At 43.6% G+C, this 101,278-nt stretch overlaps 3 protein-coding genes across 5 annotated transcripts; all 3 read left to right on the top strand.

Annotated features, from left to right (window-relative positions):
• Positions 1-16,761: 16,761 nt before the first annotated feature.
• On the top strand, positions 16,762-22,981 carry B2M (beta-2-microglobulin). The gene is made up of 4 exons (XM_084777893.1): positions 16,762-16,902; positions 19,810-20,088; positions 20,522-20,550; positions 21,616-22,981. Exons 1-3 carry the CDS (start codon positions 16,836-16,838, stop codon positions 20,533-20,535), a joined length of 360 nt encoding a protein of 119 aa, XP_084634019.1. The 5' UTR covers positions 16,762-16,835; the 3' UTR covers positions 20,536-20,550; positions 21,616-22,981.
• Positions 22,982-32,546: 9,565 nt separating this feature from the next.
• On the top strand, positions 32,547-52,489 carry TRIM69 (tripartite motif containing 69). Of its 3 annotated transcripts, none has more exons than XM_084777291.1 (7): positions 32,547-32,743; positions 40,872-41,348; positions 43,485-43,577; positions 46,658-46,891; positions 47,755-47,777; positions 47,856-47,980; positions 51,929-52,489. In XM_084777291.1, exons 1-7 carry the CDS (start codon positions 32,738-32,740, stop codon positions 52,465-52,467), a joined length of 1,497 nt encoding a protein of 498 aa, XP_084633417.1. In that variant the 5' UTR covers positions 32,547-32,737; the 3' UTR covers positions 52,468-52,489. The 3 variants fall into 3 exon arrangements, with proteins under 3 accessions (XP_084633417.1, XP_084633416.1, XP_084633418.1); XM_084777290.1 differs by having other exon boundaries at positions 32,548-32,743; positions 43,482-43,577; XM_084777292.1 differs by lacking the exon at positions 32,547-32,743 and adding an exon at positions 38,696-38,826 and having other exon boundaries at positions 43,482-43,577.
• Positions 52,490-58,996: 6,507 nt separating this feature from the next.
• TERB2 (telomere repeat binding bouquet formation protein 2) lies at positions 58,997-75,961 on the top strand. Its single transcript, XM_084776544.1, has 7 exons — positions 58,997-59,078; positions 59,195-59,276; positions 60,414-60,553; positions 64,028-64,092; positions 66,786-66,859; positions 70,227-70,315; positions 74,481-75,961. The coding sequence occupies exons 1-7, from the start codon at positions 59,015-59,017 to the stop codon at positions 74,624-74,626; spliced, it is 660 nt and encodes a 219-aa protein (XP_084632670.1). The 5' UTR covers positions 58,997-59,014; the 3' UTR covers positions 74,627-75,961.
• The last annotated feature ends 25,317 nt before the right edge of the window (positions 75,962-101,278 follow it).

Raw genomic sequence — 101,278 nt, 5'->3', positions numbered from 1 at the left:
GAACTTCTAGGTAGGATTAAAGGTCATATGTTTAAGGCTAGGATCTCCTTAGCATAGGGTGGGATATTTCCAAGAATCCCCAGGTGCTTGCTGAACAAGTTTCTTTTTTTAATATATTTTATTAATTTATTCATATTATATCTCAATTGTTATCCCATCCCTTATATCCTCCCATTCTTCCCTCCCTCCCATTTTCCCCTTACTACCGTCACCTATGACTGTGACTGAGGGGGACCTCCTCCCCCTGTATATGCTCATAGGGTATCAAGTCTCTTCTTGGTAGCCTGCTATCCTTCCTCTGAGTGCCACCAGGCTTCCCCATCCAGGGGACGTGGTCAAATATGGGGCCCCAGAGTTCGTGTGAAAGTCAGACCCCACTCTCCATTCAACTGTGGAGAATGTCCTGTCCATTGGCTAGATCTGGGGAGGGGTTCGAAGTTTACTGCATGTATTGTCCTTGGCTGGTGCCATAGTTTGAGCAGGACCCCGGGCCCAGATCTGCCCATCATAATGGCTGAACAGGTTTCTTATCAGGAAAGGATGGGCCTGTAGTCTTCTCTGAGGGGTATGTGACCCTCCTTAAAGGATCTGGGAGGGGGGTTCCAAATCAGGAGAAGAGAGAACCCCACTGACAAAGGGAGTCCATCATAATAGACAGAGCGCAGTTGGCCAGCTGGACAGGCCAGACTTGGACCACTCCAGCAGTGCCCCACAGTCAGCCTTGTTTATTACCCATGAGCTCTCCAGTACATGCACATCACTCACAACATCAAGCAGTTATGACTTGGTGTGAACATCTCTGAAACATTTTTGTGTGTGAAGTAAGTGAAGGCAGAATGCAAGTGGTGGTGGTGACGGCGGCGCAGGCGCACACCTTTAATCCCAGAATGTGGGAAGCAATGGCAGGTGGATCGCTGTGAGTTCAAGGCCAGTCTGGTCTATAAAGTGAGTCTGGGACAGTCAAGGCTACACAGAGAAACCCTGTCTCGAAAAACCAAACCAACAACCAAACAAACAAAAAAACAGAATGCAAGCGGGATCCAAGGTTAGAAGACCTTTAGTCTATGTTGGACAAGCACGTGTCAGAACCGTTTCTCCATAACTCCTAGACTTCACTGCTTCTGGGGGGGCTGGCATAAGAGATTCCACTTGTGTTACTGACTTTGAGATAAGATGTCTATGTGTAGCCAGGCTGACCTCAAATTTGCCAGCTTCTTGCTTAGGCTTCCCATGAGCTGGGATTATGAGCAGGAACCAACGTGTAGGAACTGAGCTTACTCTGATTCTGAAAACTCCCTCTGTGGTCTCTGAAAAATGTTCTCTGAAGACATCGTTGATAATCTGGTGGTTGGACCTGGATTGTTCCTTGTTACTGGTCAGGTGTGACTCCACACTTTAGTGGTGGGAGGTGAGTGAGAGATATCAAGGAGTTGGTGCAATCCAACAAATACCCACAGGAAACAATTCTTTTCTTTTTCTTTCTTTTTTTCTTTTTTTTTTTTTGTTTTTTGTTTTTGTTGTTGTTGTTGTTGTTTTTCGAGACAAGGTTTCTCTGTGTAGCGTTGGCTGTCCAGGAGTAACTTTGTAGACCAGGCTGGCCTCAAACTCACAGTGATCCCCCTGCCTCTGCCTCCCGAGTGCTGGGATTAATGGAAACAATTCTTTATGGCCAATGTTAAGTTATTAAGATATATAAAAGAAGTGGCTCTTACTTAGGCCCAGCCCACCTGGAGTCTGTTGTTAAATTTAATTTTGCCTTTCCTCTGGGTGATGGATGTCCTAGTGCCTTCAAGAGGAAGAGTTAGGCTTTGGAGTTCTGCAGAACGTCAGTACACAACCCAGTCAAAGAAGGAGAACATGACACAGAACTGTAGTTAACAAGGACCAAAGCTGTGAGCCACAAAAGACTCAGAAAAGCCATGCTTAGGAGGTTGTACAAAGTTTAGCCAGTGGATTTTTAGCACAAACATCCTTAAATAAACTCTGACTTGTGTTAATATTTGGTTTCTTAAATGGTTAAAATGCTGACAAACAACAGGAAACAAAGCAGGCATGTATGTATTATGTAATGTATTATGTATGTAATGTCACATCACACTGGCTCCTCCCCAAGACTCTTATCTTGAGTTTGTCAGTCCATGTAATCATGACTTAAGCTTTACTGTGCCCATAGGATTGAATTATTTATCACCAGGGAAATTTTCACATATTGCTTAAATATGCCTAAAATAAACTACTCAAGGCCAGACTCCTGAAGCTTAAAGTGATACCAGGTACTTAATTGCACTATCTACTTTCTTGCCTCTCTTGTTACTCTGCTGGTCATGGTGGTCTCAGAGTCATCCCCCTCACCATGCATGCCTACACACACACATACACACAGACAGACAGACAGACAGACAGACAGACAGACAGAGACAGAGAACTGAATTGAATCCAAGGACATTTATGACACAGTATAACAAGTTAAGATTATATGCATGTGAATTGTTAAGCTAAAATTTTTTTTTTTAATCTATTATTGCAAGCTTTAGGCAAACTTTTTTTTGTTCTATTGTTTTTGTTTTTGGTTTTTCAAGACAGGGTTTTTCTGTGTAGCCTTGGCTATCCTGGACTCACTTTGTAGACCAGGCTGGCCTCGAATTCACATGGATCCACCTGCCTCTGCCTCCTGAGTGCTGAGATTCAAGGCATGCGCCACCACACCCGGCTAACTTTATTGTTTTTTAGAAAGACTCTTTTACATATTTTTGTTTGTTTGTTTGTTTCACAAAAGCCTGAGAGGTATAAAATGTTACATTTCATCAAGAGTCATCGAAGATAACAGAATTTCCCATAACCTTAGACAGTGAACTGTCATGTAAAGCAAGAAGACAGAGGAAAACAGCCAAAGAATCCAGCTGAGGAGATGGCTCAATGGGTAAAGGACTTGTGCAAGTGTGAGGCCCAGAACCCTAGGCCCCACGTAAAAACCTGGCAGTCATGGCAGCTGCTGGTAACCCCGCTAAAGACACGTTTGCTCTCCGTGTCTCAACACACGCAGTTAACGGATTGGGAGGCAGAGGTGGAGGTGGTGGTGGGGTCCCTGGGTCAGGCTTGCTAGGGTTTACCACACTTGAGTGGTTCCCTGTAGCTGGAGCTGATTAGTTCCAGGGTCAACAAGAGACCCTCCTGGGTAAATGACGTGGAGAAAGATCAACAGAGAAGTCTCGGCTCAGCCTCAGGATGCTATAGGGGTGCGCGCACCTGTGTGTGTACCTACCTGTATGCACACATTCGACCACACAGACATACATATGTGAGGGGGGGAGAGGGAGAGGAAAACATGTTTTTATGCATTAACCCCATATTTCCCAAGTGTGGGGTATGAAAGGAGTCTGCCCCCTGAGGAGCCGGGATGAGAGAAGGAGCTATTTTTATTTTAATAGATGCAGAAGCATAATAGTCAGTTAGCTGGCCAGCACATGCCTCAAGGGACTGACCCCAGGGACAGAGGCTGCAGAGCTCTGAAACAAACCATTTTACATCAGAGGCCACACAGGCCGTAACCTAGATGTGAGAACAGAATGGAAAGGATTTTTACTTTGTATTTTTGGTTTTTTGTTTTTTTGAGACAGAGTTTCTCTGTGTAGACCAGGCTGGCCTCGAACTCACAGAGACCCACCTCCCTCTGCCTCCCAAGTGCTGGGACTAAAGGCGTGTGCCACCATGCCCGGCTTCGGAAAGGGTTTTTAAACCAGAGGCCAGATGAGTCTTATCCCAGAAACCAAACAAGAAAATGCAATGACTCAATTGGTCAGGAGAGAAAGTCCTCAAAGGAAATCACCTGGTACCTTTGCAGCCTGGGACTCCAGAGACCTCTAATGCAGTCAGTGATCAGGACTCTTTGCTAACTCAATGACTTATTGGGGAGCCCCAGAGCCCTGATAACCAGAGGTCAAAGGGCAGAGGCAGGACCTGAGTACAGCAGGCTTTGTTCAGAATCAGCAGTCTGAGAAGGCAGTAGGTTAACACTTATCTCCATGCAGCAGAGTCCGTGGAGGTGTGGGGCACAGAGGCAGTCAGTGGATTGTTCTAGAGCTTGGCCTTTCCCCAGGTCATGTGGCTGGCAACATTTATGAGACTTGGGATGTCTGTGCCTGTCTTGCTGTCATCCCCGGAGCTCTTCCCTCGTTTCTGTGGATGTTTGGGCTTTAGAACTTGTCGAACTGCTAAGTTTAGTTCCTTTCCACCCTATCTGGACTTTCGAGGGTGGTTAACTCAGAACAAACTGTGTGTGTTGAGATGCAGAGAACAAGTGTGTTTTTAAAATATAAAATATGGGGCTGAAGAGATGGCTCAGAGGTTAAGAGCACTGTCTGCTCTTCCAAAGGCCCTGAGTTCAATTCCCAGCAGCTACATGGTGGCTCACAGCCATCTACAATGAGATCTGGTGCCCTCCTCTGGCACACATGTGGGCAGAATACTGTATAAATAAATAATAAATAAATAATGTTTAAAATATAGAATATGAAAACTCTCCTATCCACCCCACTCTGTTTCTTATCATTACAGATATTCTTTTTTTGTTTGCTTGTTTGTTCTTTTTTTTTTTTTTTCTGAGACAGGGTTTCTCTGTGTAACTTTGGCTGTCCTAGACTCGCTTTGTAGACCAGGCTGGCCTCGAACTCACTGATCCGCCTGCTTCTGCCTCCTGAGTGCTGGGATTAAAGGCATGCGCCACCCCGCCCGGCTTTGTTCTTTGTTTTTAAGAGACAGGGTTTCTCTGTCTAACAGCCCGGTCCTGTCCTGAAACTTGCTCTAGAGACCAGTCTGGCCTCGAACTCAAGAGATTTGCCTGCCTCTACCTTCCAAGTGCTGGGATAAAAGGTGTGAGCCACCACTATCTGGCTATTACAAATATTCTTTAAATAAACTCTTTTGTGCTGTATCACAGTGTCTTGCTGGGTGTTATGGCACACACCTTTAATCCCAGCACTGAGGAGGCAGAGGCAGGTGGGTCTCTGTGAATTTGAGGTCAACTTGATCTACATAGCAAGTTCTAGACAAGCCAGGGTTACATAGTGAGACCTTGTCTCAAAAAAAAAAAAAGTTACTTGAGCCAAATGTGGCCAGCTCTAACCTAACCCAGCACTTGGAAGGTGAAGGTTAGAAGATCAGTCTGGACTACATGAGAACCCATGTCTCACACACACACACACACACACAAACACACATTTCTAGTAGCCAAAGATTTTGGCTAATAGTACCATAGATAGGGAATTCACAAACAGAAATGCAGAGTATGCATTAGCTGCTCAGCATCTTTAAAGATTGACAGTAAGACCATTTTCAGCGGCAGGAGCCATCTCAGGAAAGGGGCGGAGGGAGATGAGTACAGCTCTTAGTTTAAGTGGGGAGGTATAACTTGCTTCCAAGCCTCTGGAAGCCGTTTCCTGATACATAGGATGGGCTATAATAAGGAAAACCTGGAAATGTTCCTAACAAAGAATTAGGTAGAAAGCATGGTATAAACTGGGTATAGTGTGGAAGCCCACAATCCTGATACTGAGGTGGCCCAAGCAGGAAGACTGAGCATCCATTGCCTTCCATAGTGAGAAGTCATCTTTCAAAACAAAACAAAACAAAAAAAGTATGGTGTATTCCTATAATAAAATAGTATGAAAATGTGAAGACATAGAACATATCAATGCTGTCATAGAAACAGATGCATTATCTGTGACATATGGTTACATAAAAAGAAAAAAACAACCTATTTTCAGAGCTGGAGAGATGGCTCAGTGGTTAAGAGCACTGCCTGCTTTTCTAGAGGTCCTGAGTTCAATTCCCAGCAACCACATGGAGGCTCACAACCATCTATAATGTGATGTGATGGCCTCTCCTGGTCTGCTGGTATATATGCAGATAAAACACTCATATAAATAAATAAATAAGGCCAGGCTGAGGTGGCGCATACCTTTAATCCCAGCACTTGGGAGGCAGAGGCAAGTGGATCTCTGTGAGTTCGAGGCCAGCCTGGTCTACAAAGTGAGTTCCAGGACAGCCAGAGCCGTTACACAGAGAAACCCTGTCTCAAACAAAACAAAACAAAACAAATAAATAAATCTTTTAAAAAATTGCAGAGAAATGTGTGCAGAAGGATTAATTTTTGTTAATGTATCCACACACATATTTATATGAGTAGATAGAGTCCAGGTGTAAATATGCCTGTGTACTAGGCACGGATATCTTGGAAGATAGAGTAACATGTGATGTTAATATTATTTAAACTATCTGAAATTGTATTATGGCTGTGAATTTTATAATTAGAGAAAGGGGTGCAGGGACGTAGCTCAGTGGTAGAGCTGGCACACCTGGGACCCTGAGTCTGTCTTCTGCACCCCCAAAGAAAGAAGAAAAGTCTCAAGGAACAACAGCAATGAAAAACAAAACAAAGAAGAAACTGTTTCACCCAGGCAGTGGTGGCGCACGCCTTTAATCCCAGCAACTCCGGAGCCAGAAGCAGGTGGAACTCTGTGAGTTCGAGGCCAGCCTGGCCTATAAAGTGAGTTCCAGGACAGCCAGGACTATATAGAGAAGCTCTGTCTTTAAAAAAAAAAAAAAAAAAAAAAATGCCTGCCGCTGTATCTCTGCCAGCCTGCATCACCATCCAAAGGGGAAAGTTCACATTCTTCCCTTTGGTTCAAAGGTCCTCAGCTGGCTGCTCCTTACTTGCTCCCAGCAGAGTTAATTACTGTCTTTTATCACGACCCACTTACAGGTCTACAAACTACAGTCCTGGAGCTCCTCTGGGGGGAAATTTCCCCAGTGGGTAGCGGGTGGCAGGACTGTTGCGTAACTGAATGATGGCTGTGGGCACTGATGTTAGATGAACAAGTTGGGACAGATTGTGGAAGTATTAAGTACACGCAAAGAAGAGAAGAGGCAAAGCTGTGGACACCTTTGTCCTGGGCTAGAGGACCCCAGGCCCCTTTTAACACTGTATAAACCTCAAGTAGGACACAAATGGTTTGGCCCATTTGTAGTGTGGTATCTATGACATAACGCATGCAGGCACGTTACCAGGCCTGGTCCTTCTCTGGCTGTGTTGGAGCCACATCACCAGGCCTGACCCCGCACAGATGAGAGTGTCGAGAGGAGGGGAGGACCCAAGGTTCTAACAAAAAAACCTCTAACCGCCCTCAGGCGCAAAGCAGGTGATTCAGGCCTTCCAAAAGAGAATACCCAAAATGCCCTGTGAGGCCAGAGCCTGCTTGGTCAAAAGGCAAACTAGTCTTTGGAAAGACAAACATTTACGCTGCACTGAGCTCTTGGTAACCAGGTCCTAACCTGTGTGCTTCTGGTAAGGAGGGCTGACTTAGCTTTCTGTTGCAGCTGCAATGAATTTCTAAGAACTCATTCACTCCAAACAACTTGTCAGGGCTGGAGAGATGGCTTTGAGGTTAAGAGCACTGGCTGCTCTTCCAAAGGCCCCGAGTTCAATTCCCAGCAACCACATGGTGGCTCACAACAATCTTTAATGAGATCTGGTGTTCTCTTCTGGTGTGCAGGTGTACATACAGGAAGAACACTGTATACATAATAAATAAATCTTTAAAAACAAAGCAAAACAAAACAAAAAAACCTAATTTGTCCTACTTCTGTAGACCGGAAGTCTAGCACAAGTCTCATGAAGCCAAAACCAAGACGTTGGTGGGGCAGCAATGCTCTCTCCGCAGACTCCGGGGGAATCTGTTCTTGACTTTTCTGCCTTCTCCAGGCTGCCTTCCTTTGACTCATGGCTTCTTTGTCCTAACACTGCCTATTCATCTCTCCGATTGTGCTTCTATAAGTTTCCTTACTAACCATAGTCACAAAATAGTTCCCTTATTAAAAACAATTTAGATTTATTTATTTTATGTCTTGAGTGTTTCACCCGCGTGTACGTATGCATGCCAGGTGTGTCTCTGGTGCTGGCTGAGATCAGAAGAGGGCATCAGATCCCCTGGCACTGGAATTAGCGAAGATTGTGAGCCACCATGTGAGTGTTGGGAAAGAAACCTGGGTCCTCTGGAAAAGCAGCCTGTGCTCTTAACCACAGCGTCATAAGGATTCATGCAACTAAAGTAGATTTGCTTAACTCATCCCCAGCAATCTCACCTCCAGGTTCTCAACCTTAATTATATCAGCAACATCCCGTATGTCTTAGATAACAAATTCACAGGTTCCAGAGATGAGGAGAGACATGTTTGCTGGGAATGGGGGAGCATTATTCTGTCTCACAGGGCATAAAGTGCAGAAAAGTCTAAAAATATTGTTCACTAGAACCCAATTCTATATATAAATGATACAGAGGTGAGCCAATGCTCTTTAAGGTGATTGGGCTGTTAAGAATGCTAACAAGAGGCTGGAGAGATAGCTCAGCCATTAAAAGCGAGGTCACAACCAAAAATAAAAGAATGTTAACAAATAGGACATGGTGGGCCATACTCTTAACCCCAGCACTTGGGAGGCAGAGGCAGGTAGATCTCTGTGAGTTCAAGTCCAGCTAGCTACAGAGTGAGTCCAGGTCAGTCAAGGCTACACAGAGAAACCTGTCTTGAAAAACCAATAAATAAATAAACAAACAAACAAATACATAAATTAAAGGCAGGGTGATAGTTTTTGTTATAAAGCACCCTCTGATATATAATTTTCCTACAAAGAGACAAGTTTTTGCCTGGTGTCGTCAGGGCTCTCCAGAGGGACAGAACTTATTGAATGGCTGTATAGACAGGCTATGGTCCAGCTTGTCCATCAGTGGCCGCCTACCAACGGAAAAGGCAAGAATCCAGCAGTAGTTCAGTCCACAAAGTGGGATGTCTCAGCTGGTCTTCAGCTTACACCAGAATTCTGAAGAAGTAGGCCCCAGCATCAGTGAAGAAATAGACTTGCCAGCAAGAGGGAAAGCAAGCAGGCACAGAGGGTAAGCCTCCACCTTCTATGTCCTTTATGAAGGCTACCACCAGAAGGCGGAGCCTAGACTGAAGGTGGATCTTCTCACCGCAGAAGATGCAGATTAAGGCAGGCACTGGAGGCACATGCCTTTAATCCTAGCATTTAGGAGGCAGATCTTTCAGCCTAGTCTACAGAGCTAGTTCCAAGACAGCCAAGGCTACACAGAGAAAACTTCCTTGGGGCGGGGGTGGGGTGGTGATGGTGAGAATCTAGATCAAAAAGTGATTTAAGTAAGAAAAAAATTCCTCACAGATGTACCCATCCACTTGGGTTTTAATTAATTCCAGATGTAGTCAAGTTGACAACCAAGACAGCCATCACACCAGGTTTCATTTTTCGGCTGACAGTCGTCAGTCTTTCCCCTCTCCCTTATACCTGGCTTATACCTTATACCTGGCTGCTTGAGGCAAAAAGCCTTGCACTCAGTTTCTCTGGCAACAGGCTGGACTGTCCTCAAGATAGCCCAGCTGTTTTGGACACTTCAGAACCGGTCTGAGAGCACTTATGGGAACCATTCCAATGACAACAGAGGCTGGTATAACTACTGTTTCCAAAGCTTTGCTCCAGTTGTGGCTAGTTCAGGTAATCCGTGCCAGTAGGAGGAAGCAAGCCGGGGCATATAAACCTTAGTAAGCTTTAGGTGACACTGTAGCTTTTCTCATTCCAGACTGGAGGAAAAGAACCTCTTAGAAAACTCAGTAAGAAGGCAATGATTCCCAGCACTCGGGAGGCAGAGGCAGGCGGATCGCTGTGAGTTCGAGGCCAGCCTGGTCTACAAAGCGAGTCCAGAACAGCCAAGGCTACACAGAGAAACCCTGTCTCAAAAAACCAAAAAAAAAAGAAGGCAATGATTGGTGTAATATGAAACCTGTGATTTGTTTATATGTTGCCTGTGCAGCCTGTGATTGGTGGAACTGAAAGCTGTGCTATATGACTGGTAGAAGTACTGTCCTTCATTTGCAAACCACACCCCTCCTAGATGTATGCCCAGTCAGTTCAGCTCACTTTCTGAGTAAGTCAAGAGACATTTCCTTGTGTTGCTCCCCAGTGTTTTAACGTTATTAGCCTTAATAGAAGACCTCTTCTGCCTGGTGTAGTGGCGCACGCTTTTAATTCCAGCACTTGAGAGGCAGAGGCAGGTGGATCTCTGTGAGTTCGAGGCCAGCCTGGTCTACAAAGCAAGTCCAGGATAGCCAAGGCTAAAACAAAAATAAAAACAAAACAAAAAACAAAAACAAAAAAAGACCTCTTCTTTTCTTACCTTCTTGAAGTCTTTGTGGGGAGAGCAGGTTGAGCTAGTAACATTGTTTTACTTTGGTTTCTATTGGTGTGATAAAAAACTATATCAAAAAAACAACTTGGGGAAGAAAGGGTTTATTTCATCTTTTTTTTTTCTTTCTTTTTTTTAAACTCCCAGGTAACAGTGTATCACTGAGGAAACTCAAATCAGAAACTGGAGCAGAAGCCAGGGAGGAGCGCCTCTTATTTGCTTGCTTCCTGTGGCTAGCTCAGCTTGTTTTCTTACACAACAATCTGCCCTGGGTGGCACCGCCTCACTGGCCCTGAGCTGAGCCCAACCACCTACACCTTGCCTGCAAGCAATGTGATGTAGCGTGTTCTCAATGCAGGCTCCTCCTCACACGTAACTCCAGCTTGCGCCAAGTTGATAAGAAACCAGCACAGAAAGCTATGAAGAGGAGACAGTGGTAGTGTTGGTCCGACTGTAGTGAGGCGATAGCTAAAGAGTTCCAGAGAACAGCAGGCAGAGATGACAAAGGATGGAGGACGCATACTGAAGGTGAAAAACTGAGTTGCTGAAGATGAGGGCCTGGGAGCCCTGGTCACTGGAAGAGAGTTCCAGTCAGCTGGCAAGATGGAGACTCCTCTACCCAAAGGCTTAGGAACCGTAACACTGGCTGCTGGGGGTTGCTGGGGGCTGCTGGAGGCTGCTGCTGCTGTCGCAGCTGCAATCAGGAATTTCATTAGATGCTAAGTGGCCTTTGACAATCAAACCCTAGAGCATGAAGCTTCCAACATGAGCACCCAGCGCTCTCAGCCTCACACTTCTAGAGTCAGAAGGTTTAAGTCTCTAGTTCTCAGAGCCTGGCAACCCTGCCCATTATTAGTCTTTGACATTCGATAGCCAGGGACTACCAATGTTGGAAATGCCACTCCTCGCCTCTGCCAGAGCAGAGGGACTCCAGGCAGCTTACGGATAACATGGAACAGCATGGAAACTACCTGTCTGAAGTAAAAATAAGCAAATTCAATGAACATCTATGAGATTATCCCAATTTTGCAGAACTTCTTCTCCCTATATATGTACTATTCCTGTTTTTGTTTTCTTATTTATAAAGGAAAATGCCTACCTTCAAGACACCGGTGTACCTGGGGAGCCCTCATAAAGAGAGAACAATGTACCTGGTGATACAGAATAATCCTTAAAGACAGAGCCCCTCTGTCTATGGACACTTTGTCCCGCCTTAGCCACGGAATCTACTTGAGTGGACATATGAAAGTTTTCTTGCTAACAACATCTGGATATCTCTTCTTTCCCCCCAAGAACCAGTGCATCTTGTGCACAGGGGAGGAAGACCTGCCTGAAGTCTCCAGCCTTTCAGACTACAGAAGAGGTGGGATATCTCTAAGCGTTGTCATCCCAGGCTGAAAAAGGCTTCAGCTGAGACTAAAGTGAAAGCAGCTTTTCAATGGGCAACCCTCAGCAAGCTGTGCCTCTCCCCAAAATAGGGTACTAAACTGAAGGTCAGAGTAGGTTTTCAAAACATCCTTGCACTTCCCCATCAAGGAAGGACAGAAAGACAGAAGTCAGAAAAAAAAGGTTGGGGTGGGCAGGAAGATCAGATGCATTAAGCAACGATAGCTGTAGCATACCCTGCCCACTGCACCGCAGTCTCCACCCAACTGTGGTCAAATGTCCACATCCTGCCCAAGGGTGTCCTACCCTCCCAGGAAGCCTTCACTCACTCATCCTTAGAAAGGACCAAGGTCTCTTTTCTCCATTGCCTTGTTCTTCATGACTCTGTCATTCTGATGCCCCATTCTCTGTTGCTGTGGGTATCTCTCTGTTCTGGATGACTCTCTCTCTCTCTCTCTCTCTCTCTCTCTCTCTCTCTCTCTCTGTGTGTGTGTGTGTGTGTGTGTGTGTGTGTGTCCCATAGTGCTGTTCAGCTCTGCCTTCAGCTTTTTCCAGGGCTGCCCCTTTCTTCACCAGCATTTCCTCACCAAGAGGACCACCTGCCACTGTTCACAAGAGTCCTAAGTATATGGCTTCTGTAGAGATCAATAAGAGAATATATATACAAATTCCTACCTATGTCTGGCCCCAGCTAAGAACTTTTGTTTGTTATTGTTGACAAAATAAAAATAATAACTTAAAAAAAAAAAGACACCGGTGTAGTCTGGGTGATCAGTTTTACATATTTGTTAGTGTACGTATGAGTCATCTGGATGCCGTGTTTAAAGGGGGAATTTGCTACAGCTCGTCTGAGATGGACCCGGCAGCCTGCATGTCTAAGTGCTTCTAGGTCCTACAGGTGCTGCTGTTGGATCGTGCTTTGAAGGCAGGGGACTGAGGACAAAATCTTGAATTGCTCTCTTGTTTCCGGAGGATGGTCCGCTCAGGTGCACTTGTACTGTGCCTGCCGCTCCACTGTGATGCCTTACTTCTCCTTCTGTTCAAGCACTTCATGCTTTTTGAAATCTAGTGGTGATATAAGTATCCATGATTTCAGAATTCATCTTTCTGCTGGCAGTGGTGGCCCAGCACTTGAGGGGCAGAGGCAGGCAGATATTTGAATTTTGAGACCAGCTTGTTCTACAGAGCAAGTTCTAAGACAGCTAGGTCTACACAGAGAAACCCTGTCTTCAAAAAATAATAAAAGGTAAATGAATAAATAAATAATATAAAAATAATAAAATAATAAATAAATAAAAAGGAATTGTGTGCGTGTGTGTGTGTGTGTGTGTGTGTGTGTCTACAAAGGCCAGAATGGGATGTCAGATCCCTTGGACCTGAAGTTACAGGTGTTTGTGAGTTGTCTAGTGTGGGGGCTGGGATGCAAATCCCATGCAATCTCCAGCCCCAGGATTTACCTTTTGTAGCCACAATAGTTAATATACCATAGATATATTAAAGTATGCAGTGAATAATATCTGTAAAACTCTAAAAAATTAATGGTTTTCACTCCAACAATTCCTTCTGTTTCCTAGAAACTACCCACCTGCTTTCTGTCACTACAAGGCAGTTTATCTTTTTTTCTTTTTATTTATTATTTATATAGTATTCTGCCTATATTTGAGCCTGCAGGTCAGAAGAGGGCACCAGATCTCATTATAAATGGCTGTGAGCCACCATATGGTTAGCTGGGAATTGAACTCAGGACCTTTGGAAGAGCAGCCAGTGCTCTTTTTAAAAAAAGATTTATTTATTATGTATACAGTATGCATCAGATCACATTATAGATGATTGTGAGCCACCATGTGGTTGCTGGGAATTGAACTCAGGATCTCTGAAACAGCAGTCAATGCTCTTAACCACTGAGCCATCTCTCCTGCCTCCTTTTGTAAGTTCTATATAAATAGATATATATGAAATTATTTTATCTGGCTTCTTATGGAGTTGTTATTTGATCCGTGCTCTTGCATCATTAGGTTGATTTCTAGTTTGTTCCTGATAGTATTCCACTGACAGAGCTACATCACAATGTATCTGTCCATTCGCCTGTTGGCAGCTGTTTGGATTATTTCTGGTTGATAACTTTTACAAAGCTGCTGTGAACATTCATGTACAAGTCACTGTATAACACATGCTTTTGTTTTCTCTCTGAGAAACACCCAAGTACAGAGGATAGATCTAATGGTCTATTATGCTTAATTAAAAAAACCCTTTTTTTAGACTTACTTATTTTGCTTTACTTGTATGAACAGTTTGGCTACATGTATGTACATACACCTACATGTATGTACATACACCATGTGCATGCCTGTGGGATCCCCTGAAACCGGGGTTGCAAGTGGTTGTGAGCTACAATATGGTGCTAGAAATTGAACCCTGTCCTCTGTAAGAACAACAAGTACTATTAACTGTTGGTCCATCTCTTTAGCCTCAAACTGTTTTTTTGTTTTTGTATGTTTGTTTGTTTTTCGAGACAGGGTTTCTCTGTGTAACTGCTCTGGCTGTCCTGGAACTCGCTCTGTAGACCAGGCTGGCCTCGAACTCATGGAGATCCACCTGCCTCTGCCTCACAAGTGCTGGGATTAAATGCGTGCCTCCCCCAAACTTTTTGTTGTTGCTGTTTGTTTGTTTTTTGTTTTGATTTTCTTTTTTCAGGACAAGGTTTCTCTGTATAACCATGGCTGTCCTGGACTCACTTTGTAGACCATGCTGGCATCGAACTCACAGAGATCCGCCTGCTTCTGCCTCCTGAGTGCTGGAATTAAAGGCGTGTACCACCATGCCTGGCCCCTAAATTTTTTTTGTTTTAAGTAAATTATCATATTATTTTCCAAAGTATGGTACTTATATTTTTTTACAGTGATACTAGGAGTGCATAAAAATTCTAGTTCTTCTAAAGAATTCTTACCAATATTTACTATTTTGAAGTGTTAACTGCAAAACCCTTTTTAGGAAATCATATAGGAAAAAAAAAAAGGCTACCAGTTTACCAAGTAATTATTCCCTTGGGAGACAATACTATTAAATTGTCATGTTTGTAGATTCCCAAAGTTGATCCCTTTAGACACACAGAGATCTTGTCTTGTCTTTTAAAATTTATTTACTTGTTGTGGTTCAGGCTTGATGGCAGCTAACGCCCGTTCTTGTCGTTTAAACAGTTTTCTTTCCCTTTCATTTTCATTGTCCAAACAAGTCTAAGTGGAAGTCGAAGAAAACACAGAAATCCCCCATCTAGAAAGCTGAAAATACTCCTCTGGCTCTGGCTCTTCTTTTTTGAGACAAGGCCTTGCTCTACTGTCCAGACTGTCCCAAAATTCCTGTCTGAAGCAGATCATTTCTCAGCCTCCCCATACCAGGAACTGATGTGTGAGCCGCCTCTCTCAGCTTCCACACTGTGAATTATTTCTTTCTGCTTTAAAAGTTGGTTTTATAAGTGACTGGAATAGACTCTGTCGCTAACGAACTTAAGTTTAGTATTTTTCTGTGATGTAGTGAATCAGAAACAAAACAAAACAGCTTTGAAGTTTTCTATTTTCCTAAAATATTCTTAATCCCAGCATTAGGGAGGCAGAGGCAGGTGGATCGCTGTGGCCAGCCTGGTCTACAAAGTGAGTCCATCCAGGACAGCTAAGAATACACAGAGAAACCCTGTCTCAAAAACCAAAAAAAACAAAAAAACAAAAACAACACACCAAAACAACAACAAAAACATTCTTCTAGTACAATTCAACACAGCGTTTAGTATAGCTTAACATTAATATTTTGGGTCTTTAATGTGCTAAATGAGTTCTTCTTTTAGCTGCGTGGAGAGAAGTAACTTAACTCAATTATTCATACATAAAAATTCTGATATTTCAGAGTTACAGAAAGGGATATTTTAGCATTAATATAGCATATAGCAGAATAACATTAATAATTATGATCCTTAAACATTACTGGATAAAACTACTACACGCTGTGTAGGTACTGTAGGAGTGCGTGGGTCTCTGTTTATTATCTTATTAAGGTTCATGGAGAATATTCTATTTTCTCTAGTTTAGACTCGAGCTCCACACTGAAGATTGTTAAAGGTTTTAAAAATATGACAAAGAAACCCAGAAGTTATGCTGCTGTCTTCCTCGGGGAAGCCAAGCCCAAAGTCGCTTCAGCTGAAGGCATCGTGATTTCTAAGCTCTCTCTCCATTTCTTACACACCGTGCCCTCTTCCTACTGTCCTTCCCTAAGGCTGCATCGGTTTGGCTGCTTGTGGTGGTCGGGACTCCAGAACCCAGCTGGTCACTGCCTGGCTCTGTAGTGTGCTTCTGGCCAGGAGGTTAACTTCCCTGTTGGCTGATGTAATACACATTCTGAGTGAAACTCAGAGCCTTTGTCTACCGATAAAGCAGGAACCCCAAGAGAATGCCTCTCAGGGTTTTTATCTCTCTATCAGGCAAACGAATTTCTTCGTGGATTCACTTTACTTGTTTGCTCAGTATTCCAACACCACTGCTCTAAGGCAGGACTACTAAGAGAATGGTCTGGAAACACAGCGTTAAGCCATTGTCTCTCCCCAAAACCCACCAATAGAACAAAGAAACTTACCTAAACTTATCAAGGGTACCCGAGGAAGTTCTCCCTCCAAAGCTCTCAAAGGAGAAACCTACAAGAAGCAAGCAAGAGTCTCAGAGCTGTCCTTGCCACAGGAGGGTCCTAGCACAGGGAGTCCCGAAACACCTTTGGTTTCCTAGGCTGGGGTTATAAATCAAGGTTTGAGCTCTGGCAGTTAATGCTTGTAAAGTGTCTTGACTTTACTTTTCAAGAACGAAAACTTCAGGCCCTAATTTTTTTTCTGACTGCGACACTGTTGGCAATTAAACGAATGAAGGCGCTCCCAGTCAGAAATCCCTGGGATGAACGACCGACCAGACAGACACACCAAACTCAGGAGCACGCCCTAGATCACAGAGTATGGAGGGTACGGCCCAGGCCATTTCAAGTATCACGGGGCTTTATAAGAATATGAAACTGAAAATGGGAAAGTCCCTCTCTAACCTTGTTCGGCGTCGCCAGCTAGGAGACTGGTGACGGCCTCCAGATCTGAGTCCGGATTGGCTGAGAGCTCAGGGGCTATATAAGAGCGCGCACCCAGCCCAGCGCTCATTTCTGTCGTCCGGAGCAGGTCAGGATGGCTCGCTTGGCGATCCCGATCTTTCTGGTGCTTGCCACACTGGCCGGATTGTATGCTATCCAGAGTGAGTACCCCCTTCCCCCGTCTCTTGGCGTTTAGATTTTTCCCTAGTTCTCCTTCCCGAAGGGATTGGCCAGGGCTGGATCTCCCGGGGAAGAGGTGAGGGTCTCGCTGCCCCGGTCTTGCTGCTTCCAAGGAGCAGGGTGCTGCGGACGGTTTTCTAAATGGTCAGCGCTGGAAGTGGGGGAGGCTTCTCTTTTGCTCTTTGCCTACCGAAGTCCCTAGGCTCCCAGCGCGCAGCGGAAGGGTGGGCCTGCCCCGAAGGTGCGGTGTGGAGGGTCACGGACGCTTGGAAGCCTAGCCGGGACCCGGGAAAGCCAAACCGCTACCGTCCGGCTTTGCACTTGAAGAGCGCCTCGGATCCAACCCGGCCAAAGTCCAGAGATATGGGCGTGGGTCCTAGGCTCTGCGATGTTTCCAAAGCTTTCTAACAGTTATCGTACTTTGTATCATTAATGTTGCTTTTAGTAATAACCATAAAGGCTGCTGGGTATGATAGCTCACTGCAATGCCGAGGACTTTGCGTGCTTTTCTAAGTTTGAAAATGCGTCTCTCAGATGTGGAACCAGAGGCATCGGGATTTTATGTAACTTATTCAGCAGTCGGGATTGGCATCGAGGCTGATCTATACCATCTATGGTAAAGCAGGCCTTTTGGATGTAACCCCTCATTTGTTTCCTCAAGTGCCCAGGCCTTCCTGGGTCATAGTCTGTAAGCAGGCTGGGCTGCTGGGCCTCTTGGTGCTTCATACAGAGCTTCCTTTTTGGCATGGCGCCTGGTTCTTTCCGAGATACACAAAGCCTCAATCTACTTTCAGTTTTGAAAAAGTGAAAATTTGTCTAAGTGAGGGAGGTTGCAAACTCTGGCGAGAGGATACTTCAGTATGGTTACTAAGACTTGTGAGGAGAAATAACTCCACAAGTCATAGAGGCAGAAAAGTAACAAAGGCCAGGTTCAGAGGAGGTCCAACAGTTGTCTTGATTGTAGAAGAGGATTCCAGGCAGCCTGAAGCAGGGTTCTGAGCCCTGTGGCATATGGTATGTTGTTGTTACTGAAACCGCACATGCAAGGAGCTCTCTGGTTTATCTTCCCTTTAACTTGACAGGAAGAAAAGGTCAAAGCTTCACTGAGACCTTTACCCCAGCTAGCCACCGTTCCCAGACGTCTTCCTTTAGTAGCTGCCCTTTAGAGGCCATGCACCCTGGCTGTACATGTATTTGAAAGTGTATTATAAGGCAGGTGTGGTGACCTTGGGGAGGCTGAGACAGGAGTCCGAGGCCAGTTTGGGAGGCAGTAAGCTTAAGCAAGCAAGCAAACAAGCAAACAAGCAAGCAAACAAATGCAAGGGAAAACAAAACAAAACAAAAGAGCCAGTGAAATGGCTCTGCAGGTAGAGACACTACAAAACCTGAGTTTGGTCTCAGATCCCACTTGGTAGATGGAGAGAACTGACTCTTAAGTCCACACATGAAATGCAGCTCGCTCTCTCTCTCTCTCTCTCTCTCTCTCTCTCTCTCTCTCTCTCTCTTTCAGTAAAACAATTTTTTTTAGAAAGCAGATATACATTAGTGATACCTTGATGTCACATCTGCGTATTCTACACAGTAGTACGTCTTGTCTTATTGGGTGAGAGGCAGAAACAGAATTTATAGGCTGGTGTTACGGCTCAGGAACTAAAACCACTTGCCCCGCCACCTGACCACCCAAGTTCATGGAGCCCACAAGCGAAGGAGGAAACTGTCCACTGTCTTTACAAGCACACCTGCAGGAGTGTGTGTGTGTGTGTGTGTGTGTGTGTGTGTGTGTAAGTGCACACGCACACACAACACTTGAAGGAGTTTGTAGTATTTTCTTTCCATGTCCCTATAGTGTGAAGTAATTATTCCCAACATGTTTAGTTCCAGCACTCACTTGAAAGTGCTGACTAGAAGTGCACATCCTCCTCTCCTGCGCATCGCTCCACTTCCACTCTGGCAGAGTGCACCCTTTCTTGGTCTCGGTTCTCCCTTCTCCTTACAGTATTTTATCCATCCCAACTCAATCATTTGCCGCACGCCTTTAATCCCAGCACTGGGGAGGCAGAGGCAGGTGGATCCCTGTGAGTTCGAGGCCAGTCTGGGCTAGGACAGCCAAGGTTACACAGAGAAACCTCTGTCTCAGAAAACCAAAAAAACAAAAACAAGCAAAACAAAACAAAACAAAAAACCCAAGACCAACTCAATCACTTAAAGCTTTGCCAGCTTCTGGAGATATTTAAATTTTGTTTGTTTTCTAGTTCATGGAGCTAGAGGCCTGTTTTGGAAGGCAAACTCTGGGTTGGAACAGAGAGGCCGGTACCCTGGATTGCCTTGCATAGGAGCCTAGTTAGGGGGTAGATGTTCCTAACAGCTGCCATGGGTAGCTCCACTTGCAGCGCCGAGTCAGACAATGTGTTAGGAAATCTAGGGAGGGGCAATAAGCAAAACGGAAGGGGATGAAAATAAGAAAGAAAGAGGGGCTGACGCAGCATACAAAAACATGCGTACGTTGATGTGGATACTGCAGATGGTGTCAGAATGAGGCATGGAATTTGAAAGTAGGGGGGCCATGGGATTTATTAAGGGAACAGACAGGGGCAGTTCTTGAGAGCCTGGAAGAAAAGCTTCTTAAAATACCCAGCACAGAGTCCAGTGACAGAAATACTGCTACAAGCCAGGCAGGAAGAACAAAAAGCGTGTACAAGATTTTGAGGAAAAGATACTACGTTCTCAAAAATGCGTTTTTGGGGAAGCAGACCTCTTGCCCAGGGTGGAAATGGAGCTGGGAGCAATAGATGAGCAAATGTGACATGAGGCACGGCCCGGACTGAGGTACAGGTGACTCCGAGGATGAGGCCCAGTGGTTATCATTTGTCTTTCCCTGTGGCCCGCAGGTCCCCCTAAAGTGCAAGTTTACACACGCCACCCACCGGAAAATGGAAAGCCAAACTTCCTGAACTGCTTCGTGTCCAAGTTTCATCCCCCTCAAATTGAAGTTGAGCTGTTGAAGAATGGAAAGAAGATAGAGAAGGTAGAGCAGTCGGATCTGGCCTTCAGCAAGGACTGGTCTTTCTATCTCCTGGTCCACACGGAAATCACACCCACACAGTATGACACGTATGCCTGCAGAGTCCAACACGTCACTCTGAAGGAGCCCATGACCGTCACCTGGGGTAAGCTTTCAAGTTCTTCTTTGGTTTCTCAAAACTCCATCTGCGTTGAGTCATAGCTTAGAATGGCTTTTGCTATTGTAAAAATCTGCATATTGAGATTGCTAGAGAATAACCCCAGAGGACTGATGAGTGGTACCCGCTGACTTACCCAGCATGCCCCTGAACCAGCAGTTCACTGCTCTGAGTGCAGGAGCAGCAGCAGCGCCTGCGGTCCATGCCCTCACATACTTACAGTTCTGGACTGCATCGCTGCCTTGGCTAGATGTGGGGGTGAAGGTTGTAGACAGGGCTGGATCTCTGGGTAGTTCTTAACAAATACTCCAGGCTCGCAACAACAACCAACCTTACTGCTAACAACACTTGGATGTCTGTTAGTACTTACTAGGATAAAAGTAAAGATGTTTTCTTTTTCTCCATTTTCTTTTTTCCATAGACCGGGACATGTAATCAAGCCTCGTGGAGGTAGGTTCCTTGACTGTAAGAAATGGGCCCTTGGGAGGGGGGAGGCTGGAGGTAGACCACATGCCTAGCATGCATAAGGCCCCCAGTTCTGTTCCCAGCACTGCAGGAAGAAAATTGTTTGATTCACTATCTTAGGAGCTGGTGTAGACAGCACTAACATGATAACCACCACTGTATGGAAGACATTGATCAGGGTAGCTTGTAGGTAGCCGGAGAAGAGTTCTTTGGGGTGACATTCCTTTATCCTGTGGATCGGCAGGAAGGAGGCATGTAGCCTCAAGTCTGGCTCTGCCACATCACTAAACCTCTAAAGGGAGAACAGCGCCTCTGAGTATGTGACAAGGGGGGGCTGGTGGTCCTCCACACTACCTGCAAGGGTTTGGTCAGTCTTCTGTTTTCACCCCGAGAAGGCCTTGGACAACGAATGTCCTGCTCTCTTTGAGTAGCAGTGGCCTTGCTCTTCACTCAGAAGGGTGGGGTGACAGCATTCCACAGGTGCGTCACCCTTCCAGTCTCTTGTTCTGCACCATTATAGATGTATTAGAAGCAGGCCTAGGACAGCGAGAGGGAGCTGGAGCATCTCTCTGTTACAAGGAGTCTAGTGGTAGAAAATTCAGCTTTTCAGTGAAATCCTGCTGTCCAGGGACCTAGGGGCCAAAAACTCATTCAAATCTAAAAAAGGGGAATTCATGACAGGGGGGGTAAAGGGAGACAGAATGAGAGTGGGTGATCTGCCCAGACAGGCAGTTACCAAATGGTGAAGTCAGAACCCACTTCCTTTAAGAAAGTGGTTGTCTAGCCGGGCATGGTGGCGCACACCTTTAATCCCAGGCAGAGGCAGGCAGATCTCTGTGAGTTCGAGGCCAGCCTGGTCTACAAAGCGAGTCCAGGACAGCCAGGACTACACAGAGAAACCCTGTCTCAAAAAACAAAAACAAGGCAGAAAAAAAGTGGTTGTCCAATAGACCCATTTGGTGGTGAGATCTGTAATACAATAGTATAAACGTTCCACTAACTTTCTCCTTCCCCCCTCCCTCCATCCTATCTCTTCTCTTTTTCTTTTAGGTCTGAAGAATTCATTTGTACCAGCTTAATTCCAAATTCAAATTTTAATATGCTATATAATTTATGCACACAGTAAGAAGTAGCAATGTATACATCATCTTCTTTGTAACTTGCTTTAAATACTGTATGCATGCCCCCCCCAAAATATGGAGACTAACACCCTACATATCTGAAATAATAAAGCACCAATGAGTATTTTAATCAGAAACTTTATGAGAAAACATTTTGATAATTTGAAAGAAAAAATGTTAATAAACATAGTTAAAAACAGTAGTTTATCACATACTCTGTAGGTGGGATGCAGTTATTTATCTTTGGTCTACCACAACATAAGTGATGTTTTTAAAAATCTGATAATTTGAGATATTTTCTTGTTGGTGAAGCAGAGGCCTAACTGAAATCTGTCACTGTGCCTAGCAGCTTAGCGGCTCTCCCCCAACTGTGGTTAGTTCCTCTTTGCTATTTTTACTCTGGGGAAAAAAAAAGGGGGCTTTTGTTGCTAGAGTATTACACGAAGTAGTTCCTAGGTAGCTTTAAGTGTCTGCAAGGGTGCATGTGGTTTTCAAAACCTACAGAGCCAGTGGATGTCTTAGGTTTCCATAGAAGCAGGTTCCTGAACCGAGGTCTAGAAGAAAATGACTAAGAAAGGACTCCGAAGCAGAAGTGGCAGGTGGGTGATGAAGGACAGGGATTGGGAAGCAAGGGACCTAGGGAGCTCAGAAGTGTTGGTCCCACCGGGAGCTCTAGAGCAACACACACCTGCAAGTTTGTCTTGGTAGTGTGTACAAGCCTACTGCTGGCGCTACAGGGCTGTGTGATAGGATGAAGGCCCAGATAGTTTGGGGTACAGGTTCTGGTTATTGGTAGCAAATTTTGGCTCTTACAGCTGGATGTGGGCAGGGCATCAGTGGCTACTGAGCTATTGGGCCTGCAGCATACCCAGTCTAAAAACCTGACTCCCAAGTTCAAAGTTTCTAATGGCTAATGTTAAAGTGGGAATCCTAATCTTATGAAAGTACCATAACATTCCTGACTTGAGCTTTTAATTTTGATACCGTTTAATTGTGTCCTCAAAGGTCCTTTTGTGGTTGGAGGCTTAGTCCCCAGAGTGGGGATACTGAGAAGTGTGGGGGGTGGGGGGGAGGATCTAGTGGTCCTGAGATACTCCCAGGGGATTCTGAGTTCTGGGAGGTTTATGATAAACACAGCAAGCCTGGCCTCTCTGTCCCTTCTGCTGGTCTAACATGTAATCATTTGCTCGCTCCATTCTGTTGGTGTGAAAGAGGAACCTTTGGCACAGAGCCTGTACTTACCATTTAAAATCTGAAACCTCAAAACTCTGAGTTAAATAAATCTCTTCTAAGGAGCTTGTGTCAAGTATTTTCTTAGAATAACTAGTTACTGATTAATAGTAACCATAATCCAAAAGTGGGATAATTAGTCTTGATTCACAAAGGTTATTCATTTATGTTTGTGTGTCATACATGTTCATATGTGCATCACATGCATACGTGGTGCCTATGAACTTCAGAAGAAGGTGTCAGAGCCCCTGAAACTAGTTATGGATGGCTGTGAGCTACCATGTGGGTGCTGGGAACTGAACCTAGGTCCTCTGGAAGAGCAGCCACTACTCTTAACTGCTAAGCCTTTATTATTTATTGTTGTATGTATGTCTGTATGTAGGGGTTTGCATGTGTGTGGAGGTGTGCATGTATGTACATGATTTTGGAGTGTGCATATGTGTTTGTGTGTATGTGCATGTGTGTACATGTGTGTATACCTGTGTGAGTGCACATGTGTAGGAGTGTGCACATGTTTGTGGGATTGTACATGTATGTACATATATGTGTATGGGTCAAAGGCCAGAGGTAGTTGCTGCTGGATGCCTTCCCCGGTTGCTACCAGCCTCAAGCTTGGCGATTCAGCTGGACAGTAAGTCTCAGGGATCCTCTACTTTCTACCTCCCCAGCGCTGGGGAGGGCACACAGCACCACACCCAGCTTTTATACGAGTGCTGAGGACTGAACCCAGGTCCTTAGGCCTCAAGACGGAGGCATCTCCCAGGGCCTCAATAAATGACACTTATAGGAGGTAGATGGGCCCAGAAGACAGCAATCTCCTGGAACAAAGTTCTTTGGGTGTAGTGTTTGGTTTTCCGTCTCTTCTTGTGTGAAGAGTTTAGTCTTGATTGGCTAGTGACGTTTTAGTAGGACTGGAGGTGGCCATTACTACTGGGTTTATGCTGTGTAGTGAACTTACTCCATGAGAAGCCCTAGAGAAAAGATTCCTGGCCAGGGGGCATCCCAAGTGCCTTAGCCCAAGGAAGCTGTCATAGCACGGCTGCAGTGGCTGCCTAGGGACTCAGCAGAAGGAAAGAAGACTGCTTCCTGCAGCAGCCAAGAGCTGGGAGAAAGAACCCCACCCTCTACCCTGCTAAGATGCCTTAAAAATACCCTTGCTACCTTAAAAATGACCTCGGGGCAGGCTGCAGGTAGAGAAATGGACCCTTCCCACCTATTCTGATGGAAACTTTGTTGGTACCCAGGGTGCCAAGAAGGACCATATTTTCAACTTCCTGTCTCCACTGGTTAAACCTCGAGCAGTAAGCCTGGGTGTGTTGCTTTGAGCCCCAACAATGGCTCTGATTCAAATGTGGTATTGTTGGCTCTGTGATGCTTTTCTGAAATAGTAACAATCTAGGTAAAATTCCCCAAACAAAAATCCCAAACTACACCTTTTGAGTTGCCTCACACTTACTTATTTCAGCTACATTAGCCTAGCACAGCAAGTGGTCAAGAGAATTTCAAGAAATAAAACAATCGGATTGTAAACTCTGGTTATAAAGACTTGTGTATCTGTAGGCTGCAACCTCTGGCCTTCAGTTTCTGGACACTACAAGTAATGTCACCATCTGAGACACCAGAAAGTGTGCTGTTAATTTTCAAAGCCTCACTGGGAGAATGTGACTAGACAGTAGGCCTGTTGATCTAACAACATCTGTGGGCGGATAGGGGTGGAGAACAGTTGCTCTTCCCCTTTCTGGTAAAGGGCTCGGGCTAAAGAGGAAACTAAGAGGGGGTGAGGAAGCTCCTTTTAATGCTGCCCTGGTGATGTGGCAACCTGCGGCTGAGTAGGCAATTCACAGACAGTCAAAGTGTTTTAGGAGGCAGTGGCAGCAGGGAGGAGGTCTAGAGGCAGGAGTGGAATTCCAGATGGAATCTGCACCTTATCAACCTGCTTTGCACCCTCCACTCTACAACCTGGGGTGTCCCGGACACAGCCTTCTCCTTGCTTATCAACATCTACACAGTCTTGCCAGTTCCTCAAGTCCCTCACTTGGGGTAAAAACAAAAGCATGTTCACATCATTACCCAATTAGTCCTACACGTCTCCTTGTTTGTCATCATCTGCACAGTCTTGCGAGGTCCTCCTGCCCCCCCCCCCAAAAGCTACCCTGGCAGGGATGAGATGGGTAGGACAAACACCCGGGTCTCAGGAGGGCTGCTGGGTGCCCGGGTAAAGATGAAGTGATGGTGGGCTCTGCTTACTGGGGCTGTCCAGCCTCACGGGAGAGTCCCTTTCCTGGTTGGAGTGGGGAAGTGTAGCCATCGCCTACCGCAGTGAGACACAGAGTGGAGAGGAGAGAGCCCGCCAGTCGTATTACCTGGGTCGATAGGTTGCTGCTTGTGATGGAGTGCTGCTGGGCACTGCACGCACGGCTGGCCTCCACTCACTCCCTCCTTAGGCTTTCAGTTACCACCAGGTTCCATGGATTATGTCCACATGTCTACTGTAACACTGTATTGTGCAGTATTCCTGCCACTGTGTTTGAGATGTAACTCACAAGCCACACAATTAGTACATTTAAAGTATGTAACTCATCGAGGCTTAGTATATCCATCACCATGATTTTAGAACATTTTCTTTTCTTCTCTCTTTTGTTTTTTGAGGTAGGGTCTAAGCTGGCCCTGAGCTCATTAGAGATCCTGCCTCTGCCTCCTGAGTGCTGAGATAAAAGGTGTGTGTCACCATGCCCAGTAATTTTGGAACATTTTCTTACCCTCCCCCACTAAAATCCTGTTCCAGTTAGCTGGCTCTCCCCATTCCTCCTAAACCCTCCAGCCCCCCAAAACCATTAATCTTTCAGTCTTTTGAATTTGTCTAGTTTTTTGTTTGTTTGGTTTGGTTTGGTTTTGGTTTTTTTAAGACAGGATTTCTCTGTGTAGCTATGGTTGTCCTGCACTTGCTTTGTAAACCAGGCTGACCTTGAATTCACATCAATCCGCCTGCCTCTGCCTCCCAAATGTTGGGATTAAAGGTGTGTGCCACCACGCCCGGCTCTCAACCTATTCTTGATATTCCTTTTATTAAAAGTGTTTTTTATTTACCTGTGTGAGGGCATGTGTATATGTGGCAGTGATAGGACATCTTGCTGCTATGTAGGATCTGGGACGGAACTTGGGTAGCCGGTGGTCAGACTTGGCAGCAGTCCCTTACCCACTGCAGGATCTCCCCTGCCATTTAGAGACTGTGATAACCACACCTCATCCTTTTTTGCTACAAGGCCTGGCTATGAAGTTCAGGCTTGCATAGAACTCACAGCAGTCCTTCTGCCTCTGCCTTACAAATGCTGGGATTAAAGAGCACAGCACCACGCCCAGGCTGAAACCAAGTCTCTCTATAGCTAATGCTCAATCTTCATCTCATTTCCTAGAACAAAATTTTAAATATATACTACATAGTTTTCCTTTTAAGTTTTAAAGATTCATTTATTATTATGTATACAGTGCTCTGCCTGCATGTACACCTGCAGACCAGAAAAGGGCATCAGATCATATTATAGATGGTTACGAGCCACTATGTGGTAGCTGGGAATTGAACTCACGACCTCTGGAAGAGCAGCCAGTGCTCTTAACCTCTGAGCCATCTCTTCAGCCCCTACATAATTTCTATTAGAAACTCAGACACGCTGGGCGTGGTGGCACATGCCTTGAATCCCAGCACTCAGGAGGCAGAGGAAGTCAGATCACTGTGAGTTCAAGGCCAGCCTGTTCTACAAAGCAAGTTCAGGACAGCCAAGGCTACACAGAGAAACCTTGTCTCGAAAAACCAAAAGCAACCAACCAACCAACTAAACAAAAAACAAAAAACAAAAAAAACCCAAAAACTAAAAAAACTCCAAAACCAAAACAAGCAAACAAAAATCTCAGACACATAAAAAGCTTTCTTTCTTTCTTTCTTTTCTTTTTTTATTTTTTTCTTTTGGTTTTTCAAGACAGGGTTTCTCTATGCCACCTTGGCTGTTCTGGACTTGCTATGTAGACCAGGCTGGCCTAGAACTCACAGCAATCCACCCTGCCTCTGCCTCCCGAGTGCGAGGATTAAAGGTGTGCGCCACCACGCCTGGCATAAAGAACTAACAGTGTTATATCCTATGTACAAGTGTTAGTCTGCGAGTGTGTCACATGCATGCAGTACCCTCGGAGGCCAGAAGAGGGCATGGGATCCCCTAGAACTGTAGTTAGAGCAAGTAGTGAGCGGCCATGTAAGAACCCAGGTCCTCATGAAGAGCAGCCAGTAAATATCCTTAACCGTCGAACCATTTTCCCAGGCCCTAAAGATTAAAAAACAAAACAAAACATGGTTTCATGTAGTCCAGGCTGGCTCTGGACTCCTTTACTCTTCTGTCTCTGCCTCCGAAGCGGTGGGATTACTGATGTGCACCCTCAGTCACCTCTCTCCGTCCCCCATGTGGGTGGTCCCCAGGATCAAACTCAGATCACTAAGCTTAACAGCAAATGCCTTAAACACCTTTATTTTAGCAACAGAAGTAAAACACCATCCACACTATTGTGCTAGCATTTAAACAGTGTGCACGCCTCCTCGTGTAAATGGCTTTTGGGTTCGCCTTCTTCCCACTGCCACCAGGACATGACGTGGAGGACAGGCACAGTTTCAAGAGTAATGGTCTCCAAATTGAAATGCATAACTAAGATTTTCGAATATGTATTTTCCGCACCACACCACGCACCTTATATAACTATCAATCTTACTTTTTTTTTTTAGCTTTAAAATTACATTTATTTATTTAGTGTTTGTGTGAAGGTGAACATGTGTATGGGGGCCCGTGGACACTCCAGGATATTGCTCCTCAGGAGCCAGTCACCATTTCTGTGGTTATTTTTACATTATTTGATTGATTGATTGATTGATTGATTGATTTTTGAGTGTGTCTATGTGGATGCACATGCCACAGCATGTCTATGGAGGGCAGAGGACAGCTTGAAGCATTCAGTCCTCTCCTCCTACCGTGTGGATCCAGGGAATCAAACTCAGGTTGTCTGGATGTCACAGCACTTGGGAGACTGAGACAGGAAAGAAGATAAGTGCAAGGCCTGGCCTGGCTACGTAAGTGAGGACCTGTCTCTAAAAGCAAAGAAAAAAAAATCACATTGAGCCCTGGGCTCAATCAATCCTCAGGAGCACACAGGCTTTGGCCATACCTTCTGTAGTTGGTGCCTCTGAGTTTCTCTTAAACAATACTGATACTTTGCTACTTTGGCTGGAGGGAAAAAAATTGACCACCATCATCACTATTGTCTTTACGTGTGCTTGCTACTTGGGGCTGGATTTTCCACGTCACCGTGGGAACTGTGAGCCGTTAGATTGAAGGATACTTTAGGAATGTTAAACAACACTATCTAGATTGTTCTGACACTTATTCTTAAGCCAGCACTGTCTGCACTTCCTGATTACACGGGGGTGTAAGGAAGCCAGTCCTTTCTGACTTCTTTTGCCAGAGGTGAAGTGTACGGTATGCAGACAGGTACAATGTCATGTGGCCTGAAAGGCCAGTCTGCTTGGTCCACTGGAGCTTCTTCAGACAGTGGTTTACAATTCTCTGACCTGCCGGGACAGAAAGGAACTACTCCCCTTGGTCATATAGGCTGTCTGTGTTCTAACGTAGGGTCAGCTAAGCACAGCATGTTGTTATGAACAAGCAACAGCCTGGCTGGATCACAGGCCTTGGAAGCACATTACGCCACAGCTTTGCTCTGTTACAGAGAATCTTACAGCCCGTACAAAGGAACCTGGACCTCGGATGGGAGGAGGGTGTGGTTTCGGCAGCGCTTTCTCTTTCCCTAATAAAATGTGCAGGGAAGCACTCTCCCCTCTTACAATTGCTCACAGCAGCACTGTCTCTACACGGAAGCTCAGCCGGGCGTGGTGGCGCACGCCTTTAATCCTAGCACCCGGGAGGCAGAGGCAAGTGGATCGCTGTGAGTTCGAGGCCAGCCTGGTCTACAAAGAGAGTCCAGGACAGCCAAGGCTACACAGAGAAACCCTGTCTCTCAAAAACCTAAAAAAAAAAAAAAAACAAAAACACGGAAGCTCAGCTGGACCAGTAACGCAGTGCCCAGACCTGCAATGTACCTCTCCTACTGAACTCTGGGTGTTTATTTTTGTTTGTTTGTTTGTTCGAGACAGGGTTTCACTATATCACTCAGGCTGAGCCCATATTCACTCTGTAGCCCTGGCTGGCCTTGAATTAGTGGTGATTCTCTTGTGTCAGCCTCCTGAGCTCTAGAACTACAGCAGCTGTCACTGCCAGTGCATTCTTAGGATGTTGCCCACACTCCAGACCTTGATGGCTTGGCTTTGAACAGGACACGCAAGATGAATATGACATATGTGTCCAACATTTTGACATTATGACATGATGTTTGTCATCCGCAGATGTGTTGAGTCATACTCATGTTGGGACACACATGACCTGTGGGCTCCAATTAATGACTTAACTCCTACTATTAAAATGTTTAATAAGTACAATTTCAATGACCTTAGCATCCTAATGGTGTCTCTAAGCCTGTAGGGCCCTTTCGGTGATAGTAGGCAGCAGCGGCGGTACTCACTGCCCCAGATCTTTTTCTTTTGGTTTCCTCTAGCTCTCCTGGTAGCCAGACACACACTAAGCACCAATCAACATGTAAGAGAGGCCTTGGTCTGCATTCAGTCCCCGAGCTTATATACCTACAAGCCTGGACTGCTCCGGTATTCTGGCTAGGTTTAGCTCTCAGGCTCACAGGAAGATGCAGATCCTGCCAGGCAGGAGGAGCAGTTTTATCATGTGTACATTCACGTGCACACGGAGGAAACACGCAAGTGTAGGTCAGGGGATATCCTTGGCTGCTGAGCCATGCCTTCCACGGTTGAGACAGGTTTCTGTTTGTGTAGGTTAGCTGGCCCGCAAGGTTCTGGAGATTCTCCTGGCTCCACTTCCCATCTTACGGTAGGAACACTGAGATTACAAATGAGCTGCTGCACTTGGCTCCACGTGGGTTGTGGGATTCAAACTTAGGTCCTTACTCTTGCAGGGCAAGCACTCTTTATACAGAGCCACCTCCCTACACACACACACACACACACACACACACACACACACACACACACACACAGTCTTAGGTACCATATAGATGCAGTTGGTCTCAACTCACTATAATCCTCATGCCTCCGTCTCCCAAGTGCTGCTCCAGGCATGAGCCACCATGTCTGCCTTTTCATTGGGTAGTTCTGAAAAAGGTGTTAAAAGTTAGCAGCAGTAGTTTCACTAAGATTTTTGAATGTTTATTAGTAGAGAGTTCTGTGGGTTTTTTTAAAAAAAGAAAATTTCTCTCTCTTTCTAAAGGATTTATTATTTATACAGTAGTCTGCCCACATGGGAAACTGCCTGCCACAAGAAGGCACTGGATCTCGTTACAGATGGTGGTGGGCCACCATGTGGTTGCTAGGAATTGAACTCGGGACCTTTGGAAGAGCAGACAGTGCTCTTAACCTCTGAGTCATCTTTCCAGCCCTAAAAGAGAATTTTTGAGATAAGGTCTCACTTTGTACCTCAGGCTAGTTATGAACTCTCATTTTCCTGTCTGCCACTCAAGTGCTGGTTTTATAAGTTTTATCCATCACACCTGTCAGCCCATAGCATTTTATGCCAGGAGTGAACAGTATTTTAAACTTCAACCTGTGCGTCTTCCACGCGTCTTTAGCTTCATAGTTCAGTGCCACGATATCATGAAGACAGATTTCTGATTTGAGAAAATACAGTCCAGTGGCATGGCAACCCTCGCGTGAGGGAAATATTTGAGAGGAGATCTTCCCTGCTCTCTGAGTTTTACGGACATGAACAGTTCCTGTGGCTTGTACTCCTTTCTTCTGAACATGCAAAAGCAAAGCAGCCCCAGGTGTGGCTCTCTCAGTCTCGCTGATCCTTTACAGGGAAGACAGAGAAGGTGACGGTGTGGTGTTAACCATGCACCTTGGCTTTCCTGCTAGGGAACTGCTTTTAGTGAATGAACCATTTGTCTTCTTTTTTTCTGAACAAGCCAAAAGAGCAGCTGCTGTTCAATCACCCAACTGGAAAGGAGCTGGGTAGGGCAGGAATTAGCGTTCTTGTTTAACATGTACAAGGCACTGGGTTCAATCCTAGCACCGAATATAAAAACAAAACACACATGCAGGGCATTTAATCCCAGCGCTTGGGAGGCAGAGCTGTGTGAATCTCTGTGATTTTGAGGCCAGCCTGATCTACATAGTGAGTTCCAGGACAGCCAGGGCTATGTAGAGAAACCCTATCTCAAAACCCAAAACAAATACAAAACTACAACAACAAAACCCAACCCAACCCAACCAAACAACAAAACTCCAAAATATAATACAACAAATAATCGAACAGAAAGGAGAATGTAGAATCATTGATAGGTGCCCCTCATTCATTCATTCATTCATTCATTCATTCATTCCTCACTCAGGCAGCGCTTATTACATATTGATAGTGTGGCAGGCCTGGGGGCCTAAGAAGACAGTCCTTCCTCAAAAGCTCAGTTCTTGGGAAAGAGATATGAAAAAAACAAAAACAAAAACAGGTTTCATGAAAGAAATAGTGCAATATACTCAGAGCTAGCATAGAAACATCTGCAAGGTGCTGCTACACACAGAGCTAGCTCTGGCTTCTCAGTAACTCTCTTGGCAAAGATCATCCCCTTGGCAGAAGGGACAGCCTGTGCAAAGCCAGGGGAGCAAGGCCTGTGTGGGCAGTCCTTACCTCTGCCATGCTGTTGTGCATGCTAAGGCTGGATAGTAGAAAAGGCACTAACCATTCAGGACAACATAGTGAATTAGAATTTAGGTAAGCAAATTTGGTAAGCAAAACGGCCAACCTGCTGGCTCTGAGACGTTCTTTATAGGCCCTGGATGAGCATGGTCTAGGCACGCATATCTAAGCTAGAAGTGCTAGAGAAAGCTGTGTGAAAAGCATCTTGCCCTGCTTCCTTAGGGCCCAACTCCAGACCTTGCTGCTCAATCAGATCTGCTTCTATAGATAGTAAGAAGGTGAGAAGGCAGCAGCTACCTGTTAAGGGCTCTGCCCAGGTAGGGAGAAGTGCTTCCTCTTGAGTTGGGCCTATTGCTGATGTTGCTGGTTGCTTTCTCTTTTCTAGAGCAGCCTCATTTGGAAGTGCAACCTGAAAACCTTACACTTACGTTCCTAGGGCTTGAGAGACAGCTCAGCTGTTAAGAGCGTTTACTGCACTTGCAGAGGACCAGAGTTTGGTTCCCAGAACCCACATCCGGTGCTCACCACTACCTGAAGCTCTAGCTCCAGGGATTGGATCCAATTCTTCTGGCCTCTGTAGGTACCTCCACACATGTGACACACATGGACGCACGTGCGCGCACACACACACACATATGAACACACGTGTGCACACACACAATTAAACATTAAAAAAATTAGATTACTACCTGAAATTTAAAAGAACTCCCCCACCCCAAATAAAATAATAAAATCAAAAGGGTTGGTAGGTCATTCCAATCGAATCAGAGTTTGTCTTTTTCTTAAGTGAATATGATCAAAGTAACTGACAAACTGTCACGGAACCTGCCAGATCTCTCTCTGGCCTTGCCTGTCTTCTCCAGGTCCTGAACTCTCCCTCCTCCTCTCATGGGCTCTGAGTCCATTCCTAACAAACTACCAGACCCAGGACTCCTGGTCTGCAGCCATCCTGGGCCCACAGAGCAAAGCCAAGTTGCCTGTCTCTGCCCCCTGGTGGCCTGATGACCGAGCTCCATGGAGGTAAGTTACTCTCTAAAACCCATCAATTTTCTAGACACAGCGTTGAAAACAAGATCACAGGAACAGAGTATGGACTGTGGATCAAGAAAGGAAATCCAGGAAATATTTAGCATGTAGCTTTTACCTTCCATACTCCCTCTAGGCTTTTGGAAAAACAGAAATTAAGAGATGTGGGTAAGAAAGTAAGGAAGTCCACCATAACTTTTTGAAAATAACTAAAATAAACATTATACAAAAGCTTACCCTGCTTATTAATATAACTTTATTATCTTTAAATGGAAAGTTTTATTAATTATAAAATTTTAAATAATATTGGTCTTGGTGTGCTATACTTAAAACAGAGGTGCAGTTAAACATTTTTAAAAGTTACATTTGTATATTTTGTGTACGTGTGTGGATGTGCATGCCACAGCACATGTGGGGAGGTTAGAGACAATTTGTAGGAGACAGTTCACTTCTTCCACCATGTGGGTCTCAGGGACTGAACTTGGGTTGTCAAACTTGGAGGCTTGCATCTTTACCTGCTGAGCCATCTCAGTTAAACTTTTAAAATAATTTCCTTGTTTTAAAATATCTTAAAACTAAACTAAAGGAAGTTAGTTTTCTAAACTTTGGTGTTGCCAGAGAGACAAAACAAAACAAAAATGTTAATTTATGGGTTTCCACTAAAACACGCTAAGAACTCCCAACACATGGACCCTGATGCTGTTCTCATTTTTCCACGTGTTTACTTAGGCAGCTCACTGTTTATTGTTTTGAGCTACTAGGTCGTGTTTTGAGTTGGGGGTCTCTTTATAAAGGCTGCTCTGGAACTCAAGATCCTCCGGCCTCTATCTCGTGAATGCCAGATTTACAGGCCTGTGCCACCACAACCAGCCTGAGGTTGAATTTTGTCTGTAGTAATGCGTTATGATAATCTGGTTCTAATCTCCTATACTGCAGGACCTTGACTTGCTCTTCTTTGTCCTTAGCTACTGAAGAAAACTGGGCCACCAATATTTTGTTTACATTTTCTGTAGGGGGAAAAAAAAGATGCCTTTTCCTGTTCTACTCTGATCATTTTATAGTCAAAGTCAGGGGGGAAAACCCCACTTTTTTTAAATAGTAAAATAAAAGATTGTATGCCAGTGAACTTCCACAGTTGAGGCAGAGGCCTGAAATAGTGAAGGACAGGACACCTTCAACTCAGGGAAGCCTCCAAGTCCTCCTGTGACAAGGCAGACTCAGGAAGCAGGGCTTTGTTTTTGCTTTTGTTTTTCTTTAGGCAGAGCTGTCTGCCATACTGCTTGTATCTAGATAAGTTTTTTTTTTTTTTTTTTTTCCCCCTCGAGGCAGGGTTTCTCGATGTAGCCTTGACTGTCCTGGACTAGTTTTTGTAGACCAGGCTGGCCTTGAATCCACAGTGATCTGCCTGCCTCTGCCTCCCGAGTGCTAGGATTAAAGGCATGCGCCCACCACCCCTGGCTGATAAATTGTATTTTTATTTGTAAGGTCAGTTTTCTTTTCAAAATAGGGTTTCACATAGCTCCAGGCTGACTGAAAATTTGCTGTTAACTAAGGCTTCCCCTGGACTCCTGTGTCTCCTTTTTTGTTTCCCAAGTGCTAGGGTTATAGGTGTGTTCCATCATGCCTAGCTTTCTGTAAACAGGCTTAAATAAAGTCAACCATAGGGCAAGAGGCAGAGCAAGCGACCAGATGACAGGGAGTGAACATAGGAAAAAAACCATAAGAGAGTCCAGGAAGTCTGGAGGACAGAGAGACACACAGGAAGTAGAAAGGAGGGACATTCAGTTTGAAGGGTTTGTTTTTAAGACAGCGTGGAGGAGGACAAGGGGCTTTTTCTTTCTGGGTCGTTGGATGAGTAGGAAGGTCAGCTGGGTGCTTTCTCTGCCTCTCTGAGCTAGCAGGTTTTCACTCCAGCATCTGGCTCCTGAGTCTTTATTGGTAAAACTGAATGTTTTAAGATTTTGTTTAGGAACAACTGACTCTATCTATATCTCTCCATTTCTGCTTCTGCTTCTTGTTTAAAATGTATCTGCCAGGTCCTGCCCTTTTCTTTTCTTTTTTTTTTTTTTTTTTTTTTTTTGAGGTGCGGTCTCTCTATTATGTAGCTCTGGATGTCCTGCATTCACTCAATGGGCCAGGCTGGCCTCAAACTCAAAGATATCCATCCACCCTGCTTCTGCCTCCCAAGTGCTAGCAGTAAAGCCATGCACCACTATGCCTGGGCAGATCCTGTTTCTTCAATGACTTTCTGTGCCACGGTTTTCTGTGTTCCACACTGTATCTTACAGTGATCTTTAGCAATTGCTCCTTTGTTTTCGGATTCTTTTGTTTTCAAATTTGAATTCATGAGATGCTCTGGTTTGCACAATCATCTTTTGCTTTAGTTAACAACTGGGGTTCCTAGACAGCTTATGAAATGGCCCAGAAGCCCATCTGTAGTCTGGCAAAGGAAGTGAAAGTCACATAGTACACACACACACACACACACACACACACACACACACACACACACACACACACTTTTAGCATGGACTGTGGCTCTTTATCAAATAATAGCATGTCTAGTACAGCATATAATACAGGAGTCAAATAAGTTCTAGTTTATAAAAACTAAGATAATACTCATATAACAGATTAACTGTTTAAAAACGTAAAGTCCAGTAGCATTTAGTATATTTACAACATAAATAGCCACCTTTTTCTAAAATGTTTTTTGTCATCAACAAAGGAAATCTCTTGCTCACTAAGCAGTCACTCCCACTTTTCCTTCTCCTAGGTGCCCTAGAAAGCACTAATTTTTCTGTCTCTTAGAGATTTACCTATGCTGACTATTTTATATAAACAAAATCATCAAATATATGATCTTTTGTATGGGCTTGTTTATTTGTTCTGGTATTATTTTGTGAGTCTGGCAATTGAACCCAGGCTTTTATTAATTCTAGGCAAGTACTCTAACCACTGAGAGATACTCCCTGTCCAGTGTACTGTGTGAATTTTGTATATATGCATGTATGTACACATGTATGTGAGTATACATATGCGTAAGCATGTACCAGAAGGCCAGCAGAGGAAGTTTGTGTCTTCTTCCACTGTTCTCTCCCTCATTCCCCTGAGACAGGGTCCCCCATTGCTTTCTGGCTAGTCTTGGAACTTGCTCTGTAGACCAGGCTGGCCTCCAACTCACAGAGATCCGTCTGCATCTGCCTCCTGGGTGCTAGAGTCAAAGCTGTGTGCCACCGCGCCTGGCTGTGTTTAATTTTTTGAGGAAGTACAAAAACGTTTTTTACAGTGGCTGCATTATTTTACATTCTCATTAGCAGCGTCCTTTACAAAACGTGTATGGAGCTGGTCGTGGCGTATGCCTTTAATCCCAGCACTTGGGGGGTAGAGGCAGGCAGATCTCTCTGAGTTTGAGGCCAGCCTGGTCTACAAAGTGAGTCCAGGACAGCCAAGGCTACACAGAGAAACCCTGTCTCACAAAACCAAACCAAACCAACCAACCAACCAACCAAAAACTGTGTATGGGTGTCTTGCTTGCAAATATGCCAGTGTACCTCCTGTGTGACTGTGCCCCTGGAGTTAGAAGAAGGCAACAGATACCCTGGAACTGGAGGTTTAGATGGTTGTGAGCAGTCATGTGGGCGCTGAGAATGGACCTAAGTCCACTGGAAGAGCAGCAAGTGCTCTTAACCTCTGAGCTCTCTCCAGCACTCAGCAATGTACCTTTTAAAATTATTTCAATCCTAGTGTGAAATTCTAATATTTCATTGTGAGATATGAGAATAATAAATTTACCAGGTGGTGGTGGCGCACGCCTTTAATCCCACACTCGGGAGGCAGAGGCAGGTGGATCACTGTGAGTTTGAGTCCAACCTGGTCTACTAAGCGAGTCTAGGACACAGACACAGAGAAACCCTGTCTCAAAAAAACAAAAACAAAAACAACAACAACAACAACAAAAAAGAGAGAGTGAGAGAGAACAATAAATTCAAAAATCTCATGTGAACTTTTCTAGTGATTAAAGGTATTGAACATTTTCTCGTGTGTTTGTTGAAAGGTATTGAACATTTTCTCGTGTGTTTGTTGACCAGCTGTGTGTCTTTGGACAAATGCCTATTTAATTCCTCTGCCAATTAAAAAATTATTTCTAGCTAGATGTGGTGGCGCACACCTTTAATCCCAGCACGTGGGAGGCAGAGGCAGGCAGATCACCGTGAGTTTGAGGCCAGCCTGGTCTACAAAGTGAGTCCAGGACAGCCAAGGCTACATAGAGAAACACTGTCTCAAAAAAACAAAACAAAAATTAAAAAATGGTTGTTATTCTTTTTTTGTGTTGTGAGAGTTCTTTTATTTTGGATTCTAGACCCTTAAAAGGACTAGAATTTGCAAATTATTTAGTTCTTTATGTACTTTGACTTTTACTTTGTGAAAGGAAAACTAAAAAGGTTTTCTTTTACATACATTTTTTTCTTTATTTTCTGACACAGGGTTTCTCTGTGTAACCCTGGCTGTCCTGGAACTCACTCCGCAGACCAGGCTGGCCTTGAACTCAAGAGATCTGCCTGCTTCTGCCTCCTGAGTGCTGGGACTAAAGGTGTGTGCCTCCACCACCCAGCTTCAGTTTTTATTTTTAAAATATTAAAATTTTATGTGTATGAGTATTTGCCTGTACATATGTATGTGTCCCATGCGTACACCTGATGCCCCCATAGGTCAGAAGAGGGCATCAGATTCCCTGGAAGCAAAATTAGAGAGGGCTGTGAGCCACTGTGTGGGTGCTGGGAAACAAGTCCAGGGCCTCTGCAGAGTAGCAAGTGCTCTTGACCACTGACTAATTTCTCCAGCAACTGTTCATTTTTTAAACGTATTTTTATATTTAATTAATTTATTCAGATTACATCTCAATTGCTATCCCATCCCTTGTATCCTCCCATTCCTCCCTCCCTCTGTTTTCATCCTATTCCCCTCCCCTAGGTCTGTGACTGAAGGGGACCTTCTCCCCCATTAATATGGTCACAGCCTATCAAGTCTCATCTTGGTAACCTGCTTATCCTTTCTCTGAGTGCCAACAGGCCTCCCCACCAAGGGGAAGTGGTCAAATACGGGGCACCAGAGTTCATGTCAGAGTCAGTCCCCACTCGCCACTCAATTGTGGAGACTGCCCTGTCCACTGGATAGATCTGGGTAGGGGTTTGATGTTTACTGCATGTATTGCCCTTGGCAACTGTTCATTTTTAAGACTGGCCTCACCATGTACGTTGGACAGACTGATCCACATAGTGACCAGTTACATTCCAGGCTAGCTACAGATACACGGTGAGACCCGTCTCAAAAACAAACCAACCCCCCCCCCCCATCTTAAGTGACTTAATTATAATCCACTTGCTATCCACTATAATCTCACATGCTAATTTGAGACAGATGAGACAGATGCTGTTATTATTCTCCTAATCTGGGGAAGGGCCAGGGTCTAACTCTGCAAGTCTGGCTCTAGAATCTGCACTCCTTGTTTTACTCATGAATTCATTTGTTTTCAGTCTTCATGCAGGGAAGGATCTGTACTCCTTGTCTTATCCATTTTCAACTGCTAGGGTCTGACGTAGCTGGTCTAGGACCCATACACAGCTGATGGTGACTACCAACTGCTCTTCCTTCCCCCACCTCACGAAGGCTGTGACTACAGGCATGGGCCACCACACTCAAACAGCAGCCAAGGTTCTGCCATCATGTCCTCCTCCTCCTCCCCCTACCCTCTCCTCTTCCTCCTCATCAATTTTTAGAGACAGGGCTTCCGTATGTTGCTCTGGCTGTCCTTGAACTTGATCTGAAGACCAGGTTGGCCTCAAACTCAGAGATCCACCTGCCTCTGCCTCACAGTGCTGGAACTGAAGGCATGTGACATCACCACCCAGCATCTCTTAATTATGACAATGGTTTCTAGTAAGAGTTAACATTCCAGGGCTGGAGAGAGAGCAGTGGGATTGAGGGAGCTCACTGATCTTGCGGAGGACCCAGGTTCAGTTCCCACCCATAGAAGTGGCTCACAACTGCCTGTAACTCCAGCTCCAGGCGGTCCTGTACGTATTTACTTACTGACTCACTCTTAACAGTGCCGAAGGACCAAACCCAGGGTCTGGGGCATGCTGAGCAAATGCTCCACCACTGACCTGAATTCTAAGCCATGTAAGAGATCCCAGGCGGGATCCTTTCATGTTGTCCAGGATGGATTTAAAGCCCCAGGCTCAGACAATCCTTTTGTCTCAGGTTCCCAGGTAGCTGCAAATACAGGCACATGCCAGGCATGGAGTTCTCTTTCCTCACTTTTTAAAGTTATGTTGCCATTGCTGCTGGTGTTAGGGATTGAGCCAAGGACCTTTATGTGCTTGGCAAACATTCTACTGGTAATTTACTAGTAATCTACTAGTAATTTAGTTTTCAATGTCAGTGTTTATAGCTATACATTACCCAGATAGTACTGCTTTTATCATATTCCGTAAGTTTTGGTATGTATTTTTCTTTATTCATTCATCTCAAAATATTCTAGAATTTTACTTCTTCTTCTTCTTTTTTTTTTTTTTTTTTTGACCCACTGGGTGACTAAGAGTATGCTGTTTAATTTTCACATAATTGGGAGTTTTCCATTTTGCTTGTCATTGCTTGCTAGTTTCACTCTGTAGTATCTGAGCAGAAGCTCTTAGTCACGTAGTCACCATGACCACAGCAACTCCTACAAAGGAAATCATTTAGTTGGGGCTGGCTTACATTCAGAGGTTTAGCCTGTTGATGTCATGGCAGGAAGCATGGCAGCACTCAGGCAGACATGGTCCTGAAGCCGTAGCTGAGAGCTCTATGTCCACATCTGCAGGTGGCTGCCAGAGGGGCAGAGACCGGACCTAGCTTGGACCCTTGAAGCCTCAAAGCCCACCTCAGTGACACACTTTCTCCAACAAGGCCACAGTCCTTACCCCCCACCCCATTCCCCCCTCCAACCCGCATCAAGTAGCACCACTCCCTAATGATCAAATCTGTGCGCCCCTGGGTCCGTTCTTACTCAAACTGCCACACACGTCACGTGACTTTAGTCCTTGCAAATGTATTGAGACTTGTTTTGTGACTTAACATATGCATTTGAGAGCAGTGTGTATTCTGTTTTTCTTTTCTTTTTTTTTGGTTTTTCAAGACACGGCTTCCTTGTGTAGCCTTCCCTGGCTGTCCTAAACTCACTTTGTAGGTCAGGTTGGCCTCGAACTCACAGCGATCTGTCTGCCTCTGCCTCCTGAGTGCTGGGATTACAGGTGTGTGCTACCGAGTATGTATTCTGATGTCAACGGAATCATATGTGTGTTCCCAGGATGCCCCAGACACTGCATTTCTGGGTTTGTGTGATAAGCAGAAGATAAAAATAACTCATGAAACAGGAACTTTAAGTAAAAAAAAAAAAAAAAATTTTTTTCAAGACAGGACAGCCAAGGTTATACAGAGAAACCCTGTCTCGAAACTCCCCTCCCCCTAAAAAAAAAAAAAAAAAAACAACTTGAAATAGTGCCACAAACTTTGATGTTAGAAAACATTAAAATTTATTTTATTTATTTAATGATTTTTAAGTATGCATACATGGGTTTGTCCAAATGAGTACAGTTCCTCTGAAGGTCAGGGAAACAGTGTTGCGTTTCCTGAAACTAGAGGTACAGGCCATTTTCAGCCATTTGATGTGGGTGCTAGAAACTGACCTTGGGACCTCTGCTAGAACAATACATGGGGCTGGAGAGATGGCTCAGTGCTTAAGAGCACTGTCTGCTCCTCCAGAGGTCCTGAGTTCAATTCCCAGCAACCACATGGTGGCTCACAACCATCTATAGTGAGACCTGGTGTCTTCTTCTGGTACTGGTGTGCAGGCATTCATGCAAGATACTGTTTACATAATAATCCTTAAAAAAAAAAAAAAGTAAAGAAAAGCGTGTGCCCTTCACTACTGAGTCACCTCTCCAGCCTCCGTTGAATTATTTTCAGAGATGATTATATTGCTTTGGCTGAATCAATTCACCTTTAGGAATGGAGTCTACATCCTTGTGTATGGAAATGGGCGGTAAGAGAACCTTAACTAAGGTATTCTTTTCCAAAGGTATCCTCCAGGTCCCCCTCCAACTTCGATCCAGGCAACTATGTTGAAGTGACTGATACAACCACCCACTTACCCTCAAAAGTGGTGATACAGGATATTACCATGGACCTGCACTGTCCACTGTGTAAGGATTGGTTCCACGACCCACTGATGCTGAGCTGTGGCCACAACTTCTGCCAAACCTGTATCCAAAACTACTGGAAACTGCATGCCAAGGAAACATTCTGTCCGGAGTGCAAGATGCTATGCCAGTACAGCAACTGTACGTTCAACCTGGTGCTGGAGAAGCTGGTAGAGAAGATTAAGAAGGTTCCCCTGCTCAAGAGCCACCCACAGTGCCCAGAGCACGGGGAGAACCTGAAACTGTTCAGTAAGCCAGACGGGAAACTGATCTGCTTTCAATGCAAGGATGCACGATTGTCTATGGAGCAGTCTAAGGATTTCCTGCACGTCTCTGATGCTGTCTGTTTCTTTACGGTGTGTGAGCCCTGGGTCTTGGGAAACCCCTTAAGAAAACTTTTTTTGGAGGGCCTCTTCTTTCTTCTGACCTCATACCTTTATTCAAATAATGAGAAAGCTCAGAGCCCTCAGAAATACAACATACCTTGGAAAGTTCTCTCTCTAGAGACGCTATGTCCAGGAAAGGAGCTGTAAAGGAGCTATGGCTGACCCTCTCGGTTACACTGGGTAAAACATGAACAGATAGCACAGTGTTCCTGTTACAAAAAATTTCAAACTTTGATGAAGTTTCAAATGAGTACAACAGGCGGACTATTATATAATAATGTATTCCTGAGAGCTAAGTTTTGTCACATTAGTAACTCCTTAGTGTTCAGGATCTCTGAGATGGCCATGGGATGTACAATGAGGGAAAGGTGTGAGACTAGAGCTGGGAAATCATTTAGATTTGGATGGGCAGAAGGCAAAAGGAAACGTTCCAATGGGAACAGCGCATTTAAAGGTGTCCAGGGTGAGCACTACAGCCAGGGTGAAAATGTAGAATTGCAGCGGCCTCCTCCAGTCCCGGTATCTGGACAACAGGATGTCAAAACTTGATTGTCTTGTTGTTTATTTCACTCACCAATTTTGTTTCGGTCCTGCCGGGGATTGAATCCAGGGTGTAGTGCACACACACAAGTATTATGCTATTGAACTGCATCCTCAGCTCCAGTCACAGGTCTCAGTGGGCAGGAGTTAGGACACTGTGGAAAGGAAACAGGTTTGGTACCAAGAGCTTACTTGAGTGAACATAGCCTTATTAGAGGAAAAAACGAGAAACAACTCCAGAGAGTAGGAAGGGCTCTGCCTCAGTTTGGGTTTTACGGCTGTGAAGAGACGCCATTACCAAGGCAACTCTAATAAAGGAAAACACTTTTTGGGGGGCTTGCTTACAGTTTCAGAGGTTTAGTCAATTATCACCATGGTGGAAAGTGTGGCAGTGTCCAGGCAGACACGGTGCTGGAGAAGCTGGGAATCTTGGTCCACAGGCAGCAAGGAGAGACTGTGCCGCCAGGGGAGGCTTGAGCATATAGGAGACCTCAAAGCCCGCCTGCACAGTGACTCGCTTCCTCCACCAGGCCACACCTAATAATAGCACCACTCTACGGGCCAAGTATTCACACACACGAGTCTATGGGGGCCATAACTATTCAAACCACCACAGACTCCAACCATGAAATACCTCAGAGGTTATGTATTTCCTGGCGCACTGTGTCTTTGTAGATGTCCTTCCCACTGCCCTTCCTTGTGTGTGTGTGTGTGTGTGTGTGTGTGTGTGTGTGTGTGTGTGTGTACACATGTGACAGGACAATTTGAAGGAGCTGGTTCTTTCCTTTCACAACATGGGTTCTAGAGACTGAGCTTAGTTTAGCAGAGCCCTCTTACTTATCCCAGAAATTAGCTAACATTAAATTTGATAATTCCTTATGCTAAACTTTCTGTTTGGGCAGGGCGGTGGTGGCCCATGCCTTTAATCCCAACACTTGGGAGGCAGAGGCAGGCGGATCGCTGTGAGTTTGAGGCCAGCCTGGTCTATAAAGTGAGTTCCAGGACAGCCAAGGCAACACAGAGAAATCCTATCTTGAAAACAACAACAACAACCACCCTCTGTTCAAACAGATACTAGTGTGGCTTCTATACCCTGGCAGGCTCTACTCTGTAGCTAGGACTGGACTCCCATGCTGCCATTTGTTTAGTCTGTCCAGTTCCACACCTGTCTCTTTGTGCTATTGGCACAGGTCTCGTTCTGTTCCACAGATGCATCTCTGTGCTATAGGCATGTGTGTGCATGCATGTGGAGGCCACAGGAAAACTTTAGGTTATTCCTCAAGTTTTGTACACCTTGTTTTCTGAGACAAGGCTTTTCATGAAGACCTGGGACTGAAGATTAGCTAGGCTGGCAGGCTGGCCAGTTAAGTCCCAACAATCTTATCTCTCTCCATCTTGCCAGTACTGAGCTTAAGTGAGCCACCACACCCAGCCTTTTACATAAGTGCTGGGGTCCAAACTCAGGTCCTCACATCTCTGTGGCTCTCCCCAGGCCCCAGGGATGCACTTTGTGTTCTTTTATTTCCCAAGTTGCTGTGGGTTAATTCTATTTGGTATTTCTAGAAGGAGCTTGCTGTCTATCAGAGCCAACTCCAGACATCCCTACAGGAGCTTCAGTCTCTCAGAACGATGCAGAGAGATGCCATTGCTGCTTACAAGGTGAGGGGCAGAGCTGGGATACACCCTTCCTGGGACTGCAGCCGTAGCAGTGTACTAACTGGCACCTGGGCTATAGAGATGATGTTATTTCACTTCAGAGTATGAAGAAATGATGGTAGAAAAGGTCCCCGATATTTGATCAGCTGAACAGATTAGCTTTTGTCCTAACATGTTGAGCCTTTTAGTGGTAAAGTTACTCGGTGAACGTTGTGGGATTGAGATCTGCTTAATCTACCCTTTCACCGATGGCAAAATAAGGACTTTACCAGTAAAACCTAACAAAGATGGCTATTTCCAAAGAAGTACTTTTATTTCTTTTGGGTTTGAAACCAGGTACCTTTGAACCACGGGCTCTCAGATTACATTTCCCTATCTGATTCATCCTTGTTCACTGTTTCTGAAGTACACAGAGCTGCTGCTTACACACGCCTACCCACTTTAGACTTCACAGGATCGCTAAACAACACTAACAGTAAAGCTTGGGCAAACCAGTCACTAGGGTGGGGGCTAAATGATAAGTTCTGCCTCTTCAGTAGTTACTCTATTATTAGAGCTATCTTTGACATTTGGCATCTGGAAAAACATGTAGCCTCAGGGAAAGAAAGACAGATGGAGTTACGGATGCTTCCACAGAATTTTGTTACCATTTCCTAGTTCAGCTACTACAGTAAATATTCATTCATTTAAAAAATATTGATATTGAACGGGTCAAGGCATTAGATTCATTCCCAAACTAGAATCTGAGGAGACAGGTATTAAACAATGACACCAATGCCAATAAGATAACAATAGTCATTAATACTATATGACATGAAAATATAGCACCGAAGAGGAGAACCTAAGAGGGTGGAGGAACGTGCTCTGAGGAAGTCACCGGCACTGGGGGTGCACTGGTTGGCAGGATCCTTGCCTAGCATGCATGAGGCCCTGAGTTTCATCACCAACATCACATAAACTAGGCAGGGTGGCACTCAGAGGGTGGAAGAAAGAAGATCCGAAGTTCAAGGTCATCTTTGGCAACACACAGAATTCTAGGCTAGCCTGGGATACATGAGACCCCACTCTCAAAAAGAAAAGGTTTTGGTTTTGTTTTGTTTTGTTTTTTTAGGGCTGTAGGATGAGTAACTTAATCAAATGAACTGATGAACTGTGTGAGGGGGAATATGAAACAAAGGTCCTGGAGGAGAGCGCTGTAGGGAGAGGAAAAAGATACATGGAAAAGTCCAAAAACAGGATGTTAAACAGAAAAAGGTTCAATAAAGCAATAGCATCCTAGAGGCAGTTATGGCCCAATCATGCAGGTCCTTATATGGAAGACATTAAGTATTTTGAATTTGATCCTGCAACATGAGGATCAATAAGGATTTGTAAGCAGGACAGTTTCATCTCATTTTGAAAATGTGTGGTGGCTGTGTCAGGGACAATGGTGGCTGTGTCAGGGACAATGGTGGCTGTGTCAGGGACAATGGTGGCTGTGTGAGAGCCGATGATGAGACCATATGGTTAGAAAACTGTTGCAGGTCAGTAGGCCAAGAGCAATGGCACTTGACTAAAGAGGCAGTGTATACACAGAGATAAGTAAGAACATATGGTGTAGGGAGGAACTTATAGAGCTGTGGTGTGGTGATTGACCAAATAGGCGTAAATAGCAATATCAGATAAGCATTTGGGCTTAGGAATCTGGAATCTGCCTACAAAGTATAGCATGAGCTTAGGACAGAATACCAATTAATTTTAGTATTTAAAACTTGGTTAGAGGAAGTAGAACCAATTAGACTGGGAAATCAAGAGAAAGGTGAAAGGAAAAATGGAATACTTGGGTTAGAAAAATGATGGAGTTAAGACTATTTTAAGAGTGTGACAATGATTGTCCATGACATCTTAGCTAGGAAACCAGGCCATGAAGATAGAAGTTTATGAACAAAAACAGAAGGAATTTACTATTATTATTATTATTATTATTATTATTATTATTATTATTATTATTATTATTATTACTACTATTATTATTATTACTATTATTTTGGTTTTTCGAGACAGGGCTTCTCTTGTGTAGCCTTGGTTGTCCTGGACTCACTTTCGTAGACCAGGCTGGCCTCGAACTCACAGCGATCCGCCTGCCTCTGCCTCCCGAGTGCTGGATTAAAGGCATGCACCACCACGCCCAGCAGAAGGAATCAATTATTATAATCTTATTTTGTTAATGTATTGAAACAGGGTCTGTCTCTCCATGTAGCTCTTGCTGCTCTGGAATTCACAATGTAAACCAGACTAGCCTCAAATTCAGAGATCTGCCTGCCTCTGCCACCCGACCCCCACCCCTACTGCCAAGTGCTGGAATTAGAGCCACGCACCAACATGCCCAGGTTGAATACAAACTTTCACTGAGATTCAGTGAAAGTGCTGCAGTAGGGGGCAAGTGAACTTGGAACAAAAAGTCATTTTGGAGATGATGCATTTTCTGGGAATGATAAAATTCTTTGTGTGGTTGAGAACGAGTGGAGAAAGCTGTAAGTCATTAGAAATGAAGAAAATGAGGAGCCGAGAAGTAAGGATATAGTGAGTTCACAATGGAAACAGCTCTCTCTCTCTCTCTCTCTCTCTCTCTCTCTCTCTCTCTCTCAGTGCAGCAATGATCAGATTTAGTGCTTTATGCATCATTCGTGTTCTGTTGTCCTAGAAGTAGCAGTAGTTTTGATTCTCATAGGACAGTTCTCTCAGGTTCCTTATGGCCCTAGTCTAACAGCATCATTTGGTAGATGCTGATTTGCCAGTCTAGGGAAGTATTGTAGCATTCACTTTATAATGTCTGATTGACTCTACAACATTATTTAATAGAGCATTGGTTATCATCCAAACACTGAGGGAAAAAAAATCGAAAACAAAACCGTTCATCCTACACCATAATACTAGCTGGGAAAGAAGGAATAAGCCTCCCAAGGGCTCTGTCTAGTAAGTTGACTGTTGATGCTAAGCAGACATTTGTATGGAGTTTCGCAAGGTGTGCTGGGTGGTGTGAATCCCTGTCCCCAAGTGCTAGTCTCAGTAGTAATCGTGGTGGTGATTATGGAGGTTTCCAGGACAACAAGATACAACTGCAGCAACACCTTTCCTTGGAGTTTCTGAAGCTGCACCAGTTCCTGCACAACAAGGAGAAGGACATCCTAAATGATCTCCGGGATGAGGGGAAGGTCTTGAGTGAGGAGATGGAGGTGAACCTGAACCAGCTTCAGGAGCAGTGTCTCCTCGCCAAAGACATGCTGGTGGACATTCAGACACGGATGGAACAGCAGAACTCGTTTGAGTTCCTCAAAGTGAGATTCTGCACCAATTCGATTACGGGTACACTGGGAAGAAGGGAAGAGAGCCTGCGGGTGAGGGAGGGAAGGAAAACAAATCCTAACCAAGCTCAACCCAACCCAACCCAACCCAGCCCAGCCCAACCCAACCCAACCCAACCCAATCCAACCAACTGGAGGGCCTTAAAGGTCCTCTGGGGGAAAAATAGGCTGCTTTTACTTTTCATTCAGTGGAAAGCTTTTACTTTCATCTTCCTGTGAAGCATGATAGCATAATTTCTCTAATAATGCTATATGAGTAAATATTTTCATGTTTTTCCATAAAGAATGCTGGAGCTTTCTTTCTTTCTTTCTTTCTTTATTTATTTTTGAAAAACATGTCTCGTAGCTTTTGTTGAGTTTTGGGCTTGCAGAAATTATAAACTGAACTATCTAAAAAGCTTTAGGCCAAACTTTGCTACCTGAAGTCTCACTTCTAAAGCATCAATGGTGATCACTTCAGTACTCAAAAGTTTAGTTACCCTTGGCCCCGGAACTGCTTATGATCTTTTCTTGTTGGAGTATTTGGAAGCAGTCACCTTTTTAAAAAGTTGACCTTAACTATGGACTTACTGGCTTTTTCCCCATTTGCTATGAGAGCTGGAATTACAGAAAACCAGTAGGTTAGTTAATGAGAGGTCACTGTACCATGGATTGGATTGGGGTGCTGGTTGGAAAAGCCTGTGGAGAATGAAAAGTGCTGTTGGTGGTGGACTGAGGTCCATCTGCACAGCAAGCCAGTACTAATAATCAAACCCAGACAGTTATCAGAATAACCAGAGGGATTTCTAGAGATGATGAACAGGCCTCTGACTTCTCTATTTCTCCTTTTCTCTTAGGACATCACAATGTTCCTAGATAGGTAAGCGCTTCTCCGTGGTGCTCTCCCCTTCCTTCTACCCCTGGAGGATGTCTAAAAGTAAACTGTGTCCCCTTACAGCATACAGAAAGGAATGAAGACACTCTCACCCAGACAGATTATCTCCAAAAAGCTGAGCCCAGGCCGCTTCAGAGGTCCCATACAGTACATGATCTGGAGGGAAATGCAGTCCGTTCTCTCTCCAGGTATGGTGGGAAGGAGCTACTGAGCCCCTAATCTATATTTTATCTGTGGGGCGTCCTTTGTAGCTTAAATTAGTTCTTCAGCTTGAGGAAGGACGGAAATGGACTTGGGTGGGTGGAGTTTAGTAAAAAATAATTTTTCTTTTTCTCCTGCTGCTATGATTTAAGAATATGTCTTTGAACTAATAATACATACAAGTCTAATATTAGAATTACTCCTCAGCCAATGACTTTGTTTGATCTTAATATGAAAACAGCCACAATTTTATCCTGTTTTGCTACATCAACTACATGAATTCTCGCAGATATTAAAGGACTGAGCAGGACAAAAATAACACAAGTAGTATCTCAAGATGAAATAATATTCTAGATAAGATGTGTATAAAAATAAGAATTTAGTTGGTGTTTACAGCATTCATATAGATATTATCGTTATTAACCTAGTTAAAAATCATAAACATATCCATGTTACATTTTCCAGGTGACTAAAGACTGAAAGAAAACAACTTCACTGAAGTATAATTAATAGAGCAGAATCTGCCAATTTTACCTAAATATAGCCAGTGTTCAGGCTGATGACTTTTGACAAACATGTAAAGATCTCTGTGATGAAGATAGGTGGATGGGGCTAGAGCGATGGCTTAGTGGGAAAAGAGCTTGCTGAACCAAGAGAAGCACCTGAGTCTGAACGCCTAGTGTGTATGTAGAAAGCCAGGCATGGTGGCAAACCCCTGTGACCCAGGCGTGGGGATGGGAGCGGGGAAGGCAGATCTTAGGAGATTCACGGGCCAGCCAGTCTAGTTGAAAGTGTGAGCTCCAGACTCAGTGAGAAACCTGTCTCAAAAATCAGATGGACAGTGATTGAGGCAGACACCCAAAGTAGGCCTCTGATCTCTACATATACGGGCACACCTGTACGTACACACACACACACACACACACACACACACACACACACACACACTCCCGCATGCACACATGCTCTTCAGAGTTCCCACAAGTCTTTCTGTAATTAGTTCTTTCTGCAAAGCCCCAGCCCTTAATGCTTACTCATCTGCCTTATTTCACTTTTGATTTAATGTAAATCACACATTACAGTATTATGTGTGTGTAGATGTTTATACTTACCTCAGCGTTTCCTTTGATTCACCTCTATAGTTGCACAGTGCAATAATTTTGTTTAATGGATATATCACAATGTGTTTATCTATTCTCCAACGGATGAACATTGGGGTGGATTTCACTTTAGGGCTATTATGAATAAAGTTGTGTGAATCTGTTTATAAATCTTTGAGAAGACCTAGTGGTGGCATTGAAGATGTGCATTTAATTTTATAAGAAACTGTCAACGCTTTGTCTTCCTCAAGTAGAGGAATAATTTTACATTTCCACTTGCAATGAATGATGATACCATTTTTCAACATTCTTGACAAAATCTGATATTGTGGATCTTTCTAATTATAACTAACCCGATGTTGCCAATCTTTCTAATTATACCTATTTAGCCTTAAGTACAGTAACATTTCATCGTTGTTTTAATGTACACATCTCTAATGTCCAATCTCACTGAACACCTTTTCATGTGCTTCACCTATGCCTTTGGTGAGATACATTCAATCATTTGACAACACTTTTGTTGGATTGTTTCAACACTAAATTAAAAAGGGACAAAGCCTTTATTAGGCATGTTTGTTAAAGAGGATTTAAAGAAACAAAACAAAAATAGTGTGTGTCTGTGTATGAGTTTGTTCTCCTGAGTGTGGCTGTCAACAGAGCCTAGAGAAAGGTATTATTAGATCCCCGGGTACTAGAGATTCAGGCAGTCATAAGCTGCCTGATGTGGGTGCTGGAAACAGAACTTCCTCTAAGAGAAGTGCTATGTGCTCTTAGCCTCTGAGCCATCTCTCCAGCCACAAGTGTTTTCCCCCCTTTTTCTTTTTAAAGATTTATTTATTTATTATCCAGTGTTCTTCCTGCATGTACACCTGCAGGCCAGAAGAGGGCGCCAGATCTCATTATAGATGGTTGTGAGCCACTATGTGATTGCTGGGAATTGAACTCAGGATCTCCTGAAGAGCAGACAGCGCTCTGGATTCACGCTGTAGACCAGGCTGGCCTCGAACTCACAGCGATCTACCTGCTTCTGCCTCCTGAGTGCTGGGATTAAAGGTGTGTACCACCACACCTGGCCTACATGTTGTTTTTTTTTTAATTTTATTTTATGGTTCCTTTTTTTTTTTTTTTAAGCTTTTTAAGACAGAGTCTCATGTAACCCAGGCTGACCAAGAGTTGTATGTGGCCAAAGATGATCCTGAGTTCCCTATCTTGTTGTCTCCACCTCCCAAGTGTAGGATTATAGGCATGCACCTGATTCAAACCATTAAGCAGCAACAACAAAGCTAGGGTCTCATTATATTGCTCAGGTTGGCCTTGAATTTAGGATCTTTCTGCTTCAACCTAGTGGGTGCCAGAATTATAGATGTGAACTATTGCTCCAAGTGAATTTTAACTGACACACGGTATTTGTATGTATTTATAGGATACTATGATGTCCAATGCATGCATGCAACAGATAATTAAATCATGGCAATTAGTATTTATATCTCCTCAAACATTTATCACTTCTGTGTGTGCTGGAAACTGCTGAGCTCCTTCAGTTGTTTAAAAATATATAATAAAGCCTGGGGATGTAGCTCCGTAATAGAGTGCTAGCTTAACGGGTTCAGGGCCCTGGGTTCAGTCTCTAGCATTGCCAACCAAACCAAACCAAACCAAACCACTGAAATATATATGTATTCTCTCTTTCTCTCCCTCCCTCCCTCACCCTCCTCTCTCGTGGATACATACACATGTATATACACATATATATATGAATCATTGTAGGTTATGATTACCACATTGTGCCATAAAACGCTGAAATTAACATCTCTCTCACTGCACTTGGTACCTGTTATGCAAGATCACTCTACCCCATCCCTCCCTACCCTTCCCGCCTCCAGTGATGACTAGTCTACTCTATAAGGCAAATCTTCTTAGCTTCTACATATTTTAAAGAAACCTTCATCTGTCATGGAATTCTACTATTGTAGAATACAATATAAATTAATTACTTACAAATGTGAAATTAAAGATTGTTTACAAAGGACAAGCCTGTATTTACTTGTTTACTTAATTCAGTTTTTTTGAGACAGGGTTTCTCTGTGTAGCCCTGGCTGTCCTGGAACTCATTCTGTAGACCAGGCTGGCCTCGAACTCACAGATATGCACCAGTGTCTGCTTCCTGAGCGTTGGGATTAATGGTATGCGCCACCACTGCCCCCACAGGTTTGGTTTTATAATTACCAGATTCAATTGGCATAAAGTTACTTAGTTAGATTTCCCCAAAAAGGTCTACGCGTTGCTTTCAGTGCCTGTACTGTTCTGCCCCAGGCTGGCAAACACCTTTGTCTACTGCATTCTGAAGAGCAGTGGCATACACCACTCTAGAGCTCCAGCGTCTAAACCAAACACAAGCTCGCTGGAACAGACAGTCTCTCCTATACAAGCGACAGCTGCACTTAATCCATCTTTCTTTGTCTCCGTTTACCCATAGTAAACATCTTGTATGTTTATATGCTGACTGAGACACTCTCCTTAGTAAGATTTCCTAGGACAACCTCTCCACATTTTTACCCTTTTGGTATCATTAAAGAGTCACATTATTTGTACTGTTTCCATCAGTAGAACAGAAATTGATTCATAGAAAAGTATGATTTTTATCCTAGATATAAAAATGCCTAGAAATAGCAACAAGGACACCAAGCAATAGAAAGTGTACGAGAAACTCCCTGATTAAGGGGTTTATGTGTCTGGGGAACGAAGCCCCTAGTGTCTATGTCAGTGTTATTTCTTACTATGGGAAATCATATTCACCTTTATTTTCTCTTCCCTGCTCTCTCGTTTTCTTACCAGGCCTATCTCAATTAACCATGGATCCTAAAACAGCTCACCCAAATCTGGTGCTGTCCAAATGCCGGACCAGTGTGTGTCACGGTGATGTTAAACAGGTAATGCCTGACGATCCGGAGAGGTTTGACTCGAGCGTGGCTGTCCTGGGCTCCAAAGGCTTCTCCTCTGGAAAGTGGTACTGGGAAGTAGAAGTAGCAAAGAAGACCAAATGGACAATCGGAGTCGCCAGAGAGTCCATCATTCGGAAAGGGAGCTGCCCTCTGACCCCAGAGCAAGGATTCTGGCTTTTAAGACTAAGGAACCGAACTGATCTAAAGGCTCTGGATCTGCCTTCCACTAGTCTAGAAATGGACAATCTCAACAGGGTGGGCGTGTACCTGGACTACGAGGGAGGGCAGGTGTCCTTCTACAACGCTGCAACCATGAGCCATCTTTACACCTTCAGTGGTCTTTTCATGGAGAAAGTTTTCCCCTACTTCTGTCCTTGCCTTAATGATGGTGGGGAGAATAAAGAGCCATTGCACATCGTGCATCCACAGTAATTAGTTATACTGGTGTATAATTTCAGAGCGTTATTAAAGTATTAAAATAGTTTACCAATTTCACTGGATTCTCTTTCCAATTTATGGGGAACTCTGAAATAGCGGAAAGCAGGACTCACAGACTGACTGACGGGGCCTTTCAAGACAGCATCCCACTTCTCTGGGGTCTTCTGAGACGCAGGAGCTTATCCTGAGTGTGGTCCCCGAGGCTTGTTTCTGGAGCAAAGTGCATAGTGATTCCAAGAGGATGGATTTTCACATCTGCACTCTTCTTCCTGTTTAATTATCTTTCCCCCACCCCAGGGCTGAGATTTAATTATAAAATTCCACCTCATCTCTTTTTGAAAACATGTTGCCATAAATTTGAAAACTTGCTCCAGAAACTTAAAGTAGAAATGGCCTGAATTAGCTTATAATCTTATCTTCCCGTTATCTCTCAACATATTTTTCAGTCCAGCAAATGTTTGGCTCCTTCCCCCGTCCCCTGCTCCCCCCCCCCACCACCTCAGTTCTTTTTTGGGGGGCCCTGCTTTATCAGTGAGAGGTCCCTGTTTCTCCTATATTAAAATACGTCCATATTTTCGCCTGCTTTTGACTCCGTCCTTTTTCACCAGTGCTGTCCACACTCTAGTCCACTGCAGTTTTCATCTCGCTCTCTTCAATATGCCCCTTCCCTAGCTTGTGCCTCCTCTCTAGGTCTAGAGTTCTCGATCGCCACCGGACTCTTGACAAAATGGCTTCAGCTCCTCTCCTTGGAATTCCCTACTTAAAATTGCCTTTATATACAATACACACACACATATACATATACATATATATAATAGATGATTTTGGTTAACTAGTATGATGTGATTAAAAGGCTACATTTAAAACTTACTTTTTTTTTTTAATTAAGGTTTTTCAAGACAGGGTTTCTCTGTGTAACAGTCCTGGCTGTCCTGGACTTGCTTTTATAGACCAGGCTGGCCTCAAACTCACAGCAATCTGCCTGCCTCTGCCTCCTGGGTGCTGGGATTAAAAACAGGCACCACCACGCCCAGCAAAACTTATTTTTTTTTAATCTTATTTTTTAACTTAAGCGTGCGCGCGCGTGTGTTTATCTGAGTATTTGTCATATGGGTACAGGTGCCTGTGGAATACCAAGAGGATGCTGTGTCCCTTAGAGCTGGAGTTCTAGGTGGTTGTGAGCCACCAGATGCGGCTGCTGGAGCTAAACCTGGGTCTTCTGAGAGTGCAGGAAATGCTCTTAACCACTGAGCCATTTGTTCAGCCCCTTCCTACGTCTTCTCATGACTTCACTTCCACCAGAATGTCACAAGGATTCATTTTGAGCCTAGAACTTTGCTGGGTCTTGTCCCTGATCAACTAACATACTTTTCTTAATTATTTTTAAAAATATTAAAGTGCACATTAAGGCAGGTGATACATATGTAAAGGTTTATTAACAACAACAACAATAATAAAACCTAACAACTAAGCTTTAGAACTGAACCCAGACAGTAATGAAATATTGGTGGATCCTGTGTGCCTCTTTTAGTCTTCAAGTATTTGCTACTCTGTTTTGTTATCAAAACAGATCTGGGCTGGGAGAGATGGCTCAGTGGTTAAGAGCACTGTCTGTCCTTCTAGAGGTCCTGAGTTCAATTCCCAGCAACCACATGGTGGCTCACAACCATCTATATTGGGATCTGATGCCCTCTTTGGCATGTGCAGACAGAGCACTCATGTACGGAAAATAAATAAATCATAAAAAAATAGATATAGGCTGGACAGATGGCTCAGCAGTTAAGAGCTCTTACTGCTCTTGCAAAAGACCCAGGTTTGCTTCCCAGTACCCACAGGCATGTTTACAGCCACCTCTAATTTCAGTTTCAGAGGATCTGATGCTTTCTCCTGACTTCCTCAGGTTCCTGAACACATATCGTACGCATAGTCAGACACATTCACACACACACACTCATAAATAATAAAATAATATGTTTTATATAATTTTTTTAAAAATATAAACTACAGCTGGCTTCCTATACATGTATATTTTATTTTTTATTAAATATTCATGTATTTCTAAAATACATATCTCCATTTTACCACTTCTTTTGAACTTGAAAATAAATGGTTTAATGTGGTTTGTCTTCTTGTCCTTTTTGAAAATTCAAAATGATAATGTGCTACTAGTATTCCTTTCTTTATGCATGGTTTAATGTTCCACAGTTACATTTACCTCCGGTCAACTCTAGTCTGAAAACATCAATGGGACGTCCCAGGCATAAATGATTCATTAATTTAAAACTGCAGTTCTGAGTGCTGGGGGGTGCAACTCAGTGGTAGAGCACTTGTTTATCAAGTATGTATATATGTATGTATGTATGTATGCATATATATACATGTACATATATATACATACATATACACACTTGCTTATCATAGGAGCACTAAATAAATAAGTCCACAAACAAACAAACTCCACAGTTGTGAGTAGTCTGGTAAAATCTTTTGCTTTCCTGCTCCTGCCACTTGGGACAGAGAAGAAGTTCCCAGTGTATACACTAATTATGTCATGGTAGTCGAGAGAAAACACGTCAACACTTATGCAATCTATTCTTATAATTGTTCTGTTTTATTATTGTCAATCTCATGTTCAAATTAAACTGTCACAGTAATATACGGATAGTGGTGGAAAGCACTGTAGCATATGTAGGGCCAAGTATCAGCAGCTTCTGGCACCCACCTGGGGTGTTGAAAATCATCACCTGTGCATAAGGCAGGGGACTACTGTATTTTGTGGTGTGAAACCACAGTGATTCAGGATCACTAGTGGGTAAAGGCAGTTGCTGCCAAGCCTGACGGCCTAAGTTCCGTCCCTAGGACCCACATGCAAGGACAGAACTGACTCCCTCAAGTTGTCCTCTGACTTCCACATGCAAACCATGTCACCCCTCAAATTAAGAAACAAATGTAAAGGAGAGATGGTATTCTAAATACCCACCTAGAGTGACTGTTTTCATTTTCCCTTTCTGTGGTTGTTGCTGTTAGCAATTAAGCTACCATAAGCACTCTTCCTCTATTGCTGTATGTGTTCATGGGAGTAAGAGTTTCCCTAAGCGCATAATTGGGACACATAGCTTTAGGTAGCGCCCACCGAACTGTTGATCAAACGACAGCACGGCCTTACATTCTCACTAGCAGGGGCAGCGGGAATCCCTATGACTCTCTGTCTTTGCCGATCCCCTTTTTATTAGTAAGGTCGGTACATAATGGTATTGCACTGTGGTTTTAATTTGCACTTCCTTAACTACCATGTGACTAGGCATCTTTTCATGTGTTTGTTGGTCATTTCTGGGTCTTTTATAGAAAAGTCTATTCAGATGTTTGCTGAAATTTCTAACTGGGCCATTTCTCTCTCATTGTTTCGCAGGGCTATATAAATATATATTCTGAATACTAACCCTCTGCTGATTAGTTGCACTACAGGTACCTTCCCCATTTTGTGACTTGTGCACAGTCACTCTTAATTATGGTGACTTTGATGAAGAAAAGTTTAATGGAGTCAAATTTATGTATTTTTTCCCCTGTCATGCTTAACACTGTGTCTTAATTTTTAAAAATCCTTTGCCTGGGGCCAAAAATATTCTCTTGTGTTCTATGTGTCTTGAGGTTTTGCCTTTCATACTTAAGTGCTCGATGATTCAAACAAATAGAAAATAACAAGTGTGACTTTGTATGTGTCTAATTAAAATACACAAAAATTTGACAGACATGTAAGAACTGATAGCTCCATAACATTTTACACGGCTTTCCTACTAACTAACAGAGAATGAGAGACTGCGAGCAATTTGACCCAATGAACATGTGCAGAACACTGTGTATTCTGGAACATCCTAGAGCTCCAGGGCACTCTCTTTAAAGACATAACCTCACTGCCATATACTTCCATTATAAAGAAAATGCTAAGAACATCAAAAGATTTTTTAAAAAAGATTGATTTATTATGCATACAATGCTTTGCCTGCATGCACACCTGCACTCCAGAAGAGGGCACCAGGTCACATTATAGATGGCTGTGAGCCACCATGTAGTTGCTGGAATTGAACTCAGGACCTCTAGAAGAGCAGTCAGTGCTCTTAACCTCTGAACCATCTCTCCAGCCCCCAAACCTCAGAAGATTTGACCAAACAGACTAGTTTGTTTTTTTGTTTGTTTGTTTATTGTTTTTCATGACAGGGTTTTTCTGTGTAGCCTTGGCTGTTTTGGACTCGCTTTGTAGACCAGGCTGCCCTTGAACTCACCTGCCTCTGCCTCCCGAGTGCTGGGATTAAAGGCGTGCGCCGCCCCCCAGCTGACAGACTAGTATTTTATTTTATTGCAGCTAAGCCATAAATAACTATATTTAGAAGTTAGAAAATCATATGTATCTGGAAAACTCAAAATATATCAGTGTATATGGCTGTGTGTGTCTGTAACCTTCACATTTACCAGTGGAAGAATAGGAGCACAAGGCTGAAGTTAGCCTGTACAGCATAAGGAGACCCTCTCAAAAACAAAAACAATTCAAATAACCCACTTTACAAAATGTTATGCTGAAATGTGAGAATAGTTTGAACTGACCAATAATAAGAAATAACATCTCAAAAAAGCTGTGACACTCAGTTTAAGAGGGACCTCATGGCCCTATAGGCACAATTAGAAAAACAAAAGATGACACTAATTTTTTCCCTTCCTTTCTCATCCTTCCACTCCTTATTTACTTGTTTATTTTACCATGCTGGAAAATGAACCCAGGCCTTGCACTGTGCTCTATCAATCAGTCACATTCCCAGTTTTTTAAGAGTTAACAGGCTGGAGGGAGTGACTTAGTTGGTAGAGCAAGTGCTTTCCTAGGATACACAGACCCTGGGTGAGGGGATCTAAAGGCCCAAGTATGGCCAACATGGTGTCACCAAGACCTTGCCCTTCCCCTTTCCTTGCAAAACCATTGGATTCTCTTATTTAGGCACATCCACATTCGTAAAGCTAGCCACCAAGGTCCTGTGCCTTATTTGGCCACTTCCTTATGCTTGACTCATTCTTGAGGCTGACCACCAAGATCCAGCTATCAAAATTCATTATTTGGATACACCAACTAACATGTCCAGTGAGGACTTAACTATTCCTAGCACCTTAAAAACCACTTCTGCAGAGAAGAGACACCTACTGCTGTCTTTGCCTGTACCCTCTCCAACCCTACTCATGCCTTCAGGGTAATTAAATCTCCTTTGTGCTGAGAATTCGGTGTCTAGGTGTGTTCTGTGCTAACTCTGAGGCCCCTTCAATGGGTTCTATCCTTAACAATAAATTGGACATAATGACATAAGCCTGTGATTGCAGCACTCTGAAGGTAGAGGCAGGAGAACCAGAAATTTAAGGTCATGTTCTGTTGAAGTTCAAGGCCAGCTTAAGTTACAAAAGATGGTCTCAACAAGAAAACATGGTACGCCGGGCGTGGTGGCACACGCCTTTAATCCCAGCACTCGGGAGGCAGAGGCGGGCGGATCGCTGAGAGTTCGAGGCCAGCCTGGTCTACAAAGTGAGTCCAGGATGGCCAAGGCTAACACAGAGAGACCCTGTCTTGAAAAACAAAAAAAACAAAAAAAACAAAAAAAAAAAAAAGAAAAAGAAAAAAGAAAACATGGTAAGATGGTTCAACCGGTAGAAAGCGCCTGACCACCCAAGTTCAATCCCTGGAAGCCACCAAGTAAAGAACCAGCTCCTCTGACCTACAGACACACACTCCCCCAAATAACAAATAAAATGATACCATCAGTACACTGAAATACAATTCTTAGGGTTAGAGAGATGGCTTGGGGCTTAAGAGCACTGACTACTCTGTCAGAGGACTCAGGTTCAATTTCCAGCCCCCTGGTTCACAATGGCCTGTAATTCCAGTTCAATCCTTTTCTTCTTGTTCTTCTTCTTCTTCTTCTTGTTCTTCTTCTTGTTCTTGTTCTTGTTCTTCTTCTTCTTCTTCCTCCTCCTCCTCCTCCTCTTCCTCCTCCTCCTCCTTCTTCTTCGTTTTTTCGAGACAGGGTTTCTCTGTGTAGCCTTGCCTGTCTTGGACTCGCTTTGTAGACCAGGCTGGCCTCGAACTCACAGAGATTCTCCTGCTTCTGCCTCTCTGAGTGCTGGGATTAAAGGCATGCGCCATCACCACCTGGCCTCAATGCCCTCTTCTTGACTCAGTGGGCCGGCCTGTAATTCCGTCAGTTGTGTAAACAGGCTAGCTACCACATAGAGAGGTCCAAGCCATCCTGGATTATACAAATATATGTACTGTCTAAAAATTAAAATTATATATGTATATTATTACTCGGGGTTTAAAACTCACCAGGTCCAGCTACCTTTGTCCTCAGCAGCTATTCTCTCAACTTGGTGTTAGCATCTCTTTTCCTGCTTCCGGAGGCCTTTCCCCGCGCTTTCCTTTTGGGAACCAATCAGCAATCAGCTTGGCTTTGGACCAATCAGCGGTCTCGTCTCTAAGCCCCTCCCAGGAGCCCGGGAGGCAGGGGACGCCATGTTCCAGGGGCAGCGTGGTTGGTTCAGCCGGAGTGTCAGTCAGGACCTGAGGCAGTTCTGGGGTAGGAAGATGGGCAGGGCGGGACGTGGAGGGAGGGCCTTCCCCCTGTTGAAACCCCCAACTAGGGGAGGTAGTCTGTCGGGCTCCATGCTAGCTGTCGTGCTCTTCCCTCCACAGAGGACGAAGGCGGGATGATCAGTGACGCCCAGGCCGCTGACTTCCTGTTCAGCTGTGATGCCTCGCACCCGGACACGCTGAGGTACCCCAGGGCCACCCGCTAGAGCCTTTCCTGTCTTCATGGGGAACAGCACGTTTGCAGCCCTAGACATGGGGGATAGCGTTCTCCTTTCCTTCCTCCCTTCCGCCCTGTCGTCTACCTGTCCCCGGGTCTCTAAGGGAATCCTGGTTTTGAGTGACCGGCTGTCACGTGGACAGCTGGAGGCTGCTACTCTCGTCTCACTCAAATATCACCTTAACTGGAGTACAGCCTGCATTCTGAAAGCTGAAAACAACTTTTTTTTTGGGGGGGGGGTGTCAAATTTCTCTGAGGCAGGATCTTGCAGTGTAGCCCAGGCTAGCCTTGAACCTCATTTGCCTTCCTGCATTAACGTACTAAGTGCTGGGATTTCAGGAATGTGTCAATAGTCTGGGGGTTTCTGCCACCTTAACCAACCAACCCTGTTGTCCTTACCATGGAACAGTCCCGTAAAAGTACTTCAATCTCATTGCTGCTGTTACCCTAACTAGCCCATGCCAGGACGGCCACAGGATGTTCTGAGAGATTACCCTGCCTCCATATGTACTCTGCCATCTCCATTACTGAGCAGAGATCTACTCCTGCTCCCCACCCTCCACCCCAAACCCGACTACTTACAGATTTAGACTTAGCTCAAACCTATTTGATTTTTTCATGTCTTTCATAGTCTAGTCAAATTTTTTTTCTAATGTCTCTCTCTTTTCGCAGGCCTAGAAAAGAGGTTTTCTGTGTGTGAAGGCTTCTCTGACTGCATGCCCACTCTTTACCTCAGAGTTAATTGATTTTTTTTTTTAATGGTGGTGACTGTGACTAAAACTCAATAGGCTGCTGGCTTTCAGTCCATTTTAAGTCTTTCCTAAATTCATATTATCATTTAACAGCTCTAAAGCTAAGATTTGCCTATACTCAGTGCCCAAACTGAGTAATGTCTTGTACCTGAAATTCATTCACTCTTGCCAGGAAAGAAGACTACACCATAAATGTGTTCTTTAATGTTTGCAGTCTCCTACTTCCAGTCTTTGTTTTTCTTTTGGTTGTGAGCCTAGCCTTTAACAGCTGAGCCATCTCTCCAGCCTTTTTTCTTTTGAAAGGTTGAATGCATTCTTGTTTATTTCATAACCTAGATTTCCTTTCTTCTAGAATATACCAGAGCCTGGAGTATATAGAAGACAATGCTACAGTTTTTCATGCCCACTATCTCTCTGCAGTAGCTAATACTGAAAGAAAAAACGCAGTGTCCTTAGGCCACTTTGTTCTTCCTCCTGCTTGTCTGCAAAAAGGTGAGCAAAGATCATAAACCCATCTGTTCATCAAATTCAGCCAATCTCTATTAAGATAACCAAAATTTTCCAATCTCTATTCTTTTTTTTTTTTTTTTTTTTTTTTTTTTTTTTTTTTTTTTGGTTTTTCGAGACAGGGTTTCTCTGTGTAGCCTTGGCTGTCCTGGACTCACTTTGTAGACCAGGCTGGCCTCGAACTCACAGCGATCCGCCTGCCTCTGCCTCCCGAGTGCTGGGATTAAAGGCGTGCGCCACCACGCCCGGCTCCCAATCTCTATTCTTAATTGAAAATTTTGTGGTTTGGTTTTTCGCTTTTTGGTGTTTGTTTGTTTGTTTTAATTTTTGACAATGTCTCACTCTGTATCATAGTTTCTTGAGGGCTGGGATTGTAGGTGTGAGCCACTATACCCACAGAGAATTTTGAATCATTTAATACAGGTGAAACCAATATGGACTCAGAATTAGATACCTTGAGTGACTGTTATACATTCATTAAGCTTTATTTGCCAGGTTACAACCCAGGTGCTGGGAGCTCAGTGGGGAAGAAGACAGAGTCATATATTACCCTCAAAGTAAAGTGCTCACCAGCTAGGATGCAACGCTTAGTTGTTTGATTTACTTGTTTGTTTGTTTGTTTGTTTTGAGGCCTGGCCTTACCATGCAGCCCTGGCTAGCCTGGAACTCACTGTATAAACCAGGCTGGCCTCAAACTCACACAAATCCACTTGCCTCAGCCTCCCAAGCACTGGGAGTAAAGATGTGCACCACCACGCCCGGCAGCTTTGTGGTCCAGCATGCTATTGACTTCTTCCAAGTTACTTCGAGGATAAAGTGAGGTAATAAATATGGTATATGACATATGATGAGTGTTTAATAAATTGTTTGCTAGTGTTGAATTTTTTCATTCTAATTTTTCTTTAAATGTTTGTTATAATAATGAATTCATACATTTGTAGCTTTCATTATACTTTTTAAAGTCCTTTTACATTATTTCAACAGCGTTATGAAGAGAGAAGGAAAAGTAGACTTTTTTTTTTTGGTTTTCCCTGCTTAGAACATGTTCTTATATTTGTCCAAAGCTTAACCTAAGTTATCTCTAGCTTTCCTTATATATCTTATTTTTGTAGGTCTTACATTAGTTACCCAACTCTTTTTAAATTTATTTTATTTTGTATGTCTGTGCACCACAGTGGTGCCTGATACCCATGCTCTCTGGAAGAGGATGTCAGATCCCAGGAGCTAAAGTTAAAGACAGTTGTGAGCTATAGGAGGCTCCTGGGAATTGAACCAGGGTCTTCTGGAAGGGCAGTGTTCTTACCTCTGAGCCATCTCTCCAGCCCCTAGTCACTCAGTTCTTGATGAGGATTTTGTTCATTGTGTTGGTTCTGTGTCCATTTCTAGGAAGACAAACTGAAGCTGTTTACAGATTTCTAGTGAGGAAAATATTTTGTAAAAAGCAGAACAAACCAAAAACTTAGTTATTTTCATAGAACAGCATTAGAAACCTCAAAGATTGGTTTCTTATAGCTACTGTCCCAGCAAAATCTAGTCATAAACACTAAATCGTCTAAGTAGTTATGCAAATAAACTAATGAGTTATGGTAAAGTTGGTTTGTTAAAAATAACCTTCTCTCTATATCTCTCCCTCGCTTTCTATCTAAACCTCTCGCTTTCATTTTTGACATAGGATTGCCTTGTTAGTCCAGGCTAGCCTCAAATTCATGGTCATTCTTCTGCCTCAGCCTCCTGTGTGCTAGGATTACAGATATGTATCATCATGCCCATAAACCTTTTTTTGGGACAAGTTGTTGCTCTGCATCCCCAGCTGGCCTTAAACTCCCTTCAACAAGCACATGTGGGGCTGGAGAGATGGCTCAGAGGTTAAGAGCACTGACTGCCCTTCCAGAGGTCCTGAGTTCAATTCCCAGCAACCACATGGTGGCTCACAACCATCTATAATGAGATCTGGTGCCCTCTTCTGGCCTGCAGGTCTACATGCAGACAGTTCATTGTATACATAATAATAAATAAATATTAAAAAAAAAAAAGCACATGTGCCAGAAACTTACCTTCAAGGAGCTTGTGTTATAGAATGGCTGTCTGATTCATTTACCTTATTTTAAATTATCATTCCTATTTTATCTTTGAGTTTAGACTCTTCTACTAACATATATTTGTTTTAAAAATCTGTTTGAAATGAAAACATGCTCCTTTAAAAAAGTATACTACTATCTTAGTAGTATACTACTACTTTTCTATTTCTGTGTTAAAACACTGACCAAGCAACTTATAGAAGGAAGGGTTTATTTGGGGCTTCTAGCTCTAAAGGGATAGAGTCTGTCACCAACATAGTGAGGAGCGTGGCAGCAGGCAGGCAGGTATATGGTACTGGAGCAGCCACTGAGAGCTCACATCGGGATCCACAAACAAGAAGCAAAGAACACTGGGAATGGCACAGTCCTTTGAAAGCGCAGACCCATTGCCAGTAACATACTTCCTCCAAGAAGAAAGCGTCCCAAACAGCTCCACCAGTGGGGACCCAGCATTCCAGCATGAGCCTATGGAGGCCGTTCTTGTGAAGCCATACTAGCATACGTACCCTCTTAGAACAGTATGTCCCAGTGGATGGATGTACAGGACGCCACTGTGAATTATATGGGTCTCCTCTGGCCTCTGCATGCCACAGGCAGTATAGACATCTGCGTGTTCACGGGCATACGAGCACATCCACTTACACAGCAAACTCATACACAAGAAGAAGTCTACAGGAATGATTCTGTTAATGTCCTGGAAGCATCTGGAGAAGAGATTGGAAATTTTAATTCTTAGGCTTCTGGGTTTTAAACAAGTATCTTTTTTAAAAATTTTGTATTAATTTATTCATGTTACATCTCAATGGTTATCCCATCCCTTGTATCCTCCCATTCCTCCCTCCCTCCCATTTTCCCCTTACTCCCCTCCCCTATGACTGTGACTGAGGGGGACCTCCTCCCCCTGTATAGGCTCATAGGGTATCAAGTCTCTTCTTGGTAGCCTGCTGTCCTTCCTCTGAGTGCCACCAGGTCTCCCCCTCCAGGGGACATGGTCCAATATGGGGCACCAGAGTACGTTTGAAAGTCATACCCCTCTCTCCACTCAACTGTGGAGAATGTTCTGCCCATTGGCTAGATCTGGGTAGGGTTTGTTTGTTTGTTTGTTTGTTTGTTTGTTTGTTTTTTGAGTCCAGGTTTCTCTGTGTAGCCTTGGCTGTTCTGAACTCGCTTTGTAGACCAGGCTGGCCTTGAACTCAACATTGATCCACCTGCCTATGCCTCCCAAGTGCTGGGATTAAAGGCATGGGCCACCACACCTGGCTTAAACAAGTATCTTAAGTGGTTATTTTGATTCAAGTAGAATAAGCCTGCAAGTTTCAGACCTTATACAAAATCCCGACATCACTTTTCAAAAGTATTGGACTTGTTTTTCTCACTACAGAAATACGAAGAAAAATTGGCAGTTTTGTTTGGGAACAAGATGAAAATTTTCTGATATTTGAAAAGGTAAGAAGTTAAAATACTTGATCAGGATATACAGTTTCAAAGTTTCTGAAGGCAGCATAATACATGACATATGCATCAACAAGCCAGATCGAGGAATTTAAAGGGCATGTTTTTATCGAATATTATCAGTTTGACATTGTTTTTACATAATACATTGGTAAAATTGAAGTATTTTGTATAAACGAAACCATTCATATAAGAAACTTGAAGCCAGGCCTGGTGCCACACACCTGGATTCCTAGCATTTGGAGGCAGAGGCAGGCAGATCTCTGGGAGTTTGATCATGGCTAGCCTGGTCTACAAAGCAAGTTAAGAACAGGACAGCCAAGGCTATACAGAGAAACTCTGTCTTGGAAAAACTAAACTCCTTGCCCCCTAAAAAGCATTTTGCCAGGTATGGTAACAGCTGGCAAGTGCAAGGTATATAGTATTTTTGTACTATTTTATTTTAAAACTTCTCAGTATGTTAATTTTTCAGACTGAAAAATAGGGAGAAAATGTGTATTTCCACAGCCAGGAAGTTAATATATATTTCATATTTTTTAAAAGATTCATTCATTTATTATTATGTATACAGTGCTCTACCTGCATGTACATCCGCAGGCCAGAAGAGGGCATCAGATCACATTAGATGGTTGTGAACCACCATATGGTTGCTGGGAATTGAACTCAGGACCTCCAAAAGAGCAGTCAGTGCTCTCAACCTCCGAGCCATCTCTCCAGCCCTCATATTCTTTCATTAATTATTTTTTTCTATTTATGTGTGTGTGCATACACACAGTACACATGTGGAAGTCAGAGGACAACTTGGGGAAGCTGGTCATCTCCCTTTATCCTATGACCTCTGGAAATCAAACTCAGGCTATCAAGATTGGTAGCAGGCACTCTTAATTGTTGAACCATCTCACTGGCCCCACTAATTTGTTTTTGTTGCCCAGAGTGCCATCATTTGAAAAGAATAATCTCTTTGGCTTGGAGGTGATAAATTGTGAAAATATCTATTCACGCCTTTAATCCCAGCACTTGGGAGGCAGAGGCAGGGGGATCACTGTGAGTTCAAGGCCAGCCTACTCTACAAAGCGAGTTCAGGACAGCCAGGGCTACAGAGAAACCCTGTCTCAACAAACAAACAAACAAAAAAGAAAATATCTATTCTCTGATTTGTCGATATTTTTATATAAGTGATGAAGGATTTTTTTAATTATTTGTCAAATTATTCAGTATACCAGTACTATGGGGTTTAAAAGGAACCGAAAGATCATTTAATTTTATAAATAAAAGTGCCAATGTAAATAGCAGAATAGAATACTTAATTCATATAACCACATATTGGTACCATGGAACCAATTTTTCTTAGCTTTAACCTAATCTAGTGCCTTTTCTATTACAAAATTAGTATGAGGCTGGAGGGATGGCTCAGAGGTGAAAAGCACTTCCTGATCTCCCAAAGTCCAGAGTTCAGATTACCACTGAACTCCCAGAACCTAGTCAGGTGCCTCACAACTGCCTGTAACTCTAGCTCCAGGTGCCCTGATGGCCTCTGGGGTCACTTGCACAAATGTGGTGTACACTTACACAGCCACACAGGCAGACAGATAGATAAAAATATTAATATAACTTTTTTGTTTTGTTCTTCGAGATTCTCAGTGTAGATCTGGCTGTCCTGGAACTCGATCTGCAGATCAGGCTGGCCTTGAACTCAGAGATCCACCTGCCTCTGCCTCCTGAGTGCTGGGATTAAAGGCATGCGCCACCATTGCCCATTGTAACATTCTTTTTAATTATTGGCTAGGCATTATTATTTGATAAAGGGTCTTGTCAGTACCTTCAAAATATTTATCAATACTGAATATTAGACATTCTAACACTGTAATCACATAATTTATGAGGAAAAAGTTATGTTACCAAATGAAAATAACAAGGATAAATCTGGAAAATAATTTGGAGAATTGTTATTGCTTAGGGAAGATTTATGTTCTAAAAATGGAATTTCTGATGATACTCTACTAAGTATATTAGGTATGAGCGTCTTAGTAACTTTTGCAAGTCATTTTGAAAAGCTTAATGTGTTTTTCTGTCCCAACTTCAGGTAAATGTATCTCCGGCACCATCACTTGAAAATAGAAACAATTCATTTCAGCTTCCTATGTTTTGGTTTTTAGCTCACAGGAAGTAGAATCCTAAAGTCAAGGATTTTTAAAGTCTTAAGTTTGTAATTCTTGCTTTTCTTTTCTACTTTTCTTCCCTCCTTTCTATATTCACTTTCCTCTTCTCTCAAACAAAGTTCAGTTGCCTGCTACAGCTATAGCTGGCATTTAAAATTCTGGTTTTCCCTTATGTTCTTTTAAAACAATAGTTATATGAGTATATATACAAAATTTTATAAGCTTCCCTACCAGGTTATAATGACTAAAACTAAAAGAATACATTTAAATAATTTTGATACATATTTTAATTTTAAAATTAATGTTTAGATAATTAGTGTGCTAAATTTTTTTTTTTTTTGGGTTTTTGGAGACAGGGTCTCTCTGTGTAGCCTTGGCTGTCCTGGACTCGCTTTGTAGACCAGGCTGGCCTCGAACTCACAGCGATCCGCCTGCCTCTGCCTCCCGAGTGCTGGGATTAAAGGCGTGCGCCACCACGCCCGGCAGTGTGTTAAATTTTTAAGATGTGATTTGTTTTGCTCTTTGCAGCATGACAGAATAACATCAAGAGGAGAGGAAAGCCCTGGGCCAGCACCAGAACACAAGAAAGAACTGCCCAAAAGGTACTGACATTCTTCGTTAACCTTCAAGTTCAGTGTAGAAATCTTTAGCTTGATTGTGTATATATCTTAGTTTCACAGTTCCTCTGAGGATGGGGTTATCATTATCACCATTCTCACAGAAAAAGAGATCTAAGATTACAAAGATTAATTTGTCTAAAGACAAATTTACTAAAGAGTAAAAGTGAGGCTTGAGAAATGGCTCAAGCCTGGCGTGGTGGCGCATGCCTTTAATCCCAGCACTCAGGGAGACAGAGGCAGGCGGATCGCTGTGAGTTTGGGGCCACTACAAAGCTAGTCTAGGACAGCCAGGTCTACACAGAGAAACCTTGTCTAAAAGACCAAAGGGGAAGAGAGATAAATGGCCCAGTGATTAAGTGCACTAGTTGCGCTTACAGAGGACCTAGGATTGCTTCCAGCACCCACATGGTGGCTTACAGCCATCAGTTACTCCAGCTCCAGGGGATCCGACACCCTCTTGTGACCTCTGAGAGTACCAGGCACACATGTGTACATACATACATATAGGCAAGAGACTCATAAAATAAAAATAACTAAAAATTAAAAAGTAAGATGAGGAACTATTGATGAAGTCACCTGATAAAAGCCTTTGGCCTCCACATGCATGCTCTTCATATATGTGTGCACACACTAACACTCACAACACATACATACATGACAGCGTGTCACGCATGGTACTTTTAGCTGTAATCTTGGCACTAGAGGGGTTAAGATGAGCACCAGGCTAGCCTGGGCTACTCAGGCTACATAGGAAGACACTGTGCTGAGTTTTTTAGAAACAAAGGCCAAATATGTGAATATACCCTAGGTTTCTGCCTTTTTGACTGGTTGGTTTGGTTTTTCAAGACAAGGTCTCTCTGTATAACAGCTCTGGCTGTCCTGGAATTCACTCTTTAGACCCAGCTAGCTTCGAACTTGCTGAGGTTCACCTGTCTCTGCCTCCTGAGTACTGGAATTAAAGGCATGTGCCACCACCACCCAGGTAATTTTCCTCTTTTGAATTGGGAATTTCATAATACATTCAATACATTTTTATGCAATCCACCTCACCCCTTCCCTCTAACTCCTTATTCCCTTCCCCCCAATTTCCTGTATTCACTTTTTATATAGTCTTGGCTGTCCTAGAATTCACTCTGTGGACCAGGTTGGCTTCAGACTCACAGAGCCCCTCCACCTGCCTCTACCTCCTGAGTCCTGGGACTAGAGGTGTGCACCACTGCACCTGGTCCTCCTCTCTCTCTAAAACTCCACTGGGTCTCCTTAGTGCTGCCGTTGTGTGCAGAGGAGTATACCACCTACTGGAGCACAGGCAGCCTTTCAGGGGCTGCATCCCTGAAGACAGCTCCCTCTCCCTCTCACAGCAGCTACCTGTAGCCAACAGCTTCTCAGTGAGGGCTGGGCTGCATGAGCCCCTCCCTACCCATGCTGGAATTTTGCTGGCTTGATCTTGTGTAAGTCCTTTGTATGTGGTGGTGGTGATAGCACTGTGAACTAATGTGTTCAGAGCCCTGTCTTGTTATGCTGCAGATCTCTACTGCTTCTGTAGAGCCTTTTCTTTGTGGAGCCACCAGATGGTGCAGTATGAGCATAAATAAAATATACCTTGAAATATGTGTGTGTGTGTGTGTGTGTGTGTGTGTGTGTATTGATAGTAAGCACATTAAAGCATGATAGTAAGCACATACTAAATGGTGTGCTATTAATGAACAATTGCTATGTACAAGACATTTGTGAGACAAGTAGTTCATTTGACTCTCATAACTTAGATGTGCAGTCAGCCTCACTCATTTTACAATTCAGAAGACAGATCTAGAGAGCTAAATACTTTACTCAGTTTTATTCAGAAAGTACAGCTGAATTTGAAATTGTGTCTAGGAGATCTGGAGTCCAAACTTTTAACCACTGTGACTTTTTGAGACAGGGTTTCTCTGTGTAGCCTTGGCTGTCCTGGAAATCACTTTGTAGACCAGGCTGGCCTTGAACTCAGAGATCCATCTGCCTCTGCTTACTGAATGCTGGGATTAAAGGTGTGTGCCACCATGCCCGGCTGAGCTGAGTTCATCTTGAGGTCCCCTCACTGTGCATTTAATATTCTATTAATATTTTCCCATAAGATTGAAAACGTATTTAATGTTTTAATTTAGGATTAAATTGTTAGTAACCAAAGTTATAAGCCCAGTAAAGAGTAAACAGGCAGTTGCCCTGCAGCTGTGAGCTTTATTAGGCGGGAGAACCGCACAACCATGATTGGGCAAGATCAGCTTAAGATGGAAAGTATTATGAGAGACAGAACATAACAGCAGAGACAGTGTGATGAGACTTGAGGTAGGAGAGGGGTGAAGGGGGTTAGAGCAAGTATCAGAGACAGCACAACAGCACCTTAAAGGTCAAGTTGCTTTCCTTTACACCTGGGAGGAGCTTCAAGTAAGAAAGTGGTGGTTGGCGCCAACAACATGTAATAGGGGAGGATGAGCAAGAGACTGAGTTAGAGTCAGAAATTCTTTACTTGAATGGGTGGAGAGCCACAGCTCAGAGCCAGTTTCACCATAGGCATCAGAGGTGTTTGTTCTATGGCTCCATCTTGTTTGCTACAACAAAGGGGAGCGGTCTGGGCTTGTGTCATAGTGCAGAGCTTGTCAAGTCTTTACCTCAGAGGACAGACGATAGGGGAGGTGTGGTCTGATTTCTTCTGGGCTGCTATCTGGTCTTAAATGGGCAGGCAGGCCTATGATGTAAGGTAAACCTTTTTTACTTAACTCAGAAGTTACTTCAAAATCTCACTGTACCTCATGTTTTCCTCAACCTTATTTCTTTATTTCATATCCAAGTATAGAGTACTGTACTAGTAAATAGAGTCTCAATTATTTAAATACTGAAGAACATAGACTTCCTGTGACCATTTATAGAGTCTACTGTGCTAATCTTTGATGTATGTAAGATTTCACATGTATATAGATATATGTATTGATCGTGTGTGTGTGTGTATAATAAATTACTTTACATTTTCGACACTGCCGGGGATTGTACCTAGGCTTATGCATACTAGGCAGAAGCCCTTTAATTATAAATTATTATTGTGCTCTGGGGGTTATTGAGATGGCCCAGGCCTCTAAATACACAATAATTGTTTGATTTTTGAAGTAGCTAAGAAAACTAGAAACAGCTGTATGAGGCCTGGTTTTAGTCTAATGAAAAAAAGTTCATAATTAATGTTTTTACCAAGAAAGAATAAAACCTGATTAGAGAAGTATTACATTATTATATACATTTTCTAGAATAAGTTCTCATTTGTAATATACATTTAAAAATCAAATATAAATGTGGCTCTCTGTTTGTTTCACTTTTATAGTGCAGAGAATAATTTTATAAGGACTCCGGTTGTAGAAAAGCAGATGTACCTCCCTCTTCAGAACTACCCAGTGAACAACATGGTAACAGGTAACTGAAGTAATAAATAGAGTAGCCTCAGCTAGGGAAGAAGCAGGGGATTAGGTAGAACAAAGCTTTTCCAAGCAGAGCCTCATCTTTTACCATGGTACTAGGAGAGGTGCCATTCACCTGCTAACCCTAACCCTGCAGAGTGCAGCAAGCGTGGGCTTCATATTTGCTGTGCTGAGACAGGATTTGTAGGTAGGCGGGTGCTTGCTTCTGCTTGCATGACACAGTTGCAGTCTGTTTCTGACATTCAAGCATCAGTTCTTTTGTCTTTGTGTTTGTCATGCTGGAGGTTGAACCGGGGCCTCAAACATGCCGAGGATCAGGCTTTCCTGTAGAGCCAAAGGCAGTGGACCCTCCCTGTGGACACTTGCCAACCACATAACATGAAGCCTCCCCCTTCCTCTGATAGAGGAGAGCATCTGATCTTCTGAAACTGGAGTAGGTGCTGGGAACCAAACCTGGGTCCTCAGCAAGAGCACTCAGTTCCTTTAACCACTGAGCCATATCTCTAGCTCCCCACATAGGCGTTTTCATAAAGTATATTTAAAGCATAGTAGCTTGTTTCTCTCCAAGTAAGAGGGCCAAAAGTAACAAGAGAATGTCCCAGCACTCGGCAGGCAGAGGCAGGCAGATCTATAAGTTCGAGTCCAGTCTGGTTTACAGAGGAGTTCCAGGACACCGAGAAACCCTCTCTTGAAAAACAAAAGAGAAAGGGGGTGGAGTGAGGAGGAGTGAATGGAAGGCAGGGGAGGTTGGGGAATGTTCAAGATAGAAGCCAGCCCTTCTTTTCAGAAGTGACATACTGACACATAGGCCATCTCAAGGAGGAAGTACTCAGGGACTACACAAGTCTGTGACTACCAGGAGGTGAGGATCACTCATTCAAGGCCTTCTTAGAGGCTGGTGTCAACACAAGAAACTGCTCTCACCTCACAGAGGATAAAAGTATATTTATTGTAGCTATATGTGAGTGACCATGGTTCAGGAATACAATTCAGGTTTCTCCAAATTCCATGCTCCAACATGGTAATTATTTCATGAAGTTTTTTTTTTAAAATATTTATTTATTTATTTATTATGTATAGAGTGTTCTTTCTGCATGTACACCTGTAGGCCAGAAGAGGGAATCAGATCACATTACAGATGGTTGTGAACCACCATGTGGTTGCTGGGAGTTGAACTCAGGACCTTTGGAAGAGTAGGCGGCGCTCTTAACCACTGAGCCATCTCTCCAGCCCTGAATTTTATATTTAAATTTTATTTCTGTGTATGTGTACATGCTGACATATGATGTATGTGTGTGGGCTCATGTGCCACAGTGTACATGTGGAGACCAGAGGTTACAACCTTAAAGAGTTGTTTCTCTCTACCCTGTGGGTCCCAGGTACTGGACTCAGGTCATCAGGCTTGGCAGGCAGAAGTGAGTTTACACACTGGGCCACGTTACCTCCCAGAAACAGAAATTATCTAGATTACAAAGTTGCTTTGTCTGTAGCCCAGGAGTTGCTTTGAGACTGAATACCTGATTTGTGCTGGGCTGACCATAGTATTTTTTTCCTTTATTTCTTTTTTGAATTTTTGACATGCTGCAACGGTCAACTCATTACTCAGGTGACTACACACACACACACACACACACACACACAGGAGGACTTGGGTGAGGTAAGGGGTGACTAATAGAATCATGTATGCCAATAGGGATTCAGCTAATAAGCTGTACCTACTAACCATAGTCTCTATCATTAAAGGAAACACAGTTTTCCCTAGAAAAGAAAATGACGTTAAAATTCAGAGGAAAGCTTGTGAGCAATAGGAGAGTGATAGCTGGTTCTGACTCATGCCAAGTCCAGCCAGCAGCCATGCTGAGCCATGCTGAGACAGGCAGGAAGTGTATGACATATGCCCCAAACTGAACTGGACTGGCAGTGTTCTTGGTCTCTTGGTAGCATTCTTCCTTCCAGGGCATGGGCAGGGTCTTCCAGAAGCAAGAGTCCTATGGTCTACCATCAGTAATTTAAGGTAGGTTAGACAATTTATGATGACAATGTTAAAAAAACAAAAAAACAAGTCTCTTCAAATGGGGTGAGAGATAGTTTTCTAGAGACTCTTAAGTGACCATGTCTAGAAACACAGATTCAGGTTACACAAAACTCCATGTCTCAGTGTGGAAATGGTTTGATGATGCTTTATAGTAGCAGAACGAAGAAAATCATAAGTGAGATACTTTTTTTTTTTGAGACAGGGTTTCTCTGTGTAGCCTTGGCTGTCCTGGACTCACTTTGTAGACCAGGCTGGCCTTAAACTCACAGAGATCAACCTGCCTTTGCCTCCCAAATGCTGGGATTAAAGGCGTGCCCTCCCAACTGACATACATTTTAAGTTCGTCGGTGGAAACACCAGGTAGGGAGTCACAGCAGAGCAGGGAGTCTCGGTCACAGGTGATGTCTGTGATATTCTTAGCACTGGGGTTGGTGGAAGCTTAAGGCCTGCAAAATTAAGGTGATGTCCTGAAAGGGTTTACCTGCCACTTACAAGGATGTCAGATTGCACGCAGGTGTGGGAGTGGAGCGTCAGTAAATAGACCGTAACATGGCATCCTCTCTGCAGTCACAAGTTCTGGTCATTAATCAGCCTTGCAGAAGGTGCTTTTTCTTTCTGGGACCAGTGAACAGCTCCAAGACAGAAAGATGGGGGGATAATAGAATCTCTGTGAGCTGTCTGGGGTACAGACCTTTATACCTCTGGGGAAGAGTTACAAGTCCAACTAGACGGAAGCTGAGAAGCATTACCATAACACACTTATCTTTGTAGGAAAATATTTGCTAATTAATTTTGTATTTCTTTCCTGAATGCCTTTAGAAACCTCACATAGTGTATGTGTGAGGGGTCACTGCAGAGAAGCCAACCCCATGGAAAGAAAAGAATGAAAACCCAGGGTAGATGTCTACAACTGAAATAGATTAATAATACTAACTTTCTATGGCTGAATTCATAATTTTAAACCATGAATAGACTGTTTATTACTAAAACAAGCTGTATGCATAAAATCTGTTGCTATTGATATACTCTTAAATTCAGTCATACTTAAGATCTAAAAGTTTTTATGTAATGTGTTTACTTTTAGATTGCAATTTTATATTGGTATAAACCACAAACATTTGTATTACACGTAAAATACAATCATTCAGATGGTAATCAATTATTATGAAGTTATTGCTGAAGATATTTGAATCTTTCCTTAAGCTCTGTGCATTTAAGTAGGGTTTCCTTTTGAGCATTCATATCTATTTTGAATTATTAATGACACCAAAATCATACCCATAACTTTTATTGAGTGACAGCAGTACTGATTTACTATTAATTTTTCACTAAAGATCATTATCCCAGTTTTGCAATGCTTAGAACTGTTGTCTGCTCTGTCGGGCAGCTGTGCTGCTGGGCAGTTAGAGCTCTCAGAGGTTGCTGTCTATGCCAGTTACTCCCAGGCATTCTGGTTAGGTGCTTTGATGTTCCAGCCCCAATATGGACATTGCACTCTCAGTAACCAAAGTTGCTTATCAAGCGTCCACGCCTCTCAAAAGTGGAAGAAAATGTTAAGTATTGTTTCACACGTATAGTTCCAGAACTTAGGAGGCTGAAGCAGAGGATTGCTGAAAGCTCATGGTCAGCCTGGGCTACAAGTGAATCCCAGGCTAGCCTAGGTTAAAGTGTGAAATCTGTCTCAAAGAAGCAGGACAGTGAGGAGGGCTGGTGGGGAGAAGAGAGGAGACAAATACGACCAAAATACAGGGCTATATTTGAGTGAAAACCTCATAATAAAAGTAATTATTTTGTGAACTAAGGAGAAAAAAAGAAAATAGTGTTAAGGGCTGGGGATATGGCTCAGTTGGTAGAGTGCCTGCCTAGCTTGTACAGAGCCCTGGGTCCAGGCAGCAGCACTGCATAGTGGAGCACGGTGGACTAAGCCTGCCATCTCATCACTGCAGAGTAGAAGCAGGAAGCAAGGAAGATCCTCGGAGGATCTTCTCACCAGTATTAGTTTCTCTTCTTAGTTTTTTTCTTTAAAAAAAAAACTTTTTTAAACTTTAAACTAATAATAAAAGACACTAAAAACCAAATCGCATGATAGGATTTCAAATGTATCTGTTTCTTCTTATTTTTACAGGTTATTTATCAATTGATGCTTTGGACAAATTCCTTGGAGAATTGCATGACTTCATTCCTGGAAGCTCAGGATATTTGGCATATCATGTTCAAAATGAAATTAACATGTCTGCTATAAAAAACAAGTTAAGAAGGAAACAAAGTTAAACTGCACTTATATCTGGACATTTATTTTCATAAAATATTATGATGTATGTATATAATTTAAGTGTGAATAGAGAAAGAATTATCTTCTTTCTTAACATGTGCCCTGAGAAAACTCAGGATTGTCTTAACTAGTGAAATTTGTGATATATTCACAAATTATGAGTGCACCGTTGTTACGGAGTTATTGTCATCCAAACACACTTAAAAGAACTCTCTCTGTCAAATGCGCTTTTGATTTTGACATTAATATTGTATTTTATTTTTCTAGGTTTACTACTAAAATGCTAACCTTTATGATGTTAGTCAGGTTATTTTGATTTAAAATTAATTAGGGAGCTATGCTTGAACTATAAGTGTCTGTTTCTGAAGCATAGTGAGTCCCTTAACATGCCGTGAGGGTGGCAGAGCTTGAGCCTGGTATTGTGGTTAATGAGGAAACGGAGCCCAACCAAAACTAGACTACGGCTTCCTGATTTTCCAGGCTAGTTTTCATACCAGCTGTGCTAGAACCTCTGTCAGTATCTGTGTGTCTCATTGCGTTACCTAGGCTGGCCTTGAACTCCCAAGTAATGCTCCTGCCTCACTCAACATTCCAAATAAGCTGGAACTGTAGGTGTGTGCCTCTGGACCTGGCTTTTCTGTCTTTTAAATAAATCTAGACATGTGGCAATCTCAAGAAGGCAGCTTCACTGGCGTGGTGGTGCTGACCCATAGTCCCAGGTACTTGGGTGGCTGAAGCAGGAGGACAGAAAGCTCAGGCCAGCCTGGGCACCTTAGTTAGACCCTGTCTCAGGAGGTAGAGGAGGCCAGTTACAAAGCTTGGCGCTAGAGCACTTGCCAAACTTGAAGAAGGTTCTAGGTTCAATCCCAAGTACCATATGAACACAGAAACCACTTCTTCCATAGAGTGTGGGGGCTTATGACTTTCTCAAGATACAAATGGAATTATTTTTTAAAGCTATCTTGTTAGACCTATTTGTCCTCTGGCAGCTACAGAATTATCTAAAGAATATGTATTTGTGTATGTGTGTGTGTGTGTGTGTGTGTGTGTGTGTGTGTGTGTGTGTGCGCGCGTGCATGCGTGCGTGTGTGTGTGTGTGTATTATTTGGATGTATGTGAGCCTTAGTTTACCTTTTCCCTACAACTCAAATTTCACAACATAAAATTCTAACACAACTCTCAGCCTCCACATTTGAGAATTATATTTTTGTCTGCTTTGTAGTTTTTCCTTATTTATTTTTGTGTCTGTGGTTAAGTCCTTCTGAACTTGTAAATGAAAAAAAAAACTTGTTAATTATCTTTCCCTGAAACATTAAATATTGTTTCTTCCTGAACACTTTATCTTAGTCACATTCTATTGATTAGGTCTGACATAGAAGCCAAGCCTATCTGTAGATTTAAAATTAATTATTAAGAATATTACGTAAGTTTACACTAAGTTGTTTACATTGGGATTATTGTAAGAGTATTCAGTGTTTATCCAACATGTGCTTGGTTTAACATAGTAAATAAAAACCTCCAACAAAACAGAAGTGTTTCCCAAACAAAGTGATTATATTTCAGATAGACAATTCAAATATAATTCATATGTCCTTGGAATGCTGCCAGGAACAGTCGATACATACTTTTTTCAGGACTTGAAAATATGAAGAAATAAAATGGCAAATGTCTTAGTTTCTTTTTAAGTTGCTGTGATAAAATTCTCTGATAAAGACAATTTAGGGGCCCAGATGCCTTTAATACCAACACTAGGAGAGGCAGAGGCAGGCAGATCTCTTGTGAATTTGAGGCCAGTCTGGTCTACAAAGAGTCGAGGACAGCCAGGGCTACAAGAGAAACCCTGTCTCAAACAACAACAACAACTAGACAACTTGGGGAAAGGGGTTGTTCTGCCGCACCGGTCATAGAGGTGCGTAAAATGATGACATGACTACTCCACGGTCAGGGTTATTGTTGTAGATATGAGGGCGAGAAATGCCAGGAGCACCTGGAAGAGTCCAGAGAGAAAGTAGTAGACTGAACATGGCCAACAGACTGGGCCTGGCCAGGAGAGAAAGTAAAGAAGACAAAGGGAGCTCAGGTAAGAGAGAGACTATTGCTGAAATAGCCGGGTTATAAGGAGAATTGGGGAGGGGAGGGGAGGGAAGCCTATGAGTTGAAGAAGTTTAGGGAAGGAGGTGAGAAGGGATGCTAGTGTGGACTTTGAAATGTGTAATAGGTACTTGTGACACTGCAGGAGCCTGGAGGCCAGCGTGGGCTTCGGTATGCCAACTGCAGACAGCCGTTTGTCCCTTCTGGCAGTGATAGAGGAAATGGCTCCTTTTGGTAGAGGAAAACCTACTGAGGAATGCTGGCTTTTGTCTAACTACCAGAATTTGGAGAAATGGAGTTTCCTTTGGACCTGACAAAGAGCCACATGGCAGAACAGTCAAGACATCATGAGCTTGGGGCAGCTGGTTATATCCCATCCATGTTCAAGGAGCAGGGGGTAGAGAGAGACATGTAGGCTGCTGCTTACTTCCTGCTTGCTATTTATACAGTCCATAACCCCAGCCAGGGAGTGGCATCACCCAAGGTGAGGGGTCTTCCCCCTTTAACTATCTGTAACCGACAGGATCCTCTAAAGGCGTGCACAGAGGGCCATAGGTGATTCTGGACCTTGACAAGTTGACAGGTAAATACTCACAGCTCCACCCCTTGTCAACTAGACACCCAACACCCAACATCACTTTTAAGCCCTAGCCTTCCACTCCTTGTCCATATATAAAACGCACCCAGTCCAACATTAAAGTCCTATAGTGTTCAACAACTCCAACACTTTAAAATTCCACTCTCCTAGTTGTGGGCTTGTATAAAATAAAAAATAAAAAAAAAATAAGAAAATAAGTTGTATCCTTCCATCAGACAATGGCATAAAGTAAACATTCCTGTTGTGAAAGGGAGAAATGATGAAACCAAAATAAATCCCCAGAGACCAAGGGCTGAGCCTGGGAGATGGAAAAGACTAGAGCACCAAGGCACTGCTCATTTCTCCAGTGCTGATGTGCTCCTGTAGCAGGGGTCTGGGCAGACCTGTGTTTGCCTCCCTCCTGAGAAGACCACCCATCTAAACAGCCTTCCTGCGGCAGCTCCCCTTTCCAGGAGACCAGAGCTGTCTCCCAGGACATTGACATGGCAGTTGGTGCGGCTGGATCAGGGCCTGAGCTGCATTGGAATGGTATTTGGCAGCTTTATATTGGCTATGTGGGGAAACCCATCGCTCAAGCAATACCGAGCTCTTTTATGCCATTCTAGGCTTTGCCCTGCCTGAGGCCATGAGGCTCTTCTGTTTGATGGTTGCCCTCCTCATCCTCTCCTTGTGAGCCTCCATGGGGTCACACAGCCACCCCTGCTTCTTCAACTCCATGCCAGTCCCAGTGCTGGAATAAACTAGTATAACCACTCTGGCAGTCAGCATGGAGTTTCTTCAAAGTTGAAGAAAGAACTGCCACCCAGCTGCACCACTCCTGGGTTTTAGCTGAAGGACTGTAAGTCAGGATACCATAGAGGCACTTGCACCTCACAGTTTTTTTTCTGTTGATGTTTATTTTGTGCAGGTACCCTTACAGTCCAGAAGAGGGCACTAGATCACATGGGTTCTGGGAACTGAACTTAGAACCCATGCCTTGTTTTTTGTTTTTGTTTTTGTTTTTTGAGATAAGGTTTCTCTGTGTAGTCCTGGCTGTCCTGGACTCACTTTATAGACCAGGCTGGCCTCGAACTCACAGTGATCTGCCTGTCTCTGCCTCCCGAGTGCTGGGATTAAAGGTGTGAACCACTATGCCCTGCTGAATTTAGAGCCTCTGAATGAACTCCTTAACCACTGAGCCATCTCTCAAGTTACACACACATTCATGTTTATCGTTGCACTAACAAATGGAATCAGCCTAGATGTTCACCACATGTCAAATAGATAAAGAAATTGTGGTACATGTGTACATATTCAGACATAAAGGAAAAGGAAACATGTCATTTTCAGGAAATGGATACAAATAGAGATCCTTAAAGTGAAATAAGCCAGACTCACAAATACTGCATGTTTTCTCTCATGTATAGACTCTGGGTTTGAATTTTCGTGTGTGTATGTATGTGTGTGCGTGTGCTCATAAAATTAGAGGACTATGAAGGGAAAAGAGATTTTAGAAACGGGATCCACAAGAGATGACAAGCAGATGGAAAGACAAATAAATGAATTAATGGATGGATGGATGGATGGATGGATGGGTGAATGGATGGATGGATGGACAGATACAGATAGATGATAAGTAGAGATATAGGTGGATGGATATAGATGATAGGTAGGTAGGTGGATGGATAAATGGGTAATTATAGATGGACAGATATAGATAGATGGTAGGCAGGTAGAGTAGTGGAATACATATGACATGAAAACAAGAAAGGTGACAAGCTAGCGAGAGGTATGGGCCAGCAAGAAGGGCCAGATGGACTGAGGGGAAGTAGTTGGGTAGAGAGATGAATAAAATATATAGGTATGAAAATTCCATTATGCAACCCATGACTTTATATGTTAGCTTAGATATATAAACAAATATTAACAATGAAAGAATAGAAAACACAAAGCAAGAAGTTATAGATCTAGGGACTTGGAGTGTAGCCTAGTGGTAGAGTACCTGCGTGGGGCGGGTAACCAAAGCAACAGTAGCGTATAGACTCATGGTGAAGAGTTTTTAGTACACCCCTCTTAGTAATTTATGAAAGCAAATCAAAAAATTAAGCATATAGATTTAAACACACAAGCTAATGAACTTTACTTACTTGACACAACAGAATATTAATTAGTTGATAATTATTTTTAAAATATTCACGAACTGTTAATAAGACAAATCTTTTTAAAATTCAACTTATGCGTATATGTATTTGTGTGTATTTAGAGGATGTCATGTCACCTGGACTATGATTACATGTAGTTGTGACCCACCTGACAGGGATGCTGGGAACTGAATTTGGGTCCTCTGAAAGAGTAGTATTGTGTGTCCTTAACCACTGAGCCATCTCTTCAGCCCCACCAGGAACATATATGCAAATCTATCACATTCTGCAGAATTATTGATGTGTAACAAATGACTCTGGTCTAGAGATTAAGTTCAGTTGGGAGAGGGCTAGCCTGGCACGCAGGAGCCTCCAAGACCTCATAAACTGCACATGGTGGCGCACACCTGAACCCCAGCATTCCAGAGGTGAAAGCAGGAAAACCAGGTAAGATCAAGTGTTCAAAGTCAATCTGGGCTATGTAGCGAGCTTGAGGCCATCCTGGGCTAGGTGAGACCCCGTCTCAGGGTCATCAAGGCAGTCCTTGAATCCATGGCACCTTTCACACCAATAACCAACTGACCAACAACAACAAACAAATCACTGTTAAGACGTGGAACTTTGTGGGAACAGTGGTGCACCCCTTTGATTCCAGCACTCTGGAGGCAGAGGCAGGTGGATTCCTGAGTTCGAGGACAGCCTGGTCTACAGAGTGAGTTTCAGGATGGTCAGGGCTACACAGAGAAACCCTGCCTTGAAAAACAAACAAAAAAGACGTGGAGCTTAAAACAGCAATCTCTCATTGTCCTTTAACGGTCTTTGGGATGCCTAGACTCAGGCATGATTCTCATTTACTGTCAGTTCTGTAACTTTTGTCAGAACACGCTGGGACTGGAGTCATCCAAAGGGCCTTTTTTCTCCTGTTCTGTAAAGTGCAGGATCACATTGCAGAGGGGCATGCGGCTGAGGAGACGTTATGACCGTCTTTGGGGAAATAAAATCTGCTATAATTGACGCACTGTGTCATAAATCAACACATTTCAAAGAACTTAAGTTGCTCAAATTATGTTCTGACCAGAGCAGTTAAGCCAGAAACCAATAAAAATAGTAACTAGAAAGCCCACTGTGCTGGCTACTTTTATATCAACTTGACACAAGCTAGAGTCATCTGAGAGGAGGAGGGAGCCTCAGTTGAGAAAACGCCTCCAGAAGATGGGGCTGTAGGCAAGCCTGGAGGGCATTTTCTTACTTAGTCATTGATGAGGGGAGGGCCCTGCCCATTGTGAAAAGTGCCAACCCTGGGCTGGTGGTCCTGAGATGTAAGAGAAAACAGGCTGAACAAGCAATGGGAAGCAAGCCAGTAAGCAGCACCCCTCCATGGCCTCTTCATAAGCTCCTGCTTCCACGTTTCCCCTGAAATGAGTCCCTGTCTTGGCTGCCGTCAATGGACTGTGACTCGGGATATGTAAACTAAATAATCCCTTTCCTCCCCAAGCTGCTTTTAGTCATGGTGTTTCATCACAGCAATAGTGACCCCAACTAAAACACCTATATAGCTGCATATTAAGGAATGTACCTCTAGGTCTGGAGAGATGCCTCAGAGGTTAGGAGCACTGTTGGCTCTTCCAGAGGTCCTGAGTTCAATTCCCAGAAACCACATGGTGGCCCACAACCATCTATAATGAGATCTGGTGCCCTCTTCTGGCATTCAGGCATACACGCAGGCAGAACATTGTATACATAATAAATAAACAAATCTTAAAAATAATAACAACAAAAACAAACTTTAAGATGTACTTCTAGGGCCTGGAGAGATGGCTCAGTGGTTAAGAGCACTGGCTGCTCTTCCAGAGGTCCTGGGTTTAAGTACCACCCACAAGACAGTTCATAGTTGTCTGTAACTTCTATTTCAGGGAATCTGACACCCTCTTCTGGTGTCCTTGGGCACCGAGCACACACATACATAGACCATACATGCAGGCAAAACACCAGTACACATAAAATTAATTTTAAAATATATTTTAAAGGACCTATGTATTTAAAACTTGTGGTAAATTAGAAGATGTCTTAACTAAATGCCAATGGACATAGACGTTATAACCTGTAGCTAAAACCAGGCTAGGAAATATCATCCTAAATACATAGTATTGATATGAATAAAAGCTGAAAATCTATTACCTAAGAACCCTTCTCGCCGGGCGGTGGTGGCGCACACCTTTAATCCCAGCACTCAGGAGGCAGAGGCAGATGGATCGCTGTGAGTTCGAGGCCAGCCTGGTCTACAAAGCGAGTCCAGGACAGCCAAGGCTAACACAGAGAGACCCTGTCTCGAAAAAAAAAAAAAACTTCTCAATAATTGGGGGAGGGAAAAAAGGAAAGGGGTGCTGGTGGGGCTGAGGCCCAGTTGGTGAAGTGGTTGTATAGCAGGCAGGAGACCCTGGCTCCACTCCCAGCACTGCACACAGCTGTCATCTCAGCATTTGGAAGGAGGAAGCAACAGGTCCAGTTCAAGGTGTCTTACTGTCCTATGGGTTCACAACTGGGGTAGCAGAATGGAGCCTGGAGATCAAATCTAAGATCTCACGTGTCTCGCCGTAGGTGAACCCAGGTGTCTTTTTATTTATTTATTTATTTATTTATTTATCTATTTTTGGTTTTTCGAAACAGAGTGTCTCTGTGTAGACTTGGCTGTCCTGGACTCGCTTTGAAGACCAGGCTGGCCTCAAACTCACAGCGATCCGCCTGCCTCTGCCTTCTGAGTGCTGGGATTAAAGGCGTGCACCACCATGCCCTGCATGAACCCAGGTCCTTGTGATGAGCAATCTTAATGGTTAACCCCAGTGGCTTCAGAACTGTCCGGGAGTTCAGTAAAGCTCACTTAGTAAAGGGCAGGTATAGAGAGGATCAACTTGGGGATACCTGGCCCCAGTGTGGGCAGCACCATCTAACACAGGCAAATGGATGGAACTAGAAAAGATCATCCTGAGTGAGGTAACCCAGACCCAGAAAGACATACATATACTCACTTATAAGTGGATATTAGCCATATAGAACAGAATAACCATACTCCAATCCACAGACCCAAAGAAGCTAAGTAACAAGGAGGGCCCAGGGGAGGGTGCTTGACTCTTACTCCGAAGGAAAAATAGAATAGAAGCAGCTGAAGAGAGGGAACAGGGTAGGTAGGCGAGGGAGTGCAGAGGGAAATGAGTGTGGGGATCTATTCCCTATAGTGAGTACTTATTCTTTTTTTTTTTTAATGAACTTAAATAAAACAAACACCCAAACCCAACCAATGAAACAAAGTAACTTGAATATGGAATATTGTATTTGGAAATTCAATAAACTTTACACACACACCTAGATTGAATGGAAAAGGAAAAATTGATTTTATGACTGGCCATTATTAATTTAATACTTCTTATCAAAGCTTGTGTGGGTTCAACTAAATGGAGGACTGATAGTCTTAAGTATTAAAGTTATAAACAAAGGTAGTTAAGTATGGTGGATGCTGAGAGCAATTGCATGCTTGATTGGCAGAAGCAAGCAAGTGAGCTTCCTGGAGGCAGCCCGCTCGTTTTTGTTCCGCTGACGAATGGGTGTGTCCTCAGGACTGCTTACTGTTGCTGTACGGCCTCTCCATGCTTGTCTCACATATCTGCATGGCAGAGGCCCTCATTGTGTGATGCTTCACTCAGCTGGGCAGGTTTCCTGAAGATTATTTTGAAGATGTATCTTCGTGACATGGTGTTGTTTAAATGAATTGATGATTTCATAATCCCTGATGATGATTTTAAAGAATTTCTCACTTGATTCAAGTAATTTTAAAACCTGTTGAAGTATAGAAAAAACTGCTAGGACCTCTGTGAACCTCCTTATGTGGAACACTTGATTTACAAGATTGAAATAAATTAATAATCAAGGAGATACATTTATTCTAGGTTTAGTCCAAGGATATGGCCATGGTAAAAAAGACCATATGAATATAGAAACAAAAAGAATAAATGGTTATCGATTCAAGACAAGACAGTCACCTGTTTCTTAGGAAAACCTTGACATAAAACAAAATTTGCTTTGAACACATAATATACATTTGAAATAAGAAAAAGATAAAACTTCTGCTTTGAACTCATAACGAGCATATAGATAAAACCATTGCTTTAAACTTATAATAGGCAGCTGGGCGTGGTGGCTCATGCCTTTAATCCCAGCATTTGGGAGGCAGAGGCAGGTAGATTGCTGTGAGTTTGAGACCAGCCTGGTCTACAAAGTGAGTCCAGGACAGCCAAGGCTACACAGAGAAACCCTGTCTCGAAAAACCAAAACAAACAAACACAAAAAACAAAACAAAAAATAAACCCACCAAAAACTTATAATAGGCAAAGTATCTAGATATTAGGATCAATAATCCTACTGTAACTTCCTTTTTATTTAATGGTTGTATCTATTTTTGAATGAACTAATTTTTTACACATATAAAGAACCTTTGTATTAGATCATATAAAACACAAGACAGAAAACAAAAACAAAAGCAAAAACAAAACCCAAGACAGAATTAAGCAGTTGTTGAAACCATCTGCTTCATCCAAAAATGCGTCTGCCTGTCTATCTGTTTATATGTCTAATTGTCTGTATGTATTGTCTGTCTCTCTGTCTGTATTTATAATCTGTATATTCACGTGAGCAAATGTGGATCAATGGTGTCTTTGGGAGTTCCCTTGTTTTGTGTATTGATTGTATGCATGCATGTGTGTGTGTGAGGTTCATAAAAATCTGTTTTATCTGCAAAATGTGTGCCTCTAAGTTTAGTAAATTTGGTAAGTGATAAGCTGTTCGGAGTGTTTTATTGACCTTCTCAATTAGGTCTCCAGCTTCCAGCAAGCTGTTGTTCACTGCTAAGCCACCAAGTCAAAAGGAACTGAGGATTTTCCTTTTACAACTCCTTAGAGCTCACCAACTGGGGTTAGCTGATTAAGGCTTCCAGTTGTTAAAACAAGTCTCCGGGCTAGAGAGCTGTTGTGGCAGCGGAGAAGTCAGAGGCCTGAGAGAGGAAGAGTTCACGTATACAGAGAATGACCAGCCACCAGCTGTGCCAGCAGAGTAAAGATCCAAAGGAGGCAAGAAGGTAATAGTTTGGTTCACAACAAGTCAGTAGCCGTTGTTGGTTCAAACTTTGGGAGTCTGACCCCAAGTAGTTCCTTTTAGGCATGTTATTATTGTTATTATTATTACTATTTTTGGTTTTTGTTTTTTGTTTTTCTGAGACAGGGTTTCTCTGTGTAGCCTTGACTGTTCTGGACTCGCTTTGTAGACCAGGCTGGCCGCGAACTCACATCGATCCACCTGCCTCTGCCTCCCAAGTGCTGGGATTAAAGGCGTGTGCCACCATACCTGGCTTGGTCCCGGTGTTTCATTACAGCAATTGCAACCCTAGCTTGGACAGGAGCTTGGCACTATGTCTACTTAGCAAAAACAATGGTAGTAGGTTCCCTGCTACCCTGCTAGGGTTTTTGAACTTGCATCCATGGGCTTTTGACCAGATTTATAGTAACAGGCATGAATTTCCTCTTGTGGAGCAAGCTTCAGATCCAATGGGAAAATGGTTGGTTACGCATACAGCATCCTTACCACTATTGTACCATGGGCACATTTTGCCTGATAGTTCAGTCTTGCAGTATGAAGGATCCAGTGCTGGGTGAGACCTCAGTGGCCTGCATAGTACCACTTAGCACTCTAACAGCTAACCAGCATGGAGACATTTCAACATGATTGATTTTTTTTTTCTGTGCCCTGCAAACACAGTGTATGTTGTCTGCCACAGTAGATCTCCCCATCTAGTGCCGGTGGGCATTATTTTGGGGGAACCTCTGAAGCCTCCCTGACCAACAACCATAGGCACTGAGATGTTTACATAATATCCTATAGCCTGGGGGTATAGCCTATAGCCTACTGATGTAAGGTACCTCTGTTCAAACTCAAAAATTTTTTTTAGCGTACAGAGAAGTGGATTTCCATAAGGGTTTTTATATGTGCTTATTTTTTTTTTTTTTTTTTGTTAACCTTCCTCCTATTCCGTTCTCTTCCCATCTCCCCTCTCCATCCCTGCTTAAATATTTCCAACATCATCCCTAATGGCCGCCCCCCCCCACCCCCGCCTTCTACCCCTGCCCCATGACAGATCAAACCTTTTCTAGTCTCCGTATTTCCCCTACCTCTGCTTTGTATCACATGTGTTTTACTATCACTGTCCCCTCTTAAGGCCCCTTCCCCCTCACTGCTTTAGGATGGCACTCCCCACGGTGGTATGGGCCCCCTCCTATGCAAACTAGCGATTACAAAACTGCCTCACAAGGCATGGCCCCTGGCCAATCTGATCTAGGCAAATTTTCAGTTGAGGTTTGGTCTTCCCAAGGTGACTTTGTGTATCAGTTTGACAGCTGAAGCTGTGTTGCTTGTGACATGTGACATTTGCCTTTCTGGGCTTGGGTTATTTCACGTAGCATAATATTTTCCAGTTCCTCCCAGTTTCCTAGGGATTTAATTGCCAATTCCAGTTTTAGGGCAGCCGATGCCCTCTTCTGGCCTCTGTAGGCACTAGGCAAGCACACAGCGCACAGACAAACATAGAGGCAAAACACTCCTACATTATAAAATAAAAATCTAAAAACGCTTTCGTGTCCATATTTTCATTACTTATTCATCAATTGGTAGACATCTAGGCTAATTCCATTTCTCAGCTATTGTGAGTAAAGCATCAGTGAACGTGGTTATACAAGCTTGTCAGTAGCAAGGTAGGGAGCCTTTGGGTATTCATCCAGGATGGTGAATGTGCACCATATGGCATTTCTGTTTTTAGTGTCAAAGAAATTATTTTATTTTTGTGTGTGTGCCTGTCTGTATCTATGTCTGTTTGTGTGCCTGCTCAGAAAGGGGTGTTGGATCTTCTAGAGCTGGCATCACAGGCAGTTATGGATGCTGGAAACTGAACTTGGGTCTTCTGAAAGAGAAGAAAACACTCCTAGCCATGCAGTTGTCTCTCCAGCCCCATTTTTAGCCATTTGAGAAACATCTGCACCGATTCCCTAGTGGGTGCACCAATTTACACTACGCCAACAGTGATGTGGGCTCACTGTTCCCCACATCCTCACCTCACTTGTCTATTTTCTTGACAATAGCCAATCTGACTGGGATGAGACAGAACCTCAAAAGTTTTGTTTTGCGTTTTACTGGTGGCTAATGGTGAGGAAGACATTTCTTAGCCATCTGCATTACTTCTTCTTTGAGAACTCTCTGTTTAGCTCTATAACCCATTTTTAAAAATTGGGTTCTTTGTCTTCTTGGTGTTTAGTTTCTTTTTTTTCTTTTTTCTTTTTTTTTGTTTTTTGTTTTGTTTTGTTTTTCGAGACAGGGTTTCTCTGTGTAGCCTTGGCTGTCCTGGACTCTCTTTGTAGACCAGGCTGGCCTCGAACTCACAGCGATCCTCCTGCCTTTGCCTCCCGAGTGCAGGGATTAAAGGCGTGTGCCACCACCACCCTGCTGGTGTTTAGTTTCTTGATTTCTGCATAGGATACTAATCTGTTGGATGCATAGCTGGCAAAGAGTCTCTCCCATGCTGCAGGCTGCCTCTTCTCTGGACCACCACGTCCTCTGCTTTACAGAAACGTTTTAGTTTCATGGGGTCCCACTTGCCCATTATTGGTCTGACTTCCCAGGCGGTCGGAGTCCTTACCTGTGCCTGCATTTTGAACTGTACTCACTACTTCCTCTAGCAGATTCAGTTTAAGGTTTATGCCGACATTCTCAATCCATTTGGAGTTGATTTTATGCAGGGTAAGAGATAAAGCCTTAATTTTGTTCTCCATGTAAACATCCAGTTTTCTTTTCTTTTTTTTTTTTTTTTGGTTTTTTGAGACAGGGTTTCTCTGTGTAGCCTTGGCTGTCCTGGACTCTCTTTGTAGACCAGGCTGGCCTCGAACTCACAGCGATCCTCCTGCCTTTGCCTCCCGAGTGCAGGGATTAAAGGCGTGTGCCACCACCACCCTGCTGGTGTTTAGTTTCTTGATTTCTGCATAGGATACTAATCTGTTGGATGCATAGCTGGCAAAGAGTCTCTCCCATGCTGCAGGCTGCCTCTTCTCTGGACCACCACGTCCTCTGCTTTACAGAAACGTTTTAGTTTCATGGGGTCCCACTTGCCCATTATTGGTCTGACTTCCCAGGCAGTCGGAGTCCTTACCTGTGCCTGCATTTTGAACTGTACTCACTACTTCCTCTAGCAGATTCAGTTTAAGGTTTATGCCGACATTCTCAATCCATTTGGAGTTGATTTTATGCAGGGTAAGAGATAAAGCCTTAATTTTGTTCTCCATGTAAACATCCAGTTTTCTTTTCTTTTTTTTTTTTTTTTTTGGTTTTTTGAGACAGGGTTTCTCTGTATAGCCTTGGCTGTCCTGGACTCGCTTTGTAGACCAGGCTGGCCTCAAACTCACAGCGATCCGCCTGCCTCTGCCTCTCGAGTGCTGGGATTAAAGGCGTGCGCCACCACGCCCGGCTCATCCAGTTTTCTTAACACCATTTGTTGAAATAGTGTCTTTTCTCCAATGTTTCATTTTGGCCTATTTATTAAGAATTGACCGGGCGGTGGTGGCGCACGCCTTTAATCCCAGCACTCGGGAGGCAGAGGCAGGAGGATCACTGTGAGTTCGAGGCCAGCCTGGTCTACAAAGCGAGTCCAGGACAGCCAAGGCTACACAGAGAGACCCTGTCTCGAAAAACCAACCAACCAACCAAACAAACAAAAAAGAATTGGCCAGGTGGTGGTGGCGCACATCTTCAATCCCAGCACTCAGGAGGCAGAAACAGGTGGATCACTATGAGTTCGAGGCCAGCCTGGTCTAAAAGTGAGTCCAGGATATTCAAGGCTACACAGAGAAACCCTGTCTCAAAAAACAAACAAACAAACAAACAAAAACCAAATTGGGTGGCTACAGCATACATGGAATGCATATGGTCTGCGTGATCTGTTTTTTGTTTGTTTTTCAAGACAAGTTTTCTCTGTTTAGCGTTGGTTATCCTAGATTCACTTTGTAAACCAGGCCAACCTGGAATTTACAGAGATCCACCTGCCTCTGCCTCCCTGAGTGCTGGGATTACAGGTGTGTGCCCCTCACTGTGTCCGACATACGTGCCTGGTTTTGTGCCAGTACTGCGCGCTCTGTACTAGCACCACATGGCTCTGTATAGTATAACTTAAAATCCGTGCTCATTTTGCTGGGCTTTGCATTGGCTATCTGGGGTCTTTTGTTCTTCCATATGAAATTTAGGATATTTTTCTATTTCTGTGAAGGACAGTATGGCTTTTTTGTTTGTGACTGAACTGAACCTGTAGACTCAACTTTTGGTAGGATGCCATGATCACAAGATTAATCCTAATCCGCGAGCAGAGCATGGGGAGCTTGCCCCCCCCCCCCAATTTTTAGTGTCTACCTCACTTTCTTTAATTATTTTGAAGTTTTCCTTGGTTAAGTTTATTCCTGCTTTGTTTATTGTTCTGTTGAGACTGGAATTGTTTCTCTGGTTTCTCTCTCCATATGGTTTGACTTTGGGATATAGGAAGGCTATTATTCTCCATATGTTTGCCACTGGTATATAGGCAGGACACTATTTCATATATTAATTTTGTATTCTCTTACTTTGATGAAAAGTGTTTAAAAGATCTAGGTTTCTTTCTTTCTTTTTTTGTTTTTTCGTGACAAGGTCTCTCTGTGTAGCCTTGGCTGTCCTGGACTCAATTTGTAGACCAGGCTGGCCTTAAACTCACATTGATCCACCTGCCTCTGCCTCCCGAGTATTGGAATTAAAGGCGTGCGCCACCACGCCCAGCTCAGATCTAAGTTTTCTAATGGAGTCTTGAGGGTCTCTTATATAAAGAATCATATATATCATCTGTGAATAAAGATACTTTGAATTCTCCCTTTCCTAGCTGTATCCTCTCTCTCTCTCTCTCTCTCTCTCTCTCTCTCTCTCTCTCTCTCTCTCTCTCTCTCTCCTTCTTTGAGATAATATTTCTCTGTGTAGCCCTGATTGTCTTGGAACTCACTTGCTCTGTAGACCAGGCTGGCCTGGAACTCAGAGATCTGCCTGCCTCTGCCTCCCAGGTACTGGGACTAAGGGAGTGCGCCACTATCGCCCGGCTCATTTACTTTCCTTGTCTTATTGCTCTAGCTAATTAAGACATTAGGTACTGTAATGAACAAGAGTGGAAAATGGGCATTTTTGTCCTATTCCTGATTTCAGTGGAGAGTTTTTCCCCACTTAACATAATGCCGGGTCTAGGTCTGTCATGTGCAGCTGTTATTATATTAGAGATGCTCCTTCTAGTCCAAGTGTCTTCAGGACCTCTATCATTACTATATGCTGAATTTTGGCAAACGTCTTTTGTGTCTTTTGAGATGGTCATGTGATTTTTGTCCTTGAGTTTATATGTAATTTATAACATTTATTGACGTACATCTATTGAATCATCACGGTTTCTGTAGAATAAAGCCAACTTGAACATATGGGAGAGACCCTTTTGATTTGTCCTTAAGCCTGGTTTACATTTTCTTGAGAACTTTTGCATCTATGTTCATCAGGGAGACTGATCTATAATTTTTTCTTTCTTTCTTTCTTTCTTTCTTTCTTTTTTTTTTTTTTTTTTTTTTGCATTTTCCCTAGTTTTCTTAGTGGGATAATATTAGCTTCATAAAGAGTCTAGTAATGTTCCTTCCTTTTCTATTTTAGGTAATAATTTAAGAAGTATTGGTGTAAGCCAGCAGTACTGGCACATGGCTTTAATTCCAGCACTCAGAAGGCAGAATCAGGAGATCTCTGGGTTTGAGACCACCCTGATCTACACAGCAAGTTCCAGAACAGCCAGGGCTACATAGTGAAACCTTGTCTTGGAGAAACAAACAAACAAATAAACAACCAAAGGCATGTTGGTATTATTTATCTTTGAAGGCCTCATAGATGTCACCAGTGAATTCACCTGGGCCTGGACATTTTAGTTGGAACTTTTTATTACTCTTTCAATCTTGCTGCTTACTATAGTTCTGTTTAAATTACAACATCTTGGTTTGAGCTGGAGAGATGGCTCAGTGATTAAGAGCGTTGCCTGCTCTTCCAAAGGACCCGGGTTCAATTCCCAGCACCCACATGGCAGCTCACAACTGTCTGTAACTCCAAGATCTGACACTCCCACACGAATAGACATAAATTAAGAAAGTATTTTACAAAAAAAAAAATCTTGGTTTAATTTTGGTAAATCATGTGCATTTAGGAACTCATCCATTTCTTTTAGATTTCCCAATTTAATGGAATATTATGTTTTAAAAATAAGACCTAGTATTTTTCTTTTTAAAATTAAATGTTATTGTTGTAGTTGTTGTTATTGCATGTGTGTGTGTGTGTGTGTGTGTGTGTGTGTGTGGAAGGCAGAGGAAAGGAAAACTTTGTGGAATCAATACTCTTCTTCTCACGTTCACCTGGATGCCAGGGATTAAATTCTACTCATCAGGGTTGTGCCCTTTGAGCCACCCCCCTGGCTTGATCTAATGATTTTCTGAATCTCATTGGTATATGCTGTAATGGCTGCCTTTTCGTTTCTAGCTTTATTAATTTGGGTATTCTCTCTCTTTTGTTGGTTTGATTGAGGGCTTGCCAATCCTGTTTATCTTTTCTGCCTTCCTACAAATCTGCTGTTATCCTGATAGTCCTATATCTATATGGGAGTTGCTGTTTCTCTCTTGCTGGTCTCAATAAACTTTCTTTGTTCGGTATCTTCAGCATTTTAATTGTAATGTGAGGAGGGAGGTTACATTCTGGTCTTGTCTGTTTGGTGTCCTAAATGCCTCTGCTATCTGAATTGGCATCTCTTTCTTTAACTCTGGGAGGCTTTTCTATTATGATTCTTATAAAAATGTTAAAAATGTTGGACATGGTGGCGCACCCCTGTAATCCCAGCACTTGGGCGGCAGAGATGGGCAGATTACTATGAGTTTGAGGCCAACCTGGTCTACAAAGAGAGTCCAGGACAGCCAAGGCTACACAGAGAAACCCTGTCTCGAAAAACCAAAATATGAAATAAAAAAGGAAAAACAAAAACCCTTAAGCAGTTTTTTGTTCATATGGAATGAGATTCTTGCTCGAGTCTATCCATAATCTATATGCTTGGTCTTTTCCTGCACCTATCTTCTGATTATTTTTTCTCTGTCCTTGTTGGAGGGTTCCGGTTCCTCCATTGTGCTGTCAAGCTCAGATTCTGCCCTTTTCTTGACCCATTCTACTTTTGAGACATACAGCATTTTTCATTTGAGTTATGTTTTTAATCTCCAGCATTTCAGATTTGATTTTCCTCAGTATTTGTTTGTTAAAATCCTTTTACATATCTTGCATTGCCATGCTTATTCCATTCAATGATTTGTTTGTGTTTTATTTTATTTATTGCATATGAGTGCTTTATCTGCAGAAGAGGGCATCAGATTACACTATAAATGGTTGTGAGCCACCATGTGATTGCTGGGAATTGAACTCAGGACCTCTGGAAGAGTGGGCGATGCTCTTAACCACTGAGCCATCTCCCCAGCCCTGTTTGTGTTCTTGATCAGAAACTTGTCTTCTTCTCTGTCTGGGATTTCAGCTAATTCACTCTCACTGGAGCCATTACTGTAGGACTGATTGGTAATTTTTGGAGGTGTAAAGTTGTCTTTGCTGGTTTGTTTGGTTTTTTTGTTTGTTTGTTTGTTTGTTTATGTTTCTTATGTTACTGCATTGAGATTTACCCATCAAAGGTTGTTTTGTTGCTTGGAACTTTGAAAAATCAGCTGTAGTATTTCAGTTTAAGTACCAGAAATATTCAAATAGGACTTGGATGTCATAGAATTGAGGTATGTAGTTTAGAAAATAATTCCTCAGTCTGGTAGTGCGGGGTGCCTGGTTCAAACTCTGAGGTAGCATTTCCTCAGTAGAATATTAACTTCAAGAGTCCCCACAGTTTCTGGGTATTACCACCACGCAAACATTGCATTAACCAATAAGGAACAGTGTCCCATTTTATTGTAATAACTGTTAGAAGATAAAAAACCAGCGGCAATATAGAGTACACTTGCATAGTAAATAAGATTAGGAGTGTTAAGGAAGTAGTGTGGGTTAAGGGGTAAGTATCAGGTTAACTCTGAAAAGAAAAAAAAATTGAGGTTAGTATATTAACTGGGAGGGCAAGCTGGGATACTGTTAGAGACCATGGATTTTGGAGATTGTTAAAGCTATGTAAGGTGGGCTGGAGAGATGGCTCAGAGATTAGGAGCACTGTCTGCTCTTCCAGAGGTCCTGAGTTCAATTCCCATGTGGTTACATGGTGGCTCATAACCATCTACAACCTCTTCTGGCCACAGGCATGCTTGCAGGCAGAGCACTGTATACGTAATAAATAAATAAATAGAATTTTTTTTTAAGCTATGTATGGTTATAGGTAAGACGTAAAAAGAAAGCCGGGCGTGGTGGTGCATGCCTGCAATCCCAGCACTCGGGAGGCAGAGGCAGGCGGATCGCTGTGAGTTCGAGGCCAGCCTGGTCTACAAAAGGAGTCCAGGACAGCCATGGCTACACAGAGAGACACTGTCTCGAAAAACCAAAAAGAAAAAGAAAAAAGAAAAAAGTTACTCCTGGAGTGAGTTGCTGGCACAGCTGTGTTGAGAGGTTTAGTTCTTAAATACCCCTAACTCTAGCAGGTTCTGCTTAAGGAGGATTCAGAGGATTAAGGCTGCCATTGGCCTTGGTGGCTTCTGTGTTTCGGATTGTGGGGAGGATTCCTGAGCTCTAGTGAGCTATCGTCTGGCCCTGCAAGTTCAGCGTGTGTGAAGAGCAGTGCTTCCCATGCCTTGCTGCTCCCCTCCACCGTCAGCTTGGCTAGCGTGCGCCTGCGTGATGCTCAGCTTGGCTAGCCTGCGCCTGCGCCTGTGTGATGCTGGACGTGCAGCTGCGCCCTGGTTTCCAGGTCTCTTCCCTGCATTCCTGCAGAGATTTAACAACTTCTGATATTTCTTTTATTGTATACAGTAGAGAATTGGATTTTGCTTATTTATTTCCCTTCATATTTATTTTAAGCGTTGTTTACAGCAAAGTTGGAAGTACAGTGTAAAGACTAAAGAACTTTATCTTCAATTCCACTGAGTATAACGTATTAATGTGATGTCCCATCAAAACCAGGAAGTTAACATTCACTTCTGTACAGTTACTATCGGCCAAGCCTCTGCTCTCATTCCAGTTTACTGGTTGCCTTGATAGTATCCGGTCCAACCACAGGCAGCACTGGGTTTAGTTGCAGTGTTTTTTGTTTTTTTTTTTTTGTTTTTTTTTTTTTTAGCTTCCTCCACTTTGAGGCAGCACTCCAGGGTTCCTTTGGCTTACATGATATTGACAGATTTAAAGATTATAGAACAAAACCATGATATGTTCCTCAGCTTGGGCATGTCAAGGGTTTGCTCATGCTGGGAAAGTGAGATACCTACCATTGATCTATGCTCTCAACCTCACTACCAACATTGTTTGTTTGTTTGTAGACAGGGTCTATGTAGCACTGGCTGTCTTGGAACTCACTATGTACACTACTCTGGCCTTGAACTCAGAGATCTGTGCCTCTTCTTCTGGATGCTGAGATTAAACATGTGCACACTCCAGCCAGGTACCGCCAACATTCTCATGGTCTGCTTTTCTGTCTTGGCCAGTCTACGGTTTTTTGTTTTTTTTTTTTTCCGAGATAGGGTCTCTCTGTGTAGCCTTGACTGTCTTGGACCTGCTTTGTAGACCAGGCTGGCCTCGAACTCACAGCGACCCACCTGCCTCTGCCTCCCGAGTGCTGGGATTATAGGCGTGCGCCACCACGCCCGGCTTTCAGTCTACGTTTCTTTAAGCTGGTTTCTTTGCTATAGTTTATCATTCTTGGATCACTTCCTTTCTCTCTGGCACAACAGAATACCCTAGGTTCATATTGTACTCTTTTTTGTTGTTGTTGTTGTTGTTGTTCCAACTATAGATCCAGTCATTTCTTACAATGGTATTTGGAAAACAAAATTTGGAGGGAGTGGGAGCAGAAGAGGAAAGGAGGGCGTGTTGGCTCCGATTCCTTAACGATTCTACTTTATTAGGGATTTGTTAAAGGCATGTACCTCCCTTACAACCTGACTACCCTAACTAGGCGGGAAAGGAGATTAAGGAGAACAAGAATGAAAGCTTCTGGGTATCAGTTCCGCTGGGCAATTGCCCTGGCGTAATTCTCAGGAGTCTCGCAGATCATGTATCTGACAGAAGAAGCCGCACTGTCTGTGGATCGAAACTGGAGGTCTCCACCGAGCTTGAGCTCACCGCTGCTGCCAAATTCTCCAACTCCCCAAGCTGTGAGCTGGAACCCCCAATGTCCCCCGCCCCCTTCCTCCTCCAAGCTTCCACCTAATCTATGAGTGACCCTTTTGGCAATACAATACCCCGCCCAGAATTGCGGGGGTGAGAGTGGGGTGGGGCCGGGAAGGACTGTCTTCTGTTTTGGACTGATCCTCTTTCTCTGAGCCTAAGATCTTTATCTGTTTGTAGAAACAAAGTGTCAGTGGAGTCAAGCATCCCAAGACTATTTTCACCTTGAGCCCAGACTAAGGCAAGGTTACATTACCTTCACAAGGGTGAGTTCTGGATCTTATAAAGTAAATGCTGACTTCTTGTAGTTCTGGTGCCTGCAAAGTCCAATCTCCAGGTGCTTGCAGAATCAGTATCAGGTGAGGGCCACTTCCTCCTGTTCAGAGCTTTCCTCTGAATCCTTATATGGTGGAAGAAGCAAGGGACGCCTTGGTGCCTTGGCTGTCACAGCTTGTTTCTGGAACACTGACTGGGGCCATGAAGAAAGGACAGGCAGGCACACGTGCAGAAAAGCCGGGGCCAGGTGCAGTGCACACAGCCACATCTCAGTAAGTTTACTATGTGTAGATATGAGAGCGACTCACTAGTCTCAGTCAGAGTCTCTGTAAGCCAGCAGTCTCAGCTGCCGTCATCCTGGAGGCTGCAGTTGCTAGTTTTCGTATGTACTGGTCAACAGTTCATAGCTGGTTCTTGCATAGAGGAAGGCTTTGCCAGTTTCCCTTGGGCCTGATTCCTTAGTTCTTGACATGGATGGCTCATGTCAGTTAACGTTCACTCAGAACATCACTCACTCCCTACACTTTGGGCTCCTTGTGATCATCTTCTAAAGGTCCTGCTTCCTAACATGTCACTCTGTGAGGTGTGATGAAAATCAGGTGGGCTGTTGCCTCGGACCTCATGTGAGTGAACCGCATCACAGTAGAGCCTGTACCAGAACAAATATCTTCCCTCATGAGCCAGGAAGTAAGTGGTGTGTGTGTGTGTGTGTGTGTGTGTGTGTGTGTGTGTGTTGTTCACACCTGCCAATACTGTCCACATCAGAACCATAGGCCCCCCTTAATCCCTCAGACATCATTTGGTTTCTGTGTTGACTGGTCAATGCTCAATGCTTGGCCACTTTCTTATTCAAATACTACCTTTTCCCATGGTGCCTCACTTAATCTCAGGATCCCTGGCTGGTCCCTGATGTTGGGGGCCCAGCTGTCTTTTCCCCCCCCCATTGTATAGTTTTTTGGGTTATTTATTCTTATTGTTATAAACACAGTGTGTAGACCACTGCTTGCAAATTTAGTCCAGGTCTTTCAAGCCTAGACTTTTCTGGAGTTTTCTATCAAGCACGCCCTTGTATTACCTGCTCACTTCACCTGCATGTCTCATGGACATTTCGAACTTGACTCAGTCAAAGTGACAAGAGAGATCTTTCCTCGGAACCTGCTCCATTTTCCCTCATCCTTGCCCTTATCAGGTAATGCCATTTTCTTCCATCCTGTTTGGCGCATTAGAGATTTGGGGGTGTTTTGTTTTTGTTTTTGTTTTTCTGAGACAGGGTTTCTCTGTGTGCTGGACTCTCTTTGTAGACTCCCTGTGTAGAACTCACAGTGATCCACCTGTCTCCACCTCCTGAGTGCTGGGGATTGAAGGTGTGTGCCACCATGCCCTGCTCACATTAGAGATTTTAAAGTAACTTGATCTACTACTGCCTCCTTAATGAATCCTGTATGAAATCTTTGAAATAAACCTTGTATCTCTCCATGTTACTCCATTGCCACCTCCACAATTTGTCCATGTATAAGCCACCACCCTCAGTTGGCACAGTCCCAACCCTGTTTCTTTTTCCCTGTGCCACTATCTCCTAGTGACCCATCCGCCACCAAGTTCCTCCTTGCACAGTTCCGGACCAAAGTCCTTGCTCCCTTAGTCTCTTTCCTAACCCATTCTAGGGCTTGCCTTAGGTTTGTCATGGGAAATATGTCAGTAATTCCTCAGAGCAGCCTCCGTTAATCTCACCCAGTACTTACGGGTTTTTTACTAGTTTAACTTTCAACAGTAACCTTATGTCTCTCTCTCTCTTTTTCTGTTGTTACAAACAACTGGGTTTGGATAAATGAATAGTTGACAAACTGATGGAGAAAGGCAGGAATTAAGATTTTACAGATGTTCTAAGCTTGGGCGCATCACGGACCTGTGGGCTTTGTTTGTCAGCACTCTGTACAAGCCATGAATCCAGAGCCCAGGCCGTAGGATGGGCTTGTCCCCCTTCTTCTAGATGTGTGACCCTAGATGATTCCAGGCTGTGGTTTAAGTTCTAACTTCCACCTAAACGCCCACAGCAGAAATTTATCAACAACGTGTTTTAGCTCTGCTCAGCAGAAGGCGTGTCTCACCGTGCTGTGGGGGCTGGGGAGGTTACACAGGGGAGGGCCCCAGAGACACTGAGCCAAGTGCCATCAGTAAAGTCACAGCCAGCATTTTATGGGCTATTCAGCGAAATGCCTGGAAAAACTGGTTCCTCGCCGTTATGACCCCTGTTAACAAACTGTATAGATCTGTCACGCCTTCCTTGTTTGAATTTGATAGTGACATCTTATTTTTTTAATGTCACCTTCTTAAATTGTTTTAGAATGAAATATCTTAAAGCCCTAAGTCTCCCCACCCACCTAACCCCATCCCCCACCCCTGATTTTAAGATAAAGGATTAGAGCTGGGCTCGGCATCCCACCCTGGGAATCACAGTTCTCTGAAAGTTGAGTTGAACATCATGAGTTTAGGGCCAGTGTGAGTCACAGAGTGATGCCCCAGTCTCACACAATTCCAAGCCCCAGACTCCCAGAGGCTCACTTACTAGCATTCTTAAATGTCCCTGTTTACATCTAGGGGTTTTCTTTCTTCTTCTTTATTCTCTAGTTTTTCTGAATCTTAGAACCCACTTAAGTTGTGCTTTTAATCATGTATGGCCTATTTAAGACTGCCCAGAAACATGGCCATTGTTAGGAAAATGTGAGTGGATTTCTACACTGGTTACTTTTATTGTTGCTGTTACAATATATCTGCTGGCAGTGTAGGAAGGAAAGGCCTGTTTGGGCCTACAATTTAAGGATAAAATTCATCATTAGTGGAGATGTGCTGGGGCAGTGTGTGTGTGTGTGTGTGTGTGTGTGTGCTTGTGTGTGTGTGTGTGTGTGTTAGCTGGTCACAGGACCCTCAATCTGGAAGCATAGAAAGATGAATGCTGCTGCTCAACTTGGTGTCCTCTTTGTGGTTCTAGATCCTAGCTTATAGAATGTTGCTGCTCATATGTAGAGTGGATTTTCCTATTTCGTGTTGGAATTGAGGGTTTTTTTTCCTATGCCCACTCTAGTTCCCAAATATGACACAGAGCTCTCTTACATTTATGATAAGCTTTAAGCACCATAACTGGGCAGATATTGATCTATTCTAACTCAACTATGTTAGCTTGGTCGACTTCCCAGCTGTGGGCCTCATCACCTGTCCTCTAGTCTCACCCTACCCCCTCTGCTCCATCCTTGTCCCTATCAACTCCTTCATGGTGACCTTCTCCTCCTGGCTCAGCAACGTTCTCCTCCCCTCTTTCTCTTCCTGGGACCCCCAGAACTGGGAACGGAAGTCCCACCTACTGTCTCCTCTGCCCAGTCATAGGCTCTTCAGCTTCTTTATTAACCAATCATCAGAGATTACTGGGGAGTCATTTTGACACGCCATTGAGACAGAAGATTCTTCAATAGCAGTGACAATAGCAGTGAATCTGTTAGCATTTGGCGCACTGCTGGCTCACCAACTAACAATTGAATATACACTTAATATAGTGCAGTGAAAGTCACCTCTCCAGGTTCAGTTAACCCAGAGGCTTGTCTCCTAAGAGATTCTAGATCTTGTCATGTGGGAAAGATTAAGCTTTGTCACAGGTGGAAGCAGTCTTGGCTGGCTTTACCCTTGGGGCACCCCATGAATACCTTGTGACAGACTGTTTGGAGCCTTCCTGGGCTTGGAATTCAGGAAGCCAACCTGGGAACCCACCGTGGCTATTGTTTTCCTAATTGACCCTCATTGGGAGAAGGAGACCGCCCTTTGCAAGTGACTGGGGAGGTGGGGAAGAGAGAACAACAAGTTGAGGCCAGGGGAGAGAGCATGGAGAGCACGCAGGACAGAGAGACACCTAAGGACCCGTCCCGTGGAACGAATACCGGAAGGTTCACTCTTTTGTCCCTTTAGCCTTTTTTTTCTTCCTGTGTATGCTAGTTGGGTTGTATAATAAAGTTTAATTGTTAAGAAACAGAGTCAACATTGTCACATTGAGGATCAAATCAGCCATCATCAATAATGCCATAACCATCCTTGGTGCCTGAGTAGTCTGCTGACTGGAACCAGGATTCAAGCTCAAGACAGGGAGAAGGAAAAGGACCCTGCTCGCTAGAACACAGATAGCTAGAACATGAGGAATTCGTCCCTTTCTGTGTGGGAAGGAGTGTAAGCTTTCTCACAGGTGAAAGCGGTCTTGGCAGGTTTTGCCCTTGGACACACCACAGATACTCCCTGAAATTAACTTTGAGATAAACTGGGTGGAGCCATCCCGGGCCTGGAATTCAGGAAGGGGACCGAAGGACTCCACCTGGACTATTGTGTTTCTAATGGACCCTCAAAGGGAGAGGGAGACCGCCCCTTGCACGTGACAGACAGGCAGGAGGAGAGGACAGAGAGGAGCGGCAAGGTCAGACCCAGCTTGAGGGCACTTGGTCTGGAAGAGGATCTGCGAACAGGCCAGACCAGTGTGCAGGCCAGAGACACCTAGGGACCTGTCCGGTGGAACAGATAGTGGAAGGTTCACTCTTGTTTTCCTTTAACCTTTTTTCCCTTTTATGTAAGCTAGTTGGGCTGGATAATAAAGTTTATTTATTAAGAAACAGAGCCAACATTTCTGTGCTGGTTTGATTTTGTGTTTTGTTTTCTTTCCTTTTCCTTTTTAAAAGGTGTGTGGTAACTCATAACTTCCAGGAGTACAGAGAAACTAACGGTAGGAATTTATGAATGTCTAAATATCAATTTTTTGAGACAGGTGTTACAGCCCTGACTGTCCTGGGACTCATTTTGTAGACTGGGCTGGCCTCGAACTCACAGTGATCTTGCCTGCTTCTGCCTCCTGAAGCCTGGGATTAAACTTGTGTGTCATCATCACACCTGCCTTAAATATAAAAAATTTTCACTTGGGAGTTGCTGAGTAGCTCAGTTGGTAGAAGACTAGCCTAACATTCATGAATCCCTGGGTTTGCCTAGCACTTGGGAGACAGAGGCAGGAGGATCAGAAGTTCAGGGTCATCTACTCCAGAATAGAGAGTTCAAAGCTAGCCTGGGACACGTAGGACACTTACTATAAAAATACCCCTTTCAGCCGGGAGTGGTGGCGCATGCTTTTTTTTTTTTTTTTTTTTTTTTTTTTTTTTTTTTTTTTTGAGACAGGGTTTCTCTGTGTAGCCTTGGCTGTCCTGGACTCGCTTTGTAGACCAGGCTGGCCTTGAACTCACAGCGATCCGCCTGCCTCTGCCTCCCGAGTGCTGGGATTAAAGGCGTGCGCCACCATACCCGGCTATGGCGCACGCTTTTAATCCCAATAGAAGCAGGTGGATCTTTGTGAGTTCTAGGCCAGCCTGGTCTACAAAGGGAGTCCAGGACAGCCAAGGCTACACAGAGAAACCCTATCTTGAAAAAATAAAACAACAACATAACCCATATATATACACACACACACACACATATATCCATCCTGTTGTTTTATTAAGTCTTGTACCAACTTCCATCTGCTCCACCCCACCTCATTTCCCCGTTCTGACACTAGTTGGTAACCATCTTCATCACAATTTTAAGCTTCCCTGCTGTGCCAAACATTTTATTACAGTCTAGCCAAGAAATGAAACCTTGGTCTCAGTGGGTCCTCTAGTGCGCCCAGGAAATGGATGTTGATAAAGAATGTAAAGCTGCATTCCACGTCACAGGGAGACATCAAGAGCTGGGAGAAGGGGTGGGGTGGTGGTGGTGATGGGGGTGGTGGGTGGTGGTGGTGGTGGTGGTGGTGGTGGTGATGGAGGTGGTGGTGGTGGTGGGTGGTGGGTGGCGGTGGTGGTGGTGATGGTGGTGGTGGTGGTGGTGGTGGTGGTGGTGGTGATGGGGGTGGTGGGTGGGTGGTGGTGGTGATGGAGGTGGTGGGTGGTGGTGGTGGTGGTGATGGTGGTGATGGAGGTGGTGGTGGTGGTGGTGATGGGGGTGGTGGGTGGGTGGGTGGTATGAAACCCCAGCATGGCCCAGCGGCAGTGGCAGAGGCCTTTAACCCCAGCACTCAGGAGGCAGAAGAGAATGATCTCTGTGAAATTGCGGTCAGCCTGATC

Source organism: Acomys minous (assembly GCF_964271855.1).
Source record: "Acomys minous genome assembly, chromosome: 3".
NCBI classification, from domain to species: Eukaryota; Metazoa; Chordata; class Mammalia; order Rodentia; family Muridae; genus Acomys; species Acomys minous.
The sequence above is the reverse complement of the archived record's forward strand: the minus strand, read 5'-3'. Positions and strand labels throughout refer to the sequence as shown.

What these genes read in the sequence shown, in the direction of transcription:
- TRIM69 (XM_084777290.1), top strand. An exon ending in ACTCGTTTGAGTTCCTCAAA is followed by an intron (nt 46,892 to 47,754) that starts GTGAGATTCTGC and finishes CTTTTCTCTTAG; the next exon opens with GACATCACAATGTTCCTAGA. An exon ending in GCAGTCCGTTCTCTCTCCAG is followed by an intron (nt 47,981 to 51,928) that starts GTATGGTGGGAA and finishes TTTTCTTACCAG; the next exon opens with GCCTATCTCAATTAACCATG.
- B2M (XM_084777893.1), top strand. Translation starts at nt 16,836, where the DNA reads ATGGCTCGCTTGGCGATCCCGATCTTTCTGGTGCTTGCCACACTGGCC. An exon ending in CGGATTGTATGCTATCCAGA is followed by an intron (nt 16,903 to 19,809) that starts GTGAGTACCCCC and finishes TGTGGCCCGCAG; the next exon opens with GTCCCCCTAAAGTGCAAGTT.
- TERB2 (XM_084776544.1), top strand. Translation starts at nt 59,015, where the DNA reads ATGTTCCAGGGGCAGCGTGGTTGGTTCAGCCGGAGTGTCAGTCAGGAC. An exon ending in TCGCACCCGGACACGCTGAG is followed by an intron (nt 59,277 to 60,413) that starts GTACCCCAGGGC and finishes CCTTTCTTCTAG; the next exon opens with AATATACCAGAGCCTGGAGT. An exon ending in AGTGAACAACATGGTAACAG is followed by an intron (nt 70,316 to 74,480) that starts GTAACTGAAGTA and finishes TTATTTTTACAG; the next exon opens with GTTATTTATCAATTGATGCT.